This window comes from Lactuca virosa, chromosome 8 (genome assembly GCF_052849685.1).
Source record: "Lactuca virosa cultivar CGN04683 chromosome 8, Lactuca_virosa_CGN04683_v6, whole genome shotgun sequence".
In the NCBI taxonomy this organism is placed as follows: domain Eukaryota; kingdom Viridiplantae; phylum Streptophyta; class Magnoliopsida; order Asterales; family Asteraceae; genus Lactuca; species Lactuca virosa.
Window position 1 is genome coordinate 98,470,455 of NC_136433.1, and position 144,179 is coordinate 98,614,633.

General features: G+C 38.9%; 1 protein-coding gene across 1 annotated transcript; it reads left to right on the forward strand.

Annotated features, from left to right (window-relative positions):
* Positions 1-63,769: 63,769 nt before the first annotated feature.
* LOC145130669 (uncharacterized) lies at positions 63,770-64,144 on the forward strand. Its single transcript, XM_079065441.1, has one exon. The coding sequence runs from the start codon at positions 63,770-63,772 to the stop codon at positions 64,142-64,144; it is 375 nt and encodes a 124-aa protein (XP_078921567.1).
* Positions 64,145-144,179: the final 80,035 nt, after the last annotated feature.

A 144,179-nucleotide genomic window follows, 5' to 3' on the forward strand; every position in this document is an offset into this window, starting at 1 on the left:
TGAGGTTGTTCGATGAGCGTTATTTGGTAGACTTGGTTCCCATTCCGTTGCTTGGGAACAAGGTGATTATAGGCATGGATTGGTTGAGCCCCAACGGGGCAATGATCGACTGCGCGCAACAGTTGGTTCGGATCAGGACCTCGAGTGGGGGAGAGCTGGTGATTCAGGGCGAGAGGCCACAGCGCGGACCAACACTATGTTCAGCAGCGAGGGCTAGGCGCTATCTTCAGCAGGGCTGCGCTGGGTATGTCGCCTATGTTATGGATACCCGGGAGGCGGGTAAGACGATGGTGACAGATGTTCCGGTGGTGCGGGATTACGCGGATGTATTCCCAGAGGAGCTGCCTGGGATACCTCCGGAGCGACATGTGGAGTTCAGGATCGACCTAGTCCCTGGTGCAGCTCCGATAGCCAAGGCACCATATCGGTTGGGTCCTCCCAAGATGCAGGAGTTGTCTACACAGTTGTAGGAGCTGTTAGACAAGGATTTATCAGGCCGAGTAGTTCGCCTTGGGGAGCCCCGATCCTGTTTGTCAAGAGCAAGGATGGGTCGCATCGCATGTGCATAGATTACCGGGAGCTGAACAAGGTAACGGTGAAGAACCGTTACCCACTCCTGAGGATAGATGACTTGTTCGACCAGCTTCAGGGAGCATCTTGGTTTTCCAAGATTGACTTGCAGTCAGGCTACCATCAGATGAGGTTCAGGGATGAGAATATACAGAAGACTGCTTTCCGGACTCGCTATGGTCACTACGAGTTTGTGGTGATGCCCTTCGGGCTCATCAATGCTCCTGCCGCGTTCATGGACCTCATGAACCGCGTGTGCAGACTGATGCTAGATCGGTCTGTGATAGTTTTCATTGATGACATCTTGGTTTACTCCAAGACGCAAGAGCATCATGAGGAGCATCTGCGAGAGGTTTTGGATACCTTGAGGAGGGAGAGCTTATATGCCAAGTTCTCCAAGTGCGATTTCTGGTTGCGCGAGGTGCAGTTTCTTGGGCACCTTGTCAACCAGAACGGAATATTGGTTGACCCAGCCAAGGTGGAGGCAGTGATGAGATGGGAGGTTCCGAAGTCTCCATCTGAGATTCGGAGTTTCCTCGGATTGGTAGGCTATTATCGGAGATTCATTCTGGACTTCTCCAAGATAGCCGTACCTCTGACCCGGCTGAGGAAGAAAGCCGTTGTCTTTGGCTGGGGGCCTGAGCAGCAGGCAGCGTTTGAGACGTTGAGACAGAGACTGTGCGAGGCGCCGATCCTTGCCCTGCCCGAGGGTGTGGAGGATTTCGTGGTGTACTGTGATGCGTCCATTTCAGGTTTAGGCGCAGTCTTGATGCAGAGAGGGCATGTCATCGCCTACGCCTCGAGGCAGCTGAAGCCTCACGAGGCGAACTACCCGACGCACGATTTGGAGTTGGGGGCGGTCGTCTTCGCCCTCAAGATTTGGCGACACTACCTCTATGGTCCGTTGTACCATCTACACGGACCACAAGAGTTTGAGGTACCTCATGGATCAGCCGAATCTGAACATGAGGCAGCGTCGGTGGTTAGACGTGGTGAAGGATTACGATTGTGAGACCCTTTACCACCGGGGGAAGGCCAATGTCGTGGCCGATGCGCTTAGCCGCAAGGCAGTGCCGATCAAGGACATCTGCATGAGGATGACCATGGTGACTCCGCTTTTGGAGCAGATCCGAGAGGCCCAGCTGGAGGCCATGAAGGAGGAACATCAGAAGAGCGAGCGTATTGTAGGTCAGGTTTCCTCCTTCGACTATGATAGTCGTGGGTTATTGACGCTACACCGCAGGGTGTGGGTTCCCTATCATGGGGGTGTGCGCCAGGTTCTGATGGAGGAGGCGCACAAATCCCGATTCTCGATTCATCCCGGGGCGACGAAGATGTATAGGGATCTTCGACCCGATTACTGGTGGCCCTGCATGAAGCGAGACGTCGCCTGATACGTAGAGTGATGCTTGACCTGCAGGAAGGTCAAGGCCGAGCACCAGAGGCCACACGACAAGATGCAGCCGCTAGACATTCCCATGTGGAAATGCAAAGATATTACTATGGATTTCATCACCAAGCTTCCCAGGACTGCACGGGGAGTGGATTTGATTTGGGTCATCGTGGATCGGCTGACCAAGAGTGCTCACTTCGAGATGTTCTCCTACAACAACAGCTATCACACGAGTATCGATCGTCCTCCCTTCGAGATGTTGTACGAGAGGAAGTGTAGGACCCCGATATGTTGGGGCGAAGTCGGACAGAGGGTCATGGGGAGCACCGAAGTGGTGCTCAAGACGACAGAGAGAATTCAGCAGGTTAGGAGCACTGAAGGTGTCGCCTTGGAAAGGCGTCATCCGATTCAGGAAGCGGGGCAAGTTGGGCCCCAGGTACATTGGACCTTTCAAGGTTGTAACCCGAGTGGGCAAGGTGGCATAAAGGATGGACCTGCCAGCCGAAATCAGTCAGATTCACAGTACGTTTCACGTCTCCCAGTTACGGAAATGCCTGGTGGACGACTCGGCAGTGGTACCCTTGGAGGATATTCAGGTGGATGACAGCCTGAATTACATCGAGCGGCCAGTAGCGATCCTCGACAGGAAGTCGAAGGACCTCAGGAACAACATAGTGGAGCTGGTGAAGGTGCAATGGCAGCACCGCAAGGGATCAGAATGGACTTGGGAGCCGGAGGATGAGATGAGGGAGCACTACCCCGAGCTTTTTACAGAATCAGCAGCAGACTTCGAGGACGAAGTCTAAAATAAGTGGGGGAGATTTATAGCACCCGATTCCTGGTACGTATTTAATTTCATTGAAATGTTACAATTTACTCTGGGACTCGGCGAGTTGGAGGCCCAACTCGTCGAGTAGACTCGACTGTTGGATCGGGGGTTTAAGTGACCTACTCGATGAGTCGGAAGACCGACTCGACGAGTAGGAGTTATCTGGACAAAACCCTAATATATAGGGTTTGCACCCTATTTAAACACTTTATCTCGTCCCAAACCAGCCTCCATCACCCTCCCAACACAGAGAAACCCTAGATTGAAACCCTAAACCATTATTGAGTGTTCTTGAAGCTTGTTGGTGACTTTTTGTGCATTTGAAGTTGGAAGAGAAGAAGAAAGCTTAGGAGCTGAAAGGGAAGCTAATAGATCTAGAGGTTTTGCTTCATTCTCAGTTCATTCAAGGTAAAAAGCTTGAACCTTGACCATCTATGTCCTAGATCTTGTTTTGGGGCTATTTTCTACCTTTTCTAAGCTTTTGAGAGGCTATGATAAGATTTGATTGTATATGTGGGTTTGTGCTTCAGATCTGGAACCATTGAGGGTTCCCATGGCATAAAGGTGCCAACTTTATGGCCATGGGAAGACCATGCACCATATAAACCCCATTTTATAGCCTTTTAAGCCAAAAAACCCATGCATGGACATCAAGTTTGAAGCGTTACGTATAAAATGGACCCTAGGAGGCCAGACCTATGGGTTTGATGCGTTAAGACCCATTATAATCGGCTGTAGAGTGTTGGACAAAGAGGGACTCGGCGAGTCGGGACGCTTTTTCCCCCAAAAGTGTCTCCTGGAAATGGTTTTGGTTGAGTGGAAGGAACACTCAGCCTGATAGGGGTTTGTTTTGGACCTGGAAATCATGGGACTCGACGAGTGTAAGAACAGAATCAGAGAGTCCAAGGCAATCTGCCAACCCTTGAAGATGGACTCGACGAGTTGTTCATACAACTCGGCGAGTCATAGACTGAATACGTTTGTAAGAGGGAGATGAACTCGACGAGTTCAGATGGAACTCGGCGAGTCGGTTGAAGATGGTCCCGATGCTATGGATGAAGGCGAACTCGTCGAGTTCTTGCTAGACTCGACGAGTAGAGTCGGGGGTTGTATCACTTGAAAGGGTAGGGACTTGACGAATTGGTGGACCAACTCGACGAGTCAAGTCAACTGGATGTTGACTTTTACCATGGATTTGACTTGGACATTGACTGGGATTGAATGACCTTTGTAAGGGTTATGAGTATGGGTTGATAATTTAGAAGAGTTGTCGTGTAGGGACAGAGGAGTCGGGGAGAGTCGATTTCCACATCGAGATCAGTGCAGACACTACGCGACCGGGAGGTGAGTTACCTTCCCGTAGCGGTGGGTCTACGGCCACAATGTCGGCCCACCAGTAGGAGTTGTATGTTAGATGATTATCTTTGTGATATTCATCTAGGTTTGCTACTACCTGATATGTTTATGTGCTAGCACGATATGTTATATGTGATAGTGGTAGTAGTGGGGAGAATAGTCCCCAAGTGCGGTCGTTAGGACCGAAGGGTAGGTCGGGCACCCCAGAATTGTCTGACAGTATGTTTATGCTATGATATTATGTGGTTGTAGTAGGAGGTGAAATAGTCCTCGCGTGTCGGTTGTAAGGACCGACAGGTAAGTCAAGCACCCCAGAACGGCTTGACCTGGGTAGTCAGGCACCCCCAGAATTTCCTGGCAGTATATGTGTGTTATATTATTACGTGGTAGTAGTATGGGGTGAAATAGTCCCCGGTAGTCGGGCGAAATAGACCGACGGGTAAGTTAAGCACCCTAGAATGGCTTGACCTGGGTAAGTCAAGCACCCCAGAATGGATTGACCTGGGTAAGTCAATCACCCCAGAATGGCTTGACCTGGGTAGGTCAAGCACCCTAGAATGGATTGACCTGGGTAAGTTAATCACCCCAGAATGGCTTGACCTGGGTAGTCAGGCACCCCAGAATTGCCCGACAGTATGTCATTGTATGTGTGTGGTATGATGGGGGAACTCACTAAGCTTTGTGCTTACAGTTTTCAGTTTTGTTTCAGGTACCTCTTCAGCGAAGGGGAAGGAGCCGACGCGGTAGCGGCACATCACAGTCACGCATGATTTCTGCATTGAGTTTTCTGGGATTGTACTATGATTATTATTACTATCCGATGATATGTTTTTGAGACACGACGTAACGGTTTTATGAATTAATATAATATTAACAATGTTTGAGAAATGATTTTTCATGTTACTTAATTAAAAATGAAATTTTTAGCCTTGAAAATTGGGATGTTACACATTAACTCCTTATATAGTGGAGGAGGAACATAGTACAATCCGAAAAACATTCTAAGGACTGGACAATAATCAGTGTTTGACAAAATGATATCTAAAAGATACATATAAATAAGTCCTATGAACTGTTACATCAAAGATAAGACAAAATGCATTAAATGCGTGAACGAACTTCGGATCTCTGAACATCTTGATCTCGGACAAGGTCTCAATCTCGGAACTTCACCATATCCCAGATTTGGCTGACATCTGAACTTGATTGCTTGTGATTTCTAGAGGTTCACTTTTCATGATTCAACATTTGGCCATTGACATGGTCCTTTACTCGCTTTCTATTACATATCATCAGTTCATTATGAACTATAATATGAACAATCTGTTAGAAATAGATGTCCAATGTCATAACTAAATTGGTTTACTTTGGGAATAAGACCAAAGTACTTTTTAGGTTACCCTTAAGAGCTAAAATAGTTAGAATAGATTTTAAGAGAGTGAGGAAAATAGTTTATTAATTTATTACATGTTAATAAATTAATTATAAACTTGTTAACATTAACTTAGAATTAATTGGAATTAATTAGAATTAATCAGGTTTTGATTAAAGGTGTAGGTACTGAATGTTAATTGTTCAATAGTTGAACAAGAAGAGTATTCTAGAAACCCTAAAGGGGGTGGATGTTTTGGAGGCTCTAGAAGGCTTATAGAATTGTTCCAGGTAACAGATAAGGAAAATATTTGAATATGGATTAAATCTGATTATTTAATTGCTTCAAATCTGCTTAATTTGCATGTTACCTCAGATATATAAATGATGGGTTATGAGCATATCTACATTCCTATGTGATCATGCAACCCTAATTGCTCTGGATCTAAATTTTTCTCTATTGAACATACAAATATGAACACCAAATCAATAACCCTAGTTCCAGCATATACAATTCGAAATTCATATATAAAATTAGGGTTTGATCATTACCTCACTTGTTATGTAGCGATAACAAGAACCACCTTGCTTGATCTTGACTTCTGAAAGCCTAGTGCCCCAAGTGTTGCACCTATAATGGATTCACAAACACTCAATGCAAAGAATGACTTCGAGAGAGGTGGAAATCGGCTATGCTAGGGTTTCTCAAGCTTAGCGCCAAAATTCCAAGAGGTGTAGGGGATTTTTATAGTTGGGTGGGCTGCTAGGGTTTTTGGAGGAAACCCTAATTCCTACTTAAGGCTTAAGCAGCCCATGGACCTCTTCTTTAGAGCCCTTGGACGAAATGTGTGACAACCCGAAATTTCCATTCGTACAAACCCTACTGTCAAGTACTTCAAATAAAAGTCAAATACTTTTCTGCTAAATTTTAGTTGGTTTAAGTCCGTTTGAGAGTTTTAAAGCTTATTGCTTCAGGAGATAACTGGAGAGAGAATACCCTAGGGTTTATTGTGCATCAATAAAGTCTCAAAACTCCAAGAGTTGGGAGTTTACGGCCCAAACATGGTGTTTACGGCCGTAAACCCCAAGGAGTATAAATATGACACTTAGTCATTTTTATCACTTTTTCACCATTTCAAGCCTAGAGAACCCATTTCTCTCTCAAGTATCATCCGACATTTCCTCCAATCTTCCAAGAATGTAAGTGTTTTCTCCCTTGATTTGTCGATATAACACCTTATCTAGTGTCTATACACGATTTCATCCATGAAATCATTCCATTTGTGTAGATCTTCAAGTGTTCTTCAAAACACCAAGAACACCAAGAACACACACTAGTGTTCTTGGGCCCTAAACACTCTTACAAGCTTCCTATAAGTAAGTACACTCCTCCTAACTAGTTATTTGCTTAGACTACTTGTTAATCCATGGAAAAACATCAAGAACACTCAAGAACACTTGGGTTTACGGTCAAGGGATATCCTTGAACCGTAAACACCATCAAGTGGTGTTTAAGTACCACTAACACCTTCTAGGGCTTGGATATTGGACTAGAACCTTGCATGCATGAGCTAGAAACCCCAAAACACGAAATGGTTGGAGTGACCATGAGTTTACGGCCGTAAACTCATGAGTTTACGACCGTAAACTCCAATGGAGTGGTCCAAGAACCGTAAACTCCAATGAAGGGTCATTTTAAGCCCTAGTCCCTTCCTAAGCCTTGAATGCAAACATAGAACACTTCCTTGAGGGGCATAAGACCTTAAATCACACAATGGTACAAATTACCATGAGTTTACGGCCGTAAACTCATGGGGGAAATGACCAAAAACCGTAAACTCATATTTTGTTGCCAAATGAGAAGTCAACTCCAATGTGAGGCCATATTCTCTTTAGATACAACCCTTTAGTACTCCTAGCACTTGAGACAAAGTGTTTCCATGTATTAGGGTGTCTTTACTTGCTTAATTAGTTGTTAAATAACTAATTAGATACATTTATGTATCACTACATGTTAAATAGGATCCGTGTGTGTGTTCAAGTCTTCACTTGATACCTAGCATCCTATCCGACACTTCCATCCAAACCACTCACTACAGGTGAGTTCATACCCCTTAATTAACCTTTTAAATGTTTTTAAATGCTTTTATGGGGGGGGGGATACAAGTTGAATCATGATAGTTATTATATCAATCACATGTGATTATTAACTATCAAACTATGGATTTACTACACTATTAGCTGCTTTATCAAGCAAACTACTTCAAAAGGATTTCTCGAACGCTTTTACACGTTAAACTCTCTATCAAACAGGTTTTCTAAACTACATCTTTCCTTTCAAATTCTGTTATGACTATGTTTCAAACAAAGGTTTTCACGTATTTCAAACTATGTTCCAAGTAAAGGACTTCTTATACTTTAAACTGTTTTCATCAAACAAAACTTCTTTTAAACTTTTATATTATCAATTGCATGCCTCTATATGTATAGTTATATAAGTAATGTTTAAAGGACTTAGGACTGCTAACCCGCCTTATTTCCTGTTCCTTGTTTGGTTGTGGACTTAGGGTATCCTGTTATTTGTCCGAAGGTCGTCTAAATATTAGTTATATATTATGTATACATATATAGACATAAAAGTTCTACCAGTCAGTTCAGTACCTTTGGGTAGCAAAGGCATACTTCCATTTATTCATATACATATATTACTAGTAACTATAATGGGTATAGTTAGGAGATACTATTTACTATTCCTAGTGTAAAGAATCACACAAGAGTCAGTTCATTCATGAGTCACTACATAAGTACTACATCGAGTAATAATACATGCTATACACTATACAAGAGAATATACTATACAATATGCAAAATACTATAACCGAATGTGACATACTACTTCTCGATACGACACTTCATCGTGGTATCACTTTGTAACCAGAGTCTCCTGGAGGGAGAGCGGGCATTGTGTGTATAGATCTATACGGGACAGACACTCCCACATCCTGACTGCTAGCTACAGCCCCAACCGAAAGGCCAAGGGGTGACATAATGCTACCTCACTATTTATGACCTGGAGGGTCATCCATTATTCAGCCGTCTATCAGCATGGTTACATACGAGTTCACATTCAAACCTTAAATTAACTAAATAAGAATTTAAGGCAAAAATAGACTTTTCGAGGCGTATTGTTCATTCGATACCACCTGGAGTCTACACTTCATGCATTTAGACTTTTCGAGGCGTATTGTTCATTCAATACCACCTGGAGTCTACACTTCATTCATTTAGACTTTTCAAGGCGTATTGTTCATTCGATACCACCTGGAGTCTACACTTCATTCATCTAGACTTTTCGAGGCGTATTGTTCATTCGATACCACCTGGAGTCTACACTTCATTCATTTAGACTTTTCGAGGCGTATTGTTCATTCGATACCACCTGGAGTCTACACTTCATTCATTTAGACTTTTCCTTATTCACTATATAGCCAGCAGTATCACTGCTGAGGTATAATATTATTTTCCCTATTACAATTACTTTGTGATTTTATCACATACACGTTTATGTATAATTATATTTAGATAATAATAGTTATACTAGGGAAAAAACCTTCATTTTTGCAGAGGTGCAAACCTTCAAAGCAGTCGGGTCTTGATAGAAGACTGCTTTTATACTAATAGGAAATATGGGATTTTCTAGGGTTTCTCATACTTATACAAAGTTTTCATAAAACCATTACAAGTCTTTTTCCTTACAGTTTTACAAATCAATGACACTAAAATACTTATGATCTCACCAGCTTTAAAGCTGATACTTACTTTCAAAATAACTTGTATTCTCAGGTCACTAGTAAACAGGTACGACGACCAGGTTTTGGAGAAGACGGAGTAGTCAAGACTCGTATTTTATTTTTGATTTCTTATTATCATGTCGTATACTATGAAAGAACACACATGTATTAAAATTCTATTATTAATGCAATGGATGATGTTGTTGCTTGTTTACTACTTTACACTGTTGTGATACTTTACATGACGTCCTCCACGCCAGAACGTTTCTGCCATTCTTGGTTTTGGGGTGTGACAAAATCTTATGGTCTTACCCATAAATTTCGTCCACTCCACTCTATGGAGTCCATCAGCCCAGGTTTGCAACTATCAAAGATTTGCAAAACAGCCCCTCCATTATTAATCAGTTCTTTTAATCCCAAAATTAATATCAAATTAATTTATGATCAATTACTAATTAATAATATGATTTCCAAATAATATATTAATAAAATCATTCTGAGTACCAATTTATTATTCATATAATAAATCCTACTCTCTCTCTCTCTCTCTCTCTCCACTAGTCATCCTATCAAGTTGCATGAGTGAAGGCAACCCAAAAGGACCATGCTACATATCAATCAAGTACACACCAATTATAGTTATGGGCTTAGACACCTAATCCAACAGTCTCCCACTTGGATAAGTCTAATAACTGTTATTGCAACTCTGATCTTATCAGTAATGTGTCCTTTAGATAAGTGATCAAATATTCCTCCATTCTACAAGATATCATATGGACATGAGACATGGATTTTGATCATTCTCTCTGCCCAAGGTTTGTTTCCTGATTCCCGATTTCCAATTTACGATGACTGACTCAGACTACAATTGAACACATCAACTTAGTCTAGGCTTGGCCAAGCGCTTAGAATGTCATCACTAAATCATCGAGGGGCCCACAGATATTGCTTTTATCCCATTTAGGGTAAAAGGAACGGATAAACTTCGACTCATATGCTTGTACTATTAACTCATCAAATCACACACAACAATACGTTTTATAACATCAAGTTACTGATGCGTTTACGTATTATCAATGCGCAACTGACTTGTAAACAACAACTATATGTCTCCGTTTCAAGAATATAATATATTATCATCTGACAATCACTCCTGATAAAATCCATGAAGTGATTCAAATGACCATGGGTTTAATCCAATACTCAAATTCTTATTTCAGGAGGACTCACGAACACTGCAGCAAACATTTGCTATGTTTAAGCACTTAGACAATCTACAGTCGGATTCATGACAGTCTTACCTCATTACTTGCTTCCAAAGTATGATCGACTGTGGATGCTTGAATAACCAAGATATTCGGGAAGTAAAAACATGCGAAGTGAAACACAAGAATAACCTAATCCAATATGGTCTCAAAACTTTTGTATATAAATACAACAATTATTATTTAATCACCATATTGATTAGACTTTATTCATTGTAGAATGTTTCGAACAATCTGATGGGTTTTGAGCACTACAACATTCCTATGGTGTACATGCAAACCCTAAAGCTTTGGATCTAGTTTGTCTAATGAACATGCAATAATCATCCAAAGCCATAAACCCTAGATCTAGCATGTAATAATCAATATAAACATAAGAATAGGGTTTAGATCTTACCTTGATTGTTATGTAGCAATAACAATCTATTCCTTGTTGTAATTGGCTTCTGAAAAGCTTAGAGTCACAAATGTCACTCCTCTAATGGATCACAAACACCAAGAGCAAGAGGATGAAGAAGGAGAAGAGGAGAGTCACTAAAAAACGTCTAAAAACTCTAAGGAATAAGATAGCCACGTTTTTGGTGCCCTAGGGGTGCTTAAATAGTGAGGCTATTAGGGTTATCTAACAAGGAAACCCTAATTTGACTGCTTAGGCCCTAAGCAACCCATGGACTCCTCCTTTAGAGGCCTTGGACGATTTCTAATGGGTTTCCCCATAGAATTCGTCCACCCCTCTAATAAGAAGTCCATTAGCCCAATATTCAACTATCACACAATTGATAGTTCTAGTCCCCTAAGTTTAATTAATCTCTTTTAGCCACAAAATTAATTCTTAATTAATTATTGACTAATATTAATTAAACAATATGATTTCTCCTTTAATATATTATTCTCATAATATATTAATAAATCATAATTAATCCTCTCTCTCCATAATTCATCCTATCAAGTTGCTTTGGTGAAGGCAACCCAAAAGGACCATACACCATCGGGTCAAGTACATACCAAAATAGTTATGGGCTTCGACACTAATCCAACAGTCTCCCACTTGTATAAGTCTAATAACTATTCTGCATATGACTTCAGATCCTGATCAGCAATCGTAGCTTTCAAAAGCCGTTGTCAACTCTGATCTTATCAGAAACGCGTCCTTTAGACAAGGGATCATATATTCCTCCATTCTAGATATCATATAGACGTGAGACATGGATGGAAATCATTCTCTTAGTCTATGTGTTGTTTCCCGATTTCTGATTTATGACGACTGACTAATTGAACAAATCAACTCAGTCCTGGCCCGGCCGAGCACTTTCCTTTGTCATCACTAAATCATCGAGGGGCCCACAGATATCGCTTTTATCCCACTTTGGGTAAAAGGAACGGATAAACTTCGATTCAATGCTCGCTTGTACTCACTCACCGAATCACACACAACAATACGTTTTATAACACCAAGTTACTGGTGCGTTTAAATATTATCAATGTGTAACCGACTCGCAAGATACAACTCACACATCTCAGTTTCAAGAATATAAGATATTATCGTCTCACCAATCACTCGTGATAAAATCCATGAAGCGATCCAAGTGAGCGTGGGTTTAATCCAATGCTCAAATCATATTCGTAAGCACTCATGAACGTTGTAGCACACTTTTGCTATGTCTAATACACTTTAGACAATCTACACACCAATTCATGACAATCTTCTTTCATACTTACTCCCAAAGTATGAGCGACTGTGTAACGTTCAAATAATTCGATTATTCTCAAATAACTCAATTATTTAGGAAGTCAAAACATGCAAATTGAAACACAAGAATAATACTAATCTTATATGGCCCTAAACTTTTGAGTATAAATAAAACACTTTTATTTAATCACCATATTGATTACTCATTATTTGTTGTTTCGGGTAATCAACTTCTTACTTGAATTATAACGACAATTGTCCCATGCTCTTATCATGCACAATATGTTTACTTATGGTCCTTATTCTGTGAAATAGTATAATTCAACAACATTTTCAATCACACTCATTTTACAATTCCCAATCCTTACCACAAGTGTAAGAATACCAAATTCTTGCCACTTATAGAATATGTTAGATTCTAATACTTTATGCAACAGTCCTTTCGTAATGTCATGGCACAAAAGTCACCAAGACTCGGCCAATGAAATTACCAAATGCTCTATTGGAGATTGTTACAAGACAATTCCATAGACATGAAGTCTCACATTCAAAGTACATTCCTTTGAACATCCTTCTTGCATAAAAGTTTTTCTAATCTACACATAAACTCTTAACGTCCAACTTCCAATAAGGAAACATTTCCATATTTGCCATATGACAACTCATTATTAATAGAATCATATCTAATAATAATAATGTCAATATGGTCCTTCCATTACTATACTTCCAACTGTTCACAAGCGACCAATCCTTGGCGAACTTTAGATTATCCTTGACAGTTGTTTAACTAATTCAGTCAAATCCGATTCTAGTCATCTTTCCCTCTTAATGCCCTAGGCATTCGGAAAATTTTAGAACGGTCGAATATTACAATGACATGATACTTTACCAGTCTTTTGCTATAATATTTCTATTTGCCATGTTCTCACGATTCGAACTATGAAAAGGGATGCCGTAATCATAATCGAGTGTGAGAACGCAACAAATATTTCCATATATAGAATTCTCTTACGTTGAATCCTTTCAACATAACATCCATATATCTTTTTGACTAAATTTGAGTAAAATTTCTCGATCTAAACCTTTAGATTTGAAACGAAGTATAACATTCTCTCCCTTAATTATAGCAAAACAACTTTTTAACCTATGCAACTTTGCAAAGTGAAACTTTTGTTTTCTATAATTAATATTGCTAACTTGCAATAATAATCATGCTCCCACTAACATGATGATTATATCCATACTAGCATAACATTTATGCTCCCACTAGCTTTGACACGTATTCAGAAACCAGCTAAACTTCTAGAAAACAATACTTATTGACTTCCAAAGTTCATTGTTTTTAATACGATATGCTTTGATAAGCTTTTATCTAAGCATCTCAAACTCATACACCTTACTTTATGAAAAGGGATGTCGTAATCATAATCGAATTTGAGAATGCAATTTACATAATCGCTATCTCCTTAAAATCTCTCTTACTGAAAGCGTTTCCTCACAATCATTTTCATGAAGGAGAGAAACCTTATGACACTTAGATTTTATGGTGAATGTGTTCCTATCCATGCAAATTTGTCATAAGCATAATCGTAAGATAATGTTTGTGACAAATTTAACCTCTTATGGACAGAACTTGTTCATTCTTAATTTCTTGCCATCAAGGGTCCCACCATTGCTTCCAAGTTATTTAGCAACTCACCTATGCTAGTCAATGTACTTTCATTGATCAAGGTGTTTGCCCTTATGAATTCAATTGAGAACTTGTAGAACTCATATGCATAATCACTCAACTGGATTGGCACATAAATAAAATTTTGTCAACACGATAGGTTACAATCCTCAAGTCGTGTGCTAGGGTTTAAGATGTTTACTTCTTGATTTGTTCTTGAAACTTTCCAAGATCAGACTCCCACTGACCTCTTGACATATAAGATTCTCTTGTCGAGAAACATTTCTTGACAAAACAAATATTCAAGAGTCAGTGTATGTCTTTATCAAGACAAACCTACACACAATTTGGTATTAGCTGGTCTTTATCCAAGACATCACAACTTACCAAAATGTGCAAATGTAGAACATTCCTACTTAAGATTATGTCACTCAATTCATAGTCTTGGAGTATGACTCTAAGACTTGATATTGGAACGAAGTACGATACATTTTCTTAACCATTCAATTCACCATTCCTCTTCTTAGCCAAACTAGTGCACTAAGGTATCCTTAGAGGATGAATTGTAATATGGTTCCTACAATAACCAAGATGATCATAAAACACGATACAAAAGTACTCTCCCTTCTTCTTAGATTGGAGAAACTTTTATCTTTCTGCCTAATTGATTCCTTTTATTCGTTCTGCTATTCATTGAAACCTTTCAATGATTCAGAATTACACTTAATCTTGTAAGTATAATCATGTTTACTAGACTTTTAGTAAATCATGACGAATAAACTTATCGTTCTTTGTGGTGGACTTGACCAGTGCACAACATTGTGTACCAGATCTCCTAGTCCTTCACTTGACTCACATACTTATGTGAACAAAGAATTAGTTTCAATTTCACAAATATGAAGGTTTTCATTCATCACACAATACCAGTTGCATGAATCCAAGTTTCTGTCCAATTGAAACTTGGGTGATAAGAAACTTTCCTCATTTGGTAAATTTATGACATTTCCACAAATAACATAACTAAGAATCAAATCCATTCACAATATTGCTAACAATAGAACCATTCAAACACCAATTTTCATAAAATCCATCGCAAGGTAACATAAATAAGATAAATCAAAATTTATTTTATTGCGGAAAAATATTGTCCTTACAACGCGCTTACAAATGAAAAACTATGCAAATATTATTTAGCAATCTATCCTAACTCTAAAGTAGTAGCTAAAATAATTCGATCTTTGAATCATGCGATCAAGATCCACTTCTTCATGATCAGATTTAACTCACTTCTTTCCTTTTAAGCTTCCTTTTTCTTCAAAACATCGAAATGTAATCTTATCACATCATGTATTAAGAATCTCCAAATAGGAACTTAATCGATTTAGATAATGGATTTTACCTGAAGCAGAGTCATACATCTTGACTCTCCCATCTCTTAGATCTCTCAGGTATTCAGGGCAGCTTCGTAACCAATGCCCCTTCTTTTGGCAGTAGAAACACATGGATTCTTATGGAATGGTACACGGGACTATCTCAGACTCAGCTTTTCTCTTGCGTAGAGAAAAACTTTTCTGGACTTCCAATGTTGCCATTGCCCATAGGGTTGGGATATTGATTTACCAGACAAATTTGCTGACTAGTGCGCCAAATCATTTCTGATTCAGCAGCAATAAGCAAATAAGTCAAATCAATAAGTGTCATGTCGTGTTCCATCATATAGTACTCTCTTACGAACTTACTATATGATTCAGGAAGTGGCTTAAGAACCAAGTCAACAGCCAACTTCCTTTAAACATCGACAGCTAACAATCCCAATATGTAATCTTTTATGAGCCCATATAGACTTTCCATTTTCATGTCTTTTGCCAATAGGGCTTGAGTGACCTTGAACTTTTCAAGTCTTCGAACACGTGGTTCAGGGAGAATTATTGGAGGAGGTGGACGAAATGAAGCATGATTTCAATTTCCATAATACAATCGTGGAACATCATATTCACGTGGAAAACGTTTTCCAAACGGATTTAGGAAGACCATAGTTGTCAGACTTTGACATCTATAAAACGGGAGAAAATTCAAGTTTAGTTGATTGAGTCCTTAATAAAACACCCAAATGAGATATTAAGGCTAGGACCCAACACAATATCCTACAAATTGGAAGAGGGATGCCGTAATCCAACTCGCAGAACATTTGAAGGTAGGTAAATGACGATTTACCAATTTCCACCATGAAAAACGAAAAGGAGGTTAAGTTTTAAATGAATTGAAACTCCTAGATCTTTTGAGATTCATTGAACTTTTCAATGTCATGTTTAATCTCGATTATGCCCTTCATTTGTGACTGGGATGCCGAGGATCACAAATAAGGTGTGGATAACCATGCGAATGTACGTGGTGCCCTCAATGTTACAATCACCTAATCGACGTGCAGGTTAACCACACACGCTCCATCGATCTATGACAAACATCAAGTCATCCTTCGCTACCAATGCCAAACCCAACTTAGTGTGCCGGTCAACCACACACGCTCCACTAATTGTCTCGACAAGGGTACAAAGTGTAATTCCATGGAATTGGATCGATTTCACTTTTTCCTAAAGTAACTAAGATTTGGGATTTTAGTAAAACATTTAGTTACTTTATTCATTATACTTTTAATGAGGAGAGGGGTTTGCCCTATCCTACCCGTTCGGCTAACGACCCTCCACTAGTCAAGAGTGCGGTGGGTAAGAGTGGATACCCATTCAATCACCATTTTATAGGCAATTTCCTTAAACACCCCTTATAGACCAGCTTCGTGAATGAGGCCCACTAACGGTAAGACTAGCAGTTTAAGTTATACATATATAATATTATACTTTTAATGTTATATATAGTATATGGTGTATTTTACACTTTTAAAATACTAGGTGGTTTAATTTTATAAATTACACTTTTAATTTAAATATAAACCATATCAAAATGGATTTATTAACTTTCTTTTAATTATACCTTTAATTAACTTAATAAAACCATAAGGGTGAACTTTGAACTTTTTCAAAACTAGGGTTTTAGAATTTAAAATTTCAAAAAGTTAAACTTTTAATCAAAAAAAATTTAAATTCCAAAACTTGAGGGCAAGTTTTGAAACATTTCAAAACATTAGGGTTTAACTATTTAAATTTCAAAACTAAAACTTTTAAGGTTCAAATTTAAACTATAAAACCTAAAGGGTGAAAAATTGAAACTTTTCCAAACTTTATCAAGAACATTCTAGATCAACAATTCAAATAAGGCAATTAACAATTAATTTGGTTATCTAATTTTGACCTAGTCCAATTACTTGCAAGATAATTCACCAAATAACTAAAATAATTAAACATTATCTTATAAGGCAACAAATATTTGATTAATTGGAAATTATCTACTATTTTGGCATGGATATTCACTCAAAATCAATAAAAATCGGATTTTACTAATTAAAAACGTTTATGGTAAGTATCCCAAGCCAAAACAGCAAGAAAAACGCGAAAACACGCTGCCAGACCCTTTGACTCATCGAGTCCAGGCCTGGACTCGTCGAGTACAGCCGACTCGGCGAGTTCACCAAGTGACTCGGCGAGTCAAGCAGTCAGAACCTCAAAAATTCGATTTTCAGGCAATATTCGATCAAATAAGCATCAAATTCATTAACAAACAGCCCTAGGCTCTGATACCACTGATGAGTTTTGAGCACTACAACATTCCTATGGTGTACATGCAAACCCTAAAGCTTTGGATCTAGTTTGTCTAATGAACATGCAATAATCATCCAAAGCCATAAACCCTAGATCTAGCATGCAATAATCAATATAAACATAAGAATAGGGTTTAGATCTTACCTTGATTGTTATGTAGCAATAACAATCTATTCCTTGTTGTAATTGGCTTCTGAAAAGCTTAGAGTCACAAATGTCACTCCTCTAATGGCTCACAAACACCAAGAGCAAGAGGATGAAGAAGGAGAAGAGGAGAGGCACTCAAAAACGTTTAGAAACCCTAAGGAATAAGATAGCCACGTTTTTGGTGCCCTAGGGGTGCTTAAATAGTGAGGCTATTAGGGTTATCTAACAAGGAAATCCTAATTTGACTGCTTAGGCCCTAAGCAACCCATTGCTCCTCCTTTAGAGGCCTTGGACGATTTCTAATGGGTTTCCCCATAGAATTCGTCCACCCCTCTAATAAGAAGTCCATTAGCCCAATATTCAACTATCACACAATTGATAGTTCTAGTGCCCTAAGTTTAATTAATCTCTTTTAGCCACAAAATTAATTCTTAATTAATTATTGACTAATATTAATGAAATAATATGATTTCTCCTTTAATATATTATTATCATAATATATTATAAAATCATAATTAATCCTCTCTCTCCATAATTCATCCTATCAAGTTGCTTTGGTGAAGACAACCCAAAAGGACCATGCACCATCGGGTCAAGTACATACCAAAATAGTTATGGGCTTAGACACTAATCCAACACAATCAACTTAATTCTTGAATTAAAAAAATAGTCATCCCATGCTCCAAGCATGCACACTATGTTTATCTATGGTCCTTTCCCTGTGAAATACATCAATCGAACACATTTCCAATGATGCTCATTTCACAGTTCCAAATCCTTATCACAAGTGTAAGAATACCAAATTCTTGCCACTACTAGAATCTGTTAGAGTCTAAACTTGCATGCAATGATCCTTTTGTAATGTCTATGCACCAAAGTAACAGAGACTTGGCCAATGATATTACAAAGCATTCCATTGGAGATTGTTGCAAGACAATTCCCCGGAAATGAAGTCTCACATTCAAGGTACATTCCTTGAACAACCTTCTTGCATAAAAGTTTCTAACTTACATATAGATTCTTAATATCCAACTCCTATTATGGAAACATTTCCATAATTGCCATATGACAATCTATTCTTAATAGAATCCTATCTATTCAAAATTATATCAATATGGTCCATCAATTACAATACTTCCAACTATCCACAAGCAACCAATCTTCGGTAAACCTCAGATTGTCCTTGACAGTTGTTTAACAACTTTAGTCATATCTGGTTCTAGTCCTTTTTCCCTCTTAATGCGCTAGGCATTTGGAAAAATCAGAACATGCGAATATTATAGAATATTCAATCGATCCTATACCTGAAGCATATGGGATACCATTCATAATGTCTTACATAAAGACATGATACTTGACCAGTCTCTTGCTAAAATATTCCCATATATAGAATTTCCTATGTTGGAACATTTCAACATGATATTCATATATGACCATTACTAAGTTTGATTAAAAAATTCCAATCTAAGCTTTTAGATTTGAAATGAAGTACAAATGCCCTCTCCCTTAAATCTTTCTATAGCGAAACAATTTCCAAATTCTGCAACTTTGTAAATTTAGAACTTTGGTTCCTATAAATAGCATTGCTAACTTGCAACACTTAACATAATTATCACGCTCCCACTAGCATAACAATTATGTTCTTACCAACATAACGATTATGCTCCCACTAACTTTGACATGTACCTAGAAATCAGCTGTACTTCTAGAAATCAATACCTATTGACTTTCTTACCAAATTTCAGATTTTTGATACGTGGTTCTTCAATAAGTCTTTATCTAGACTTCTCAAGCTCATACACCTTTCATTATACAACTTATGTGTGTGTGTGTAAACCCTTTCAAACCTTATAGCAATAAGTCCTGAATGTTCAAACCATTTTCCATTTCTCACAAATTCGAACTATGAAAAGGGATGCCGTAATCATACTCGAATTTGAGAACGCAATTATCATAACTGCTAACTTTAATCCTTTAAAATCTACTAGTGAAAGCGTTTCCTCACAATCATTTTCATGAAGTAGAGAGAAACCTATTGCCACTTAGATTTTATGGTGTATGTGTTCCTATCCATGTTAATTTGTCATTTCCAACCACTATCATAAGAGATGGTTTATGACAAATTCAAACTCATATGGACTGAACCCGCTTATTCTTAATTTCTTGCCATCCGGTAGCACAAGGGCCTACCAGCGCTTCCAGTTTATTGAGCATCTCACCCATACCGATCAATGTACTTTCACTGATCAAGGTGCTTTTCCTTATGCAATAAAATGAGAACTCATAGAGCTCACATGCATGGTCTACTTAACTGGAATGGGCACATAAACAAGATTATGTAAACACGATAGGTTACTAACCATAAGTCGTGTGCTAGTGATTACTAAAAGGTTTATTCTTGATTAGTTCTCGAAACTATTCAAGACCATTAAGACTCCCACTGACTTCTTGACATATAAGATTTTTTGTCAAGGAAGATTCCTTGACAAACAAATATTAAAGAGTTAGTGCGGGTTCTTATAAAGAAACACTTCATATAATTGGTCTTAGTTGGTCTTTGTCTAAACCAAAACATCGCAACTACCTATTTCAAATGTGCAAGATTAAGAAACATTTCTACTCCACATTTCATGAGGTGTTATAAACCTACTTGGAACATGTCACTCAAGGTACAACTTGGAGTAACTAGAGTATGACTCTAAGACTCGATCTTGGAATGAAGTATGACTCATCTTTTTGATTTAACCATTTCAACAATTCCTGATTCCTCTTCTCAGTTATGTAAATGTACTAAGGTATCCTTAGAGGATCAATTGTGACATGGTTCCTAAATCATTAAGATGATCATAAAACATGATACTAAAGTACTCTCCTTTCCTTTTAGATTGGAGAAACTTTTATCTTTCTGCCTAATTGATTCTTCTTATTCGTTCTGCTATACTTTGAAACTTTTCAAGTTATTAGAATTACACTCAATCTTGTAAGCGTAACCATATTTAATGAACTATCAGTAAATCATGACGAATAGACTTTATCGTCCTTTGTGGTGGATCTGACCAGTGCACATCAATGTGTACTAGATCCTTTAGCCTTTCACTTGATTCACATACATATGTGAACAAGGAATTAGTCCCAATTTCCCAAGGATCAAGATTCTCATACATCACACAATTCAAATCATATGCTTCCAATTTTCTGTCCAATTGAAACTTGGGTGATGAGAATCCTTCCTCACTTGGCAAATTACGAAACTACCACAAACGATATAACCAAGAATCAAATCTATTTTCAACATTGCTAATAATAGAAATATATAAACCCCAATTTTCCATAAATTCCATTGCAAGGAAACATAAAGTAAATAAAACAATTTTATTAATAATGTGCGGAAAACTTGTCCTTACAATGCAAATACATATGAAAACTATGTTTCTAGATATTCCTAAGCAATCTATCATAACTCCTAATTAGCAGCTCAAAAATATGATCATCGAACCATGCGACCGAAATCCACTTCTTCATGATCAGATTCAACTTACTTTTCTTTTAAGCTTCCTTCTTTCTCCTTAGATTCTGCAAAACATCAAAATGTAACTTTACATCATGTAATAAGTGAAGCGTTTTGAGCATTCTAACACTCCTATGGTGTACATGCAACCCTAGATTCCTTGGATCTATGTTTTCTCTATTATACATGCAAACTTTCAATTTTCCAAGGCATCATCCTAACTAGCATGCTATGGAGTATATACACTACAAAAAATCTAGTTAGATGACTTACCTTTGTTGTAGCTTTGAAACCTTAAGCCTTTAAGATCCTAGCACCCCAAGTGTGATGCCTCAAATGCTTCACACAACACACCAACAATGGAGGACATGAGAAGAGATTGTCTTGCACACACAAAATCAGCTAGCCCTCTTGTATCTCACTTAAGTGCCGATTTTGGTTGCCATGAGGTTTCTTATATAGTGTGACACAACTAGGTTTACACCATGCAAAACCTAATGTGCATGACTTTCCACATTGCTTAGGCTCAATGGGTTTTAACCTCCATGGAGTATCCATGGGTCACCACATGGGTTTAGCCCAACATAAAGAACTATGGATTATAATCCCACTTTATAAGAATGAATGATTTACACAATCAATCCCCATATATTTAATTAGTCTCTTTTGATCACAAAATTAATTCCAAATTACTTCTTGATCAATACTAATTAAATAATATGATTTCATATTAATATATTAGAACTTATAATATATTAATAAATCATAAATATCCTCTTCTCAAAAGTCCATCCTTACAACTTGTTCCGTTGCCATGCAACCTAAATGGACCATGCTACTCTCGGGTCAAGTACATACCAATTATAGTCATGGGCTTAGACACTAAATCCAACAATAAGAATATATAAATAGGGACTTGATAGAGTTAGATAGTGAATGTACCCGAAGTAGAGCCATACAAATTGACTTTACCATCTCTTAGATCTCTCAGGTTGTCAGGGAAGCTTCACTTCCATTGCCCCTTCAATTGGCGGTAGAAACAAATGGACTCTTTAGGAGTGAGACGTGGAACTATCTCAGAATCAGCCTTTCGCTTGCGGTCAAACTTTTGACCTTGGCTAATTTCTCTCCCTCAGGAGAAGAAATCATTTCTGGACTATCATCGTTTTCATTACCTATGTCCATGGAAATTTGAGAGGTAGATCTTTAAATCAATTTTGCTTTACCAGTGCGCCAAATCATTGTTGATTCCGCAGCAATTAGCAAATATGTTAGATCAATAAGGGTCACGTCGTGGTCTGTCATATAGTATTCCTTAACGAACTGACTATACGACTCAGGAAGTGATTGAAGAACCAAGTCAACAACCAGCTTCCTCGGGAAAACGACACCCAACAGTCCCAATCTATCAATATGCAGCTTCATCTTCAGAACGTGTGCACACACAAGACTTCCATCTCGATGCTTGCATGCCAATAGGGCTTGAGTGACCTTGAACTTTTCAATTCGACGAAAACGTAGGTTAGGGAGAATCACGGGAGCAGGTGGAGGAAGATAAGAATGATTTCCAGTTCCACCAATGCACGAAGAAGGGATTGATCTTTCACCTTGATCGACACGTGGGAAATCATCTTCAAGAGAAAAACCTTTTCCAAAGGATTGAGGAAGACCATAGTTGTCAAAACTAGACATCTACAAAAGGGAGAATTCAAGTTAGTTGATTTAATCCTTAATATAACACCCAAATGAATTATTAAGGCTAGGACCCAACACAATAATTCACAATTCGGAAGAGGGATGCCATAATCCAATTGCAAATTATTCGAAGGTAGGTAAATGATGATTTACCAATTCCGCCACGAAAACGAAATTTTAAACGAATTAGGTTTTAAATGAAATTCCTAGATCTTTTGAGATTCATTGAACTTTTGAATGGCATGTTTAATCTCGATTATGCCCTTCAAGTTTGTGACTGTGATACCGAGGATCACAAACAAGGTGTGAATAACCATGCAAATTAGCTTGGTACTCTCAGTGTCATCTATCACCTAATCAATGTGTCGGTTAAACACACACACTCCATTGATCAATGATAATTTATGAGTTACCCGTTGTCATACTTCATTAGTCTCATATTAGTGTGTCGGTTAACCACACACGCTCTACTAACGACCAATAAGGTGCAATGTGCAATTTCATGGGTTAGCATCAAATTCACATTTTCCTAAAGTAACTAAGATTGGGAATTTATAAAGTCGTTTAGTTACTTTATAATTCATTATACTTTTAATGAGGATTTAGAGTCCTATCTTACCCGTTCAACTAACGACCCTCCACTAGTCAAGAGTGCAGTGGGTAAGAGTGGATACCCAATGGCGGTCATTTTACAGGCCGCTTCCTTAAACACCCCTTATAGAGAAGCTTCGTGAATGAGGTCTACTAACGGTAAGACTGACTTTTCTTATACATATATAATATATTAGATATTTAATTTTATATAGAATAAGGATGCATTTTAAAGATTTAAAATACTAAGTGGTTTAATCCTTTAATAAATTAATATTTTAATTTAGTTAAATTTAAACATATCTATGGATTTATTAATAGTCTTTTAATTAAAACACTTAATTTTAAGTAATAAAATCCATGAGGGTGTATTTTAAACTATTCAAAATACCAACTTCTAAATTTAAGATTTCAAAATTAAAGCTATTTAATCAAATTTTAAAATATAAAACCAAAGGGTGCACTTTTGAGACTTTTCAAAATAATGGGTTAAATCTTTGAATCAAAATAATCTTATATTATCCATATTTAACCAAATCCTTTAATTTTGATAAGGATATGAAGATACAAATCATTAAAATCGATTTTAGGCATTAAAAACGAGTTATGGTAATTATCCAAATCAAAATATGATCTTAAAATCGATTTTTTAGTCAACTGACGAGTCAACTCGTCGAGTTGGGCTCTGAACTCGTCGAGTTCACCCAACTCATCAAGTTCATCATGGACTCATCGACTTCATGTGACAGACAGCAAAAAAAATCGATTTCTTGTTCTTTAGACAGTTCACTCTTGCACCAATTCAATTGAAAAACATCCTAGGCTCTGATATCACTAATGGGTTATGAGCATCTACATTCCTATGTGATCATGCAACCCTAATTGCTTTGGATCTAAGTTTTTCTCTATTGAACATACAAATATGAACACCAAAGCAATAACCCTAGTTCCAGCATATATAATTCGAAAATTATATAAAAAATTAGGGTTTGATCATTACCTCACTTGTTATGTAGCGATAACAAGAACCACCTTGCTTGATCTTGACTTCTAAAGGCCTAGTGCCCCGAGTGTTTCACCTCTAATGGAGTCACAAACAGTCAATGCAAAAAATGACTTGGAGAGAGGTGGAAATCGGCTATGCTAGGGTTTCTCAAGCTTAGCGCCAAAATTCAAATAGGTGTAGGGGATTTTTATAGCTGGGTGGGTTGCTAGGGTTTCTGGTGGAAACCCTAATTCCTGCTTAAGGCTTAAGTAGCCCATAGACCTCTTCTTTAGAGCCCTTAGACGAAATCTTATGGTCTTACCCATAAATTTCGTCCACTCCACTCTATGAAGTCCATCAGCCCAGTTTTGAAACTATCAAAGATTTGCAAAACAACCCCTCCATTATTAATCAGTTCCTTTAATCCCAAAATTAATATCAAATTAATTTCTGATCAATTACTAATTAATAATATGATTTCCAAATAATATATTAATCTTATAATATATATTAATAAAATCATTCTGAGTACCAATTTATTATTCATATAATAAATCCTACTCTCTCTCTCTCTCTCTCCACTAGTCATCCTATCAAGTTGCATGAGTGAAGGCAACCCAAAAGGACCATGCTACATATCAAATCAAGTACACACCAATTATAGTTATGGGCTTAGACACCTAATCCACCAATAAAAACCTCCCTAGCCTTGATAAATACGTTCCAAACTTTTCCTAGAGTGAGAATTTAGTTATCAAAGAGCTCTCTCCTCTCTCCTAAATATTATAGGGCTTTAGTCCTTTAGGTGTGAGCTATTAGAGGCATTCTACTATGGGTGCTAGTTTGTAACACCCGACTTTTTAACACAAGCTACACCAAAAAAATTCACTTTTATTTAATAAAACACATTGGTGTATGCTTACATTAACAATCCAATATATATAGTTATCAAGATGATCAGTTTAAAGAAAATTAAAAATACAATGATCCGAGTCAGGTATCACAATCTCTTTACTTCTCTCCTTGCTTATATAAATTTATCTGTAAAACACACATCAAAAAAATGATAAGCTACAAAGACCTTAGTGAGTAATCCTTATTTCTATTTACATAACAATTATAACTCAACCATTTTCTCTAAATACAATAGTATTGGACTTACAACAACTCAAACCACCATTAGACTTTCACTAAACACTCCTTCTAATTTTCATACTTTATATTCTCTATACTTATTCTCATTTTATCTTCTTCTCTCTTTATTTTTCTCTTCTATATACACACACTCTAGCTTGCACTATCTCTATGCTTATACTCTATGTATCCTTATGTCTCTATACACTTTGTCCCTCTCTCTCTCTCTATTTCTCTCTCTCTCTCTCTCTCTCTCTCTCTCTCTCTGTGTGTGTGTGTGTGTGTGTGTGTCTGTGTGTCTATGACTCATATTTCATACTCTATATCTCTCTCAACATTTTTATCTATTTATCTCTTCCGTACCTCTACTACTATCTCTCGTATCTGTATCTCTGTGTGTGTGTGTGTGTGTGTGTAACGCCCGTAACTTCGGGCTAGACAATTAAAATATAATAAGCGATAAAAACGAAATTTTGATTGAAATTTATTTAGGATAAATAACATTAACGAAAGTTATAGTATATGTGATAAAGATTTCATATATATAAAGAACTCTAAAATCTGACTTCGTATGAAGAAGTTATGCTTCTTCGAAGTTTCGCGATTAAACAGACATGACTATGCGCGACATAAAAAGTGAATGTTAGATATATTTCTTATTAGCCTAAGTAATCTAAACGAAAGTCATAGTAGTCGTTAAAACGAGAGCGTGAATATAAAGAACGTCTAAATCTGACTTCGTGAGAGGAAGTTATGGTTTTTCGAAGTTTCAGCGTAGCAGTATACGGCTCAAAAACGAAATTGAAATAGGTCAACTGTTAGGAAAAACAATCTAAACGAGAGTTGAAGATCTCGTCAATACCTAACCCTTCCATATAAAGACAGTCGATAATGGATATCATATAAGAAAGTTATTATTTTTATACGGACTTTAACAGTCTAAGTCTATTAAAAATATATCTTTAAAAATAAAGTGAGAATTAGTCGACGGAATCTAAATGGAAGTTGTAGATCTCATCGATAGCTACACGTGAATATATAGAACGTCAAAAATGGAGCTCGTATGAAGAAGATACGATTTTTTAAGAATTTAAAGTTTATGTGTGCCCCGACTAGGCGCACGGTGTGCATCTGACAACCCACTAGAAATCTCCCACATGTCATGCATCTGTTGAAGCCACGCCAACACCCCCTACATGAGGCGCGACCCGCCCAGACGAGATGCACGGTGCGCCCTAAAAGATTGGCCATAAATAATTCTATTTCCAACATCTTTTCTTCACACCTTCACCTCAAATCTCTTTGCAACTCCTTCCTATCCTTAGCCCCTTTATTCCCTAGTTCCCGACTAATTTATCTATAACACTTGGATTTTGGTATGTTCCTTTTAGCCCCTTCTATATTTAATTGTTTCATCTTTGGTCCTTGGAGTAGTACGTGGGGCGTACCACATGGTACACTTAGTGTACTAAGGTGGAGCTGATAGGGGTGCGAGGCCTATTACGCTGGGCGTACGAGGATTACACATGGCGTAATGGTCAAACTTAAAAATCCTAATTTTAGGGTGTTGTACCCTATATAAAGACCTTAAGTCCCTAGGGCTAGCCTCTTTACCATCCCCCATATCTTCTAAACCCTAAAATCGACCTTAGGCCTCCATTGTTATGTCTTTGAGCTTTTGAGAAGAAGTTGGTGCTCACTTTTGCTCATCTTGAAGGATTTGAAGAAGGGTGAAGGTGCTTGGCTTGGTGGAAAGTTTTGAGATCCAGAATCATCACTCATTTTGCAAGCCTTTTGAGGTATCAAGTTCATACCTTGGTTTTTGAATGCTTAGATATCCTTATGTCTTGATTTTTATGCTTTTGGTCCCTTTTTGGGTTGGTTGATGAGTTAAGACGTTTGAAGGGCTTATTCTTTTTTATCTGAGCTTATTAGGAGTTTCTTAAGCATAAAGGTGCAAGCTGTATGGGGTTTATGGTCACATGCATGTATTAAGTCATCTATTAAGTCCTTTTGAGCTTTAAGAGCTTCATTTAGCCATGCATGAACGTAAAGTTAGCAGCTTTACATTATTAAATAGCTCAAGGAAGTCAGATCTACATTTTGGAGCAATGTCTTAATGGATTAAGGGTTAAAAATGGAAGATGGTTGCATGGGGTAGTACGATGGGCGTACAAGCTAGTACGCGCCACATACAAGCCCTAAAGCGTGTATGTTTAGCATACAACTGAGTATGCCCCGCGTACTCAGTTAGATGGGCTTCATAATCTTGGTTCCTCGGTTTGGGCCATTCTTTGGGCCTAGATGTTTAGGGCTTGTTGGGTCATCTTAATTCTTGTGTTTTTGGGATGAGAATATGTTGGACCTTGGATTAAGGCCCATGGAAGGGACTTGGGCCCAATTTGGAAAATTAGGCCATGTTTGGGCCTTGTATAATTATTTTGGTTATTAGGCCATGAATTGGGCCTTAGATGGATAATTAGGATTTGGGCCTTGTATGTTATCTGATATGATTTGATCTGGGAATCTATGAATTGCATGCTAGTTAGGGCTAAGGATCTGCTCAATTTTTGCATGATAAAATGCTAGGAGAGATGCCTTTGTATGCCTATTGTATGAGCTGATAGACTTGCATGCTAGTATTGATTAGTCAGTAATAGGATGGCCTGATTGGGGTATGCTTGGTTCTGATTACTTGATGTCTGAATGCTGCTTGCTTTGTGCTTTCTAGGAGTTCTAGCTAGCTTCAGCTAACTAGTAAGCGAATATGCTAAGTTACATATTATGAGAACTAAATAATTTTAGAAGGTTAGGTTTGAATTCTCTTGCGCAACTCTTTTTTGAGTCCAACCGTTGTAGTGTGAGACCTTTTATTTGAAGAATTATATGGTTTTAGTGATATGTAATTATATTCGTGAGCTAGTTATAGGAAGTTAGCAGGGATTCCTTCTGCATCTGATGGCGGAGAGTGGTATGGAGTTTTCCCTAGGAAAACCTCGAATGAGATCTAGTATTGGGAGCCTTATCTGTGAAGGGAAGTAGTATGGATATAAAGTGACTTACTGAAGTCAAGGAAATCCTTGAGGAAAGTACAGATAGATGTGGAAGGTAGTATGGGCCCGTACTACCGGAAGAAGAGGATCCATACACGAGTCAAGGAGGGTTGCGATGAAACCAACGAGCTTGTAGAGATTGTAATCCCTATATGTATTTTAATGCTTATTTTGATGGTTTATATGGTCTATTTTCAGTATGGTGACATTGCGAGGCAGACCTGTTGGCAGTTCTGGTGCTGGTGAGGGCTCGGGCTCAGGTTGTGGAGCCGGGCAGCTAGATGATCAGACTAGGGAGTTCATCTCGTCTGAGATTACTCGTTGCATTCATGAGAAGACTCTTGTGATCTTTGGCACGGTCACGGAGGGCATTCTAGAGATTCAGGATGAGCGGTTGAGCGCCTTTCGTTCTGAGATGGTGGCCTTGGTTGGGGAACGCTCTTTGACCTTCAGGGAGTTTCAGGCATGTGGAGCTCCGGATTTTCATGGGGCGAAGGACCAAATAGCGAGCAGGACGTGGTTAGCGGATGTTGCTAAAGCCTTCCATACCAGAAGTTGCCCCGATTGGGCAGAGGTCAGAATTGTCTCCTGTCTTCTAAAGGACATGGCATGAGATTAGGGGGGAGGAGGTCGGGGGCGCAGTGGGTGATGATGTTGTTGATTCAATGACCTGGGATGATTTTGTGACCAGGTTTAATGTTGAGTTCGTACCAATGATTAAGGTGTAGCAGTTGGCACGAAAGTTTCAGGATTTCCGCCATACTACTGAGACGGTGGCTGAGATCACCATTATGTTTCGGGAGAAGGAACTTTTGGTTCCGCGATATGTGGCGTATGAGGAGATGAATAAGGCTCGGTATCATGGGATGTTGAGGAGTGACATTCGGCAGTTTGTGAGCCGATCTAGCTGCAAGATGTTGTAGGATAGGATAGTGAGGGCTAGAGAGAGAGAGAGAGAGAGAGAGAGAGAGAGATTGATCTTGAGATGGAGAGGAAGAGGAAGTCGGATGTGGTTCAGGTATCAGGGGGGTTGGGAAAGAGGCCCAAGGTTGTTGATACGAGAGGAAAGGGCCAGCAGGTTTGAGGCCGTTGCGGCAAGTCGCACGATGGGGCGTGTAGGGTGGGTGGTTCTGGCTACTTCAAGTGCGGCCTGACTGGTCATATTAGCAAGGACTGAACTGCTACCACCACCATCACCCCAATATCTGATCTGATTTGCTTTCATTGCAATCAGAGGGGCTACCAGAAGTCCCATTATCCAAGTTTGGCTGCAGCAGGACCGGTGTCAGCACCCCCTCCTGCAACTCCTCGGATTACTGACAGCCACCAAGGTCGAGCAGATGCGCCTGTGGTGAAGAGAAGGGCTTTCCAGCTGACAGCCGAGGAGGCTCACGTGACACAAGATGTGGTGACGGGTATGTATCTTCTCCTTATCTCTTTATTCATATTGAATTTCTTGCTTAGTTTTATGTGTTTTATTTTAGGATTGTTCGTCGTGAACGACATTTCTGCTTTGGTACTGTTTGATTCGGGGGCTACCCGATCTTTTGTATCGCTTGCGCTTGGAAAGAGGTTTAGTTGGAGCTCCAGGGGAGCTGGATTGTCCATTAGTTGTCGAGATTGTTGATGATAGGTTTGTTCGGGTTGCGAGGGTTGATCGGGGTTGTAATCTCCAGTTATTCAACGAGCAATATCTGGTTGATTTGGTTCCCATACCGTTGCATGGGAACAAGGTTATCGTGGGCATGGACTGGTTGAGCCCTAACGGGGTAGTGATCGACTGTGAGCAGCAGTTTCGGGTTCGGATTCCAAGTGGGGGAGAGTTAGTGGTTCATGGGGAGAGATCTCAGCGTGGACCGATTTTGTGTTCAATAGTGAGGGTCAGACGCTATCTTCAACAAGGTTGTTCCAGTTATGTCGCCTATGTTATGGATACCCGAGATAAGGTTAAGATGACCGTGGATGATGTGCCAATTGTGCGGAATTACCCAGATGTGTTCTTGTAGAATTTTCCTGAGGTGCCTCCGGAGAGGCAGGTTGAGTTCAGGATTGATCTGGTTCCTAGTGCAGGTCCGATAGCCAAAGCACCGTATCGGTTGGCTCCTCCTGAGATGCAGGAGTTGACTACACAGCTGCAGTATTGGTTAGACAAGGGGTTTATTCGACCGAGCAGTTCGCCTTGGGGAGCATCGATCCTGTTTGTGAAGAAGAAGGATGGGTCTCAACATATGTTCATCGACTACTGGGAGCTGAATAAGGTAACGGTGAAGAACCATTATCCACTCCCGAGGATTGATGATCTTTTTGACCAGCTTCAGGGTGCATCTTGGTTCTCCAAGATTGATTTGCGACCGAGTTATCATAAGATGAGGGTTAGGGATGAGGATGTGCAGAAGACAACTTTCCGGACTTGTTATGGTCATTACGAGTTCGTGGTGATGCCTTTTGGGCTCACCAATGCTCCAGTCGCGTTCCTGGATCTCATGAACTGTGTGTGCAGACCGATGCTAGATCGGTCTGTGATTGTATTCATCGATGATATCTTGGTTTATTCCAAGACTCAGAAGCAGCACGAGGAGAACTTGAAGGAAGTGCTGGAGATGTTGAGGACGAAAGAGACTTTTTGCAAAGTTCTGCAAGTGTGAGTTCTGGTAGCGCAAGGTGCAGTTTCTTGGGCACCTTGTCAACTATAATGATTTTCTGGTCGATCGGGCCAAGGTTGAGGTCGTGATGTAGTGGGAGGTTCCGAGGTCTCCATCTGAGATTCAAAGTTTTCTAGGTTTGGCGGTTTATTATCGGAGATTCATCTAGGATTTCTCCAAGATAGTTGTTCCTTTGACCCGGTTGACAAAGAAGACGGTTACATTTCCTTGGGGGGTTGAGCAACAGGCAGCTTTTGAGACCTTGAGATAGCGGTTGTGCGAGGCACCGATTTTAACCCTGCAGGAGGGTGTTGAGGATTTTGTGGTATATTGCGATGCGTCAATCACAGGATTGGGGGCAGTGTTGATGCAGAGGGGTCGCGTGATCACTTACGCTTCGAGGCAGCTGAAGCCTCATGAGGCGAATTATCCGATGCATGATTTGGAGTTGGGGGGGGGGGGTTCACCCTCAAGATTTGGTGGCATTACCTCTATGGGGTCCGTTATACTATTTACACAGACCACAAGAGCCTGAGGTATTTGATGGATGAACCGAATCTGAATATGAGGCAGCGCCGGTGGTTGGATGTGGTGAAGGATTATGATTGTGAGATCCTTTATCACCCGGGGAAGGCCAATGTGGTGGTTGATGCTCTTAGCCGCAAGGCGGTCGTGGCTCCGATCAGATACACATGTTTGAGGATGACCGTGATTAATCCATTGTTGGAGCGGATTCATGAGGCACACGCCGAGGCTATGAAGGAAGAGCACCGAAAGAGTGAGCGTATCGTTGGTGTAACATCCCAATTTTCAAGCCCAATTTTTTTTTAAATTAAGTAGTTCTCAACATAGTTTACCAAAACATTTCCCATGCCATATCATTTGCAAAGAAAACTATAACAATGTGTCTGAAATCATAATGTCAAAGTAAAGTCAATCAGAGTACAATCCCAGAAAACTCCATGCGGAAATCATGTGTGTGTCTGATGCGCTGCTACACTGCCGACTCCTTCCCCTTAGACGAAGAGGTACCTGAAACCAAAACTAAAACTGTAAGCACAAAGCTTAGTGAGTTCCCCCATCATACCACATACCATACAGACATATCACATACATACTGCCGGGCAATTCTGGGGTGCCCGACCTACCCAGTACGGCCATTCTGGGGTTCCGACCTACTCGTGTCAAGCCATTCTGGGATGCTGACCTACCCATGTCAAGCCATTCTGGGGTGCTGACCTACCCTTCGGTCCTATCAACCGAACCTCGGGGACTATTTCACCCCCTACTGCTACTATCACATATATCATAACGTAAACATATTGTCAGACATTTCTGGGGTGTCCGACCTACCCTTCGGTCCTAACAACCGAACTTGGGGACTATACCCTCCCTACTACCACTATCACATATAACATATCATGCCAGCATATAATCATATCATCACATACTTGTCAGACATATCTGGGGTGTCTGACCTACCCTCCGGTCCTAACAACCGGACTCTACTACTGTCGCATATACATATCATGCTAGCATATAACATATCAGGTAGTAGAAAACCTAGATGAATATCACAAAGACAATCATCCAACATACAACTCCTACTGGTGGGTCGACATTGTGGCCGTAGACCCACCGCTACTGGAAGGTAACTCACCTCGAACGAGTAGCTGCTGATAATCTATGCAGGAAATCTCTGTCTGCTGCTGCTCCGGAAATCCTCCGGCTATAATCCCCACAAAACACTTAATCAGAGTCTGATATCTATTCTTAGGGTAAAATGACCATTTTACCCCTGACCAAGTCCAAATCAAAGTCAAAGTCAGCTTCCAGTTGACCCGACTCGCCGAGTTGGGCCGCCAACTCGTCGAGTCCCTATCTCTTCCACTGTCCTCATTCACGTCTCTACTCGTCGAGTTGGGCCGCCAACTCGTCGAGTCCCTATCTCTTCAACTGACCTCATCCACGAATCTACTCGTCGAGTTTAGCAACGACTCGACGAGTTCTCCTTCTAACACCACTCCGGATGAACCTTCATCCGACTCGCCGAGTTGTATGAACAAATTGTCGAGTTCATCTTCATCCTATGAACACGTCCCATCCTCGGCTCGCCGAGTTGTATGAACAACTCGTCGAGTTCATCTTCAAGAGTTGGGATATTGCCTTGGACTCGCCGAGTTGACTCATGCACTCGCCGAGTCCTATGAACTCCAAGACTAAGGCTTATCCCGATACGTTTGGGTCACTCTCCTGGACCCTCTAAAACCTTCCTTTCACTCAACTGGGTCTCTTGGACCATAACAGAAAAAGGAAGTCAAGCCTCGGACTCGCCGAGTCCCAAGAATGACTCGCCGAGTCGATACAATCCCAAGTCTATTCCTTCGATTTCTGGTGTACAACTCTTGTCTAAATGATAGATCTAGGCCCCTAAACTCAATCTAGCACGTAAAGTTACGAACTTTACGTGCATGCATGGGACTTTGAGCCAAAAAGGCTCTAAAAGAGGCTCTTAAGTTGCATGGGGGCATCCATGGGTGCAAAAGCAGCCCTTTTCTGCCTTGTAACTCTTCCATGGGCCTAGATCCGAAGCCTCAACCCCCAACCATGCTTGAAATCATGGTTGGTTACCAAGAATGGCTTATACAAGCCCTAAATCTCCCCAAAAAGGGATCAAACGAATAAGCAAGCAAGGTACATACTTTATACCTTTCAAACACTGCAAATGATGCACCAAACTCGAATCCTTCAGTCTCCTCTTGATCCTTCTATGCTCTTCCTTCTTCCTTGTGATCAAAACCCACAAAATCACTCAAAATCCTTAGATCTTGCACCAAAACACTTAGGGTTTGCTATGGAGGGTTTCTGGGAGCATAAAGGGGCGATGGAGGTTGTATAAGGTTGTTTAAATAGGGTGCAAACCCTCATATTAGGGTTTTGTCCAGACAGAGCCTACTCGTCGAGTCCAGGACCCGACTCGACGAGTCCCATACTTAAATCCCGCGTCTCATCCCGCTTCTACTCGGCGAGTTGGGCCTTCAACTCGCCGAGTCCCAGGCCAAAAATGCAAAATTACTTAAATAAAATACATACCAGGAACCAGGTGCTACAGTTGGTCAGGTGGCTTCCTTCAATTATGATAACCGTGGATTGTGGACTCCGCATCAGCGGGTTTGGATTCCATATTGGGGCAGTGTGCGTCAGGTTCTGATGGAGGAGGCGCACTAGTCTAGGTTCTCGATTCACCACGGGGCGACGAAGATGTATAGGGATCTTCATCCTGATTATTGATGGCCCTGTATGAAGCGGGATGTAGCCTGGTATGTGGAGCGTTGCTTGACTTGCAGGAAAGTCAAGGCCGAGCATCAACGACCTCATGGCAAGATGCAGCTGTTGGAAATTCCCGTATGGAAATGGGAAGATATTACCATGGATTTCATCATGAAGCTACCCCGGACCGCGCACAGAGTGGATTCGATTTGGGTCATCGTTGATCGTTTAACCAAGAGCACGCATTTCATCCCGATTCAGTAGAGTATTTCTACAGATAAGTTGGTTGAGATTTATATCGGGGAGGTTGTGGCACGTCATGGGGTGCCAGTATCGGTGGTTTCTGAAAAATATTTTTGATTTACTTCCAGGTTTTGGAAGAGGTTTCATGATGAGCTGGGCACTCGTCTCCATTTCAGCACAACATTCCATCCGCAGACCGATGGTTAGAGTGAGCAGACTATTTAGACCCTTGAGGATATGTTGCGGGAGTGTGTTATGGATTTTGGTGGGAGTTGAGATACATATCTTCCGTTAGCATAATTTTCATATACCAATAGTTATCATGCCAACATTGATCGGCCTCCTTTTGAGTTGCTCTACAGGAGGAAGTGTAGGACCCTGATTTGTTGGGGCGAGGTTGGTCAGCGGGTTGTGGCGAGTATCGAGGTGGTACTTAAGACCACTGAGCTTATTCAACAGGTTTGAAGTAGGCACCAAACAACTCAGAGTCGGTAGAAGAGTTATGTCGATAGGCGCCGGTCGGATTCAGAGTTCCAAGTGGGAGATATGGTTTTCCTAAAGGTTTCACCTAGGAAAGGTGTCATCCAATTCAGGAAGCGGGGCAAGCTGGGCCCCAGGTGGGCCGGGTTGCTTACCGTTTGGATATTTCAGATGAGCTCAATCAGTATCATAGCATGTTCCATGTCTCTAAGCTGCAGAAATGCTTAGTGGATGATTCCGCAGTGGTACCATTGGAGGATATTCAGGTGGATGACCGCCTGAATTATATTGAGAGCCGGTGGCGATTCTGGATCGGAAGACGAAAACCTTGAGGAACAAGGTTGTCGAGTTGGTGAAGGTGCAATGGTAGCACCGCAAGGGTTCGGAGTGGACTTGGGAGCCCAAAGATTAGACGAGGGAGCACTATCCAGAGTTATTCAGGGCAGCGGACCTTGACGTCGAAGTCTGATTCAAGTAGGGGAGAATTGTAACACTTGGATTTTGGTATACTCCTTTTAGCCCCTTCTATATTTAATTGTTGCATCTTTGGTCCTTGGAGTAGTACGCGAGGCGTACCACATGGTACCCTTAGCGTACTAGCTGAGAAGCCAGTACGCGGGGCGTACCACATGGTACGCTTAGCGTACTAGGGCGGAGCTGATCGGGGGTGCAAGGCCTCGTACGCTGGGTGTACGAGGATTACGCATGGCGTAATGGCCAGACTTGAAAACCCTAATTTCAAGGTGTTGTACCCTATATAAAGACCTTAAGTCCTTAGGGCTGGCCTCTTTACCAGCCCCCATATCTTCTAAACCCTAAAATCGACCTTAAGCCTTCATTGTTGTGTCTTTGAGCTTTTGAGAAGAAGTTGGTGCTCACTTTTGCTCATTTTGAAGGATTTGAAGAAGGGTGAAGGTTCTTGGCTTGGTGGGAAGCATTGAGATCCAGAATCAGCACTCATTTTGCAAGCCTTTTAAGGTATCACGTTCATACCATGGCTATTGAATGCTTAGATCTCTTTATATCTTGATTTTCATGCTTTTTGTCCCTTTTTGGGTTGGTTATTGAGTTAAGACGTTTATAGGGCTTACTCTTTTAGATCTGAGCTTATTAGGAGTTTTATTAAGCATAAAGGTGCAAGCTTTATGGGGTTTATGGTCACATGCATGTATTAAGTCATCTATTAATTCCTTGTAAGCTTTAAGAGCTTCATTTAGCCATTCATGAACGTAAAGTTAGCAACTTTACGTGATTAACCAGGTCAAGGAAGTTAGATCTACGTTTTGGAGCAATGTATTAATGGATTAAGGGTTAAAAATGGAAGATGGTATTATGGGGCAGTACGCACCGCGTATAAGCCCTAAAGCGTGTACGCTTAGCGTACAGCTGAGTACGCCCTGCGTACTCAGTCAGATGGGCTTCGCAATCTTGGATCCTCGGTTTGGGCCATTCTTTGGGCCTAGATGTTTAGGGCTTGTTGGGTCATCTGAATTCTTATGTTTTTGGGCTGAGAATATGTTGGACCTTGGATTAAGGCCCATGGAAGGGACTTGGGCCCAATTTGGATAATTGGGCCATGTTTGGGGCTTGTATGATTATTATGGTTATTGGGCCTTGGATGGCTAATTAGGATTTGGGCCTTTTGGATTATGAGTTTGGGCCTTAGTCTTGGAACAAACTAAGTAAGGGGTGAAATGGTCTTTTTACCCTGTTTATGGACTGATAGTTTTGGATTGAAATCCAATTATTAATTGGATGTTATATGGTATTGATAGCTCGGAGATCCGTCGGACCAGCAGCCAGAGATCTTTCAGTGCGATTTAGCAGTTTGAGGTGAGTTTTCTCACCATGTTTAGTGAGTTGAAGGCACCAATGCCGACCCATGATCTGTTATGTTAGAATACTTGTTGTCTGTGTGACACATGTATGTATATGTGCTTGTATGCTTACTGGGCGGGGCCCGATGGTTATTCTGTATGCTATTATCTGTTATGCGTATATGAATTGTATATGGGCGGGGACCGTTATGCGAGTTAGGGCAGGGCCCATTATACTCATTGGGCGGGGCCCGTTATGTGAGTTTCGGCGGGGCCTGTTATACTCAGTGGGCGGGGCCCGTTATGCGAGTTGGGGGGGGCGTTATACTCTTTGGGCGGGGCCCGTTATGTGTTATATATGTATGGTATGTGGTATGTTGGGGAACTCACTAAGCTTTATGCTTATGGTTTTCAGTTTATGTTTCAGGTACTTCCAGTTCCAAAGGGAAGGGCTCAGGATGATTGCAGAGTACACATCACCTCGTTCTGCATTATGTGATTTACTCTGATTTGAGATGATGTTTGATACACATATTTTATCTGGATTGTATTGATGATGCTTTGGAATGCTGATTTTATTAAATTAAAAATAAATTTTTGGGTCTTATTTTTGGGATGTTTCATTAGCGAAGCGATGCGGAATCAGAGAGCTGGATAATTAGAAGCTTTCGGTTTAGAGTTCTGTCCGCACAGTTACCAGTTCTCGTTAGAAAGCTCTGTAAGTTAAACCGCACTTCTCCTATTTTAAGTGTAACTTATATTTATTGTCATTATCGTTATTATGAACCTACAAATAAGATTTATCAATGATTCCAATTCATTATGTTGATTGATCTACTTATGGGAATGATGTCTAGGTTGGATCATGGTTGTAGAACTCGCTACTCGGTACCTGTTCGGTCGACTACCGAGTAACGAGTACTCGGGAGTACTTAGGAGTACTTAGATTCGGTAATTCATGTAGAAATATTTTTAATGAAATTATATATGTCAAAATCATAAGTTGATTGAAATATATAACAAAATTAGATACATGTGAATACACAAAAACTGAAAAACACACAATGATCTAATTTCATGAATAATTACTAAAAATTTAAGGTATGTATGTAGTAATAATCACATGTGTGTGTGTTAAATAAGAAATCATTGAGTATATTATACATATTAATCACTGAGTTATCCGAGTTTTACAACACGGCTCACTTCAGTAAAGGGTCGATTGAGGAGTACTCAAATTCTGTAACTCCCCTCGGTAAGGGGCCGAGTAGGGAGTACTCGGCCGAGTAATCGGCCAACTCGTGGAGTTTTACAATGTTGGGTTGGATTTAGTGAGGTGTTTAAAGTTGGATTCCAAACAGTATACTCTGTATACCAAACGGACCCTACCTCCGATATGATCCTACATGGTGTGACCTTTCTTGATAGATCTTGATGTATACATTGAGATTGTTGAGGAATCTAGACTATCATTAGTCACCAAAGAACATAGGACTAAGACTTAGTAATATGAACCTAGGTCACATCAAAGGAAAAAGCTAAGTGCTAAAGTGAAGTGCTGCCCAACCTTTTAGTCATCCACTTTATTAAGTGAGTGCATAGTTACTTTCATCTTATACATATATATGAAGTATTTAAATAATTGAATGCTATATGTGCTTATGTGCAAAGATGTTAGGTGTTAGATGAAATGTTATAAAGATAAATTTATATGATTTATACCGTATATGTATTTTTATGAATATAATACATTGGGTAATGAAAGGTAATGAAAGGAAAAAAATGATAAGATACCATACTACGATGAAAGACGAAAATGATGATAAGATGTCACGACTTTAATATTACTATTGTACTAACGATGTACGCACGAATACTATTGTACTAATGATATAGTCATCTAATAGAATATAGATGGCAACCACGATAATTACAACAGTGATCCTTAAGATATGTCTCTATAGATGAATAAAGAAGATTAGGGAAAGGGTAATCAGGTTAATCGTTTGATATGAAATAGATAATTAAACAAATTAACTATATTATTGTGCATTGAAAACCTTATGTACTCATCAGGTTTCCCAACCAGACCCACTCAGTATCTTTGTATCATAGGAAGCAATACAAAGATAATGATGTTTGGATCCGATGAGAAATTTGAGGAAATATAGGTCATAGTATAAAAGATATTGTAAGGCCTGTGATAACTATGTTTATGCTTATGTTTCTTGTATTAGTTATGACATCCCAAGTTTCAATAAATCAATGAAAAACATTTCTTCAGAAATACTTTTATTGAACCAATTCCACAAAATTAAGAATACTCTATTTTAAAATAAGCATAAATAAAATGGTCTTTACTGACTGTCAAAATGGGGATGTCACACTCTATGTGCATCTCTATCTCCATTGTTCTCTCACACTCCCCATCTCTAGCTTAGCTATATTTCTCTTTATGTCTCTACATCTCTATCACTTCCCCCCCTCTCTCTCTCTCTATCTCTCTCTCTCTCTCTCTCTCTCTCTCTATATATATATATATATATATATATATATATATATATATATATATATATATATATATATATATATATAGCTCCATTTCCCTCTTTATCTCTCTCTCTCTCTCTCACACACCACATCTCTAGCTCCATCTGTCTCCCTCTCTATATCTGTATCTCTATCTCTCTTCCTATCTCTGTATCTCTATCTCCTTAACTCCTATAGTAGTATACAATTATATATATATATAAACCATAATCACATATTAACGCACCATTTAATACTCAATTTCATATCTCAATTATACATGCTAAAAATGAAATACTTTACTAAGTGTTCCGGGCAAGATCCACAATCCTATTCAGGATCCTGAATCTCAAAAAAAATCTAAGGATCCCGAAACATACGTCAGAATCCTGATTATTATTATTATTATTATTATTATTATTATTATTATTATTATTATCACTATTTCCTAACAATATTAACGACTATATTTCTTGTTTATTCCTTACTTATGAAGAAGTAGTCAACTAAAGACTCCTTAAGTCCGAAGATTCATCTCAATCATGCTTAAGACCCGGAAATACCAAGTCAAAACAACGTGAGAATACTTATTCAAGAGGGTCCTAGAAATATCGGATTTTTAGTTATTTGGATTAAACTATAAATACACATGTATTCTACACACTACAGACACAACTAGATCTACTGAAACACTCATACTTGTATTCTTGTCATCACTTCTGTAATTTTCGTTCTAATCAATAAAATCAAACAAGGCAGGTGATCATTATCACCTCCCAAGGTTTTATGTTGGAGATCCTATCAACGATCAATAGATTTCCTTGTAAATCATTATTGTCATTTTGATCTCAATTTGATTCTCATAATATCTACAACACCACAGCCTCTCATACAATCTGGTTGATTCTTATTTGATTGATTTTTGTTCAATACAATTTGGCGCCCACCGTGGGGTCGTGGTGTTCATAATTCTCGAAAATCATGTCTACACAACCAACTGTATCTTCTTTCTTTATTCCCCCTGTTTCTTCAAAAAGTCTTCCACCACCTCCGAGCAGACCCCCTTGTCAAAGGAAAGCTTCTAATGCATCGAAGAAGACCACTTATCCAATTATTAGCAATGGGAATCCAGGATCCCTAGGATCCTAGGACTCTCCTTCTTCGATCTCTAACAATGAACTCTTCTTCATGATGAAGATGTTGACTCAACAGGTGACTCAGCAACAGTAAGAGAACAAACCACTGCTCAAGGAGGTGGAAAGGATAAGGGTAGAGATCCGTAAACCCCAGGAGGTGACACCCTCAATCCTACAGCCCAAAATCCTGAATTTCGATAACACATGATCCTCAGGGAAATGTCCGAAGACTATAGCTTCAACATATGTTGCTATCCTAACTGGGGGCGCAATCCTAAACAACCGAACTCCTGTGATCTAGGATCTTGACGAAACTTTCAATACCCCCAATAACAGAAATATCGGTAACTTCTTTGAAAGTAACACTTTTAATACTAACTCTTTGACTCGTGATGCTGGAATAAGTCCATTCATGGCCAAAGAACTTCAACAAGTAAGATAGATGATCTCAAGCGTACTAGGGGTGGTCCAACCTATACTGGAAGTATCCCCCACCAGTCACAGGATCTCAAGATTTATTTCCTCGATTGCCGACATTGAATTTCCAAAGCGCTTCCAAACTCCCAACATGAAACCTTACGACAAAACCACAAATACTGGGGAACACATATCACAATATAGAGAGAGAATGGAAATCATTCCCATTCCATCACACTTAAAGGAAGCCTGTTTATGCAAGGGTTTTGGCTCGAATCTTACAAGACCAGCCGTGAAATGTCTTATCAATGTTCCTCCTTACTCTATTACCTCTTTAGCTCACTTAGTTAATCTTTTCAATAATCAGTTTTCTTGTAGCAAGATATTCAAAAGGATCACTAGTGATCTTTATCCAGTGGTCCAGGATCCTAAAGAATCCCTTAGGGACTTTGTGAGAAGGTTTGTTAGGGAAGCATTGAACATACCAAACATTTACATGGCCACTGCCATAGAAGCCTTTAAGATGGGCCTGAAGGAGGCTTCTCCATTCTACGAAGATCTTGTGATAACTCCATGCAAGAGAATGGATGAAGTCGGAAGCAGAGCACTAAGATTCATCATATTGGAAGAATACAAAAAAATACAAAAAGGGACAACACACGAAATTCCTATGATAATCCTAACTGGAAGGCTGAACCCTCGGCCAAAAGTGTTGGATTAGTGTCTAAGTCCATAACTATAATTGGTATGTACTTGACCCGAGAGTAACATGGTCCATTTGGGTTGCATATCACCAGGACAATTTGATAGGATGGATTTTTGAGAAGACGTTATTTATGATTTATTAATATATTATAAGTTCTAATATATTAATATGAAATCATATTATTTAATTAGTATTGATCAAGAATTAATTTGGAATAAATTCTGTGATCAAAAGAGACTAATTAAATATATGGGGATTGATTGTGTAAATCATTCATTCTTATAAAGTGGGCTTATGATCCATAGTTCTTTATGTTGGGCTAAACCCATGTGGTGACCCATGGATGCTCCATAGAGATTAAAACCCATGGAGCTTAAGGAATGTGGAAAGTCATGCACATTAGGGTTTGCATGGTGTAACCCTAGTTGTGCCACACTATATAAGAAGCCCCTTCGTTGGTGAAATTGGTGTTAGATAGACTAGAGGGTTCTTGGAGATCCATAACCAATTTGTGTACACCTCTTTCTCTCAAAATTCATCCTTTGTCTAAAGGTGTGTTGCGATTCCATTTGAGGCATTCACACTATTGGTGCTAAGCTCTTAAAGGCCAAATATATCAAGTTCTACAAGCCACATAAAGATGTAAACTCCTAACTAGTATTTTTATGTTGTTTATGTATATTGTATGCTAGTTGTAGGCTTAATTCTTTGGAAACAATATTGCATGTATAAATTAGAGAAAACATAGATCCAAAGCATTTAGGGTTGTATGTGCACCATAGGATGTTGTATTATACCATAACCCTTCAGTGGTATCAGAGCCTAGCATTGTTTTCCATTATACTTGATGTTTTCTAAGTTTTCAAAGTAAAAAAAATCGAAAATTTTACCTTCTGCCCATTGAACTCGCCGTGTCCACTGGGTGACTCGCCGAGTTGCATGCATTTTGCCTTGGACTCGTCGAGTCCAGTAATGGGCTCGACGAGTTGGAAGTCCAGAATGCAGTTTTTCGAGTTTTTTTGGCCTGTTTTGGATTAGAATCATTACCACAAAATGTTTTTGTTCATAAAATTTGTTTTTAGTTCTATGGTAATGATTATTCTCATCCAAATAAAATATAATTGTCAAAGTTTCATGATTTGTGTTAGTTTTCATGATTAGGCTAATTTCTTGAAACTTGTTTGATATGAATTATATAGACTTATGAGTTTAATTAGATCATAGACAAATTTTTTTGATTTTGTTAGTTAGAATTGTTTGATCTAAACGTTTTGATGAAATCCACAACTTGTCCGCAAGTTATGGAAAGTGAAAAGTCTCATTTTTAAATGTCATCATAAAATGGTTTTAAGTCTTCCATAACTTGTCCTCAAGTTATGGAACTTGAAAGGTCTTTTACATAAAAGTTTTTTATGAACTCCATAACTTGTCCTCAAGTTATGGAATGTCAAAAGTCTTTTCATAAAACCTATATTAAACTTAAAAGTTATGGAAACGAAAAGTTTTTGAATAGTTCAAAACTTGCCCTCAAGTTTTGGAATTTGTAAAGTTTCACTTTTGAATACTTTAGTTCCAAATCCTATAGTTTTTAAAGTTAAAATTCAACCCTTATACTATTATAATATTATAGGTTTAATATTATATATATATATATATATATATATATATATATATATATATATATATATATATATATATATATATATATATATATATATATATATGTATAATAATAAAGTCATTCTTACCGTTAGTAGGCCTCATTCACGAAGCCGCTCTATAAGGGGGGTATAAGGTTACTGCCTATAAAATGGTAGTTTAATGGGTGTCCACTCTCAACCACTGCTTCCTTGACTGGTGGAGGGTCGTTAGCCGAACGGGTTTGACAGGACATTAATTTTCATTAAAAGTATAATGATAATTATAAAGTAACTAAACTTTAATAAATTCCCAATCTTAATTACTTTAGGAAAATGTGAATATGGTGTTAATCCATGAATTTGCACTTTGCACCTTGTTAAGTCGTTAGTGGAGCGTGTGTGGTTAACTGGCACACTAATCTGGGACTGACAGTACGTGGCAAAGGGTAGCTTGATGTTGATCATAGATCAATGGAGCGTGTATGGTTAACCGGCACATTGATTAGGTGGTTGTAACATTGGGTGTACCAAGCTAATTTGCATGGTTATTCACACCTTGTTTGTGATCCTCAGCATCCCACTCACAAACTTGAATGGCACAATCGAGATTTAAACATGCCATTGAATTGTTCAATGAATCTCAAAGGATCTAGGAGTTTCAATCCATTTAAAACCTAATGATAAATTTCATTTTTCATGGTGGAAATTGGTAAATCGTCATTTACCTACCTTCAAATATTTTGCATTCGGATTACGACATCCCTCTTCCGAATTGTAAAATATTGTGTTGGGTCCTAGCCTTAATATTTCATTTGGGTGTTATATTAAGGACTTAAATCAACTAACTTGAATTTCTCCCATTGTAGATGTCTAGTTCAGACAACTATGGTCTTCCCAAATCTCTTGGAACAAGCTTTCCTCTTGAAGATGATGTTCCACAATATCATGCTTAACTTCCTCCACCTCCTCCAATTATTCTCCCTAACCCACAAGTTCGAAGACTTGAAAAGTTCAAGATCACTCAAGCCCTATTGGATAGCAAACAAAAGGATGGAAAGTTTGTGTGTGCACATGTCTTGGATATGAAGTCACACAGTGACAGGCTGTGAATGTTGGGTGTCGTGTTCCCAAGGAAGTTGGCTATTGACTAGGTTCTTCAGTCACTTCCCGAGTCATATAGTGAGTTTGTTAAAGACTATTATGTGACAGATCACGACATGACCCTTATTGATCTTACTTATTTGCTGATTGCTGCTGAATCAGCAATGATTTGGCGCAATGGTCAAGCAAATTTAACTGGAATATCTACCTCTCAAGCTGACATGAGCAATGACATGGATATCCCAGAAGTGATTCCTTCTCCTAAAGGAAAGGAATTGGCCATGATCAAAAAAATTTATCATAAGGGAAAGGCCAAATCTGAGATTGTTCCATATGTCATTCCCGATGAGCCTGTTTGTTTCTATTGCCAAGGAAAGGGACATTGGAATCGAAGCTGCCCTGACTACCTAATAACCTTAATCAGATTGTATGGTTCTGCTTTAGGTAAGTCCGCTATCTAACTCTGTTAAGTTCCTAATTGTTGATTCTTAATACATGATGTGACAAGGTTGCATTTTGATGTTTTGTAGGATCATGCAAAAGGAAGGAAGCTTAAAGGAAAAGTATGTTGAATCTGGTCGCGAAGATGGATTTCAATCGCATGGTTCGATGATCGCATTTTTGAGCTGCTGCTTAAGAGTTATGATATATTGCTTAGAAATATGTAGTAACATAGTTTTCATTTGTAATTGCATTGTAAGGAAAAGTTTTTCCGCATTTTATGAATAAATAAAGTTTTGTTTTTTATTTTATTATATCTCCTTGCAATGACATTTGTGAAAATTGATGTTTGTATGTTTCTATGTTAGCAATATGAATTTGATTCTTTCATTTGTGGTAGTGTCAAAATTTACCAAATAAGGAAAGATTCTCATCGCCCAAAGTTTCAGTTGGATAGAAACTTGGAATCATGCAACTTGTATTGTATGATGAATGAGAATTTTCGTCTTTGGGAAATTAAGACTAATTCGTTGTTCACATGTATATGTGAGTCAAGTGAAGGATTAGGGGATCGGGTATACTGGGTGTGTGCTGGTCAAGGTCCACCACAAAGTTCGATAAGACTATTCGCCATGATTTACTAAAGCTTAGTAAATATGGTTATGCTCACAAGATTTAAGTATAATTATGAAACATTGGAAAAGGTTTCAATGTATGGAAGAACGAATGAGAAGAATCAAATTATGCAGAAAGATAAAAGTTTCTCAAATCTGAAAAGATGGGAGAGTACTTTATTATCGTGTTTTATGATCATCTTAATGATTGATCCTCTAAGGACATCTTAGTGCATTTGTATGGCTTAGAAGAGGAATCATGAATTGCTGAAATGGTTAAATCTAGAAGATGATGCATACTTCGTTCCAAAAACAAGTCTTAGAGTCATACTCGAAGATTGAACCTTGAGTGACATAATCTAAAGAAAGGTTTATAACACTCATCAAATGTAGAGTAAACAGTTTCGTACTCTTGTACATTGGAAATTGGTAAGTTGTGATGTTTTAGATAAGACAAAGACCAACTATGACCAATAGTGTGAAGTGTTTGTCTTGATAAGAATCCGCACTAACTCTTGAATATTTATTTATCAAGGAATGGTTCTTGACAAGAGAATCTTATATGTCAAGAGGTCAGTGGGAGTCTGGGAGTCTTAAAGATCTTGACAAGTTTCAAGAACGAATCAAGAATAAAACCTATTGTTTATCACTAGCACACGACTTGAGGTTTGTAACCTATCATTTTGAGATATTCTTGTTTTTGTGCCCATTCCAGTTAAAGTTGACTATGCATGTGAGTTCTATGAGTTCTCAGTTGTTTGCATAACAACCTGGAAGCAATGGTAGGCACGTGTGCTGCCAGCTGGCAAGAAATTAAGATTGAACTAGTTCAGTCCATATGAGTTTGGATTTGTCACTAACCTTGTCTTATGATTATGGTTATGACAAATTCACATGGATAGGAACACATACACCATAAAATCAAAGTGTCATACGGTTTCTCTCCGATTCATGAAAATTATGGTGAGGAAACGCTTTCACTAAGAAGATTTTGAGGAGATAGCAGTTGTGATATTTGCATTCTCAAATTCTATTATGATTACGACATCCCTTTTCATAATTCGAATTGTGAGGAATGACAGAAGGTCTAAACATTTGAGACTTATTATTGTAAGTTCTAAAATTGTTAAGACACACATGTCAGCTATCTAAGGAAAGGTGTATGATTTTGAGAAGCCTGGATAAAGTCTTATCAAAGCATCTCGTATCAGAAATCTGAACTTTGGTAATGAAAGTCAATAAGTATTGATTTCTAGAAGTCCAACTGATTTCTGAGTACATGTCACTGCTAGTGAGAGCATAAGTGTTATGCTAGTAAGATAATAATTATTATGCTAGTGGGAGCATAATTATTATGGTGAGTATTGCAAGTTGGCAAAGTTAATTATAGAAAACAAATGTTTCAATTCGCAAGTTGCAGGGTTTGAAAAGTTGTTTTGCTATAATTAAGGGAGAGGAATTTACACTTTATTTCAATTCTAAAAGCTTAGATTGAGGTTTTAATCAAATTTAGTCAAGGACATATATGAATGTTATGTTGAAAAGATTCGACATAAGGAATTTCTATATGGAAATGTTAATTGCGTTCTCAAAATTTGATTATGATTACGGCATCCCTTTTCGTAATTCGAATTGTGAGAACATGGCAAATAGAAATATTATAGCAAAAAACTGTTCAAGTATCATGTCTTTATGTTGGACATTATGAATCATATCCTATATGCTTCGGGTATAGGATCGATTGCATATGCTATAATATTCTCGTGTTCTAATTTTCCAAATGCCTAGGGCATTAAGAGGGAAAAGGAATAGAACCGGATATGACTAAAAGTGGTTAAACAACTGTTAAGGACAATCTACGGTTCGCCAATGATTGGTCGCTTAAGGACAGTTGGAAGTATAGTAATGGATGGACCATATTGACATTATTATGAATAGACAAGAATCTATTGATAATGAGTTGTCGTATGGAAAATATGGAATATTTCCATATTGGGAGTTGGATATTAAGGATAGATGAGAAAGTTAGAAACTTTTATGCAAGAAGGATGTTCAAATGAATGTACTTTGAATTTGAGACTTCATTTCCTTGGAATTGTCTTGTGACAATTTTCAATGGAAAAGTTTTGTAATATCGTTGGTCAAGTCTATGTGACTTTTGGTACCATGACATTACAAAGGCTACATTGCATGATAATTTAGAATCTAACACTCTAGTAGTGACAAGAATTTGGAATTCTCACACTTGCAATAAGGATTTGGAATTGTGAAATGAGCATCATTGAAATGTTTTCAATTGATCTATTTCAGAAAGGAATGACCATAGAAAATGTAGTGTGCATGCTTGGAGCATGGCATACCTATTGTTTTAATTCAAGTATTAAGTTGATTATTCGAAACATTATACAATGAATAATGAGTAATCAATATGGGACTCAAAAGTTTTTGGGCCATATAGGATTAGTATTATTCTTGTGTTTCACTTTGCATGTTTTGACTTCCCGAATAACTAGGTTATTCAAACCATCCACAGTCAATCTTACTTTGGAAGTAGGTATTGAGGCAAGACTGTCATGAATGGCTCTGTAGTTTGTCTAAAGGCATTTAGACATAGCACAAGTTTGCGTGCAGTGTTCATGAGTACTCCTGGAATAAGATTCGAGTATTCAATTTAACCCACGCTCATCTAATGTCACACCCCCAAACCAAGGATGGCGGAAACGTCCTGGGGTGGAGGACTTCATGTATAATATCACAACAACGAGTATAATGGTGCCCAAAGTAAATACAACCATCATAAATATAATTGAAAAAGTTATACAATAGTATGTGTTTACATGTTTCCAATCAATTACACTTATGATGACAAAAATGAAATGTTTGACGATTTAACATCCCATCCTCAAAAGCGGTTGATTTCCCGTTTCACTGAATTCCTGAGAATACAAGTAGTTTGAAAAAGCGTCAATAATTAAGTTGGTGAGTTCAAAAGAGTTTTATTTAAGAAAGAAGCCGTTTTCCTTGTAAAAAGCGATAGAATATGATTCCAGAAAATTTAATATTTTCCTATGTTATGCAATAATGTACCCTACAAGGACCCGTAGATTCCTTCTATAATCACCCAGTGTATACAAGTTATATAAAATTTAATTTAAATAAACCGTCGAATATAATGAGTCTGCCCTAGGTCCACAACCAAACAAGGAACATGAAGTAAGGCGGACCCACCAATTCTAGGTTGATTGCGACTAGATTCTTATATAACTCTAGCATATACACTTAGCAATTATAGCTGAAGTCTAACATTAGATGAAATGTAGTTTTGATAGAAATATGTTTTCCAAAGAAAATCCAATATTTTCCTTATAAAAGTCATGTAGTCCTAATTGTTAAGACAGAGAATATGTGTGTGTTTTGTGCTTATAATGTTCATAATGGGAATGTGTTTCCAAAGAAAATCCAATATTTTCCTTATAAAAAGTCATGTAGCCTTAAGCGTCAAGACCGAGAATATACAAGTATTTTTCCATACTTAGAGTAATTCATGCAAGTTTAAATCGGCATAAACTCGTTTAATTTAGAAGTAAAACCCCTTTTCAAAGTAGAATTTTTTTCCTGTAAACTTGAAAGATTGTTAACTCCCTACGTGAGTCGCTATAACCATACTACAACAGAATAACCTGCTTACGACGTTCTTCAGGCGTCGGAATCGAAATGACCCTTGTCACCCCCGATCGGCCGATCGGACTTATGCAAGCAGCATGGGTGTGGGTTGTCAATCCCAATATAGATCTATACACAATTATCATTCTCTCCCTACAAGAGACTCTGGTTATAACTAAATCAGGATTTTCTGTGGTACTTAAGAGTACCCCGAAGGAGAATGTCTCACAACTTACGTTAACTAGTTACATATAGTTTTGAGTATAAAACCTCTTCCGTGGAGGAAGTGAAATCACCTTTTATGAAAATACATTTGTGATATAAATCCATAAACTATTACTATTATAGTTTATCAAGTAGTATATGAAAAACCCATTTGTTTTGAGAGTAAAACCTTTTCCATGTAGTATGCTTTTATCGAAAATTCATAAACTATACTTAATGTAGTTTATTAGATGTGTTCGAAATGAATGGAGGAAAATCCTTAACATGAATGACTAATTTCTGTTTATAATGATAAACTAACAAGAATGCATCCAAACATTGAGAAACTTATTGTTATGCACTTTGCTCAACATACTACAAAGTGTTATTGATAAGGTAAACTATGCAACTAGTTTTTATCCTTTCTCCACTGTTTTGAAATTATCATAGAAAAATCATACGGAGTCGAAAACTAACTCCGTAAACTCTGAGAGTTTATAAAATGTGTCTAGTTTATTCATAATTTTTATTATGATTTTTAGAAGTCTCTAACTTATGTGAAAGTGTTCATAATCACAGACTGATCCGAATTCGTTTCTGAAATGATAGGCAGTTTTGTAAAAATCACCATAAATCGTAGAAAAATCATATGGAGATGTGAAAGTAGTAATTTTAAAGGTATAAACCTGAACTACTTGCATATTAAACAGTTTTGAAAGATATTAAGTTTAAGTTGGGTAAAACAGTTCGTGAACAGGTCACAACTTTTCTGTTGTAAACCGTCAAGTTGAGTTTTGAATATGTTTTGGTATTTTAACTTGTATTCCCCCCTGAAAACTGAAGAAAACTAGAAAATGTAGGGGTATGAACTCACCTTGAGGGATTCTTGGAAGAGTGGAAGGTCGAAGACGAGGAGTATCAAGTCAAGAACACTTGATGAACACGTGAGAGTTTGGATGATCCTAAGAATGATTTTTGGTGTTAAGATATGAGTTAATGATCCAAGAGTGTTATGAATTTATGGAATGACACTTGAGTTTAGATGGAATACTTACCAAAAAGTGCTGTAGCAACTCAAGAGCACTTGCACAAGGTGGTGGAAAGTAGAGAGAAAGAAGCTTTCTTGAGGTGATATGAGAAGTGTGTAAGTGAAGAATTTATCAAAGTGAACCAAGAAATCCTCCAGGGATTTCTTTATATAAATGTTGCTGGAGCAATTTGCAAGATTGAAGGGATGTTTACCTTGGTTTGTGTGATGTGGATAGGGTTGGACTATTGAGAGGATGACACATGGAAGGCAAGTGGGCACACTTGACCCACTTGTGGGGTTAATATCTTCTTAATATAAACTAATGATTTTTAATTAATAAATTCTTGAGAAATAAATAAAATAAGAGTCCTGGGGGTTAAAAATGATAAAATATTGATTTTGGTGAAAATCCCACGTTAAAATCATGAAAAACGGGCTTAAAACGAAGTCGTGGTCGAAAACCGGGTGAAAAATGAAAAAATCCGAAGTCAGGGCTTGGTTCCGGGCCTTGGCAGCCTTAGATCCGAAGTGTGGGTTGGCCGCTGAAGTGGATCCGGAGGGGAAACAGACTGCGGTTCGGAGGCTGCGGTTCGCTGGCTGCGGTCCGGAGGCTGCGGCTCGTTGGCTGCGGTTCGCTGGCTGCGCTCCGGAGGCTGCGGCTCGCTGGCTGCGGCTAGGTGGCTGCGGCTACACAAGGGGACTCCGGTTCAAGTAGGGTTTGGTCCCTATAGAGGGACTTCGGTTCAAGTAGGGTTTGGTCCCTATAGAGGGACTTCGGCTCTAAAAGGCTATTTTCCAAGATATCTTCCCGTTTCGCATGGTTTTTCACCAAGTCAAGTGTCGGGATGCCCCAAATGATTAAAATAAATCAAAAGAGGTTTTGAGAGAGATTTGGGAGAGATTTGGCATACTTGGAGAGATTTCACATACTTAGAGAGATTTGGGAGAGATTTCACATACTTGGAGAGATTTGGGAGAGATTTCACATACTTAGAGAGATTTGGGAGAGATTTGGCATACTTGGAGAGATTTCACATACTTGGAGAGATTTGGGAGAGATTTCACATACTTGGAGAGATTTGGCATACTTGGAGAGATTTCACATACTTAGAGAGATTTGGGAGAGATTTCACATACTTGGAGAGATTTGGGAGAGATTTCATATACTTGGAGAGATTTGGGAGAGATTTAATCTTAGCCATTATTGTCGTATAATCTCGTAAGGTAAGGCTCGTGAACCCCGTTATACTTCGTTTATGATTGTTTTAAGTCCCCGAGAGGGTCCTTAGTCGTGTTTTGATGAGTTTAACTCCCTTTTTAGGGTTTTTACATTGTTAACACTTAGATTCTTCAAGACACTTGAATTCTTGACATACAAATGCACATTTTTATAGAATAACTTTTAGCATACAAGTACTAATTAAGTTTTGACCGGTTTGACTTGTTGACCTTGACTTGTTGACTTTGACTTGAATTTGACGGTTGTCACATTATCCCCCCGTTAGAAGGAATTTCGTCCCGAAATTTGCATTTGAGTGGGACATCAAGGGTTGGGGAATAGATGTGGGTATTTTTGCTTCATTTGGTCTTCGCGTTCCCAGGTGAACTCAAGTCCTTGTTTTACGATCCAACAGACCTTCACAACAGGGATGCGTCTTTGATTTCATCGGGAGGTATCACAAGAGTCACGTCGGACATACCTTTCTTTTAAATTTGACGCGTGGATGGTTGGATGTACATTATTAGGTTCTTGGGGCAGTCGAAGTTTGTATGCTACTGAGCCAATCCTAGCAAGGATTTCGAATGGTCCGCTGTACCTTGGATTTAGTTTCCCTTGTTTACCGAAACATATCATTCTTTTGAATGGTGAGGCCTTCGGTAGAACTCGGTCACCAACCCGCAATTCTGAGGGTTTGCGTCGCTTATCTGTGTAGTTCTTTTGTCGGCTTCGAGATGCTTTCAGCCTTTCTCGAATTTATATTAAGTCGTAAGTAATACTTCCCCTCGGAGCGCTGCATAAGGTCTGCTTTAGTGTTTCTCATTTGATTAGGTCGGTAGGGAGCATATGGGTTCGGTTTTCGAGACTAGACTTATTCGGATGGTAGGACGTTCATTCGCACTCCTGGGTAGCCTTGTCCCGAAGTTCATGGTAGGACTCGTACCTGGTCCATCTATCTTTAACTTGCGTATAGAGGTCATATGTAATTAGGATTGGTAAGACAGTTGGATGGGTGACTCCGCCCCAAGTCCACCACCAGACAAGGAACAGGAAATAGGGCGGAACCACACATCCAATGTCCATAGAATCTTAATTATATATTATCCTCGCGTATACACTTCGTAGTGATAGACTAACTGTATCCGTCTCAAGCTTCTATGCTTGCTCTTGTCCTGTTATACGTGTGATATTCTCGAAGGGTTTACTAGGAATAATTTGAAAAGGTACGGAAAGTGTAATACTCCTCTGGTGAGTGTTTTGAGGTTTCACAGTGAGGGATGGCCCGGAGGTCCGTGTCGGATTTGCACTTTTGAGAGACGAAGGTTTTTGATATTCAGTGGGTTAGGCGAAGGGTCTTTTCGTAGCCGTTTAATCGGGAAAATGAGGACTATACCAATCGACATCGAATGACGACAACAAATCCTTTTAGTAACACATGTGTTAAGTTGTATTCGTACGAATCATTCGTTAGGGAGATAGAGTATCATGTGATTCTTGTTATTGTGCTCTGTTTTGATTGGTGTTATTGTTACTGCAAATGATTCATATCACAACAGCTAGTACTGGTAGTAAGTGTGTTCTGAAATTTAGTAGTGATTCCTTATATCATGATCCCCGACCGATTATTCCATGATCGATCGGTATATGTATGTCGTATGTAAATTGGTATTGATGAACCCGTCGAGTGGGTGGCTCTACCCTAATCTCACTACTAGACATGGAATAGGAGTCAGGACGGAATTATTTGCTTTAAGTCTGTAGTATTTTGATTACGATTAACCCTGATGTATATACCAAGTTATCCCAGCTCACTGGTAATGATCCTAAGATCATATATAAGTTTCGTTGATTTGATTGGACGAGAGAGTACTTTAACTACTTTTTGATATATGGTAATTTTAGCAAACATACCAAATTCGTTAAAAACATATGGTACTTAAATGTTTTTGTTGTTGGAAACATTACAAAAGTCCTAATAAGGTTCCTTGTTGCTCCTGCTGGTTTGTTTGTCACGTTCCTCTTGTTCCCCCGTCATTCCTCTCAGTTGGACAGTCTCTCTTGAAGTGTCCCGTTCCACCGCATAGGTAGCATACTGGACTTACACTGATGTTGGTGATTGAAGCGATGTGATGGGTCTATTTCCTGCAGAAGCGGGCAGTATGTCCGTCCTTGTTGCAATTTTTACAGTGCATCACCCGACAAACCCCATTGTGATGGTAGCTACACTTGATACACTTTGGAAGTGTTCCCATATATTGTCTGACCGGTGTTTGAGTGGCAGACACTATGGCTACTGTCAAGGCATGAGTCAGGACTGATGTTGTAATTACAGGGGCAGTCACGGGTTGTTGTCTTTTAGCGCGTTTTTGAGATAGGTTGCGCTCCTTTTTGTTCCAAAACTTTCGCTTCTTGCTCTTGGGCTTGTGGTCTGAGGCGTCTTCGTGGGTAGACACCCGTTGGTGTTCTTGACTGTTACTACGGTTAGAATTCCCAACACCGCCTTCAACTCTGCTGGCGTTGTTAGTATTGAGTTGCGCCATGACGGCTGTCACAGCTGCCGTGACCGCAGCTTGGAAAGTAACAGAGTCTATCTGCATGATTGCTGCCTTGCTTGTTGGCTGGTTACCTTCTTGTGAAGACATAACTCTGTTGCATGGGGAGAAACGATTTCGTGAGTGGGGATGATTCTAATTATACTCTTATCATTTATATACACATATATAAACTTCACACTTTACTGAGCTATTCTTGATGTTTCTGCTAACGTTCGGGAGACGGAGTTATGGTAGTGGGTAGAAGTGGGTTTTGTACGGGCGTTAAGTTTTTCCCATCCTAGGATTAGGTTTGTCCAAACACACTTAATTGAGGAGTTCTGATGGGATCCAGTGCATTAGTGCTGGTATGATCGCACCCTATAGGTCTATGGAAAGGCACCTTTCAACCATGAGGTTTAAAAAGAAGAGATGATAATGAGTATTGAATAAGGGTTTATACGGCAGGCGTTATCTCACTCAGTTTATCTTAGTTCTGAGTGTATCGAGTTCCAATGTTTTTGGTGTCATTTGAAAACAATTCATAATGAGAGTTTATATATAATAAACTTATGAATTCTTAGTAGTATTGCTCCCAATGAAATAATACGCATGCCCCTTTCATTTGTATGATTCTAGTATATTTAGTTTTTAGAGAAAGGTTTTGAGCCTGATGCAGGTCTACACCACATTATTGCAAGGAAAAGTTTGGACCGCAAATAAATCCCTCGACTAGTGTAATCACCAACTTGTGGGGTCGGGCGTACACATGGAGGGGAGTAACACCAACGCGTACTCATAGGCCTAATCTACCAGGTCTTGTGAGTAAAATGAACTATGCTCACGACAATTCGTCCCCAAATGGCGATTGTTGTGGCTGATGGTGACTCCATGCCTTGATCAATGCAGCCCAACGGGGCACATGTTCGATGTAGTCGAGGCGGTTCGCGAGAGTCCTGGCTATGTAAGGAGAATTGTCGACCTCTGGCTCCACTTCCGATTCTTTTTCCTAATCACCCACTAACTCTCCGGGTTCGGAAAGTAGGGGTCTCCCGGTAAGTAAGATCTTGTCATGGTGTCCGTGCGAGAATAGGGGTGAGGTAAGAGGCATATAATAATTATATTCCTAGAAATACTTATAGGGGTTTGATCCTCTTTAATTACTTTTATGATAACATGGTGCATATCATTTACATATCTACGTCATATATAACTTTGGTGTATCTATTTAGTGATTATAGACCTACTAGCAAGAATCAGTTTAGTTTTCACATAAGTTATACTACCACAAAATATTCCTATAGTATTTAAAATGTTATGTTTGGTTGTTAACGATTTTCTGGTATGGGTGTTGGTAAGTTGATAAACTTGTTGTCCACTATGACTATCCCCCGGCACATACTATTTACTTCTCGGATGAATATAGTTGATCAGGCTATATTCCTCCCAGACTTGATTGCATATCCCAGGGCATATTCACATTGCACAACTCCTCTATTTTTAACTTTTGTGGTTCCTTGGACGTGGCACTAAACCGGTATGCATGTATGTATTTATACTTTTAACAAGAAACTATTTATTTCTAAAAGTATAGTTATTTGAAAATGTTTAAATCAGAGACTTAAGTCCCAATGCATTTATAGTTTGTATATCTTATGTGGTTCGATATACTTAGTTCACTATAAACAATGCTCTGATACCAATCTGTCACACCCCCAAACCAAGGATGGCGGAAACGTCCGGGGGTGGAGGACTTCATGTATAGTATCACAACAACGAGTATAATAGTGCCCAAAGTAAACACAACCATCATAAATATAATTGAAAAAGTTATACAATAGTATGTGTTTACATGTTTCCAATCAATTACACTTATGATGACAAAAATGAAATGTTTGACGATTTAACGTCCCATCCTCAAAAGCGGTTGATTTCCTGTTTCACTGAATTCCTGAGAATACAAGTAGTTTGAAAAAGCGTCAACAATTAAGTTGGTGAGTTCATACCCCTACATTTTCTAGTTTTCTTCAGTTTTCAGGGGGGGGGGGAATACAAGTTAAAATACCAAAACATATTCAAAACTCAACTTGACAGCTTACAACAGAAAAGTTGTGACCTGTTCACGAACTGTTTTACCCAACTTAAACTTAATATCTTTCAAAACTGTTTAATATGAAAGTAGTTCAGGTTTATATCTTTAAAATGACTACTTTCACATCTCCATATGATTTTTCTACGATTTATGGTGATTTTTACAAAACTGCCTATCATTTCAGAAACGAATTCGGACCATTCTGTGATTATGAACACTTTCACATAAGTTAGAGACTTCTAAAAATCATAATAAAAATTCAGAGTAAACTAGACACATTTTATAAACTCTCAGAGTTTACGGAGTTAGTTTTCGACTCCGTATGATTTTTCTATGATAATTTCAAAACAGTGCAGAAAGGATAAAAACTAGTTGCATAGTTTACCTTATTAATAACACTTTGTAGTATGTTGAGCAAAGTGCATAACAATAAGTTTCTCAATGTTTGGATGCATTCTTGTTAGTTTATCATTATAAACAGAAATTAGTCATTCATGTTAAGGATTTTCCTCCATTCATTTCGAACACATCTAATAAACTACATTAAGTATAGTTTATGAATTTTCGATAAAAACATACTACATGGAAAAGGTTTTACTCTCAAAACAAATGGGTTTTTCATATACTACTTGATAAACTATAATAGTCATAGTTTATGGATTTATATCACAAGTGTATTTTCATAAAAGGTGATTTCACTTCCTCCACGGAAGAGGTTTTATACTCAAAACTATATGTAAACTAGTTAACGTAAGTTGTGAGACATTCTCCTTCGGGGTACTCTTAAGTACCACAGAAAATCCTGATTTAGTTATAACCAAAGTCTCTTGTAGGGAGAGCGTGATAATTGTGTATAGATCTATATTGGGATTGACAACCCACACCCATGCTGCTTGCATAAGTCCGATCGGCCGATCGGGGGTGACAAGGGTCATTTCGATTCCGACGCCTGAAGAACGTCGTAAGCAGGTTATTCTGACGTAGTATGGTTATAGCGACTCACATAGGGAGTTAACAATCTTTCAAGTTTACAGGAAAAAAATTCTACTTTGAAAAGGGGTTTTACTTCTAAATTAAACGAGTTTATGCCGATATAAACTTGCATGAATTACTCTAAGTATGGAAAAATACTTGTATATTCTCGGTCTTGACGCTTAAGGCTACATGACTTTTTATAAGGAAAATATTGGATTTTCTTTGGAAACACATTCCCATTATGAACATTATAAGCACAAAACACACACATATTCTCTGTCTTAACAATTAGGACTACATGACTTTTATAAGGAAAATATTGGATTTTCTTTGGAAAACATATTTCTATCAAAACTACATTTCATCTAAAATTGTTAGACTTCAGCTATAATTGCTAAGTGTATATGCTAGAGTTATATAAGAATCTAGTCGCAATCGACCTAGAATTGGTGGGCCCGCCTTACTTCATGTTCCTTGTTTGGTTGTGGACCTAGGGCAGACCCATTATATTCGACGGTTTATTTAAATTAAATTTTATATAACTTGTAGACACTGGGTGATTATAGAAGGAATCTATGGGTCTTTCTAGGGTACATTATTGCATAACATAGGAAAATATTAAATTTTCTGGAATCATATCCTATCGTTTTTTACAAGGAAAACGACTTCTTTCTCAAATAAAACTCTTATGAACTCACCAACTTAATTGTTGACGCTTTTTCAAACTACTTGTATTCTCAGGAATTCAGTGAAACAGGAAATCAACCGCTTTTGAGGATGGGACGTTAAATCGTCAAACATTTCATTTTTGTCATCATAAGTGTAATTGATTGGAAACATGTAAACACATACTATTGTATAACTTTTTCAATTATATTTATGATGGTTGTATTTACTTTGGGCACTATTATACTCGTTGTTGTGATACTATACATGAAGTCCTCCACCCCCGGACGTTTCCGCCATCCTTGGTTTGGGGGTGTGACATCTAATCACTTCATGGATTTTGTCACGAGTGATTAGTGAGACGATAATATCTTATATTCTTGAAACTGAGAGATATGAGTTGCAGTCTACAAGTCGGTTGCACATTGATAATATGAAAACGCACTGGTAACTCGGTGTTATAAAACATATTGTTGTGTGTGATTTGATGAGTAGATAGAGAAAGCATATGAGTTGAAATTAATACATTCCTTTTACCCTTAGACGGATGATATCTGTGGGCCCCTCGATGATTTAGTGATGACACCCCTAAGTACTTGGCCAAGCCTGGACTGATTTGATTTGTTCAATTAGTCAGTCGTCATAAATCGGAAATCGGGAAACAACAAATGGACAGAGAGAATGATTAAGATCCATGTCTCAGTCCATATGATATCTAGAGTGGAGGAATATATGATCCCTTATCTAATGGACGCGTCATTGACTAGTTCAGAGTTCGACAACGGCTTTTAAGAGCTATGATTGCTAGTCGGGTTGTGGAGTCGTACTTGCAATAATAGTTATTAGACTTATCCAAGTAGGAGACTGTTGGATTAGTGTCTAAGTCCATAACTATAATTGGTATGTACTTGACCCGAGAGTAGCATGGTCCATTTGGGTTGCATATCACCAGGACAATTTGATAGGATGGATTTTTGAGAAGAGGTTATTTATGATTTATTAATATATTATAAGTTCTAATATATTAAAATGAAATCATATTATTTAATTAGTATTGATCAAGAATTAATTTGGAATTAATTCTTTGATCAAAAGAGACTAATTAAATATATGAGGATTGATTATGTAAATCATTCATTCTTATAAAGTGGGCTTATTATCCATAGTTCTTTATGTTGGGCTAAACCCATATGGTGACCCATGTATACTCCATGGAGGTTAAAACCCATGGAGCTTAAGGAATGTGGAATGTCATGCACATTAGGGTTTGCATGGTGTAACCCTAGTTGTGCCACACTATATAAGAAGCCCCTTGGTTGGTGAAATTGGTGCTAGATAGACTAGAGGGTTCTTGGAGAGCCCTAACCAATTTGTGTACACCTCTCTCTCTCTCTATCTCTCTCTCTCTCTCTCTCAAAGTCATCCTTTGTCCAAAGGTGTGTTGTGACTCCATTTGAGGCATTCACACTATTGGTGCTAAGCTCTTAAAGGCCAAATATATCAAGTTCTACAAACTACATAAAGAGGTAAACTCCTAACTAGTATTTTTATGTTGTTTATGTCAATTGTATGCTAGTTGTAGGCTTAATGCTTTGGAAACAATATTGCATGTATAAATTAGAGAAAACATAGATCCAAAGAATTTAGGGTTGTATGTGCACCATAGGATGTTGTATTATACCATAACCCTTCAAAAAGATCCTATAAATCAAAACCATACTATAAACCTGATCATTATAGGGTTAATGCCCTTGACGATGAAAGGGAGGAAGACGAATTTCCCAAGATCACTGCTTATTGCTTTTCTTTGGATGTTTTAGGTATGATCTTCACCATGAAAGATCTTGGCAACAAAGCAAGGTGGCCAAGAAAAAGAGAGAAATCAAGCGGATGGAAGGACAAATCTAAGCGGTGCATATAGCACGGAGATTTTGGCCATAACACTGAGGAATGTATAGCCTTCAGGAAAGAAATTAGCTATCTCCTGGGCAAAGGATATCTTAAGGAAATCCTAGGAAGAAGAAAAGAAAGTTCCAAAGAAAAAGAGCAGGATCCTACAAAGATCCTGGAAAAACCAAGATCCCCTCCTTCAGACGCCAAGGTAATCAACATTATTTCTAGGTATCTGACATATGTGGAACTTCTTACTCTTCAGCTAAGAGAAAAGCTAAAGTATCTAATACGGAAAGAGAAGAAAGACCTCGGAAGAACACATCGATAACAAACGACAAAGAAATCACCTTCGATGAACAAGACAGGAAAAACATCCACGATCCTCATTATGATGGATTGGTGATATCCCTTTACATTTCCAATCATTTTGTCAGAAGGATCTTGGTAGATGGAGGATTTTCAGTGAACATCATACTTTTAGATGCTCTGACCAGGATGAACATATCAGAATCCGAAAAAATAAAAAGATCCTCAGTAATAATAGGATTCAGTGAGGAAATGAAACACACCTTTGGAGAAATCAAGCTACCCATCTACATTGAGGGGGTAAATTATATGCAACATTTTTGTGTTATTGATGCTTTTTCTACCTACAATGTTATATTAGGTAGACCCTGGATCCATGACATGAAAGGAGTTACATCAACGTACCACCAGTGCATCAAGATGCCTACCCCATGGGGAACAGTGAAGATCATCGGTGATCAACAAGAATCTAAAGAGTGCTATAAGACATCGATGAAGTCTTCCACGGTACCACGAAAAGAATAGAAATTAAAGAAAATAGAACGAGACGTGCTAGAAGCGAAAGAACAAGACATAAAAGAAGTGCACTTGAACCTTGAGGATCCTGAAGCCAAAGTCCTTATAGGATCCTCAATACCGAAAGAAATCGAAAAAGACCTAATAAAATTCTTAAAAGACATAAGAAAAACCTTCGCGTGGAAACACGAAGATATGACATATATTTATAAACAAATTATAACTCACAAACTCCATATAGATTCTTCTTTCATACCTGTACATCAAAAAAGAAGGAAATTTGCACCCGAAAGGAACCAAATCATTCAAGAAGAAATTGAAAAACTTCTCAAGACAGGAATGATAAAAGAGGTAAAGTTTACAAGGTGGTTAGCCAATGTGGTGGTGGTACAAAAGAAGAATGGAAAATAAAGAGTATGTGTGGATTACACGGATCTCAATAAGTCTTTCCCAAAGGAACCTTTCCCTTTTCCACACATAGATTCTATGATAAATGTCACGGCAGGTCATGAGCTACTAATATTCATGGATGCCTCGGCTGGATTGCAACAAATACAAATGGAACCATCCGATCAAGATGGTAATGCTACATAACCCCTACGGGTGTATATTGCTATGCCTTTTGGTCTTAAAAATGCAGGGGCAACACACCAAAGACTGGTGAATCGAATGTTCAAGGACAAACTGGGGGACACCATGGAAGTCTACATTGATGATATGGTGGTCAAATCTAAAAGAGTTGAAGATCACCTCGGGGATCTTGAAGAAGCCTTTGATATATTAGATGAATACAACATGAAGCTAAATCCATCCAAATGTCACTTTGGAATGAAGGCAGGTAAGTTCCTTGGTTACATGGTCACCAAGTGGGGATTAAAAGCGATCCCTGAACATATCAAAGCCATAGTTGATCTAAGATCCCCAAGTTCGACCAAAGATATCCAGAGGTTGACTGGAAGTGTAGTAGCTCTAAATAGGTTCATCTTAAGATCCTCAGAAAGATGAAAACATTTTTACAATATATTAAAGAAAAATAAGAAGTTTGAATGGACCAAGGAGCATGAAGACGCGTTCTAAGAAATTCAAAAATATTTGAGTTCAGCACCCTTGTTGGTGAAGCCATTAGAAGGGGAACCACTCCTCTCCTCGAATGTTTTAAGTGCAGTTATGGCCAAGGATCTCGACGGGGAGCAACATCCCATTTACTATGTAAGTAAAAGTCTCTTAGATCCTGAGACTAGGTATTCTCATCTCGAAAAACTAATACTTGCACTAGTTATAGCTTCTACCATATTAAGACATTATTTTGAAACTCATACTATACATGTAAAAACTAACTATCATATGAAGAATGTTATGAGAAAACCAGAATTGTCTGGAAAAATGGCCAAGTGGTCAGTGAAACTTGATTCATATGGCATGATATATGAGCCAAGATCCGCAATAAAATCACAAGCCTTGGCTGAATTTGTGGTTGACTTTAGTGATGATCTACAAGCTAAAGTAGAATTAGAAGCTCAAAAACTTCTAGAAGAAGAATATGAGAAAATGGACGTTCTTTATAGATAGAGCATCCAACTTCATAGGAACATGCCTAGGTTTCATACTAAAATCACCACAGGGGGACATCCTACCCCACACCGTTATTTGTGAATTCGACGCAACCAAAAATGAAGCAAAATATGAAGCACTGATCATGGGACTACAACTAGCCAAAGATATTCAAATCAAGGATCTTCAGGTATATGTCGATTCATTATTAATAACTAACCATTTTAACGGATCCTATGTAGTAAAAAGTGAAAGATTAGCATGATACCTTCAAATACTTAGAACCTTAGCCTCATAATTTGAAAACTTTAGCTTAATCCAAGTTTCTAAAGAAGTAAAAAAAAGCAGACAAACTATCCAACCTAGGATCTTCTCTCAGGATCTTGCCGGAAACAAGAATCCCTATAGTCCACATAATGATCCCGTTAATAGAAGATCCAACCATGAAACTAGAAGACCTCACTACCCATGATTGAACAGCTAGCATTGCAGCAATCGAAGATCCTGATCTCCAACCCCCTTACCATGATCTTAACACTCAGGATCCTAGACCAAACATTCAGGGTTCACAACATCATCCAAAATCCTGGACCCAACCTATTATAGAATACCTCCAAAATGGTACGATCCCAAAAGAAGAAAAAAGCAATAGGTCTTTTAAAATGAGGGTCTCATGCTTTGTGATGATCCAATGAGTGTTGTACAAGAAGTCCTTGGCAGGTCCATATCTAAGGTGCCTATAGGATCAAAAAGCTATGGAAGTCTAGAAATACATACACGAAGGGGATTGTAGCAACCATAATGGGGGCAGATCCTTATGCTCCAAAGTGTTAAGAACAAGATACTACTGCTGACCATGAAGAAAGAAGCCTTCCTACGTGCTCAGAAATGTGATGGTTGTTAGAGACATAACAACATCCTTCATCAACAAGCAGAGCCTTTGTATCCCATCATTTCACCTTGGCCTTCATGAAGTGGGGAATAGACATAGTTGGTAAATTTCCTAAGGCACTAGGAGGAAAGGTTTTCATGCTAGAAATGACAGATTATTTTTCAAAATGGATAGAAGTTGAGGCTTTTGTTCAAGTAAGATATAAGGAGGTTGTCTCATTCATCAAACGAAACATCCTTACCAGATTCGGGATCCCTGAGAAGATCATATGTGACAATGGATCCTAATTCATGAGCAAAAGAACACGAGACTTTTTCACCAGTTGGGGAATTAAAATGATGATGTCCACCCCAGTTCATCCTCAAGCTAATGGACAAGCAGAGTCTAGTAACAAGATCATAGTCAATAACCTGAAAAAAGAGAGTATGTGAGAAGATGGGAAGATGGGTTGAGGAACTTCCTTTCGTTCTATGGGCAGATAGAACCACAGCTAAAACGACAATAGGTCAAACCCCATACTACTTAGTATTTGGAGCAGAATCCATTATCCCCATAGAAGTAGTGATCCTAATGGCAAGGTACCAGCTTCAGACTCAAGACAATAATGATAGGATCCTAGTTGAGGATCTTGATACTACTTATGAAATAAGGGACCTCTCCAAGATCCGCGTTGCAGCTCATCAACAAAATATCGCGAAAGCCTATAATAGGAATATTAAGATCCAAAGATTCCGAGTAGGCGACTTGGTTTTAAGAAAAGCACTTCAGAACACCAAGGATCCTAAAGATGGAAAGCTAACACCTAAATAGGAAAGCCCTTATCTCATCAACTCATAAGTAGGAAAGGGGCATATTGGATGACTACTCTAGAAGGGAACCTCTTACCAAGATCATGGAACGTTGTACACCCAAGGCTTATTTCGTGTAAATCAAGGTCATAATATTTCGTTTTGACAAGAATAAGGTACACAACTACTCCTTACCTTCATTTTCCCATTTTGATTATTTGTTCTCCTGAATATCATTACTAACTTAAGCATTGGAGGGGCGTTAGCAACTAACCTTTGTAACATGTAGAAAACTTAGGGATCCTAAACGCTACGAATATAGTGATCATCTCTCTTTCGATTAAGGGTACTTAATCCCCTCTAAGATTTAAAGAGTTTATAACCTCTTTCATCCGTGTTTAGGTTTCTACACCTTGATTGGACGCACAATATCTAACTATGGAATGCGAATAAGGGGATCATTTCACGCTTTAGTTGGCAACCCTCTTATTTCTGAACATATGTTAAGATCCTAATGTTTAATATACGGTTTATAACATTGTCATGTTATCTTAAGTTGGGATCTTCCCCAGAATATTTTAAGTTGGGATCTTCCCCAGAATATCTTAAGTTGGGATCTTCCCCATAATATCTTAAGTTGGCATATTCTTCAGAATATCTTACGTTGGGATTTTCCCCAGTAAAACTCTAGGCGAGGATCCCAACCAATGAATTACTATGTGGGATCTTCTCCAATTTTACCTAAATTCTAAAGTGGGGAGCACGTTCAAAAAAAATCTCCTGAAAATAATAAGATCAAAAAACCTAAAGAGAAGTTTAAAGAGACAATTAAACTTCTGATGGAAATCTAAAGAAGAAGCTCTTATCAGGTTCTATTTATCTTTATCTTATAATGAAAGTTTAAGGCTTTCTTACTTTCCAGATAAAAACTTATCTTTTTAAATCTCACGATCCTGGCTATTTCAAGATCCTGATCAAATAGGTATTTATCTCAGATCTTAAGGATCCCACATAATTTTTGCAAACCCTAAAATTCTTAGGATCCTAATCGTCTGGAAACCCTTAGAAGAACCTGCTTTAACCCTATTTCTACAATAATATCAACCACGCAAGAGAATATAAGCGACCAAAGAATTTAGATAAAATGGGTTTCCCTCCAACCCCACAAACAAAATCTTACAACCCAAAATATTAGATTGTTTTTAAAGCAAATTATCAAACCTAATCCTAGGCTTGATAACCCCCAGCTAGGGCTTCTATGTCTCCTTCTCCTTCTCCATCTCTTTCTTCTTCTCCATCTCCTTCTTCTTCTTCTCCTTTTCCTTTTTTCCTCTTACTCTCTACACGATCCTGACTAGCATTAACATGTTTGCCAGTAAGTTCAGCTAGGGTTTCATGCCAAGCTGCCACATTCCAGGATCCTACATTCTCCACGTCTTCCGCCAACTTGATATTTGCCTCCCAGATGGCCTCAGCGGCACTGCTTTTAACCTCATCAATCACATCCTCGATCTCCAAGACATTCTCTTCCTCTTTCTCTACTTTCTCTTTGATAAGATCCCTGTTGATACCTTTTTGCTCCTTTAGGAAATTGCTCTGCCCGTTCAACTCTGATCCGTAGATCCTCAGTGGATCGAGAAATATGATCAACAACCTGTAAAAGAGCATGGTAAGTAAAATGAAGTGAAAAATAAAGGAACTCGAAATAACTTACAGATTACAAGAAAGAGATTATCTTCAACAGTGTGTCCTTCACTCCAAGGTTCTGCATGCCAAGATCATGGGCCCCATATGACTTCTTCTTCTTCTTCGATCATGGGGTCTTGAAAATCATATCAATCGAAGCCCTCTTTGGTGGAAGAAAGGATGAGGCCCTTTTTTTCTTGACACAAGATGGCTACCAAACTCGATATCGGCCAGAGTGAACCGGGCACTGGAGCGAATAACTTTGGATACTCTACATAACAACTAAATCCAATTGATTCAGGATCCTTCAAATAAAACAAAATAGAATAAACAAACAACGGATCCTTACCTGCCGACATTGAAGCAATAGCGGTCGAACTCTCTTGGAAGCTGTGTTGTTTGAGCCTAAAAGAACTTTCAGCCACGGGCAAATCCATAAAGCTCTCAACCTTCTCTTCAGTATCTTCAGTAGCTGGAGCAACGTCCTCAAAATTGAAAGTTGCATCAAAACAAACAAAATAAGAAACTGTGAATTTCAGGATCCTTGGCGTAATAAAATCAAATCCTACCCTTTTAACCCAGGTTTTTGGCAAGAGATCTCCATTGGGGATAGAATCATGCCTCATTAAGAAATCTAGGAACCATCGTTTTGTTTTGATTTCAGGATCAGATGTGACTTTTTGGTTTTGCCTTTAAGCAGGAAACGAGAATTTCTGAAGGTTGAAAGATCATAGACATGGGCTAACTCATATATATCGATGTCAAGATCCATATAATGATTCAGACGATCGATCCATAAGAGGATCCTCCAAGTCACTGGAATAGCCTAGACATAGTAGATTTTGGTGGCCTCAAAGAATTTGGAGATGATACTAGAAAAAGGGTAAGTTAAACCCAGAGAAAAAGGGTACACCGGGAAGCAAATCCAAGTGAGGGAGACAAAGTCTGGCTGAGGCAGAGCATCGAAAGACTTAAAAATAGCATTAGAAGGAAAGGCCCCATTTGATTTTAGGGATTCAATGTCTTCATTACCAAAAGAATAAGTCTCATCATAAGAAAATATCTTTTGATTGATGAAATTATCATCAGGTAGGGAGATAATGCTTGCATAAGAACGAAGCACTTTCTTGCCCATGATCAACAGAAAAGAAATATCAGAAGGAAGGAGCAAGAGGTTTTACCTTTAGGATAACCAATATCATCTGAAAAAGAGCTAGAAGAATTAAAGATGAGTCGGGAAACCAAGTGCCCAATTTATTCGAAGATCACTGAAGAAAGAGAAATGATTTGACAGATAAGTATGCCTACATTAACGGCTAGAAATTCTATCCGTTAGAATTTAAATTTCTCTATCCGTTAGGATTTTAGAATCCTTATTTTAATTTCTGTTTTAATTATATGATGAAAATGTACTCTTTCAAATATTTGGTGTTGGAGAATGGATATGCTCTACAAACTATGAGTGATAAGTTAGGTTACTTTATTTCACTTTATTGTATTGTAAGGCTCCTCCCTCTATAAATAGAGAGGGATAGTCATTGTATTGTAAAAGAGTGCACCAAAATGTAGCTCTCTAGTAAGAGATAGTGTTGTGGGATTTCTCCCACCAAGTGCTCTTGTATTGTCATATTTTATTACTCTCTTTTCTAGTAAAATTATCGGATTACTCATCTCCTTCATGTTCTTCATATTTTATCGTTAAATCTCAAGATGTTCTTATTCCGCACAAACCGATCATCAAAATGGGCTACAACAATTGGTATCAGAGCCAAAATGGTTGCATTTTAATGCCTTTAAGAAAATCGAAACTCTTTTAAAAAAAACTCTAATATAAAAGGCCTTCTATACCACTAAAGCTCTTTTAAAAAACAATGAAAGATGGAACAAGCTTATTCTCTAAATGTTTCAAACAAGGTTTGAGGTTCTAACAGAGCTCTAATACTTGTTGCAAGTGAATATCATCGTTGGTCCCAAAGAATGGAAATATATTTTAAGAGACTCAGAAGATATGTGTGGAGATCTATAGAAGAAGGACCTCATGTCCATATTCTCACTCCTATCATAGCTAATGGTGCTTAAGTCAGACTTGGAGGTGGTCAAGCGGTGATGAACAGGCCCACCAACGATGATCTTGAAAAGATGGAGAAGGATGTTATTGCCTTCTACGAAATCTCATGTGGTGTTGCTCCAAACAAGTTTGACATCATCATAAAGTGTGAATCTGCCAAAGAGATATGGGATGTGCTCAAAAATCTCTACCAGGGGTCTGAACAAGCTCAAGACAAGAAACTCACCACTGTCGTCAATGAATTTACTAACTTCAAAGCTCTGCCTAGTGAGAGTCTTGATGATTCATACAAAAGGTTCAACCTCATAATCATGAAGCTATCAAATGTTGGTACTGTCAGAAACAACCATGAAAGAAACCTACAGTTCCTGAATGGGCTAGGAAGACACTGGACGACCGTAAAGATGATAGTTTAGGGTGACAGGAAGATTCAGACTCTTTCACTTTTCAAACTTTACGGTGAACTTCAGGCTCAAGAGTCCAAGGTGTTAAAAGAATGTGCAGACTTCGGTGGTCCACTTGCTTTAATGGCTCAAACTCCTCAGTTTGCCATCAAAGCTCCTCAGTATACTTATCCCAGAGAGTCATCATACTAGCCGACATATGACAACTCTCTACAGTCTTATGAAGCAAATGTTGAGTTAGATGATGAGGAAAAATTTTAAAATATCATGGCCCTCGTCAGTCAATAGTTCAACAAACTCCCACCACCCACTTTTCGCAAAAACGAATAGTTTAATGAACCACCATTCAACTGAAACTACAACCTGCAGATTAACCACCAACGATATCCCAGAAATACTCACCACAATCCTCAGTATCAGAATGCTCTCCGGATAAAAGAAAACCTGCAGACCAACAAATCACAAGACTCCAGTTCTACCACCGAAGACAACAAGGATGGAGTTTTGGTCTGTTACAAGTGTCACAAAAAAAACACTTTACACGGGACTGTAAACCAAATGTGGTAAAGACAAAGCATTTTATCTCAGATTGGCTCAAGAAATAGAGGATAAGGAGAAAGAAAAGACAAGTGCATGTGTAGCCCATATTCGAAGGGATCATCAGGTGTGGTCATCGGGTGATGAAGACGAAGAGCCTGACAACAAGAGGATAAGAGGGAAGATATGCATAATAGCAGCAAGTGACGATGATGGATCCACCAACCTGCAGAGGAATTACTGATACATGGCAAGGGAAGGGACCCTCAGCATCGTCGAACAGGTTAAATTTATGATTTAGTCTAATGGTTATAGGATGCATGATTGTGCACCTCGTTTAGAAAGACTTAATGAAACATGTGTTGCCGTCCTTTCAGACTACAACAAGGCCTTAGATGAAAAGAACATAGCGACCTAAGAGCTGTACCATATGAGAGGAAGACTAGAACACGAAAATCTTAAGGTCGTTATGTTAGAGAAAGATCTATTGTTAGAAAAAGATGCTAGAATCCTTTGTTAAACCCAGTTAGATGTTGCTTTTAATCAACGACATCTTGCCTGAAAAAATTATACGCTTGAATCATTTAATTGAAAAACTGTTTAATAAAAGTAAGGCTAATGAGAACTTAGTAAATAGTGGGACTATTGACAATAAATATAATTGGGGATGGTCCAATGGGTACTCTACCGAAGAGAACTCTCCTTCTCGGTTTGATGCTGAACGTCCCTATGTCCCACCAGACCGAGGCTTTCATTATCCAATCAATGACAAGTCATTTCCCGAAGACATTCGATGTCACTTCGGTAGACTTCATGATCTAAGAAACAATTGTGTCATCGAGGAGATTCATTCTGAATCCTCTGGAAACTTAGATAGTTTTGTGCCCATCATCGATACAATTAGTCCCAGTTCTCAATCCTGTTCAGTTGTGGACGAAGAAATTGTTATGGAAGAACCCAAAATCAAGACATGTCCTAAAAAAGACTCATCCTTAACTTACTCTGCAGTACTCTGGTCTTCATTACCGCAGACCCCAGTCAAGTTCACAACCACTCTTCAACCTATTTCACATGAACTGTCCATTGATAATTTTGAGTTTGGACAATGTTCCCAGAATCATGAACTCTCTAGTTCTGATGACTCAAATCCCAAGTCGTTACCTCAAACAAAGAATTTCAAAAACCTCAGTTAAATGTTTCTAATGTTGTTCCACCAAAAGTTGAAGCAAAATTGACTCTATAAAAAGAGATCAGATCCCGACGTGAAAAGTGGGAAGCTGATTCCAAGAACAAAACTTTCAAAAACCAAGCCAATTTTTCAAACAAAAGGAATTTCGAAAAACCCATCACTGCAAAAACTTTTCACAATCACACTGTAGTCGATGGATCTTGCAAAAAGGCATGTACAGTGACAAAATCTCTTGACACAAATACTGCTGCGAATTTTCAAAAAGGAGTCAAGTCACTTTCACAAAATTCCTTAAAAGAACAAAATATATAGGGTATTTTACACACTTCATAATCTTCGAAAACCCTTTCATCAGTCAAAAAGTCAATATCTACGTTCATGCCTTTTAACAAGCCTCTTTCTAACTCAAAGGACACTTCCTTAAATAACAACCCAAGGACCAGATTAAAGAAGAAGACCATACCCTCCAGACCATTGACCAAGTATGGTCTATGGATTAATGAAAAGAACCTCTCTTTTTTTATCCACTGTTAAAAGAGAAATGTCAAATCCCACCTCGATTTGTTCAAAAGAAAGTTGAACATCATGGGCATTGAAAAGTATGGAAAAAGAAATGTCTTCATGACTTCCACATGCATTCTAATAATAGAAATGTTTCCCACATTACCACGGGCTTCAAATTAGTTTGAGTGCCCAAACTAACCAACTGATCATGAAGGCTATGTACAAGGACGACCAAGAAGAATAATGGTTAAATAATAATGTGTGTTCCTTGCACATGAATGGAAGGTTAGAATACCTTCGTGACTTTAGGCCGATCAGTGGTGGCGGACACGTCACCTTGGGGAACAATGCAAACAGGATAATCAGGGGATATGGAGTGTTAACTACGGGCAGCTTCTCAATTCAACGAGTTGCTTACGTAGAGGGTCTAAAACACAACTTGATCAGTGTGGGTCAATTGTGCAAAGCTGGCCATCGGGTAGAGTTTGACAGTGAATATTGTTATATCATGACAAGTGTCAGAAACAACTGCTTGATCAAATCCAAAGCTGAAGGGACAATGTACCCACTGGACGTGTCCCTAATCATTGGCAAACCACAACTTTATTTCTTGTCCAAAGCAGTGTCCGAGGTGAGTTGGCTATGGCATCGAAAGCTGGCACATCTCAATTGCAGATACATCAACAACTTGGTGACTTGAGAGTTAGTCTGAGGACTACCAATTTTAAAGTTCAACAACGATACTTTGTGCCCAGCATGTGACTGTGGTAAACAACCCAAGGGAATTCATCCTCTAATCCTTGATTCTTCAATTGCTGAACCTTTAAAGCTCCTTCATATAGACCTCTGCGATCCGTCAATGGTAGCCAGTCTTCACCACAAGAAATACATTATTTTTATAGTTGATGACTTCAATCGTCTCATTTGGGTCTTTTTCCTAATACTCAAATCAGACAGACCGCAGATCTTGATCAACTTCATCAGGGAAATAGAGCTACATATAAAACTGCCCGTGAAACGGATAAGAAGTGTTAATGGCACTGAGTTCAGTAATCAGCTCTTAAATAGCTTTTTGGTATCAAAAGGTATCAGTCATAACTTCTCGGCACCCTACAAACCACAACAAAATGGAGTAGTGGAGAAGAGGAATAGAACGTTGGTCGCAGCTGCTAGATCAATGCTCAACTTTGCCAACTTGCCTCTCTACTTTTGGGCTAAAGCAGTAGCAACTGCGTGTTTTGTTCAAAATCGAAGTATTATATGAAAACGCCTCAACAAGACTCCCTATGAAGGTCTAAACAATCGAAAACCCAATGTACGTTTCTTTTACATTTTTGGTTGCAGGTGTTTTTTGGTCAACAACAAGGATCATCTCAACAAATTTGCATCGAAGTCTGATGAAGGCATCTTCTTGGGTTACTGAACAAACAAAGTTGCATACAGGGTTCTTATAAGGAGAACAAGACTAATAGTCAAAAGTTTCGATGTCAAATTTGATGACTATTATGTCCGCAGCACGACTCCTCTTACCTAAACAAAGTTCATCCTGGAGAGTGATATTCCACCATCCTCGGGTCCATTAAACATAGTTGAAGTCAACTATGATGACATGTTCGATCCCGTAGGGACTGCACATCTTTAAGAGATATTGATCTCTCCGGTAGCACAATAATAACACTTAGAAGTATCTGAACCAACTCTTTCTGAAGACACTTCGTTCAATACTTCCACCTCGCCGGTTGAGGGGGAAAGTTCAAATCCTTTGGAAGTCACAACCATCGAGGTTACAGTACTTGAAGATGCTGCTCCGGTACCTATCCACAATATGATCAATCAATCAACTGTTTCTAAAGATTCTGAGTGTTTTGGTTAAAAACTACACAAGTATTAATCAACCAATTTGAATGAGAGGCTGTGATGTTCAAATTAGTGTAATGGCGAATGATAAAAGAAAGTGATACAATGGTTTACATGGAAAGCCCTTGATCCTTGCTAGGATCTCCAGCATAAAACCTTAGGAGGTGATAATGATCACCTGCCTTGATGATTTTATTGATATAGAATGATGATTACAGTGAATTCTTGGTAAGAATAAGTGAACAATTTCGTAGAGTAAGCTTAGACTAGAGAACAATGTGTTGTGTGCAGAATACAAGTGTCAATTTATTGTCTAAACTAGCCAACATGATGACCGATATTTCCGGGATCCTCTATGACAAGCTTCATGAACGTTATTTGACCAAGTATTTCGGGTCTTTAGGATATTTGAGATGATTCTTCGTTGAGAATCAGTCTTCCCTTGACTAATTCTGCACACGTGTTAGTTATAGAAAAAATATAACTGTTAGGGCCAAGATCCTCAATCCTATCTAGGATCCCAGATCTAAAAGATATCTAAGGATCCTTAAACATATATAGGATCTAGGAACTTAAAGGAGTCTTAGGATCCCAAACATACCTCGGGATACTGAACATTGCTGTTATTATTTCCCAACAAGTTTAATGGCTATATTTCTTGTTTATTTATCACATGTGCAGAAATGGTCAACATAGGACTCATTCACAATGAAAAATCAGTCCAACCAGGCTTAAGACCCGAGAATACCAAGTCAAAGCACGTTGTAAATACTAGCTCAGCAGGATCCTGAAAATATCGGAGATTTAGTTACTTAACCTAGACTATAAATACAACTGTAAAACACACACAACGGGGACAATTATTTGACACCTTACTCATTTAGTATCACTTTACCATATGTAATCGTATTATCATGCGTATCTCTATAATTCTTTCTTCAATCAATAAAATCAAACAAGGCATGTGATGATTATCACCTCCCAAGGTTTTTGTGCAATCTTGTTCTAATTCGTTAATCACTTCACCTACAACACCACAACCTCTCATGCAATTTGGTTGATATCCACTTAGTTGATTTTTACCAAAACAATTTGGTGCCCACCGTGGGGTCGTAGTGTTCTTAATTCTCGAAAATTTCTTCTACATAACCAACTTTATCTTCTTCCTCTATTCCTCCCATTTCCTCAATAAAATGTTCCACCACCTCCAAAAGGACCTCCTAGTAAGAGGAAAACTCCAGATACCTCTAAAAAGTACACCTCTCTGATCATCATCCATGCGAATCCGGGATCCCTGAGATTCCAGGATCCTCCTATTCTGTAACATCAAACTCTTCTCCATGGGGAAGATGGTAAAGCATTAACTAAACCAACCACGGGAAGAAAAGAAGACTACACTCAAGGAGATGGAATGAATTAGGGAGGATATCGATAAACCCCAAGGAGCATCACCCTCGATCTTGCAATCCAAGATCCTGAACTTTGACAATATAGGATCCTCAGGAAACCGCTGGGAGATAGGATCCTCAACACCAACACCTACTCCCACTTGAGTGTAACTCCAAACGAGCAAGCCCATGTGATCCAGGATCCCGACAAAATCTTCATCACTCCCGATAACAAGGATCCTGGTAACTTCGTGAATAATAATACTGTTAATACTAACTCTATGGACCTTGATATAGGAATAAGCCCGGTGATGGGCAAGGAACTTCAACAGTTAAGGGAGATGATCTCAAGTGTACCCGGAGTGGTCCAACCTATACTAGAGGTATCTCCCACGAGCCACATAATCTCAAGATTTGCTCCTGCGTTAGCTGAAGTCCCAAAGCGCTTCCAAACTCCCAACATGAAGCCTTACGATGGAAGCACTAATCCTGAAGAATGTGTGACATAATATAGAGAAAGAATAGAGATCATAAACATTCCCACACATCTATAGGAAGTCTGTTTTGGTTCCACCCTCATAGGATCAGCCTTGAAATGGCTTTTCAGTGTTCCTCTTTATTACTTGTTTTGCTCATTTATTTAATATTTTCAATAGCCGATTTTGTTATAACAGGACATTCAAAAGGATCACTAGTGATCTCCATTGAGTACTCCAGGATCCTAACAAATCCTTTAGAGATTTTGTAAGCAGGTTTGGCAATGAAGAGCTGAATATTCCTAATATCGACATAGTCACTGCAGTAGAAGCCCCCAAGATAGATTTAAAGAAGGATCCTCCCTTTTATGATGATCTCGTAATGACCCCGTGTAGGTAAATGATGATGTCAGAAGTAGAGCATTGAGGTTCATTAGACTTGAAGAAGGTCTAATCTTTACCATGTAGGATCTTTGCGAGAAAGCAAGGTGGCCAAGGAAAGGAGAGAAATCGAGTGGCTGGAAAGACAAGTCTAAATAGTGCACATACCTTGAAGATTTCAGCCACATCACTGAGGATTATGTAGCCCTCGGAAAGGAGATTAGCTATCTCCTAAGAAAAGGACATATCAAATTGATCCTAGGAAGACGAAAAGAAAGATTGAAGGAAAAAGAACAGGATCTTGTGAAGATCCTGGAAAAACTAGAATCCCCTCCTTCAAACGCCAAGGTAATTAATGTTGTCTTTAGGGGTTCTAATATTTGTGGAACTTCTTACTCTACAGAAAAAAGACACGCTGAGGTATCCAAAAAGAGAAAGAAGAAAGACCCTGGAAGAAGACTTCGATAACACAAGGATCCCGGTAGATGAAGGATCCTCAGTGAACATCATACTCTTAGATGCTCTGACCAGGATGAACATTCCAAAATCCAAGATAATAAAGAGATCCTCAATAATAATAGGATTCAACGGTGAAACAAAACCTACTATTGGAGAGATCGAGCTATGCGTGTACATCAAAGGGATAAATTCTATGCAACACTCTTGTGCTATTAATGCTTTGTTTTCCTACAATGTTATATTAGGTAGGCCCTTGATCCATGACGTGAAAGTAGTTCCAACGACATTCCAATAATACATCAAGATGCCTACCCTTGGGGGACAGTGAAGATAATCGATGATCAACAAGAATCCAAAGAATGCTACAAAACCTCAATGAAGCCTTCGTAAGTACCACGACAAGCATAACATTTAAAGCAGGGGGTACGAGGTGTACTGGAAGCAAGAGAACATGATGTGAAGGAAATACCCCTAAACCCTGAGGATCCTGAAGCCAATGTCCTCATAAGATCCTCAATACTAGAACAAATCGAGCAAGAACTTATAAAGTTCTTAAAACATAGAAGCAAGACCTTCGATTGAAAGCATGAGGATATGATAGGTATATATAAGAAAATTATAACTCATAAACTTAACATTGATCCTTCTTTCAGGCCCATACATCAAAATAGAAGGAAGTTATCACCTGAAAGGAACCTGATCATTCAAGAGGAAGTGGAGAAACTTCTCAAAACAGGGATGATCTAGGAAGTGAAGTTCCTAAGGTGGCTGGCCAACATGGTCATAGTACAGAAGAAGAATGACTCCATGATAGATGCGACAGCGGGTCATGAATTGTTAACATTTATGCATGCATCATCGGGATTCCAACAGATCCATAGGGAACCATCCGACCAAGAGGATATGACATTCATAACTCCAACAGGTATCTATAGCCATTTGGTCTTAAAAATGCAGGTGCAACATACCAAAGGCTAGTTAACAAGATGTTAAAAGAGAAACCGGGGGACACCATGGAAGTGTACATCGATGACAGAGTGGTTAAGAAAGCTGAAAATCACCTCATGGATCTTGAAGAAGCCTTCGATATATTAGATGAATACAATATGTAGTTGAGCTCGTCCAAATGTCGCTTTGGAATAAAGGCGGCAAGTTCCTTGGTTACCTGATGAAGCGAGTCCTGACCAAGGTTCTTTAAATGGGGAACCAATCCTCCTATACCCTTCCGTATCTTCAGATGTTTTAAAGGCGAAAGACTAGCATGAAGCTACATAATTTCTAAAAGACATACATGAGCGGATTGTAGCAACCATACTGGGGGCAGATCCCTATGTCCTAAAGTGTTAATAATAGGATATTGTTGGCTAACCATAAACAAAGATGCCTTCCTGCATGATCAGAACTGTGATGCATATCTCATTGATTCAGAAGCAGGAATTGGGGCATAAAGGCTAGCATCCTGCCAAGATATTGGAATGTTATACACCTCAAAGTGCACTTTATGTAAGTCGATTTAGTTACATTTCATCACAACCAAGGCGAGGTACATACCTACTCCTTACTCTCGTTTCTTTCCTTTGTATATCTTTATTCCAAGAACACTACTGAATTAAGTATCAGAGGGGCATTAGCCAAGTTAACGCCCACCCCAAGCTAACATTTGCAAAATGCAGAAACTCAAGGATCCTAGCCACTACGAATAAAGACTGATCATCTCCCCTCCGATTAAGGGTACTTAATCCCCTCTAAGGTTTAAAGAGTTAATAACCTCTTTCATCCGTGTTTGGGTTTCCACACCTCGCTTGGACGCACGATATCTTACTATGGGATGTGAGTAAGGGGATCATTTCACGCTTTAGTGACTTGGCAGCCCTCTTATTTCTGAACATATGTTAAGATCCTAAGGTTTAAAGAGTTAATGACCTCTTTCTCACGAGTTTAGGTTTCTACACCTCGCTTGGACACACGATATCTAACTATGGGATTTGAATAAGGGGATCATTTCATGCTTTAGTGACTTGGCAACCCTCTTATCTTTGAACATAAGTTAAGATCCTTAAGGTTTATAACATCTTCATGTTATCACACCTTGCGATATTACCCCAAAAATTACTTAAGGTTTATAACATCTTCATGTTATCACACATCGGGATGTTACCCCAAAAATTACATACGAATCATAACATTTTCATGAACAAGGATAATTCTCACGCTATACATCACAAGTTGGGATCCTCCCCAGTATATAACATTAACACGTTATCGATTGAACTTGTGGTGTTACCCAATAATTTTGTCAAGGTTTATAACCTAAACATGTTATCCTAAGAAGGGAATTCCCTCGTATGATCTTATGATTAAGGATCCTCATCCTTAAGGGTCCTCATCATTAAGGATCCTCACCGGTAAGGATCCTCATCAGTAAGAATCTTATCATCAGAAGTCAACAACGATCCTAAATTCTTTCCTAAGTTGAGATTTATACTCAGTAAATTCTGAGATTGAAATAACTTATGAAGCTTAATGAAAAACTTGAAGACAATCAGGTTCCATCTTTCCTTGTTCTTAACTTTGAAAATTTTTAAGTAAAATTAAGGATCTTAAACTTTTTCAGGATCCTAAACCAATTGTTGATTTCTAAACTTTCATCACTTCAGAGTCATTTACTATTTTAAATTGATATCTTTAAAGACGTTTTAAAGCACTTAGATTTACAAAAATCAGTTCTTAACAAATTCTTTTATACTTGTTTTATTATAAAAAAACATATGTCCAGTTCCTAAAGTAAATTTCTAAGGTTTATAACATTATCATGTTATCTTAAGTTAGGAGCTTCCCCAGTATTACGTAAGCTGGGATTTTCCCCAGTATCTCTTCTGTTGGGATTCTCCGCAGTACATCTGAAGTTGGGATCTTCCCCAGTTATTGGGATCTTCACCAGTATTACCAAAGTTGGGATTTTCCCCAGTATACCTTCGGTTGGGATCTTCCCCAGTACGTCTAATGTTGTTATTTTCCCCGATTATTATCTAAAGTTGGGATAATCCTCAGTAATTCTTAAGTTGGGATTCTCCCCAGTAAAACTATAAACTGGGACCTTCCCTAGTGAATTCCTATGTGGGATCTTTCCCAATATTACCTACGTTGGGATTTTCCCCAGCGAGAGTTAAGTATTAATTTTCCCTAGTAATTTGCTAAAGTTTATAACACTGACGCATTATCTTATGTTGGGATTTTCCCCAGAAAATACCTAATGTTTATAACATTCTCATGTTATCATAGAGTTTGGATTTTTCCCAATAATTTACTAAGATTGGGTCACTCCCCCGAATATATGCAAGACTTGTACCATTACCATGTTACAAACAAGAGTTTTCTCAATTGTATTTACCTCCAAATGATTTCTAAGACGGAATCCTCCCCAGTTCACTAAGTAGAAGCTAAACAAGGATCTTCCATGATGAAATCCCATAACAAGAATCCTCCTGATACAAGCTTCAAGATCACGTGGAGCTAAAAGACTTACTATGCAAAACTTCTGCTAAGTCAAAAGTCTTCAGAAGGTCAAAGCTAAACCTAAGGGTCATCAGGTTCTATCTATCCTTATTTCCTAAAGTTTATCCTTATAAGAAGATAATCAAAAGCTCATCCTTTTTAACTAAGGATCCTAACGGTTTCAAAGCCCTTGGCAGATGATTAGCTTACCTAGATTATTAGGATCCCAAGAATTCTTGTAAAACATTAACTCTTTAGGATCCTAATTGTCTAGGGATCATCAAGAAAACCTATTTTGATTCTGTAACCAAATAAATCACGTAAGAAAAGAGATAGACCAAAGCATCAGTATTAAAAGGGGTTACCCTCCAACCCAACAAAAAAGAAAATAATGTTTTCCAGAACAAAAATTTAAAATTGTTTTTAAATTTATCAAACTTAATTCAAGGTTTGATCACCCACAACTGGGATATACTCTATCTCTTTCTTCTCTTGTCTACAGGATCCTGACCAACATTTACTTGCTCACCAGTCAACTTAGCAAGGGTTTCATGCCAATCTTCCACATTCTAGGATCATGCATTCTCTACATCCTCTGCCAGCTTTATCTTTACCTCTCAGTTGACCTTAATGACACTGCTATTAACCTCATAAATCAACTCCTCGATCTCCAGCGCATGCTCCGCCTGGTCAAGCTTAGCCTTTAGATATTCAGTGGATCAATAAACATGATCAAGCAACCTGTAAAAGATCACCATTGCCAGAAAGAGAGCAGCTTCCTCAGTGCCTCGTCCACCCCAAGGCTCTTAGCAGACTTCCTCTTTTGGGATCCTGGAGTATTGACGGTCAGATTTATCAAGGTTCTCTCCGGAGGAAGAGAATATGAGTTCTTCTCCTTCCTTCACCACAAGTTGGCCACCAGACATGGTGGAGTCGATATCAACAATGGTGAACCAAGCACTAGAGTGTGTAGCCTTGGATCTTAAACATAACAAAGGAACTCAATAGGTTCAGGATCCTTCATGAAAAGTAAAAAATAGACAAATAAAGGATCTTTACCTTTTGACGTGGGGGCAATAGCAGATTTACCTTTAAAAACCTAATGGATCTTTCAGTCTCAGGCAAAGCAAGAAAACTCCCAAACTTCTCCTTGGTATCTTCAGCAGCAGGGACATGTGACAACCCGATATTTCGAGTCAATATAATGTTCAAAAAGTCAAATATTATAAACTATTTTGAATCAATAAAAATAGCGTCAAAAATGAAGTGTTCTAAAGTCTCAATTGGGATACAGAAAGTGTTAGATATCGCATCAAGGTTTTCATAAATATAAAGAACACTCAAATCCGAGTTATAACGAAGAAGTTATGATCAATCGAAAATCCGCGACACAACCGGTAAAACACCGTTAAGCGTAAAAAGTGAAATTTCAATAAAATACTTTTTAGCCTTAGGTATCTAAACGAAAGTCGTAGATTAGGTTAAACCGTGAGCATACATAAAAAGAACGCCCAAATCTGACTTCGTATGAGGAAGTTATGATTTTTCTAAGTTTCGGAACAGTAGTAGACAGCTAAAAACTCGAAATAGAGATCGAGCGATTTTTAGCCGACGCGACCTAAACAAGAATCGAAGATGTCGTCAATGGTAATACAACGGTAAAAAGACAGACGAAAACGGACGTCAGATGAAGAAGTTATGGATTTTTAACGGACTTTTCCAATCCCGGCCTGTTAAAAATATAATATTAAAAATAAAGTCAAAATTAGTCGATGAAGTCTAAACAAGAGTTGTATAGTATATTCTCACCATCGCGTGCATATAAATAACGTCGAAAACGGAGCTCGTACGCGAAAGTTATGGATTTTACAAGTTTTGGGCACACACTTCGAGGCGGGTCCAAAGGGAACGCGTCGCGTTCGTGCTCGCAGACCTGACTCTTCGTCGTCCCATCCGAGGTTCGTAAGCAATGACGTAATTCAGCTTCGGAACGCGTTGCGTTCAGGGGAACGCCCTGCGTACCCAGCAGGAACGCCCCACGTTCGCACCATGACCAGCCCCTCTAAATAAGATGCGAGGGTTCCGACTTCCCTTGCTCATTTCCCTCTTCTCTCTCACTTCTACTCTACTTTTAGCATCCCGAGACAACCCCGACACCCCGGTTACATATCCAAGTTTCGACGAAGGTCCGAAGCTCTGAAAATCCCAAGAAACTTACCACTTCCCGGTTACATACCCGAGTAAATCTCGTTTTCATCAAATCATCACACTTTCCAGGTGAGTTCATACCCCTACATTTTCATGTCTTTTTCATATTTTAGGGGGGGGGGGGAATACAAGTGAAACACGAGAAAAACTTAGGTTCAAATACGCACCGTTATATATGGTTTCGAATATTTTACTTACATCCTGCTTATAAATGTTAAACAACGTTAATACCCAAGTTACACCTTACATGCAAAGTTGGTATTACGTCAAGTTTTTATCACCAAATGGAACACACTTTTGAAAAACTATAATAGGTATAGTTTACGAAATATTCATGACAACTTTACATAAACACGATAAAAAGGAAATACTTTTATTTACAAGTAATGTGGACTTTTCATTCCGTAAATCTATTGATACTAAGTTTTGTGAGACATCCGGCTTCACCGTACTCTCGAGTACGCATTTCAAGTCCTGTATTATAAATCATAATCTCTTGTAGGGAGAGCGTGATACTTGTGTATAGATCTATACGGGATTGACAATCCCGCACCTAATCTGTTAGCTACAGTTAGACCGGCAGGTCTGGGGTGACAAACGTCATAACACTGCAACGCCTGAAGAACGTTGTTACAAGCAGTTTGGGTCAATAGCATGTTTATAAATCTCACATGGAATATCGAAATACTTTGATTTACGAGACTCTTAAATGCATTCAGTGTTACATTATATATGTATAATTCCACTTTCACCATTTTAGCATGAAAGATACTATTGTATTCCAGCCTTTGGTACTTGTTCAAACTATCACACTTACATAGAAAATATTGGATTTTCTGGAAAACAAGTTCAGTTATTTTACCTAAAGACATACAAATTTTAGTACGAAAACGCTTATGAACTCACCAACTTAATTGTTGACACTTTTTCAAAACTACTTGTATTTCTCAGGGAATCAGTAATACAGGTAACCATTAACTTTTGGAGAAGGAACGCTAAGGCGTCTGTTATCAAAACATTTTAAATCATCATATTTGTAATATTCTTTTGAAACATGTATTACATGCAATGATGTAAATTTTATTATATTTATGATGGTTGGGTTACTTTCTTTACAAATATTCAATTGTTATGATACTACGTGAAGTCATCCACCCTCGAATGTTTCCGCCATTCTGGTTTGGGGGTGTGACAGATTGGTATCAGAGCATTGTTTATAGTGAACTAATTATATCGAGCCACATAATATATACAAACTATAAATGCAAAGGGACTAAAACCCTCTGACAAAACGTTTTCACAATCTATACTTTTTGATGAATTAAAATGATATATATATATTTTTTTATATAAAAGTATAAGTACACGCATGCATCGGTCTCGTATCATAACTAAAATTTTACAAAAGTATTAAGGCGAGTTGCGACACTACGATTAGGCCTCGGGGTATGTAATTAGATCGAGAATAGATATAGCCTGATCAACTATATTTATACTAGATGTGATCAACGTATGTCGAGGAATGGTCGTAGTAAGCAACAAGTCGAAAACTTACCAAACGAAATACTAGAATCAAACTTACAAATTTGAAATACTATAGGAGTATTTTATAAAACCATAAGAACTATAATAATCGTGCGAACCTCGATATTTAGTTAAAAATTAGGATTCGACAAATAAATAAAATTTAATTTCTCTTGCCTCTATTTCTCGACTAGATGGCAAGATTTCACATTCCCGGGGATCCCTACTACCCTAACCAGGGTAATGGAGGATGGATTGAGGAGGACCTAGAGGAAGATCCCGAAGAGATCCCCGAGGAAGAGCCAGAAGAGGATTCCGAAGAGGATCCCGAGGAAGACCTAGATGAAGAGTCAGAAGAGGAAGGAGATTGTGGGAGCACTGACTCGGAACCCGAGATCTACAATCCTCCCCGAGGAGCAGCAAATCCCCAAAGGAACTTCCAGGGCCCGGCGCCCCGCTGGGCTGTGGATCTGAAGCGATGGAGCAGGGAACAAGGGCAACGCCCACCCTACGGCATGACACGAGGCTTTTATAACCTAAGCAATGGGAGTTCGGCTGACAGGGCACTCCCTGTCATAGTTCGTCGCATTGCCAACCAAGGCGAGCAAGCATGAGTGAATGCCAGCCAACTCATGGACATTGGGGCCACCGCTGCTGTCACTGCGGTACGTCTTCGTCGTCTGGACGAAGAACATGAGCGGACAATAGAGCACACCTTTTCCCTTCAGAAGGACATTACTGCTACTAGAGTCGAAGTAAGGGAATTTCGTAAGAACCAAGCCGCAATGGAGAGGCGCATCATCGAGGCTGAGCGTCAAGTAGCCCGAGCTCAGACTTCCACAACCACATACCATGGTCCGCAGCGTGCCACCCGCTCGGAGTAGAGCGCGTACTTCTGGTGCTATGTATATATACTTATCGACTAAGTGTTGGTGTTACTCTTTCCTTTAAATGTAAACCCGACGGATTATGAGTGCACAATTCGGGGGCCCGAATGCTGTCAAATTTTCCCTTTATCGTTGATGTACCCTAGACCCATGTAAGGTCAAATTTTCCTGATCGTTGTATCAAATATTAATATCAATGAGAATGACACACATTTATTATTTCCTGGAGTATACCATTAAGTTCTTAAGATACTAAAGAAATCATACACTTATTATTGAAAGTTTCCATTTACTTACGAATCTCGGTAATGCTCGGAACGCAAAACATATAATACTAAGACTTTCCATAATCATTTCTGAAGACTTATCAGAAATTCGTCTCGTAACTTATGGCATAATCATGCCACCAAGAAGGAATCCTCGACGCTTCAATACTACAAGAGCACCAACAGCACCTCCACCACCACCTCCATCGATAGATGCTGCTACTTTTCAGGCTGCTATAACAGCTGTCGTAACTGCAACAATGGCCCAAATGAGTAACAACGGATCAAGGGGAGGAATAAATAGCTCTACTAATGGCCAAAACCAGGGACGTTCCGGGGAATGTACTTATAAGGACTTCTCCAACAGCAAACCCATCCCCTTTAATGGAACTGGGGGAGTAATGGCCCTATCCCAATGGATAGAGAAAACGGAAGCCGTGTTCGAGATATGCTCATGCCCCGAAGAGAGCAAAGTAAAATTTGTCGCTGTACTTTCTCCGAACGAGCCCTAACGTGGTGGAATGGCCACGTCAAGTCACTAACTCTGGTAGTGGAAAACTCCATGGGTTGGGAGAACCTGAAGCAAATGCTACTGCGAGAGTACTGCCCAAGGGGCGAGATCCAGAAGCTTGAACAGGAGCTTTGGGGATTGACTATGGTGGGCTCGGACATCACAACTTATACGAATAGGTTCAGTGATTTGACAATACTTTGCCCAGGGATGATGGCCCCAGAAAGCAAGAAGGTGGAAAGGTATGTCTGGGGGCTGTCGCCCCAGCTTCGAGGAAGTGTGCTAGCTTCCAAACCCACGACGTTCGACAGTGCCAAACAACTCGCACAGTCCCTCGTCGATCATGGGGTCTGCCAAGATGTCACGACCGTCGTCCCGAAACCAACCAAAGGAAGCAACAACAATAACAGAAATGCCAACAACAACAACAACAAGAAGTTTTGGAACAAGAGGAAAGGTCAAACTTCGCAAGAACCTTCAAAGAAACAAATAGTGGCGGTCCATGCCGCTACTGCCCCCACTGCTATCCCTGTTACCCCTACGCCGGTAAAACAATATGTTGGGAACCTACCAAAGTGAAACAAATGCAATTACCATCACAACGGGAATTGTCGGGAGTTGCATTGTAAAAACTGCAACAGGAAAGGGCATACTGCCCGTTTCTGTAAGGCACCGGCGCGACCAATCACCCAAGTTCCTGGTGCTGGAGTGAGCCAGGCATGTTATGGGTGTGGGGAGACTGGGCACTACAAGAGAGATTTCCCTAAGGCAAAGAATGCTGGCAGTGTAGGAAGAGTGCTGGCAATAGGGCAGAACGAGGCAACTCCCACAGTGGTTACGGGTACGTTTCTCCTCAACAACATTTATGCATGCATATTCTTTGACTGTGGTGCGGAGTGAAGTTTCGTGAGTCATAAATTCAAACACTTACTTAATCAAAAACCCCAAGCACTTAATAAGATATTTATAGTAGAAATGGCAAACGGTAAAACAGAAAGCACAAACGATATGTACATAGGCTGCACGTTAGATTTAAATGAACACTCGTTCCAAATCGATCTAATGCCGATCACTATAAGAAGCTTTGATGTCATCATCGGTATGGATTGGTTAAGCCTTCACCATGCCAATATACTTTGTCACGAAAGGACCGTTCGCCTTATCTACCAATCGGGAAAACTCTTATCATTTATGGGGATAAACCCGGTACCAATTTACAAATCATCTCTTGCGTCAAAGCCCAAAAATACCTTCGCAAAGAATATCATGCCTTCCTAGCCCACGTGGTAGACAAGAAACGGGAAGTGAAAGACGTTAAAGACATTCCAGAAGTCTGCAATTTCCCCGACATTTTCCCTGAAGATCTTCCAGGAGTCCCACCAGAACGTCAAGTCGAGTTCAGGATCGACTTGATTCCCGGAGCTACCCCAGTAGCAAAATCGTCGTACCGTCTAGCACCGGCAGAAATGCAGGAATTATCCAGCCAACTGAACGAGCTTCTAAGCAAAGGATTCATCAGACCGAGCTTCTCACCTTGGGGAGCATCGGTTCTGTCCGTAAAGAAGAAGGACGGATCTTTTCGCATGTGCATCGATTACCGGGAACTGAACAAACTCACTATCAAGAACTGATACCCCTTACCGCGCATAGATGATCTGTTCGACCAACTACAAGGAGCGAGCTACTTCTCAAAGATCGATTTAAGATCTGGGTATCACCAGCTATGAGTCCTGGAAGGAGACATTCCCAAAACGGCATTCCGAACTCGCTATGGTCACTATGAGTTTGTAGTGATGCCCTTTGGATTGACCAATGCACCGGCGGTGTTCATGGACTTGATGAACCGAGTATGTCGTCCTTTCCTGGACAAATTTGTGATCGTGTTCATAGATGATATACTCATCTATTCAAGGAGCAAGGAGGAACATAGCCAACACCTCCGACAGGTCTTCGAAACATTAAGGACATAGAAGCTATACGCAAAATTCTCAAAGTGCGAATTTTGGATTCGAAAAGTAGATTTCCTAGGTCACATGGTCAGCAAGGAGGGGATACACATGGACCCTTCCAAAATCAAGGCAATCGAGAGCTGGACAACTCCAAGGACTCCAACAGAAATCCGAAAATTCTTGGGCCTTGTCGGGTATTATCGGAGGTTCATACAAAACTTCTCGAAGATTGCTAAGCCACTTACCACCCTGACTCAGAAGGGGGTAACCTTCAGCTGGGGAGAAAAACAAGACGTTGCATTCCAAACACTAAAGCGAGCCCTATGCAGCGCACCTATATTATATTTGCCAGAAGGAACAGAAGACTTTGTGGTCTACTGTGATGCGTCAAACCAAGGACTTCGATGTGTCCTAATGCAACGAGGGAAGGTCATCGCATACGCCTCGAGACAACTCAAGACGCACGAGGTCAACTATACCACGCACGATCTCAAACTAGGAGCAATCATTTTCGCTCTAAAGATCTGGAGGCACTATCTCTACGGCACGAAATGTATAATCTTCACCGATCATAAAAGCCTTCAACACATCCTCAATCAAAAGGAACTCAACATGAGACAAAGGCGGTGGGTAGAACTACTAAACGATTACGAATGCGAAATTCGTTATCATCCCGAGAAAGCTAATGTAGTAGCTGATGCCCTCAGCCGAAAGGAATACTCGGGCCGCCGAGTGAAATCTTTAACTATGACGATCCATTCACACTTGTCCACACAAATCAAGGAAGCTCAAATAGAATCCTTGAAATCCGAAAATGTGGTGGATGAAGCCTTAAGAGGAATGGATAAGAATCTTGAAGTCAAGGATGACGGAGTTCGTTACTTCATGAATCGGATCTGGACGCCAAAGTTTGGCGGATTCAGAGATGTTGTCATGAATGAAGCCCATAAGACTCGATACTCCATACATCCTGGATCGGATAAGATGTATCTGGATCTCAAGAACCTGTATTGGTGGCCAAACATGAAAGCCGAAATCGCTACCTATGTAGGCAAATGTCTGACTTGCGCCAAAGTCAAGGTAGAGTACCAAAAGCCCTCGGGATTGTTGCAACAACCGGAAATACCCGAGTGGAAGTGGGAGCGGATAACCATGGATTTTATAACCAAGTTACCCAAGACAGCAGGTGGACTTGACACCATCTGGGTGATCGTCGTCATGTTAACCAAATCCGCGCACTTCCTACGAATAAAGGAAACATATAAGCTGGAGAAACTAACTAGAACGTACATCAGGGAGATTGTACGACTGCATGGTGTACCAATATCCATTATCTCAGACCGAGATAGTAGATTCACCTCGAGGTTCTGGCAGTCACTACAAAGATCTCTAGGAACGAGGCTGGACATGAGTACCGCCTACCACCCACAGACCGACGGTAAGAGTGAGAGAACCATTCAAACCTTGGAAGATATGCTAAGAGCCTGTGTGATTGATTTTGGTAAAGCTTGGGATACCCATTTACCATTGGTTGAGTTCTCGTACAACAATAGCTATCACACTAGCATCAAGGTTGCTCCATTTGAAGCCCTCTATGGCCGTAAGTGCAGATCACCTCTATGCTGGGCTGAAGTGGGTGACACGCAACTAGCTAGAGGTCAAGTACCCGACAACACTCTCGCTGGACCATAAATCATAAGGGAGACTACAGAGAAGATTGTCTAAATCCGAGAACGACTGAAGGCTTCAAGAGACAGACAAAAGAGTTATGCGGATAAAAGACGGAAACCCTTGGAATTCCAGGTTGGGGACCGGGTACTATTGAAAGTCTCACCCTGGAAGGGTTTAATACGTTTTGGAAAACGTGTGAAACTAAACCCAAGGTATATCGGACCATTCGAGATCCTTTCCAGGATCAGCCCGGTGGCGTACAAACTTCGATTACCGCAGGAACTCAATAACGTACACCCTACCTTTCACGTGTCGAACCTAAATAAGTGCTTATCCGATGAGACCCTCGTCATCCCTCTGGATGAAATTGAAATCAATGAGAGTCTCCACTTCGTAGAAGAGCCAGTAGAGATCATGGATCGGGAAATTAAAAGAACTAAACAAAGCCGCATACCCATTGTGAAGGTCCGTTGGAATGCCAAGCGAGGACCTAAATACACGTGGGAACGCGACGATAAGATGAAACAAAAGTACCCACATCTTTTTCCTAGTCCATAAACTCTGTCTTAGATTAAATTTCGGGGCGAAATTCCCTCTAACGGGGGGATGATGTGACAACCCGATATTTCGAGTCAATATAATGTTCAAAAAGTCAAATATTATAAACTATTTTGAATCAATAAAAATAGCGTAAAAAATGAAGTGTTCTAAAGTCTCAATTGGGATACAGAAAGTGTTAGATATCACGTCAAGGTTTTCAGAAATTTAAAGAACACTCAAATCCGAGTTATAACGAAGAAGTTATGATCAATCGAAAATCCGTGACACAACCGGTAAAACACTGTTAAGCGTAAAAAGTGAAATTTAAATAAAATACTTTTTAGCCTTAGGTATCTAAACGAAAGTCATAGATTAGGTTAAACCGTGAGCATAAATAAAAAGAACGCCCAAATCTGACTTCGTATGAGGAAGTTATGATTTTTTTAAGTTTTGGAATAGCAGTAGACAACTAAAAACTCGAAATAGAGATCGAGCGATTTTTAGCCGACGCGACCTAAACGAGAATCGAAGATCTCGTCAATGGTAATACAACGGTAAAAAGACAGACGAAAACGGACGTCAGATGAAGAAATTATGGATTTTTAACAGACTTTTCCAGTCCCGACCTGTTAAAAATATAATATTAAAAATAATGTCAAAATTAGTCGATGAAGTCTAAACGAGAGTTGTAGAGTATATTCTCACCTTCGCGTGCATATAAAGAACGTCGAAAACGGAGCTCGTACGTGAAAGTTATAGATTTTACAAGTTTTGGGCACACACTTCGAGGCGGGTCCGAAGGGAACGCCCTGCGTTCCGAGGGAACGCGCCGCGTTCGTGCTCGCAGACCTGACTCTTCGCCGTCCCATTCGAGGTTCGTAGGCAATGACGTAATTTAGCTTCGGAACGCGCTGCGTTCAGGGGAACGCCCTGCGTACCCAGCAGGAACGCCCCGCGTTCGCACCATGACCAACCCCTATAAATAAGATGCAAGGGTTCCGACTTCCCTTGCTCATTTCCCTCTTCTCTCTCATTTCTACTCTACGTTTAGCATCCCGAGACGACCCCGACACCCCGGTTACATATCCAAGTTCCGACGAAGGTCCGAAGCTCCGAAAATCCCAAGAAACATACCACTTCCCGGTAGAAGCGCTACCCGAGTAAAGTCTCGTTTTCATCAAATCATCACACTTTCCTGGTGAGTTCCTACCCCTACATTTTCACGTCTTTTTCATGTTTTAGGGGGGGAAATACAAGTGAAACACGAGAAAAACTTAGGTTCAAATACGCACCGTTATATATGGTTTCGAATATTTTACTTACATCCTGCTTATAAATGTTAAACAACGTTAATACCCAAGTTACACCTTACATGCGAAGTTGGTATTACGTCAAGTTGTTATCACCAAATGGAACACACTTTTGAAAAACTATAATAGGTATAGTTTACGAAATATTCATGACAACTTTACATAAACACGATAAAAAGGAAATACTTTTATTTACAAGAAATTTGGACTTTTCATTCCGTAAATCTATTGATACTAAGTTTTGTGAGACATCCGGCTTCACCGTACTCTCGAGTACGCATTTCAAGTCCTGTATTATAAATCATAATCTCTTGTAGGGAGAGCGTGATACTTGTGTATAGATCTATACGGTATTGACAATCCCGCACCTAAACTGTTAGCTACAGTTAGACCGGCAGGTCTGGGGTGACAAACGTCATAACACTGCAACGCCTGAAGAACGTTGTTACAGGCAGATTGAGTCAATAGCATGGTTATAAATCTCACATGGAATATCGAAATACTTTGATTTACGAGACTCTTAAATGAATTCAGTGTTACATTATATATGTATAAATCCACTTTCACCATTTTAGCATGAAAGATACTATTGCATTCCAGCCTTTGGTACTTGTTCAAACTATCACACTTACATAGAAAATATTGGATTTTCTGGAAAACAAGTTCAGTTATTTTACCTAAAGACATACAAATTTTAGTACAAAAACGCTTATGAACTCACCAACTTAATTGTTTACACTTTTTTAAAACTACTTGTATTTCTCAGGGAATCAGTAATACAGGTAACCATCAGCTTTTCGAGACGGAACGCTAAGGTGTCTGTTATCAAAACATTTTAAATCATCATATTTGTAATATTCTTTTGAAACATGTATTACATGCAACGATGTAACTTTTATTATATTTATGATGGTTGGGTTACTTTCTTTACAAATATTCAATTGTTATGATACTACGTGAAGTCATCCACCCCCGAATGTTTCCGTCATTCTGGTTTGGGGGTGTGACAGAACGGGATCCTCGAACTTGAAAGTTGAATAAAAACAAATAACACAAGGAAGTGTGAATTTTACATCATCAACGAAATAAAATAAAATCCTATCCTTTCTAACCTAATTTCTTGGCAGGAGATCGCCGTCGGGGATGGATTTACGTTTCAGAAAGAAATATTTCTCTTTCCAAGAACCTTCGTTTTGTTTTGATTTCAAAATAAGATGTGATTTACTTGTTTTGACTCTGAGCAGGAAATGACAAGACCCAAAAGTTTGGAGATCACAAACGTGGGCCAACTTAGCTAAATCCCATGTATAGATCCTTAGATTGATTCAATCGATCAACCTAAATCAGGTCCTCCAACTGATGAGCATAGTTTGGATGGGACCAAACCTAAGTAGCATAGACGAAGTCGGGTTGGGTCTTATCATCAAAAGGCTTGAAAATAACATCGGAAGGAAAAGCCTCGATTCACTTCAAGGACTCAATGTCGTGATCACCGAAAAAACAGGTCTCTTAACAAGACAGGATCATCTGATCGATGAAGTCCTCGTCGGAAAATCAAGGATGCTCGAGCGAGAATGGAGTGCCTCGTTACCCATAAGTAACAAACATGAAAAATAAGAAGAAATGAGAAATAAATTTACCCTCAAACCAAGGAGAGAAAAGTGATTTGACAATATAATCATATATTTTGAATGGATATAATTCTATCTGTTAGAGTTTGAATTTCGAATCCTTTATTTCCAGTTAATTAAATTATACACTTTAAATACTTAAAATCAATTCAAATATTTTGCAGGTATAATTTGGGCGAAATTGTTAGGGCCAAGATCCTCAATCCTATCTATGATCCCGGATCCAAAAGATATCTAAGGATCCTTAAACATATCCAGGATCCCGGATCTTAAAGGAGTCTTAGGATCCCGAACATACGCCAGGATCCTGAACATCGCTGTTATTATTTCCTAACAAGTTTAACGGCTATATTTCTTGTTTATTTATCACATGTGCAGAAATGGTCAACATAGGACTCACTCACAATGAAGAATCAGTCCAACCAGGCTTAAGAATTGGAAACACCAAGTCAAAGCACGTTGTAAATACCAGCTCAGCAGGATCCCGGAAATATCGTAGATTTAGTTACTTAACCTAGACTATAAATACACCTGTGAAACACACACAATAGGGACAATTCTATGACACCTTACTCATTTAGTATCACTTTACCCTTTGTAATCGTATTATCATGCTTATCTCTGTAATTCTTTCTTCAATCAATAAAATCAAACAAGGCATGTGATGATTATCACCTCCCAAGGTTTTATGTCGGAGATCCTAACAAGGATCAATGACTTTCCATGTAAATCTCTTGTGCAATCTTGTTCTAATTTCGTTAATCACTTCACCTACAACACCACAGCCACTCATGCAATTTGCGTGATATCCACTTAGTTGATTTTTTACCAAAACAATAACTGTTATAAATATTAGTAAAAATAATAACAGTAATTAGCTGGGATCCTGAGGTAGTGGAAGATCCTGGATATTTGAGGATCCTGAATATTGTAAGGATCCTGACCCTAACAATTGCCCCCAAGTTAATCCTGAAAATGTAATGTTAGTTTCGAAAATGTTGAAGGAATAACTAAAATAAATTTAAAAGGGGAATTTAAAATTAGTCCTTAATGGATAGGTCTTATCTTTATCGAGATAATCGAGAAATGGTCAAATCATCTCTGTTATCTTTTCCTGGCTATAAATGAGAGCTTCCGGTAACTCCTCTTTTTTACTCTCCCAAGTCGCCATCATCTCATTGTGAAGGTAATCCTTTTTTTTATTTGTTCTTCTATTGTTTCGAGTTTCCTCGTCATGGCTAAGAAAACTAGTCGCTCTTGAGCTGGCATTGTTATTCCCTCCGAGAACGATTTTAGTGATCAAGCAATCTTAACCTATGACGAGGTTTGCTCCTTCGACAATGAAGACATGAAATCGTTTAAAGCCATCGGGGCTTTCCCTTCTGATGTGGTTTTTCATCCTTTTGAGGTTATCGCTCAACCTGATTTTCTATCTCCAACGTGGGTTTGTTTTCCTGAATACCCATTCAGTCTAGGTTTAACTTATCCTTTTACTAGTATTATTCGTGATTTCTTTTTGTGTACCCAAATCTCCTATATCCAAACTATGCATGTGGTTTGGAGGATCCTCTTTTGGATCGATCACCTGAATCAGTCCAAGAATATGGACATTGGATTACCTGAGTTGGCCTTCATCTGTGATCTTTCTACTTTCGGTTCTTCTCGTTTCCTGTTAAGAGTTAAGACAAACAAACCCCACCTCATTCTGAAATCTAAACAAAATGATGGCACTTGGAAAGAAAAATATTTCTTCGTGAGACGCGGCTCGATTCCTGAGGGGGATTACATGCCAAAAACATGTATTAAAAAGGGTAGGAAATAAATTTAGATATCAAGGATCCTGAAATTTACTTCCCTTATTTTGTTTGTTTTGATGCAACGTTCAGGTTTGAGGAGCTTATTCCTATCGTTGGTGACTCTGAGGACAAGATTTCCAAATTTCTCACACTTCCTGCAGTTGAGAGGTCGTTCAAGCTTGAATATTCTGGTTTTCAAGAGGGTTCCTCCACTACTGATTCTATGGCCACTAGTAATATTATTTTTCTTGGATATGTCTTTTTAGAGGATCCTGATTTGACAGGGATCTCTGGCAGGTTCTAAGACTACCCGGTCCAAGGCCCGCTTTGGTTTGGCAGATCTTGAAGATGATATGACCAGTGGTTTAATCAAAGTCAAGCAGGAAAAAGGTGTCATTATTCCTCTTCCTAAGAGATCTCATATAGATCTTACGGTTAAGGCTTCAGGATCCCGAAAACAAAAGACTTCTGAGGCTGTAGACTTCAGCTTAGAGAACCTCAACATCAAGGATGCTCTCGGGAAGTTGTCCTTATTTTCCCAAGCTGTAAGTATTCTGCGCATAGGCATTATTTATATTAATCTATCATACCTGTTCTTTTTTATGCTGATTTTTATGTTTCTTCTAGGTCTCTGCTCACGTTTCCCACGTCACCAACGACCTCAGGGTCCGTGTCGATAAAAGCCGAGTTTGTTCTAAAATATCAAGAGAATACGTGGAGGGTCATCAATGAGGATCTTCTCCAAAGGGTCGAGTTGTTGAGCAAACAGAAAGTCGAAAAGGAGGAAGAGCATCTCGCGGATCTCGAGGAGGTGATTGCTGATGCAAAGACAAGTGTTGCAATAGCTATTATGCAGGCTAAGATTAAGCTGGCTGAGGATCTGGAAAATGCAAGTTCCTGGGACGTGGACGGATGGCGCGAGGCATCGGCCAAACTGATCAATAAGCCTGCTGTCGCCAATCAGGATCCTGTGCTGTCGTTGATCGGAGGAAGGGAAAAGAAGGACACAACCGATGATGACCAGACTAAGGTCTACGCCTGTAAAAAATTAATTTAAATAGTTTTTGTGACACCCAAATTTTTTGCAAAAATTTTAAACTTTTAAAACGCATGTTAAATTAAATTAAAACAACTAATCCATCAACTTAATAATCATATAAAATAAGTGCGGAAGTAATAATAATAATAATAAGGTCCCAACAAAAATAACTAGTAGCGATGTCCCGGTGCTCCATGTCAAGCCTTAGCCTCTTTAATCTTAACACCTGAAAAGTTATAAGGGAAACCGTAAGCACAAAGCTTAGTGAATTCAAACACAGACATTGTACTAACATTCATATTTACTAACCCTAATCCATTTTCCATTTATAATTATATGATAAGGGCAAAGAACGAATCAATGCCTATAATACAAGAATGACTTGTAGGTTTGAACCGCACCGGGAAGATCCCGTATCATTTGGCCCTAATCACCGCACCTCATGATGAGTATTACGTTGGTGATATTACCTACCCACCGCACCGGTAAATCCGTATCCTTTGGTGGTGTCCCCATATCCATAATTAGTTACATACAGTGCACATGTACGAATTAAACAATGGTTATATAGCATGCCTTTATAATAAATTCAAATAATCACACACGAGCTAACTAGCAAACGCAAACATCAATACAACGGTGTGAGAGAACTCACCTTGAGTGAGTAGTAAGGATAGCTAACAATCAAATAATGCTACCAAGCTTGAGAAAACTTCAAAACCTCACCTAAGAAGGACTAAAGGTTAGAAAGGAGAAGTAATGAAGCTATGAGTTGAGAAAAGAGTAATCACAGCAAGGTCTCTAAAACAGACCTGCTGTTCAAAACGGATTTACTCCAAAATATAAAACAGAAACATAGCTTTAACAAAATTTTATAGGAAACTATGGTTGTTCAGGATTCCAGAACTATAAAGAACTCCTTCTAACTCCAAAAGATGAATTAAATATGAATTTTACAAAATGGTGTATCACTTCTGTCTCCAACAATACAGTCAAGTGATGTTGGCCAATTCTATCCAAATTGTGAGTAGAATTCGTCCAAAACAAAATTCAGAGAAGTAGAGGATATACAAATGAAAGTCTCAGAGTTGGAATTTAATGAAAATCATCTCTCAAACTCCATATATAAAATTCACATTGTGGACAATCACAGCACTAGCAAAAGCTGGTGACTGCCCACTGATCTGGAGTGTGGATCCATTCTAACCAATTTATAATTGGAAATAACACCCCATCTTCTCCAGATCTTAAATTCATAATATAAGGAACATATAGAAACTTGGAATCACTCTGGATCCTTTTCCAAGCCTTAGAAATGATGAAAACAAAATGACATATCAGAACAGACCCGGATCAGACCTAACAGCAAAGATGCTATTCTTTCCCATAGATAAAGTCCTTATCAGTGAGGTTGGCCTGCTTAAGAAAGTTAGCCAACTCAATTTGTGAACTTTTGGAACTGATTTGGGGTCCGTTTGAGTTCTGGAGCTCAAGATATGAATTTTACAAAATGACTACAGATCTGATGGAAAACAGAATCGTAGCCATCCGTGATTCCTTTTTGGCTTATCCATCCTTCTCCCTTTGAAACACATTTTAAGATGTGTTCATCATCCCAATTTAGTCCCCATGATCATGGTGGTACTAAAAAGGGTTAGGTATCATTAGGATTTCATTTGGCCACAAGATTGTAATAATAATCAACATGAAAATGAACATAAAGCAAATAAAATCACCATTCTCCCTTTTAGGGTTTCCATGATCTTTTGCCACGTGTAATCCCCTAGATCCATCATCCACCATATATGGGGTGAAGATAGGATCTTGAGATGATGTATAACATACAATTACAAATCAAATAGGAAGGAGAAGAAGTGAAGATGAAATCATAAAACTAGAACAAGGTTATGAATCAAGTTGTAAGAAATAATAAGGAGGTTCATACCAATACGAATCAAGGCTGGAAATGAACAAGAACTAAGCTCCAAACAACAGCCCCTTGGCTGCTCTTGATCCCAAAGAGAGAGAGAAGAATGGCGTGAGGGCAGTGGCGGAGCCAGGATCAAAGTAAAGGGGTATCCCAATTTTATTTTTAAGGTAACCCAAAAACTTTTTCCGGGGTACTTGGGCTTCCCCGATTCAATTTCGGTTTTCTAAACCCAAACCTTAATCGAATCTTTAGATAACCTCAAGTCTTGTTATATAAACATGAAGTTGAAGTATATTTTGGTACTTGAATCGATGTGGGATTCAAAGTAGATATCCAATGAAGTATGAGGATAACAAGCTTATATAATAGACAAAAATGGTTGAGTTTACATATGTTTGGCGATGTGGGATAGAGTAGGCCCATAGCCCATGGACTTCAATAAAAGGAGTTTACAAGATGATCAAAAGAGTCCAATAACATAAGAAAATCAGACATTGGTTAAATAAATTAACCCAAGGTTACAAGAATAATTGAATTAAAATAACTAAACGTATCGAGAAAAATCGGGGCGTTACAACTCTCCCCCACTAAGAACGGACTTCGTCCTCGAAGTCAACACCTAAAAACAGATCCAGATAGTGAGCCCTCATCTCGCCTTCCGGTTCCCAAGTCCATTCCGAACCCTTCCTATGTTGCCACTGCACCTTAACCAGGTTTATAGTCTTGTTGCGGAGAGCTTTCATCTTTCGTTCTAAAATAGCGATTGGTTTCTCAACATAATTAAGACGCTCGTCAACCTGTATTTCCTCCAGTGGTATCACAGTGGTCTCATCAACAAGGCATTTTCATAACTGATACACGTGAAATGTATTATGAATTAGACTAAGCTCTTCAGGCAGCTCTAAACGGTAAGCCACCTTTCCCACACGGGCTATGACCTTGTAGGGTCCAATGAATCGGGGTCCGAGCTTTCCCCATTTTCGAAATCGAATCACACCTTTCCAGGGGGAGACTTTGAGCAACACGTAATCTCCCACCTGGAACTCAAGATCGGAGCATCTTTTGTCGGCATAACTTTTCTGACGACTTCTCGCTGTAACCAAATGATCCCGAATCACGTGGATTTTCTCTCTAGTCCGAAGCACGATATCGGTACTCCCAAGTACCCTCTGCCAAACCTCACCCCAACAAACGGGCGCCACGAATCATATCTAACAAAGACGACACCATCGTCATCCGGAGACACTTAGATCGAATCGGTTCGGTAGATTGTTTACAACTGAGAGCATCAGCTACAACATTAGATTTACCGGGGTGGTAGTGAATTTCACAATCATAATCTTTTACCACATCCAACCATCTGATCTGCCTCATGTTCAAATCCCGCTACTCGAACAAATATTTCAGACTCTTATGGTCAGTGTATATGATACACTTCACTCCATAGAGATAGTGTCTCCAAATCTTAAGAGCGAAAACAATAGCCCCAAGCTCCAAATCATGAATGGGGTAGTTTCATTCGTGGGGTTTCAGCTGTCGGGAGGCATAGGCTATCACCCTGTCCCGTTGCATTAACACAGCACCAAGACCCTGAAGCGATGCATCACAGTAAACCACCATATCCTCAACCCTATCAGGTAAGGCCAAAATCGGAGCATCACACAATCGCTTCCTCAGCTCATCAAACGCAAATTGTTGCTCCGGGCCCCCAACGAATTTCACTGATTTCTTGGTCAATCGGGTGAGTAGCAAGGCGATTTTAGAGAAATTTTCAATGAAACTACGGTAATAACCGGCTAAACCCAAGAAACTGCGAATTTCAAAAGGTGTTTTTGGAATCTCCCATTGTTTAACCGCATCAACCTTGGCTTGATCAACCTTAATACCGTGTTTGTTTACCACATGCCCCAAAAACTGAACTTCTTCTAACCAAAATTCACATTTTGAGAATTTAGCATAAAGCCTTTCTCTTGCCAGAGTTTCCAGAATCTCCCGAAGGTGTTGCTCATGCTCCTCTTTGGTCTTAGAATAGACCAAGATGTCATCAATGAACACTATGACCGAACGGTTAAGCATCGGGCTACACACCCGGTTCATGAGATCCATAAACGCTGCGGGTGCATTGGTGAGCCCAAAAGGCATCACCACGAACTCAAAATGCCCATAACGAGTACATAATGCTTTTTCTCAATGTCTTATTCACGAACCTGCATCTGATGATAACCGCAACGTAAATCAATCTTGGAGAACCAAGACGCTCCCTGAAGCTGATCGAAAAGATCGTTAATACGTGGAAACGGGTACCTATTCTTTATCGTGCGCTTGTTTAGCTCCCTATAATCAATACACATTCGCTGGGATCCATCTTTCTTCTTCACAAAGAGAATAGGAGCACCCCATGGCGAGCAGCTTGGCCGTATAAACCCTTTATCACTTAGTTCCTGAAGTTGATCTTGGAGCTCTTTCATCTCAGGTGGTGCCAAGCGGTAAGGAGATTTAGCTACCGGAGTCGCACCCAACACCAAATCAATGCGAAACTCCACTTGCTGAATAGGTGGCAAACCAGGGAGTTCCTCCGGAAAGACATCACTAAAGTCGGAAACGATAGGAACGTCGTCTAGTGCTATAGTAGAAGAGCAAGAAGCGATGGCCACGCGGGGAATGTCCCCCTGAATGATAAGTTCTCCACCTCTAGGGTTTTGAACACGAACTTGCTTCTTACGACAGTGGATTTCCACATCACATGCATCAAGCCAATCCATGCCTACGATAACGCAGAGCTCTCGCATCGCAATAGGGCTAAGATCAATGGGGAATTCAACTCCAGAAAACTCGAGATTGCAACCCCGATAAACATCGGTGACATAAATAGTGTGGTTGTCGGCAACTTCGACAACCATTGGGTGAGCCAATTTTCCAATACTACGCCCCAAACAATTAATAAACATGCGATATACAAAAGAATGGGTAGCACTGCTATCAAACATAACAACATCGGGCTCGGAATCTAGCAAATAAGTGCCTGCCACTGTCGCTGTAATCACCGACTCCTCCGCAGTCATCTGGTGAGCACGACCTCGTGTCACCATAGTGGGTCCCTTAGAGGACGATGCAATTGCAGGATTTGTACCCCCGTCTCCTTTACCAGTCTTCAACTTCGGGCATTCGGGCTTCTTGTGTCCCGTCTTGTTGCAGTGATAGTAGACGGGAACTGCAGAAGTAATATGAGGTGCTGCACTCGCAGGGGGATCCCTACAATTCTTCCAATGATGCCCTGGCGTTTTGCAGTTGTAGCATATCAACGGATTTTTCTCGCCCTGAAGACGTCCTATACTCATACCTTGACTTACTACCCTGCTTTCACTTTTCCTGGGCATCTCTGGATGTCTTGGAAGAGGTGTCATTGGCCTCCCTCTTGGACTGGGTCTGCAACTCGATTTCCCTCCTCCTCTCTGCATTCATGATCGCGGATAAGGTCGAGAACTCCTGCATGCTAACAAATTCCCGAATCTCGGTACGTAGGATGGCCATGTACCGGCTGACCAACCATGCCTCGTTCCCAGCAAACAAGGGGCAAAAAGATAGCATCTCCAAGAACTTGGAGTTCAGGTCGCTAACGGACTCGGTAGTCTGCTGTAAGGCCATGAACTCTTGCTGCATCCGCTGCTGCTCCACCTTAGGCACATATTGTGCCTCGAACCTCTCCACAAATTGGGCCCAAGACATGGCCCTCACTTCTTCTTTGCTTAATAGAGTGGTGATGGTGTTCCACCATGTCTTTCCCCTTTTCTGCAGCTGATTCATGGCGATCACAACTTTGTACTGGTCCGGACACCCAACAGTCATGAAGGCGCCCTCAACATCTGACACCCAGTGCTTAGCAGCAACTGGGTCGGATTCACCGTTCCAAAGAGGAGGGCTACACTTGCTGAACTTCTCGAAGTAGTATGCCGAATCCCGAACGGGCGGAGCCGGTAACGCTCCCCCGGGAATAGCTGCGAGGCGCTCATCCAGAAGAGCACTGACTTGGTTGATTATGTCATTGGTCACACCCGGGATTAGTTCGTTGAAAGCGTTATTGAATTCCTCAGCGACAATATCCCTAACTTGCTCCATTTGGAGCTGATTAAGTCGAGCAGGCAGAGCCATTGGTATCCGCAGAAGAAGGAAAATCTTAGAAACAACTCAGCCTAGATATTTCTAGGAAGACAAAACACTCAGCTTGCCGAAAATTTTTCAACCTTGCCCCGACCCGAAACCGACACCGATGTTTCAAATAGTAGGGGCCCTTCTACTACCTTCCACACAAGTTCCAATTTCGCATTCGCGTCTAGTTTCAAAATTTCCAGTTCGCTCTAGCCGTTATTTTTACAACTCTCTCACATGTTAACACTAAATAAGTGTGTAATCTAACATTTTAAGACTAATAGAATCCTATTCATAGTCAACAATTTAACATAAACATTTAACATAAGAAATAAGGCTTACTTGGCTGGCTGACTGGCACACCGCGACATCTTCCACTACTAGTCTTCAGAAGGTTTGAAAAATATTTTAAAAAGAAAATAAACTCTTATAGAGCCTCAAATTTGAGTCTAGAACATCCACAAGAATGCCTAGTTCCCTCAAACTGTGGCTCTGATACCAACTTGTGACACCCAAATTTTTTGCAAAAATTTTAAACTTTTAAAACGCATGTTAAATTAAATTAAAACAACTAATCCATCAACTTAATAATCATATAAAATAAGTGCGGAAGTAATAATAATAATAATAAGGTCCCAACAAAAATAACTAGTAGCGATGTCCCGGTGCTCCATGTCAAGCCTTAGCCTCTTTAATCTTAACACCTGAAAAGTTATAAGGGAAACCGTAAGCACAAAGCTTAGTGAATTCAAACACAGACATTGTACTAACATTCATATTTACTAACCCTAATCCATTTTCCATTTATAATTATATGATAAGGGCAAAGAACGAATCAATGCCTATAATACAAGAATGACTTGTAGGTTTGAACCGCACCGGGAAGATCCCGTATCATTTGGCCCTAATCACCGCACCTCATGATGAGTATTACGTTGGTGATATTACCTACCCACCGCACCGGTAAATCCGTATCCTTTGGTGGTGTCCCCATATCCATAATTAGTTACATACAGTGCACATGTACGAATTAAACAATGGTTATATAGCATGCCTTTATAATAAATTCAAATAATCACACACGAGCTAACTAGCAAACGCAAACATCAATACAACGGTGTGAGAGAACTCACCTTGAGTGAGTAGTAAGGATAGCTAACAATCAAATAATGCTACCAAGCTTGAGAAAACTTCAAAACCTCACCTAAGAAGGACTAAAGGTTAGAAAGGAGAAGTAATGAAGCTATGAGTTGAGAAAAGAGTAATCACAGCAAGGTCTCTAAAACAGACCTGCTGTTCAAAACGGATTTACTCCAAAATATAAAACAGAAACATAGCTTTAACAAAATTTTATAGGAAACTATGGTTGTTCAGGATTCCAGAACTATAAAGAACTCCTTCTAACTCCAAAAGATGAATTAAATATGAATTTTACAAAATGGTGTATCACTTCTGTCTCCAACAATACAGTCAAGTGATGTTGGCCAATTCTATCCAAATTGTGAGTAGAATTCGTCCAAAACAAAATTCAGAGAAGTAGAGGATATACAAATGAAAGTCTCAGAGTTGGAATTTAATGAAAATCATCTCTCAAACTCCATATATAAAATTCACATTGTGGACAATCACAGCACTAGCAAAAGCTGGTGACTGCCCACTGATCTGGAGTGTGGATCCATTCTAACCAATTTATAATTGGAAATAACACCCCATCTTCTCCAGATCTTAAATTCATAATATAAGGAACATATAGAAACTTGGAATCACTCTGGATCCTTTTCCAAGCCTTAGAAATGATGAAAACAAAATGACATATCAGAACAGACCCGGATCAGACCTAACAGCAAAGATGCTATTCTTTCCCATAGATAAAGTCCTTATCAGTGAGGTTGGCCTGCTTAAGAAAGTTAGCCAACTCAATTTGTGAACTTTTGGAACTGATTTGGGGTCCGTTTGAGTTCTGGAGCTCAAGATATGAATTTTACAAAATGACTACAGATCTGATGGAAAACAGAATCGTAGCCATCCGTGATTCCTTTTTGGCTTATCCATCCTTCTCCCTTTGAAACACATTTTAAGATGTGTTCATCATCCCAATTTAGTCCCCATGATCATGGTGGTACTAAAAAGGGTTAGGTATCATTAGGATTTCATTTGGCCACAAGATTGTAATAATAATCAACATGAAAATGAACATAAAGCAAATAAAATCACCATTCTCCCTTTTAGGGTTTCCATGATCTTTTGCCACGTGTAATCCCCTAGATCCATCATCCACCATATATGGGGTGAAGATAGGATCTTGAGATGATGTATAACATACAATTACAAATCAAATAGGAAGGAGAAGAAGTGAAGATGAAATCATAAAACTAGAACAAGGTTATGAATCAAGTTGTAAGAAATAATAAGGAGGTTCATACCAATACGAATCAAGGCTGGAAATGAACAAGAACTAAGCTCCAAACAACAGCCCCTTGGCTGCTCTTGATCCCAAAGAGAGAGAGAAGGATGGCGTGAGGGCAGTGGCGGAGCCAGGATCAAAGTAAAGGGGTATCCCAATTTTATTTTTAAGGTAACCCAAAAACTTTTTCCGGGGTACTTGGGCTTCCCCGATTCAATTTCGGTTTTCTAAACCCAAACCTTAATCGAATCTTTAGATAACCTCAAGTCTTGTTATATAAACATGAAGTTGAAGTATATTTTGGTACTTGAATCGATGTGGGATTCAAAGTAGATATCCAATGAAGTATGAGGATAACAAGCTTATATAATAGACAAAAATGGTTGAGTTTACATATGTTTGGCGATGTGGGATAGAGTAGGCCCATAGCCCATGGACTTCAATAAAAGGAGTTTACAAGATGATCAAAAGAGTCCAATAACATAAGAAAATCAGACATTGGTTAAATAAATTAACCCAAGGTTACAAGAATAATTGAATTAAAATAACTAAACGTATCGAGAAAAATCGGGGCGTTACAGTTTTTGTTTTTGTCAGTGATGTAAGACAATTAACCCTTTGGCTGGGTTGAAATGCAACCTTTTCTTCTTTTGAATGGCATGGTAGCATTTTCCTTTTATATCCCCCTCATGGTTTTTCTGCACGACGTTATGATATTAAAATCCTTAAATAATTAGGATCTTGGAAAGCTTGGTTCCTGCGAGTAACCCTGAAACAGAATTTCTTTAGCAGTTTATTTCTAGCATATTTGAAAATTGGTAATTAGAAGATTTTAGTTTAGGACCTTGGAAAGTTCATGATCTTTAAACTTTATCTAAAGCTCTTTGAGAATAAGGATAGATGGAACCTGATTGTCTCCAAGTTTTTTCTTAAGATTTGAAACTTGCTGAGGATAAATCTCAGTTTAGGAGAGAACTTCGGTTCACTGCTGATAATGAGGCTTTTTACCAATGAAGGTTGATAAGGATCCTTAAGGGCAAGGATCCTTATCGTCAGAGATCCTTAAAGATAAGGATCTCAGGTCGCATGTGGAAAATTTCTCCTTAGGATAACCTGTTTTGGTTATGGACTTTGACAAAATTCTTGTGTAATACCACAGATTCAATAGATAACACGTTAATGTTATATTCTGGGGAGGATCCCAACTTGTGATAAAATTCATGGGAGAGATCCTTACTTATAATAACATGAAAATGTTACAATTTGATTGTGTTCTCTGGGGAAAATTCCCAACGTGTGATAACATGAAGATGTTATGGATCTTATGTAATTTCTGGGGAAAGATCCCAATCTTTGATAACATGAAAATGTTATAAACCTTAAGTAATTACTGGGGTAGAATCCCGATTTTTGATAACATGAAAATTTTATAAACATTAAGGATTTCATAGTTAGATTTCATGCGTCCAAGAGAGGTGTATAAACCTTAGTTCGTGTGAAAGAGGTAATTATCTCATTAAACCTTAGAGGGGATTAAGTACCCTTAAGCGTAGGAGAGATGATCAGTTTATAGCTTGTGTATATGATAGTCTAAAGATTACACTGTTGGTATAACGGGACTTCTCAAGTGTTAAGATACTGAGATCTTCGTATGTCAAGATCCTCATGTTTCGAGATTTTCATCCTCGAGGATCCTTGTATTATGCGATCCGGGGGATCCTTGGATTTCAGGATCTTCGACCCCGAGGATCCTTCATGTTTCAGGATCATAGCTTACGGAGATCCTTAGCTGTGTGTTGTTCTGCATGGCAAACGTTAGCTAGGGGTGGGCGTTAGTCTGGCTAACGCCCCTCCGATGCTTAAGTTAGTAATGTATTCGAGGAGAAAATAAGTAACAACGAAAATTTTAAGGTAAGGAGCATGTATACCTTGGTTTTGTCGTGGATCAGTCGACCCTACTTGCATGTAGTATGTTTTAAGGTGTACAACATTCCAGGATCTTGGTAGAACGTCTCCTTCGAGTGTTGCTAGCCAGTATGCTCCTTTCCCTGATTCAACATCTATAAGATACGGTCCTTCCCATTTGGAAGCCAATTTACCTGCACTGGGATCCTTGGTGTTTTGGAAGGTTTTCCTCAATACCAAGTCCCATATTTGAAACCTTCTGACTTTTACGTTTTTATTATAAGCCTTGGTGATCCTTTGTTGATGGGCAGCCATGCGTATTTTGGCAAGATCTCTAATTTCATCAATAGTGTCAAGATCCTGCACTAGGATCCTATCGTTATTCTCTTGGTCTTGTAGCAAGTATCTTGCTGTCGGGATCACTACTTCGGTAGGGATCACTGCTTCCGTCCCAAATACCAAAGAGTATGGGGTTTGCCCTGTGGCTACTTTGGAAGTAGTCATATCTGCCCATAGGACGAAAGGAAGTTCTGCCTATCTTCCCTTCTTTTTGTCCAATCTTTTCTTTAAGTTGTTAATTATGATTTTGTTGCTAGACTCCGCTTGACCATTAGCTTGGGGATGAACAGGAGTGGACATTATCTTTTTGATTCCCCAACGTGTGCAAAAGTCTCTTGTCATTTTGCTTATAAATTGGGATCCATTGCCGCATATGATTTCAGTCGCGATCCCGAACCTGGTCAAGATATTACGTTTAATAAATGATACTACCTCTTTGTCTCTTACTTGAACGAAGGCTTCAGCTTCGATCCATTTGGAGAAGTAACCAGTCATCACCAGCATGAAGACTTTTCCTCCTTGGGCCACTGCTAATTTTCCTACTATGTTGTAACACCAGTCAAAATAGGTCAATAGACAATCACATGTGATTATGCCAATCATGTAATGTGATTTTGTTAAACTAGTAATGTGATAAGAGTGCTATGTAGTTCATGATAAATTCGAATACAAATATGAACTTTATTTATGATGCAACTCAAAGTATACGTCAATACGATTGCAAAAATATAGAGAACATCTGAATCTGACTTCGCATGAAGAAGTTATGATAAACCGAACACTATAAATCTCAATAACAAGAGGAATTTAAAATAGACTTAAAAACAGCTATTAGAGTCAAAAATAGAGTTGTAGTACTTGTAAATACCTACGCGTGCATATAAAGAACGTCAAAAACGGAGTTCGTATGTGAAAGTTACGACCTTCCGAAGATTCAGCTGTCAGAAACCCTAATCTGACTGAACTCACGAGGTGGGCATAGATGTTCACGAGGTGAGGAGTCATTTTGCCATATCTCGGAATCTAGAAGGTGTGTGACGAGGCTACGGAGGGATAAGATCCAAACTCACGACGTGAGTCTTATAAAACTCACAACGTGAGGACTCATATGGCCACCTTCCGAAGCTAGGGACGCAAATGGAAAGTCTATGAGATGATCATGCTACACTCACGATGTGAGTCTTATAAAACTCACGATGTGAGGCCCAAAAATCTTGCTATAAATAGCAAGTTTGACCCCAACCATTCTTACACCTGAACTTCTTTCCTTTCTCTCATTTGCTGAAGCCTTCTTGCATCCCGAGCCCCGACGACCTCGTACCGCTGACCGTTTCTGCTTAGATTACATAAAATCACGCTACTAGGGTGAGTTTCACTGCCCCACTTTCTAATATTTTCGGGGGGAAACGCATGCTAAATAGTATTATGTCTATATGATAGTGTATTAATATCAACATAGATAGTTATATTAACCGGGATACAGTTGTTCTAAATATAATATTTTGAATATATACAACTATTATCAACTTATTAGCATGTTGTTATACAAATGTAGATCTTGAGTTATACTTAGGATTCTATATATATGTTGTGTGCGATGTAGTTCCGAAGTTGTATTCGGAAGTTCTATATGTTAATTTATAAAGTATGTGTTATTATTGATTTTATGTCAAGATAAAACTTGGTATGTTATATGTTGTTATTGTTAGTTTTATGTCAAGATAAAACTTGGTATGTTATATGTTGTTGTTATTGGTTTTATGTTAAGATAAAACCTAGTTTTACTTCAAGTTATAGTTGTTATACTGCCTAAATGTTATGAAGTTAGGAGTACTGTTTAAAAGCATAGTCTAGTAACTTAGGGTTTTAGACATGAAAATGCTTTTGTTATTAGAGCTATAGGAAGCCATCGAAGTCTACATGAGTAATTGTATTCATCAACTAAGATTGGGGATCTTAGCGGAAATCCTCTGAACTGTAACCGTTAATCCCGTGTGAGCGAGGAAGTCGTGTATAATTAGTATACGGGTTGACCACCCCACTTGTGATTGTTAGCTACAGTCAGCCATAAGCGAGTGACGAACTATCCTTTAACTTGATATTGTTCCGGCGTCGATGAAGCGTACGGTGTTGTCCTCATGGAAATCATGAGTGGGTTTTATCAGAGGTATTATGTCATAGCAGCGGTTACAGGCTCATGGTAGCAAATTGTTAAAAACATTATACTTTGTCGTATACAAGTATTAATGTTAAGTATAAGTTTCCCCTGCTTATACCTTAGGTTTAAGGAATGTTTAGGTATAGTACTTAATTGATAAGTAAACTATTATACCTAATATACATACCAAATGTTGGAGAGTCAAAATGATACTTTCAAAACTATACTTTTGTACGTGGAAAATGTATTATTTTTATATGGAGTCAAAACCTGTGGACTCACCAACTTTATGTTGACGTATTTTAAAATGCATGTGTTTTCAGGAACTTGAAAAGCTAGTATGTATTCGAACAGGAAAAGTTTTACTATTACCTTTATGTTCATTAAGAAGTATGCCATAGTCGGATATTATGTAATAGGTTCTAGAAAAACAGTTATGTAACTTTCAATTAACAATAAAGGTATGTATTTTCTTTAGTAACGTTCAATGTATGTTATATAACTGTGATACGAAGAATGACGTTACACCACCCGGTGTTTCCACCGATGGCTGGGGGTGTGACTGATTTGGTATCAGAGCTATTAACTATAGTGAACTAGTACTTTCTTAGGAAAGCACGTCTATAGTTTAGGGCTTACTCTATTAGGTTTAGGTATATCCCTTAGCCTACATTAAAAAGTATTATTAATTATTCTACTTAAGGACTACTTACGGGAGCGGTGACAAGGATAGACATGTCGATTTGGGTTGCTGGATTCCAGAACGGCTATATGCTAAAATGATCCTGCCCTTTCGACTGTCCTAACTGGCCGGAGCCTTATCAGATAGACCTGAAGTGACAAACAATAGTTAAAGCGTGAATACAATAAATAAGAATATAGAGTCATATATAAAGACTCGGACCCGCGATGAGAATACACCTTAATACCTGGAATGTTTTTGATCTCAAGGATTTAGATCAAATATTCCAACTAAAGTTTATATATGCATATGTCACACCCCCAAACCAGAACGGCGGAAACGTTCGGGGGCGGAGGACTTCATGTAAGTATCACAACACATGCAATATAGTAATCAAAGTACAAACAACCATTGCATTAATAAGTATAAGTTTTACATAAGTGTTTAAACATTACATATTCAAACACCAAAGTAGGTACAGTAGAAGACAAGAGTTGCGGTACGGTACTAGGTAGTCTTCTCAAAAGCTTCGGGAGTGTACCTGTCTACTGGATTCCTGAGAATACAAGTTATTTGGAAAGAGTAGATCAGTATTTAAGCTAGTGAGTTCATAAATATTTTAGTTCTATTAAGTATACTCTAAGTTCTTTGGAAAAGTTCGCTGCTCCTCCAGAAAATCCTATATTTCCTGAGGTGATTAACTGATAACCTCAATAGTTTCCCTCTGTAATTACTTAGTTTATACTAATTATATATAACCTAATATCGAATGGACAATTAAATGGGTGTATCTGTCCTAAGCCCACAACCAAACAAGGAACAGGAAGTAAGGCGGAAGTCACACATTTCACTGTCAATCGGATATTACTTATGTATAACTATGATGTAGAAACTAAGGAATTATAGAATTAACCACTAAAGGTCCTTTATGTTATACTAGTTGACTAAGTTCCAATTGTAAAAGTAGTTTAATCCCATAAACCGTTTCATTTGTAACAGTGGTTTAATCCCATAAACCGTTTCATTTGTAAAAGTGGTTTAATCCCATAAACCGTTTCCTTTGTAAAAGTATTCTTAGTTATATCTGTTCTACAGTAAAACATTAGTATTAATCCTGGAAAATATTATATTATCCATAATACTGACTTGTGGTTTTAAATGTTCCAAAACCAGAAGTACAAGTATATTTACCATACTTGATTTCATGATACGTAGCTTTTACTGTAAGTAAAAACTAACAGAAGGTATATTTGGTCAGGATGTAATTATATTTTCTTACTGTTTTAAGAGAAGTATATTACTTAGTAATTTACTTGTTGTTTTATCCATATGAGTTCTATTAACCATACTAATATGACTGATATGCCTGATGCGACGTTCTTCAGGCGTCGGAAACGATATGATATTTGACACCCTAGGCCTGTCGGCCAAACTGTAGCGAACAGTAAAGGTGCGGGATTGTCAGTCTCATATAGATCTATACACAAATTCACGCCCTCCCTACAGGAGATAATGGTTAATAAGACAGGACTTAAGGTCGTACTTAGATAAGTACACCATGAAGAGTCTCACAAATTTATTGTTTCAACGAGATTTACGATGTATTATTACCCCGTGATTGCTAACCCTGGTACTCTGTATCGTACCCTTGTTAATGCAAACTCGATATGATGTATTATTACCCCGTGATTGCTAACCCTGGTACTCTGTATCGTACCTTTGTTAATGCAAATCCGGTATGATGTATTATTACTTCTTTAATATATTATCCTTATATTAAAAGTATTATACATATCTTGGTATAGATAGATGAATTGTTGGTAATTTCCTTGGAAAGTATATAATCGTGAATCATACTTCTATATTTAGTTTTGAATCATAAATTATACCTATTATAATTTATATGTTCTATCTGATTAGCATGATTTCTCATGGATGAACACCTTTGCTCAGCATGATACAAAGGTAATGATACCGAAAGGAGTAACCTTTTATACTCATATATGTATAATATATATATAATTAAGAAGGAAACAACCTTCGGACAAATAACACCACCTTAATTCCACATCCAAACAAGGAAAAGGAAATAATATAATTCATTAGTCCTAAGCCCTTCAAATCTTATTTATATACTTATACATATATAAACATGATTTTGGCAATTATAATTTGAAATAGTTTATTAAAACCTTTTTCAATGAATTTAACGGAGTTTACATGACTTTAAAGATTTAACATGGCTTTAAGTCATTTTGGAAGCATTTGGTAATCCTTAAAAGCATAAGGAAACCCTTTGTGTGATTATTATCACATACAATTATTAACACAATTTATATTGTGTTAAACTTGTATTCCCCCCCTAAAAAGCATTTAAAAACCATTAAAAAGGTAGATTATAGGGGTATGAACTCACTTTGATGAGTGGTGATTCGGGCAGCATTTCGTTTCTATAGATGATCTTTCTTGAAGAAACCGCGAGTTTTTGATTAAAAACCGGCTTTATGCGGGCAGCACTTCGACTGGAAAGAGGTTATCTTCTCGAGAATTTCGGGGCTCCGGGGCTTGCTTCGGGTTTTAGACACGATACCGGGGTCTTGGGGGTCGTGAGAAAGTTTAGGGGGTGAAAAGGTGAAAAATGGTGAAATTTGGGGGTGAAAAACCTCTCAAATCCGAGAAGTCTCGCACCCTTTATATAGGGGCGCGAGGGTTCGGCCGAGGAGGTGTGTCATCGGACAGGTGGCGAGGCTCGGACAGCTGGCGAGGGCGAAGGCGAGTCAGCAGGACACGCGGTTGCTTCGCATGCGAGGGGGAGGAGGACTCAGCAGCCACGCGTCAGAAGGAGAAGCGAAGCTGGAGGTGGTCTCGAAAGCTTTCTCGGTGGTGTCGGATCAGGAGTGGACCGAGCCTCGGTCCAATCAGGAGCGCCTATGACGACTTCGGACCAATCAGCAGGTGACACACGCATCTGCGGTCTAATCAGAAGACGCCACGTAGCAGACCCGTGGAAGCCTCGCATGCGAGGGTGACGTGGCCGAAGAGGGTCCATGCGAAATTTCCCGGTTTTCAACATTTTCTTGATTTTTGTGCCAAAAACTTGCAAAATTCATAACTTTCGCATACGAGCTCCGTTTTTGGCGTTCTTTATATACCCGCGTAGGTAAAATTATACTCTACGACTTTCGTTTAGACTTCGTCGGCTAATTTTGAATTTGTTTTTAATATTATTATTTTTAACAGACCGAGACAGGAAATCCGTTAAAAATTCATAACTTCTTTATCCGACGTCCGTTTTCGTCTGTCTTTTTACTGTTGTACTACTTTTGACGAGACCTTTGATTCTCGTTTAAATTGTGTCGGCTAAATATCGATCGATTTATATTTCGAATTCTTAGTTGTCTACTGCTAAACTGAAACTTAGAAAAATCATAACTTCCTCATACGAAGTCAGAATTTTACGTTCTTTTTATGAACGTTCTCGGTTTAACATATTTTACAACTTTCATTTAGATTGTTAAGGATAAAAAGCCTTTTATCGAAAATCCACTTTTTACACTGAATAGTGTTTTGCCGGTTTTGTCGCGGATTTTCGATTGGTCATAACTTCTTCGTTATAACTCGGATTTCAGTGTTCTTTATATTTTTGGAAACCTTGTTACAATCTCTACCACTTTGTTCATTCCAATTACGATTATTGATCAATTTATCTTTGACCTAAATTTGACTGGTGTCACAGCATATATCCTATCACAACTAGGTGTAGGTGCGCAACTACATTTTATTATGATCAGACCAAATTAACTATTTAATCTGGGAGTAATATTTGATAGACTAAACTCTTGGTGATCCAAAATATATAGGAATTCGACATGGAACATTCACGAGAATGGATAATCATTGAGGATACGGATGAAGAAGAGGAAGTTTCATTCCCCATGATGGTAGGCGATCCTTACTACCCTATAAATCCAACCACCTTTCATCCAATACCTTCTGACGATGGAGCACCTTTACCTTCCAACGAATGGGAAGAGAGTGAACCAATGGAAGAGAGCGAACCAATGGAGGAGACAGAATCGGTGGCATCATCTTTACCACCAATAAACACTCTTTACCGTCAAGTTCCAGGAGGAGCAAAAATGAAACGGACGGCACGTAAATCCATACCGATATGGAAAAAGATTAAGAAGAATCAGAAGGTGACATCTTCAGGAGGTCATAGAGTTCAAGATAAACCTGCACGGATCGCACAAACCGTTGATAGGTGGGTGGCGGAAGAAAGAGCTGCTAAGATGTATGAGACTGGTCAATCATCTCGACCACATCTCCCACATTCTTCTGAAGTTAACATTTTATCTCAATTGTTTGAGAAAAGTGTGAAAATTGAAGATAAGATGGAAATTGTCGAAGGAAGGGCTACTCATCTCTCCGGAAGAGTACGAAGGCTAGAAGGACAAAGGACGCGAGATCAGGAATCGGTGATGGATGTCCATCATCGTATAAATTTTGCTTATAACGACATGATTAATCACGATGCAAGGATTGCAGAGTTAGAGCTCTACAATCAAACCTCAAGAAATGAAGAACGCACAGGAAGTCTTGAGCAGAGAACTCAAGCACTTGAGGAGCAAGTGGTTAATGTCACTGACGTGCTAGGTCATCACTTAGGTTTCTGGTAGATAAGTTAAAACTAGTGGTTGCGTCAATAGAGAAATCAGACTAGTTAAGGCAAGAAGAGTAAAGTTTATAGCAAGGATGTTGAAAACCTTGCAAATTTTGTAATAGAAACTTTTCTCTTATAAGCCTAAAATAAACTGATGTAACCACCGGTAATAATATGAAGCATATATTACGGTAATCATTGTGTTATCCATTATGTTTTACACTTTGAAGAATAATTAAAGTATTTAGTACTCGTGTAGTAAATGATTAATTCTTCATGAAACTTATAAAATTCTTATTATTTATAATAGGAACTAAAACAAAATGCCTAGAAGGAGTAGTGCTCGGCTAAACCCTAACCGACGATCAGCACCACAACAACAACCACCAGAACCAAACCCCCCAATAAGTACAGCACAACTTGAAGAAATCATAGCTCAAAGAATTGCTGTAGATCTATCTAATATCACAAGAGATGGAGCTAGAAATGAAGGCCATGTAGGGACCGCTACAACGTGTACCTACAAAGGTTTTATGAATTTCAGGCCAAAGAGCTTTCATGGAAATGAAGGGGTTGTTAATTTGACTAGGTGGATAGAAAAGACAGAGTCCGTCTTTCAAATAAGCTTATGTCCAGATGATTGTAAAGTACGATTTGCAGCATGTACTTTCGCTGATGCAACACTTACATGGTGGAACAGCCATGTGAATACAATGGGAATTGATACCGCAAATTCCATGAAATGGGAAGAGCTAAAAATGATGCTAGTAGAAGAGTATTGTCCTAGGGAGGAAATACATAAGCTGTAACAAGAATTGTGGGCCCTAACCATGAAGGGTTCAGAGATAAAAGCTTATACCGCTAGATTTAATGATCTTGCAGTAATGTGTCCAGCACTTGTAACCCCTGAATATAAGAAGATTGAGCGATATATCTGGGGCTTAGCATCGCAAATCAAAGGCATGGTGATCGCATTAAAGCCTACGACCTATGACAGCACCAAGAGAATAGCTCATCAGCTAACCCTCACAGAGATCCAAGGAACAGAAGTGGTCTCAAATGCTAAGTCTCCCAAATCTGGAACAAACAAGCGCAAGTTTAATAGGAAGAATGCCAAACAATCATCTGAGAAAAGACAAGAAGTGGCAACCAATTATGCAGCCACGACAGCAGTACCTACGCAACCAAAATCTTCATGGTGCAATCAGTGCAACCGTCATCATCCAGGTGACTGTTTTGTCTGCACGAAGTGTAAGAAGAAGGGACATATTGCTAGTCACTACAGGAGCACAACACCTACAACAGTGAATCAAGGATCAAATACTGGAACAGGTCGTGGTGAAGGAAGAAAGTGCTATGAGTATGGAGAGGTTGGACACATCAAGAAAGAATGTCCAAAGTTAAGGAGTCAAGGAGGCATAGGGCGTGGCAGGGCGTTTGTGATCGGAAGCAGAGAGGCTATCCAGGACCCTTTGGTCGTATCTGGTACGTTTCTCGTATATAATTTATATGCGACTATACTCTTCGACTCTGGAGCGGATAGAAGTTTTATAACTCCGACGTTTAGAAAATTGTTAAGTCATAAGTCTAGCGAATTAAAGAAAATCTATGAAGTAGAAATCGCTAACGGTCAAACTGAGAAAACACATGAAATCCTAGAAAACTGTCTGTTAACTCTTAATAACTACCTTTTTCACGTCAACCTCATGCCAATGCCTATCGGTAGTTTTGATGTCATAATTGGCATGGATTGGTTATCTTCACACCACGCCGAAATTCTATGTCATGAGAAAGTCGTACGACTACCCTTACCAAATAGTGAAGCCCTGATTATCTATGGTGATAAATCTGGGAAGAACCTCAAAGTCATCTCTTGTACCAAGACCCAGAAATATCTACATAAGAAATGTAGCGCATTCTTAGCCCACATTGTAAATAAGAAGAGAAAGACAAAAGAAATCAAGGACATACCTAAAGTATGTGATTTCCTTGATGTGTTTCCTGAAGATCTACCTGGAATACCTCCCGTCCGACAAGTTGAGTTTCGAATTGACTTAATTCCAGGAGCAGCACCAGTAGCGAAATCTCCTTATCGGTTGGCTCCATCCGAAATGCAAGAATTGTCTAGCCAACTACAAGAACTTCTTGACAAAGACTTTATCTGACCAAGTTTTTCACATTGGGGAGCACCAATCTTGTTTGTCAAGAAGAAGGACGGATCCTTTCGAATGTGTATTGATTATCGGGAACTGAATAAGCTAACGATCAAGAATCGTTACCCGCTTCCAAGAATTGATGATCTATTCGATCAACTGCAAGGATCCAGCTACTACTCAAAGATAGATCTTAGATCAGGATACCATCAACTCAGAGTACAAGAAGATGACATTCCAAAAACAGCATTTAGAACTCGTTATGGTCATTATGAGTTCTTAGTTATGTCTTTTGGATTGACCAATGTCCCAGCAGTGTTTATGGATCTTATGAATCGTGTTTGCAAACCATACTTGGATAAATTCGTGATAGTATTTATCGATGATATATTGATATATTCACGAACCATGGAAGAACATGGTCGACACCTGCAAATAATATTGGAACTACTAAGAAAAGAAAAGTTGTACGCCAAATTCTCCAAATGTGAGTTTTTGATTAGAGAAGTACAATTTTTAGGTCATGTAGTTAGCAACGAAGGAATTCATGTTGACCCATCCAAAGTTGAAGCAATCAGGAATTGGAAAGCACCAAAGACGCCAACAGAAGTGCGTCAATTCCTAGGACTGGCTGGCTATTACCGTAGATTCATAGAGAATTTCTCCAAAATAGCCAAGCCGCTTACAACACTAACCCAAAAGGATACGAAGTTCAACTGGGAAGACAAACAAGAAGCTGCTTCTCAGAAACTGAAGCAAATGTTTTGTAGTGCACCAATCATATCCCTTCCAGATGGGACAAAAGATTTCGTCGTATACTGCGACGCATCAAATCAAGGATTGGGATGTGTGTTGATGCAAAGAGGAAAAGTTATCGCCTATGCATCACGACAACTTAAGGTGAATGAGAATAATTACACTACTCATGATCTTGAATTGGGAGCTGTAGTTTTTGCACTAAAAATCTGGAAACATTACTTATACGGTACTAAGTGTACTATTTTTACCGACCACAAGAGTCTCCAGCACATCTTCAACCAAAAAGATCTTAATATGAGACAACGAAGATGGGTCGAATTGTTGAATGATTACGAATGTGAGATTCGTTATCATCCCGAAAAGGCAAACGTGGTAGCAGATGCCTTGAGCCGGAAAGAATATGTTAAACCCCGACGGGTACGAGCATTAACTATAACTATCCATTCTAACTTTACCGCACAAATTAGAGAAGCTCAACTTGAGGCTCTAAAAGAAGAAAACATCAAGAACGAAGACTTGCGAGGAATGGAAAAGCAACTTATACAAAAAGATGATGGAACGCAACACTTTATGAACCGAATTTGGATGCGTAAGTTCGGTGGAGTCAGGGACTTGGTCTTAGAAGAAGCCCACAAGTCCAGATATTCCGTGCATCCAGGCTCTGACAAAATGTACTTAGATTTAAAAGTACATTATTGGTGGCCAAACATGAAGGCAGAAATTGCTACTTATGTGAGCAAATGATTGACTTGTTCTAGAATAAAGGCAGAACATCAAAAGCCTTTAGGTTTACTTCAACAACCGGAAATACCTGAATGGAAATGGGAGCAGATATCAATGGACTTCATCACTAAGTTACCTAAAACTCCTAGTGGGTTCGACACTATTTGGGTAATAGTTGATAGATTGACTAAGTCCGCCCATTTCGTACTAATTAAGGAGAAAGACAAGATGGAGAAGCTTACTAGAGTTTATCTTAAGGAAATTGTCAGATTGCATGGAGTTCAAAATTCTATTATTTCTGACCGAGATAGTAGATTCACTTCACGATTTTGGCAATCTCTACAAAAATCCTTAGGAACACGTCTAGATATGAGTACAGCTTACCATCCACAGAATGATGGTCAAAGTGAGAGAACCATTCAGACTTTAGAAGATATGCTCCGAGCCTGTGTAATAGACTTTGGAAATGCATGGGATACTCATTTACCGTTAATTGAGTTTTCCTACAACAATAGTCATCACACCAGCATCAAGGCTGCACCGTTTGAGGCTCTTTAAGGACGAAAATGTCGTTCCCCAATATGTTGGGCAGAAGTTAGAGATACGCAGAGGGCCAGAGAACGTACAAGCAATACCTTACGTACTGGACCAGAAATAATTCATGAGACAACTGAAAAGATCGTGCAAATTAAGGATCGATTAAAGGCTGCACGTGATCATCAAAAGAGCTATGCTGACGTAAGACGTAAGCCTTTAGAATTCCAAATTGGAGATAAAGTAATGTTGAAGGTCTCTCCTGGGAAATGCATAATTCGATTCGGGAAACGAGGCAAAGTAAACCCACGGTATATAGGACCTTTTGAAATTCTAGCAAGAATTGGTTCTGTCGTATACCAACTCAAGTTGCCTCAAGAACTAAGTAATGTGCACGATGTTTTTCACGTATCAAACCTCAAAAGATGTCTATCAGATGACACTCTTCTTATACCTCTCGACGAGATACAAGTCAATACGGAACTCAACTTTGTAGAAGAACCTGCTGAGATCATGGATCGAGAAGACAAACGATTAAAGCAAAGTTGTATTCCCATAGTGAAAGTTCGATGGAACTCTTTATGAGGACCTGGATTTACTTGGGAACATGAAGATCAGATGAAATAAAAATACACCCAAATGTTTGACAAAATCCCATCCATAAGATAAATTACGGTACGGAATTATTCTAACGGGGGGAGAATGTAACACCAGTCAAAATAGGTCAATAGACAATCACATGTGATTATGCCAATCATGTAATGTGATTTTGTTAAACTAGTAATGTGATAAGAGTGCTATGTAGTTCATGATAAATTCTAATACAAATATGAACTTTCTTTATGATGCAACTCAAATTATACGTCAATACAATTCCAAAAATATAGAGAACATCTGAATCTGACTTCGCATGAAGAAGTTATGATAAACCGAACACTATAAATCTCTATAATAAGAGGAATTTAAAATAGACTTATAATTAGCTATTGGAGTCTAAAATAGAGTTGTAGTACTTGTAAATACCTACGCATGCATATAAAGAACGTCAAAAATGGAGTTCGTATGTGAAAGTTACGACCTTCCGAAGATTCAGCTGTCAGAAACCCTAATGTGACTGAACTCACGAGGTGAGCATTGATGTTCACGAGATGAGGAGTCATTTTTCCACATCTCGGAATCTAGAAGGTGTGTGACGAGGCTATGGAGGGATAAGATCCAAACTCACGATGTGAGGACTCATCTGGCCACCTTCCGAAGCTAGGGACGTAAATGACAAGTCTACGAGATGATCATGCTAGACTCACGATGTGAGTCTTATAAAACTCACGACGTGAGGCACAAAAATCTTACTATAAATAGCAAGTTCGACCCCAGCCATTCTTACACCTGAACTTCTTTCCTTTCTCTCATTTGTTGAAGCCCTCTTGCATCCCGAGCCCCGACGACCTCGTACCGCTGACCGTTTCTGCTTAGATTACATAAAATCACGCTACTAGGGTGAGTTTCACGGACCCACTTTCTAATATTTTCGGGGGGAAAACGCATGCTAAATAGTATTATGTCTATATGATAGCGTATTAATATCAACATAGACAGTTATATTAACCGGGATATAGTTGTTCTAAATATAATATTTTGAATATATACAACTATTATCAACTTATTAGCATGTTATTATACAAATGTAGATCTTGAGTTATACTTAGGATTCTATATATATGTTGTGTGCGATATAGTTCCGAAGTTGTATTCGGAAGTTCTATATGTTAATTTATAAAGTATGTGTTATTATTGATTTTATGTCAAGATAAAACTTGGTATGCTATATGTTGTTATTGTTAGTTTTATGTCAAGATAAAACTTGGTAAGTTATATGTTGTTGTTATTGGTTTTATGTTAAGATAAAACCTGGTTTTACTTCAACTTATAGCTGTTATACTGCCTAAATGTTATGAAGTTAGGAGTACTGTTTAAAAGCATAGTCAAGTAACTTAGGGTTTTAGACATGAAAATGCTTTTGTTGTTAGAGCTATAGGAAGCCATCGAAGTCTACATGAGTAATTGTATTCATCAACTAAGATTGGGGATCTTAGCGGAAATCCTCTGAACTGTAACCATTAATCCCGTGTGAGCGAGGAAGTCGTGTATAATTAGTATACGGGTTGACCACCCCACTTGTGATTGTTAGCTACAGTCAACCATAAGCGAGTGACGAACTATCCTTTAACTTGTTATTGTTCCGGCGTCGATGAAGCGTACGGTATTGTCCTCATGGAAATCATGAGTGGGTTGTCCTCATGGAAATCATGAGTGGGTTTTATCAGAGGTATTATGTCATAGCAGCGGTTACAGGCTCATGGCAGCAAATTGTTAGAACCATTATACTTTGTCGTATACAAGTATTAATGTTAAGTATAAGTTTCCCTCTACTTATACCTTAGGTTTAAGGAATGTTTAGGTATAATACCTAATTGATAAGTAAACTATTATACCTAATATACATACTAAATTTTGGAGAGTCAAAATGATACTTTCAAAACTATACTTTTGAACGTGGAAAATGTATTATTTTTATATGGAGTCAAAACCTGTGGACTCACCAACTTTATGTTGACGTATTTTAAAATGCATGTGTTTTCAGGAACTTGAAAAGCTGGTATGTATTAGAACAGGAGAAGTTTTACTATTACCTTTTTGTTCATTAAGAAGTATGCCATAGTCGGATATTATGTAATAGGTTCTAGAAAAACAGTTATGTAACTTTCAATTATTAATAAAGGTATGTATTTTCCTTAGTACTGTTCAGTGTATGTTATATAACTGTGATACGAAGAATGACGTTACACCACCCGTTATTTCCTCCGATGGCTATGAGTGTGACATATGTACATCCCCCATTTCATGAATGACCGTGGGGAGATAATAGGATGTAGAGGTTCTGCCGGTTGATGTAAGATGTTGTTATGTCTTTGGAAAGCATCACACTTTTGGGCATGTAGAAAGGAATCTTTCTTCATGGTTGGCTAGTAGTATCCCGTTCTTTGTATTTTGGAGCATAAGGATCTACCCCCAGTGTGATTGCCATAATCTCCTTCATGTATGTCCTTCAAGACTTCTGCATCTTCAGGATCTTCCAAGCATCTAAGATATGGACCTGCCATAGATTTTTTATAGAGTTTACCTTGGATTAATACGAATCTTGAGACTCTTGTTCTCAATGCTCTTTCACTTTTTTCTTTTGTCAGAATTGTACCATTTTGGAGATACTGAATAATGGAATGGGTCCATGATCGCGGACTTCTTCGAGGATCCTGTTCGTCGGGGTGCCTTTGAGGAGGGATCCTAGGGTCAGGATCTTCAATAGCTGCTACGCCTGTCGGATGTTTAGGTTCTTACGATTTGTCGGAGAGGGTTTATATGGCTGGGGTTATTATATGGCTTATAGTAATTTTCGTCTCTGGTGGGTTCCTAAATTGGCTAACGCATCAGCTTATGTGTTTTCTTCTTTGGGAACTTGGGTTAGGCTAAAGTTTTCGAAATCAGAAGCTAATTTTTTTAGGATCTCTAAATATAATGCTAATATTTGACCTTTCACTGCATAAGATCCATTGAAGTGATTGGTTAGTAATAAAGAATCAACAAATACCTGAAGATCCCTGATTTGAAGATCCTTAGACAATTGTAGTCCCATGATGAGTGCTTCGTATTTTGCTTCATTGTTGGTAGTGTTGAATTCACAACTAACTGCCTGGGGTATGATGTCCCCCTTGTGGCGACTTTAGTATGATCCCTAGCCCTATTCCTTTTTTATTTGAAGCTCCATATGTGAACAGTGTCCATTTTCGTAGGTGTTCATCTTCTAGGAGTTTCTTGGCTTCCATGTCTACTTCGTTTTGTAGATCATCACTAAAGTCACCCACAAAGTCTGCTAGTGCTTGTGATTTTATGGCGGATCTTGGTTCATATCTGATGTCAAACGTGATTAACTTCACTGACCATTTTTCCATCCTTCCTGGCATTTATGGTTTTCTCATGACATTCTTAATAGGATAATTAGTTTTTACATGTATAGTGTGTGTTTTGAAATAATGTCTTAATTTAGTAGAAGCAGTTACTAATGCAAGAATTAATTTTTCGAGGTGAGAGTACCTGGTTTCAGGATCCAGCAGGTAGAGGTAGAGGAGGAGTGGTTCCCCGTCTATGGGCTTTACTACTAATGGTGCGAAACTGAAGTATTTTTTGAGCTCCTGAAAGGCTTTTTCGTGATCTTCAGTCCAATCGAACCTTTTGTTTTTCTTCAAGATGTCGTAGAAGGGTTTACATCTTTCTAAGGATCTTGAAATAAACCTGTTGAGTGTCGCTACCCTTCCAGTTAGCCTTTGGATGTCTTTCGTTGAATATGGAGATTTCAGCTCGATGATTGCTTTGATCTGTTCCGGGCTTGCTTCAATTCCTCTCTTGGTTACCATATATCCAAGGAACTTGCCCGACTTCATTACAAAGTGGCATTTGTGTGGATTTAACATCATGTTGTATTTGTCTAGGATGTCAAATGCTTCTTTAAGATCCCTGAGATGATCTTAATCTTTCATTGACTTCACCACCATGTCATCAATATAGACTTCCATGGTGTCCCCCAGATTGTATTTAAACATCCGATTCACCAAACTTTGATATATTGCACCTACATTTTTAAGACCAAAAGGCATTACGGTGTAACAATATATACCTGTTGGTGTTATGAATGTTGTATCTTCTTCGTCTGATGGTTCCATCTGGATTTGTTGGAATCCTGTTGAAGCATCCATGAAGGTCAGGAGTTCATGGCTAGCCGTCGCATCTATCATAGAGTCAATATGTGGTAGAGGGAAAGGATCCTTAGGACAAGCCTTGTTGAGATCGGTGTCGTCTACACACACTCGCCATTTTCCATTTTTCTTTTGTACGACAACCACGTTAGCTAGTCACCTTGGGAACTTCACTTCCTTGATCATTCTTGTCTTAAGGAGCTTCTCTACTTCTTCTTGGATGATCTGATTCCTTTCGGGTGCAAACTTCCTTCTCTTTTGATGTATTGGTCTGAAAAAAGGATCAATATTAAGTTTGTGAGTGATAATACTCTTGTCTATACCTGTCATATCTTCGTGTTTCCATGCAAATGTCTTGCTTCTGGTTCTTAGGAAATTCAATAGATCTTGATCGATCTGCTCAGGCATTAAGGATCCTATGAGGACTTTAGCTTTAGGATCCTCGATGCCGAGGGCACTTCCTTCACATCTTGTTCCTTCGTTTCCAGGACGTGTTGTGCCCCCTGCCTTAATTGCAATGCTTGTTGAGGTTTGGTCGTAGATTTCATAGAGGTCTTATAACATTCTTTCGATTCTTGTTGATCTCCCATGATCTTTACTGTTCCCCATGGAGTAGGCAATTTTACACATTGATGATAGGTTGACGGCACTGCTTCCATCTCGTGGATCCACGGTCTACCTAGTATCACATTATAAGAAGATAAGGTGTCAATAACATAAAAATTTTGTATAGAGTTTACCCCCTCTATGTATATTGGTAGCTTTATTTATCCAATAGTGTGTTTCGTTTCCCCGCTAAATCCTATGAGGACCGAGGATCTCTTGATTATTTCTGCTTCTGGGATGTTCATCCTCTTTAGTACGTCTAGGAGTACGATGTTGACCGAGGATCCTCCGTCAACAAGGATCCTTCTTACGAAATGGTTGGCCATGTACAGTGTTATCACGAGTCTGTCATGGTGGGGATCCTGAATTCCTTCCCTGTCCGTCTCGTCAAAGGTGATTTCTTTTTCACTGCTAACCATGGTATTCTTCTGTGGTCTATCTTCCTTTTCTATTTTAGAGACCTTGGCGTGTATTTTAGTATGATAATAAAAGGTACCATAGATGTTAGATTCGCCTGAGATAACACTAATTATCTTAGCGTCAGAGGGTGGAGATCTTGGTTTCTATGGGATCCTATGACCATCCTGGCTGTTCTCCCCGGGTTTTTCTCTTTTTCTACTGAGGATCTCTTTGAGGTGTCGCTTACTAAGGAGGTTGCTGATTTCTTTCTTAGGGTGATGCAGTCCTCCGTCACGTGATCAAAGTCTTCGTGGTAAGCACACAATTTGGACTTATCTTTCCAAGTGGTGGACTTGTTATCCCTTTTCGGCCATCTTGCTTTGTCTCCAAGATTCTGCATAATGTGAATTACACCTGAAATATCCACAGAAAAACAATAGTCAGTGATTTTAGGAAGTTATTCTTCTTCTCCCTCATCTTCGAGGGCATTGACCCTGTGATGATCCGGTTTGGAATAGGACTTCGACTTGTATGATCTTGAAGTTGAGGATTCGGCCTTTCTATTAGGATTCTCATATTGATTCAAAGGGTTGCTTCTCTTCTGGATTTCTCTATCCACTTCGAGCCTTATGAACCTCAATGCTCGGCACCTAACTTCATCCAATCTTTTGCATGGGGTCATTACAAGGTCTTCATAAAAGGGTGAGTCATTTCTTAGTCCCATTTTAAAGGCCTCTACAACGGTGGCCATATCGATGTTGGGGATGCTCAGAGCTTCCCTGCCAAACCTGTTAACAAAGTCCCTACGTTTTTTCTTAGGATCCCTGAACCACCCGGTAGAGATCACTAGTGATCTTCTCGAAGGTTCTGCTGCAATAAAACTGAGTATTGAAGATATTGACTAAGTATGCAAATGAAGTAATAGAGTATGGGGGAACGTTTAGCAGCCATTTGAGGGTTGATCCTGTAAGGTTCGAACCAAAGCCTTTACATAGGCAAGCTTCCTTCAAGTGCCCTGGGATGAGAATGATCTCCATCCTTTCTCTGTATTGGGCTATATGATCTTCAGGATCTATAGTTCCATCGTATAGATTCATGCTGGGAGTTTGGAGGCGCTTAGGAACTTCGGTATTGGCTATCGCGGGAGCAAATCTCGAGATCATGTGACTTGTTGGAGACGCTTTTGGTATTGCTTGGGCCACTCCAGGTACACTGGAGATCATTTGCCTCAGTTGCTGAAGTTCCCTGGCCATGTTTGGATTTATTCCTACATCAACGTTAGTATAGTTAGTATTAATAGTATTGTTGTTTAAGAAGTTACTAGAATCGAGGTTTCTAGGAGTATTGAAAGACTCATTGAGATCATTTATCATAGATGCTCAGTTGTCCATAGTTGTCCTCCAGGGTGACGCCACAGTAGCAGGAACTGGGTTCTTCTGATGATTCTCTGAGGATCCTGCGTCGCCAAAGTTCAGGATCCTTGGTTGTATAATTGTGGGCGTTGTTCCCTGGGATTGCTAGAATTCCGCCTTCATCCTCTCAACTTCTTTGAGCAGCGCTCTATTCCCCTCCTGCTGTTGGGTCACCTGTTGCGTCATTTTCCTCATCATAATGAAGAGTTCTGTAGTGGTTACCGAGGTAGTCGGATCCTGGAGTCCTGGGGATCCCAAACTTCATTGGTTAGTGATCGGAGGGTATTTTTCTTAGAAGCGTCAAGCATTTTCCTCTGAGTAGGGGGACCACTAGGAGGAGGTGGTAGGTTTTTAGTTGGAATGGAAGGAGTAGAGGATGAAGAAAGGATCGGTTGTTTAGACATGATTTTTTCGAGGGTTTTGAACACCATGGCCCCACGGTGGGTGCCAAATTGTTTTGATCAAAAACTACACAAGTATTAATCAACCAATTTGAATGAGAGGATATGATGTTCAGATTAGTGTAATGGCGAATGATAAAAGAAAGTGACACAATGGTTTACAAGGAAAGCCCTTGATCCTTTCTAGGATCTCTGACATAAAACCTTGGGAGGTGATAATGATCACCTGCCTTGATGATTTTATTGATATAGAATGATGATTACACTGAATTTTTAGTTACAATAAGTGAACGATTTCGTAGAGTAAGCTTAGAATAGAGAACAGTGTGTTGTGTGCAAAATACAAGTGTCAATTTATAGTCTAAACTAGCCAACAAGATGTCCGATATTTCTGGGATCCTCTATGACCAGCTTCATGAACGTTATTTGACCAAGTATTCCGGGTCTTTAGCATAGTTGAGATGATTCTTCATTGAGAATCGGTCTTCCCTTGATTACTTCTGCACACGTGTTAGTTATAGATAAAATATAATCGTTATAAATATTAGTAAAAATAATAACGGTAATTAGTCAGGATCTTGAGGTAGCTGAAGATCATGGATATTTGAGGATCCTGAATATTGTAAGTCCTGACCCTAACACTGAGGATGAAGAAATTGAAAATATTGATACTATAACGGATACAAGGATAATCAATCACTCATCGGTATAGGGGGAACACCCATTGTTGGTTCAGGGGGAACCATCATCAGTCCAGGGGGAACGCCCATCTTCAATCCAGGGGGAACTTCCATCACGAGCTGCAGAACCAATCCCAACAGTCCAAGACTCATCTGCAGGTTGTTCTCAAACCGAGGGGGAACTACCTTCTTCAATCAGACACGAGGACTCCTCTGAGGTAAAGGATATTCCCTCAAGTGCAGCCGCAGACCATCAGCAATCTCGTCTACATATTTGGACGAAATATCACCCACCAGGCCAGATCATTTGGAATCCATCTGCAGGTACTCAAACTCGTTCCTCTACAAACTTAACTAATCATTGTCATTATGCAGCTTTCATGTCTTCGGTCGAACCCGTAACCACAAAAGAAGCTCTTATGGAGCATGACTGGATAATAGCAATGCAAGAAGAATAGGTTGAGTTCGAAAGAAACCAAGTCTGGAAGCTGGTACCAAAGCCTAAAGGTCACACTATAGTTGGAACCAGATGGTATACAAGAACAAGTTAGATGAATCAAGTCTCGTGGTTCGTAACAAGGCACGTTTGGTTGCAAAATGGTACAGTCAACTAGAGGGTGTTGACTATGATGATACATATGCACCTATTGCAAGGATGGAAGCCATATGTATTTTTCTAGCGTATGCCGCTCATAAGAACATCAAGGTTCATCAGATGGATGTGAAGAGTGCTTTCCTTAATGGCAAACTAAAGGGAAAAGTGTATCTGCAACAACCTCCAATCTTTGAAAATTCAGAGTTTCCTAACCATTGTTATAAGCTGGAGAAAGCTGTCTACGGGTTAAAGCAGGCACCTAGAGCTTGGTATGAGACTCTTTCAGAGTTTCTTGTCAACTCATGGTACAAACGAGGTGTAATAGATCCCACTCTTTTTAGACGATTAAATGATAAACACTTGATGCTCGCTCAAATCTATGTGGATGATATCATCTTCGGCGCAACGGATCAAGGAATGGTGGATGATTTTGCAAGGCTCATGACAAACAAGTTTCAGATGTGCATAAATAGAGAGATTAAATTCTTTCTACGGCTTCAAGTCAAAAAGATCTCTCAAGGGATCTTCATCCATCAAGAAAAATATACAACCGAGCTGTTAAAGAAATTATCAATGGATAATTGCTCCTCAGCAAAGGTCCCTATGGCCTTCGGGTATAAAGTCTCAGTTGACCCTACCAGAGATTCAGTTGTGTTGGATTTAGTGTCTAAGCCCATAACTATAATTGGTATGTACTTGACCGGAGAGTAGCATAGTCCATTTGGGTTGCATGTCACCAGAACATTTGTAAGGATGGACGTTTGACAAGAGGATATTTATGATTTATTAATATATTATAAGTTCTAATATATTAATATGAAATCATATTATTATTTAATTATTATTTATCAAGAATTAATTTGGAATTGATTTAGTGATCAAAAGAGACTAATTAAATATAAAGGGTTGATTTGGTAAATCAATCATTCTTATGGTGTGGGCTTATGGTTATTTAGGATGGGTAATCCAACATGGTAGTCCATGGATAGTCCATGGAGGTTTAACCCATGGATCCTAAGTAAGATGAAAAGTCATGCACATTAGGGTTTACATGGATGTAACCCTAATCCTAGCCACACTATATAAGAAGACCATAGGCTACTAAAATCGACACCTAAGTGATCTTTGGAAGAGCATAGCTGAATGTGAGTGCAAGTAATCCTCTCTCAAGTCCTCCATTGTTGGTGGCGGTGTGTGAATCATTTGAGGCATCACATTTGGGGTGCTAGGCTCTTAAAAGGTCCAAGGAAACAAGCTACAAGAAAAGGTATGTCATCTAACTAGTTTATTTATACAAGTGCCCATGTTTTGTATGCTAGTTAGGGTAATGCTTTGGAAAATCAAATTGCATGTATAATTAGAGAAAACATAGATCCAAAGCATTTAGGGTTGTATGTGCACCTTAAGGTTGTTAGGATGCTCAAAACCCATCAGTGGAATCAGAGCCTAGGATTGTTTTCTATTATACTTGATCTTTTATTGGTTTTCAAAGTTGGAAAAATCGAATTTTTGCATTCTGTCAGGTGAACTCGCCGAGTCCACTGGGTGACTCTCCGAGTCCACTCAGAAAATGAACAACTCGACGAGTCCGGTTCATGCACTCGCCGAGTTGGTGCTCCTGTGTGCAGATTTTCGAGTTTTGGCCAGAAATTGGATTAGGATCATTACCCCAAACTATTTTTTGAACCATGAAACCCGTTTTTTGATAAGGTAATGATCATGCTTGTCCAATTAAAAGATATTTGTCATAATTTCAAGATTTGTATTAGTTTATGTGGTTAGGCTAATTTCTTAAAGGTTGATGATATGAATTATCTTATGCTTATGAGTTTAACTAGATCATGCATGTATTATTTGATTATTGTGTTAATTAAATGAATGATCTAAATGGTTTTAATGGACTCCATAACTTGTCCTCAAGTTATGGAAAATGAATAGTCTCATTTTTAAAAGAGTCATTAAAATCATAGGTTATAGAAAATGAAAAGTTTTTCCTTTTAAAAGCCATTAAACTCATAAGTTAAGAAAATGAAAAGTTTTGAATAGTGTCAAAACTTGCCCTCAAGTTTTGGACTTTGTAAAGTCACACTTATGAATACTTTAATTCCAAACCCTAGAATTTTAAAAGTTTAAAATTCAACCCTTATACTATTTTAATATTACAAGTTTAATAATTATATATATGTATAAGACAAGTCAGTCTTACCGTTAGTAGGCCTCATTCACGAAGTCGGTCTATAAGGGGGGTGTAAGGTTACTGCCTATATAATGGTGAATTAATGGGTGTCCACTCTCACCCACCGCTTCCTTGACTGGTGGAGGGTCGTTAGCCGAATGGGTAGGATAGGACATTAATTCTCGTTAAAAGTATAATGAAAATTTTAAAGTAACTAAATGTTTTATTAAATTCCCAATCTTAGTTACTTTAGGAAAATGTGAAATTGATGCTAATCCATGAAATTGCACTTTGCACCTTACCAAGTCGTTAGTGGACCATGTGTGGTTAACCGGCACACTAACATGGACTAGTAAGGGTGGCAAAGGGTAGATTGATGTTTGTCATAGATCGGTGGAGCGTGTCTAGTTAACCGGCACATCGATTAGGTGATAAATGACATCAAGTGTAACAAGTTAATTTGTATGGTTATTCACACCTTGTTTGTGATGCTCGGTATCCCAGTCACAAACTTGAAGGGCATAATCGAGATTTAAACATGTCATTGAAAAGTTTAATGAATCTCAAAGGAATCTAGGAATTTCAATCCAATTAAAACTTAATTATCTAATTTCATTTTTCATGGTGGAAATTGGTAAATCGGCATTTACCTACCTTCAAATATTTTGCAAGTTGGATTACGGCATCCCTCTTCCAAACTGTAAAATATTGTGTTGGGTCTTAGCCTTAATATTTCATTTTAGGTGTTATATTAAGGACTTTTATCTAATCTAAACTTTGTCTTTTTCTTTTTCAGATGTCTTCCAACACTGCTTCTGGCTCAAACGCTACTGGCTCCTTCTCTCTCATAAACTTGTGTGGGAGAGTCATCTTTGATGGTTCCAACTTCAATGACTGGATTAGGAACATCAGGATGGTCACTCGCTATGAGGACAAGGAATATGTCCTCGACAAGGAGCTTAAGGAAATCGATGAGTCTTCTGCTACTCCTGAGGAGATCGTTGAGTTTAGGGCTCATGAGAAGGATTCCACCAAGGTGTCTTGTATCATGTTGGCCACCATGACAGCTGAACTCCAAAAGTCCTATGAGGACTTCTACCCTTTTGTGATGCACCAGGACCTGATGGAAAGATACCATCAGAGTGCTCGTCAAGAGAGGTATGAAATAATCGCCTCCATGATAACTACTAAAATGAAGGATGGTGAACCCATCACGGCCCACTTGCAGAAAATGCAAAGGTTTATGGACCGTCTGCTAAAGTTGAATGTGAACTTTAATGAGGAGTTGGCTATATATATAATTCTACACTCCTTACCTCCATGTTATGATCACTTCTGCATGACCTATCATATGTATAAGGAGGAGGTCACACTTAGCAAGCTTCAAGGCCTTTTGAGGACTACTGAAAGTAGTCTCAAAGGTAAATATGTTTCTACTCCTACAGCTACTGCCCCTATCTTGGTAATTGGACATGGGAAGGGGAAGAAGAGGAAGGCTCCCTCTTAGAGTCGCAAGGGAAAGTCTCTTGATGGATCCTATTCAAGTGGGACCAAGGCTGGTTCTGCTGCTCCCTCTTCCATTCCTAAGGAAGCAGAGTGTTTCTATTGTCATGAAAAAGGGCACTGGAAGCGAAGCTGCCCCAAATACTTGAAGGATGTCAAAGATGGGAAGGTTAAGGCCACCCGCGCAGGTATTTATACTATTCTATCTAATAACTCATCACATTCTTGTTCTTGGGTCCTTGATACAGGTTGTGGAATTCACATTTGTTCTGATTTGGAGGGCCTAAAAAGAAGTAAGGATGCGGAGCACGGGAAGATAAACTTGATCATGGGGAATAGGAAGGTTTCACCTGTCACCAAGATTGGAGTTTACTCTTTATTGCTTAGTAGTGGGTTAGAATTAGATTTGAATAATTGTTGTTACTCATCTGAAATGGCGAGAAATGTTATTTCCTTTCATGGTTTGTACAAACAAGGTTTTAGTTTTTCATTTGATAATTAAATTGGTGCTATTAATGCTTATTATAATGGTGTTTTTTATTTTAAAGCATTACCTTGTAATGGTGTATATGAAACTCTGATGGTTGTAGACAACTTAGGAAATAATGTGTTGCACATTGATTCTTCCAATGAATTGGATAAGGCATGCCTGTGGCATTGTCGTCTTGGACATGTCAGCAAGAAGCGCATAGGCCAACTCCAAAATGCTGGAGTTTTGGAGTCATTCGACTTAAGGTCGGATTACACTTGCGAATCTTGTTTACTTGGAAAGATGACCAAGTCACCCTTCACTGGTACTTGTGAAAGGGATGAAGGTTTGCTGGATCTCATACACACCGATGTGTGTGGACCCTTCAGAACCGCCATAAGGGTTGCTAACCGCTTCTATGTGACTTTTATTGATGATTACAGCAGATATGGATATATCTACTTAATAAAACATAAGTCAGAAACCTTTGAGAGATTCAAATAATTTAAACAAGAAGTGGAGAATCAGCTGGGCAGGAAGATAAAGATGCTCCGATCCGATCGGGGTGGTGAGTATCTTAGTATCGAGTTCTAAGACTACCTCAAGGAATGTGGGATTGTTTCACAATTGACGCCACCTAGGACACCACAGCTTAATGGTGTGGCTGAGAGGCGCAATCGAACCTTTTTGTACATGGTTCGTTCCATGATGAGTCGAGCTTCTTTACCTATCTCATTCTGGGGGTATGCCTTAGAGACTGCCGCCCATATCCTTAATCTAGTCCCAACTAAGAAGGTTGCCAAAACACCTCACGAGATGTGGACAGGGAAGGTTCCCTCATTGGCACACATCAAGGTTTGGGGTTGCGAGGCTTTCATGATACGCGAGACTCATGACAAGCTCGAACCTCAAAGTGAGCGGTGTATTTTCATCGGCTACCCACAAAAATCCTTTGGTTATCTCTTCTACAGACCGAGTAACAATCTTGTCTTCGTTGCGAGGAGAGGAGTCTTTCGCGAGAGAGAGCTCACAGGCCAACGAGACAGTGGGAGGCAAATTGACCTTGAAGAGCTTCAAGAGTCAAGCAGTGAAGGAACCTTAAACACTAGCGATCAACCTGAGGAGGAAACTCCCGTTGAGCCGATTGACGAGTATGTACCTCTGAGGCGTTCCAGTAGAGTTAGAAATACACCTGAGTTTTATGGTTTCCATATTACTACTGAAGGTGATACATTTATCAGTGATAGCACACTAATAAATTTGGATGAACCTAACAACTACAAGTAAGCCATGGCAGGCCCCGAGTCCGCTAAATGGAAAAAGGCGATGGACAGCGAGATTCAATCCATGTATGACAATCAAGTTTGGAACTTGGTTGACAATGTACCGGGTCGTAAGACAGTTGGGTGCAAATGGATCTTCAAGAAGAATACCGACATGGATAGGAAAGTACACACATACATGGCACGACTGGTTGCGAAGAGCTTTACTCAAACTCCGGGAGTTGACTATGATGAGACCTTCTCACCAGTAAGGAAGATTAAGTCTATTAGGGTTATGCTATCCATAGCTGCATTTCATGATTATGAAATATGGCAAATAGATGTCAAAACCGCTTTCCTTAATGGAAAGTTGGCTGAGGATGTTTACATGAGTCAGCCAGAGGGTTTTGTCGATGCAAAGTACCCTAATAGAGTGTGTAAGCTAGAGAAATCCATTTATGGATTGAAACAAGCATCTCGCATATGGAATCTTTGTTTCGATGCGAAAGTCAAAGAGTTTGTATTTTCGAGAAGCGAGGATGAGTCCTGTGTGTATATCAAGGCTAGTGGGAGTACAATTAGATTTCTGGTGTTGTATGTGGATGGCATACTACTCATAGGAAATCACATTCCAACCTTGCAGGAGGTTAAGTCCTGGATTGGGAACTGTTTCGCTATGAAGGACTTTGGAGAAGCTGCTTACATCCTAGGGATAAGGATATTGAGAGACAGGAGTAAAAGACTAATTGGACTTAGTCAAAGTACCTACTTGGAAAAGGTGTTGAAAACATTCATCATGATGGATTCCAAGAAAGGTGACTTACTTATCGAGAGCAATGCCAAACTGAGTAAAACTCAGAGCCTGAGTATAGAGGCTGAGATAGTTGAGATGAGTCGAATACCATATGCTTCCGTTGTTGGCTCGATCATGTATGTTATGACTTGTACTCGCCCTGATGTGGCCTTTGCTTTGAGCATGGTCAGCAGATATCAAGGGAATCCTGGAAAGGCTCACTGGACTGCGGTAAAGAACATTCTCAAGTACCTGCGGAGGACTAAGGACTGGGTCCTTACCCTCGGTTGGAGTGATGACTTGAGAGTGGTGGGGTATAGTGACGCCATATTTCAAACCGACAGAGATAATTTCAGCTCTCATTCGGGTTGGGTATTTACCCTGAATGGAGGAGCAACAACTTGGAAAAGTTCCAAGCAGGAGACAGTAGATGATTCAACTTGCGAATCAGAGTACATAGCAGCAAGCGAGGCGGCAAAGGAGGCAATATGGTTGAAGAACTTCATCGGAGACCTTGGAGTTGTACCAGCTATAAAGGAGCCTATGGAGATTTTCTGTGATAGCGAGAGTGCAGTTGCCTTAGCCAAGGAACCAAGGGATCATGGTAGATCCATGCACATCGACAGGAAATACCACTTCATAATACATCGAATAGAAGAAGGACTCCTCGTAGCAAAGAGGGTATCGTCAGAGGAGAATCCAGCAGATCCCCTCACGAAGGGACTGAGTAGGGTTAAGCACTTACAGCATACGAGTCGTATCGGGCTGAAAGACGATATTAGTTTTAATGATTAGATAGTATTGAAACTTGTAATAGTTGAAATGTAATTGACATTTGATGATTAATTAAAAGGTTATTTTTATTTATAAGTAATGTTACTATCTTGTGTCAATCATTTACTATTGTTTCACTTTGCATGTTTTGACTTCCAGAATAATTATATTATTCAAACTATCCACAGTCGATCATACTTTGGAAGTAGGTATTGAGGCAATATTGTCATGAATTTGGGTTGTAGATTGTCTGAAGTGTATTAGACATAGCAAAGTTTGCTACAACATTCATGAGTGCTCATAAGGTCTGATTATTGGATTAAACCCACGCTCACTTGTATCACTTCATGGAATTTATCTCGACTGATCGTGAGACGATAATATCATATAAGTCTTCAAACCAAGAGATATGAGTTGTTGACTATGAGTTGGTTGTACATTGATAGTACGAAACCGCATCAGTAACCTGATGCTATAAAACGTGTTGTTGTGTACAATTTAACGAGTGCTTAGTACAAGCATATGAGTTGAAGTTTATCTGTTCCTTTTAGTCCTTGGAGGATTAAAAGCGATATCTTGGGCCCCTCGATGATTTTGTTTTGACTCATGTTTCGGGCCCGATCAGAACTAAATTGATGTGTTCGATTAAGTTCTATGTCAAACAAATCGTAAATCGGGAAACAAACTGCTGGACAATAAGTATGACGTTGTTCCATGTATTTGTCCGGATGATATCTTGAGAACAGAGGATTATATGATCACTTATCTAAAATGGAACGTCACAGTTCGACAGAGGCTTTTAAGAGCTACGATTGCTAGTCGGTGTTTTAAGTCGTACTTGCAGTTATAGTTATTAGACTTATCCAAGTGGGAGACTGCTGGATTTAATGTCTAAGCCCATAACTATAATTGGTATGTATTTGACCCGAGAGTAGCATGGTCCATTTGGGTTGCATGTCACCAGAACATTTGTAAGAATGGACTTTTGAGAAGAGGATATTTATGATTTATTAATATATTATAAGTTCTAATATATTAATATGAAATCATATTATTATTTAATTAGTATTGATCAAGAATTAATTTGGAATTGATTTAGTGATCAAAAGAGACTTATTATATATAAGGGGTTGATTTGGTAAATCAATCATTCTTATGGTGAGGGCTTATGCTTATTTAGGATGGGCTAATCCAACATGGTAGTCCATGGATAGTCCATGGAGGTTTAACCCATGGATCCCAAGTAAGATTAAAAGTCATGCACATTAGGGTTTACATGGATGTAACCCTAATCCTAGCCACACTATATAAGAAGACCCCAGGCTACTAAAATCGGCACCTAAGTGATCTTTGGAAGAGCATAGCCGATTTTGAGTGCAAGTAATCCTCTCTCAAGTCCTCCATTGTTGGTGGTGGTGTGTGAAGCATTTTATGCGTCACTTTTGGGGTGCTAGGCTCTTAAAAGGTCCAAGGAAACAAGCTACAAGAAAAGGTATGTCATCTAACTAGTTTTGTTATACAAGTACCCATGTTTTGTATGCTAGTTAGGGTAATGCTTTGGAAAATCAAATTGCATGTATCATTAGAGAAAACATAGATCCAAAGCATTTAGGGTTGTATGTGCACCTTAAGGTTGTTAGGATGCTCAAAACCCGTCAAATTGATCATAAGATATACAGAGGATTTATTGGCTCATTGATATACCTCACTGCTAGTAGACCCGAAATAGGATTCGCCACAGGTGTATGTGCTAGATACCAGGCTGATCCCAAAGTATCCCACTTGACCGCAGTCAAGAAGATCTTCAGGTATCTCAAAGGGAGTAAGGCCTTGGGTCTCTGGTACCCTGTAGGCAACGACTTCAGTCTGCAGGCATTCATAGATGCAGATCATGCAGGGTACAGACTTGATTGAAAGAGAACTTCGGGAGGATGTTAGTTTTTGGGTGGAAGATTAGTTAGTTGGTCCTCAAGAAAACAGAACTTTGTCTCACTCTCAACCGTAGAAGTTGAATATGTGGCCGCAGCCAGTTGGTGCTCTCAGGTTCTCTGGATGAAGACACAACTTTTGGACTACGGATACAGAATGTTGCAAGTGCCAATCTATTGTGATTCAGAGAGTGTGATACCCATTTCACACAATCCTATTCACCACTCGAAGACGAAACACATAGAGCTACGATATCACTTCATTAAAGACCATATCCTCAAAGGTAACATTGAACTCATCTTTGTTCCAACTCATGAGGAAATAGATGATGTTTTCACCAAGGCACTCGACTCTACAAAACATAATGGATATTTGGAAATGTTAGGGATGATGAATCCTGACCCTCAGTTCTTCTTGAAAGGATAGCTACCGCAGACCTCATATGTCTTCGGGTGTGAATGAATTGCTTCTTTTCTTTTATCAAATCAAAATTCTTGAAGCACTTTACTCATCTTTATAACTTTCTAGAATAACTGATGTAGTATATACTTCATAAATGATCCTCGGTATACTCTGTATACTGAAGTCATTTATGATCTAGATACTCCTCGGGTCTCTTTTTTTCTTTTATTAATAACATTTATGATCTAGTTTGTCTTCAGCTCTCATCTCCCGCAGACGTATTAATCAACCTGCAGTCATCATTTCACAGACGCTTTGAATGTAATTATGTGCTACCTATAAAGTTGAAACATTCTTCAACATTCAATTTGTTGCATATGATAATTCAGTTAACTTTCAAAAGACTTTCCTCAATCAGGCCTATTTTTGGATAAAGGATAAATAAATTGATTTTCCATAAACGAAATCCTTTTTGAAAATCTTTTTCACTCATCCAATCAGATCAAGAAACCGTTGGGGTCACATCCATTCCACTTCCCCACTTTATTTGACGGACTAAACCATTTTCACCCCACGATTGTACGGCGTGTCATCATGGGCCAGCAACTCATTAAATGCTCCTCTTTTCCCGAAAAAACATTTGTTTTTAATTTAATTTAATTTAAACTGATAATGGTAAAAACCTAAAGGTTTTAAGCTTTAACAGCTATTAAACTGTTATTAATTAATTTTGAAATCCGGAGGTATAAAAACCCCTTTTCTTCCCCAAGAAAGATTTACGCTTTCTGAACTCTTAAAAACGAACTCCTTCTTCTTCACCTTCTTGCAAAAATGCTTTTCAAGCAAGTTCTTCAAACCTTTTTCTGCAACAATGGTGAAATCTGATGTGTCGAAGAAACAATCAAAGGCTTCTGGCTCTGCAATACCAACTGGGTATGGATCAACAATCAAGGATCTCACTCCTTCAACTGTAGCAAGCAACTACAGAGGTATTTTTGATGATCATGATTCCTACAACGAAGCAATTAAGATCATGATCAAGTTTCTCCCAGCTCATCCTCTGTTTGGTGCATTTGACTCATTCACTGAAGCTATTCCTCAAGTCGTTCTCTTCAAATGTGCATTATTTGCTTTTAGGCCCAACGACAAACCCCATGAAATCCATATTCGTTTGATCAACGATTCCCTGGTGATCGTGACCAAAGAAAAGTTCATCGAAGCCATCAATTTGAGGGTTTTACCTTCAACAAAGTTTTATTCACCATGTACCAACGACGTATTCTATGCATTGTACCAGATGGGGTACCAAGCCAAGCTCAAAGGGATTGCTGAGTTCAGTAAGGGTAAATTGTCTGATATTTGGCAATTTATGTGTCACTACGTAATCTGATGCCTGTCAGGAAGAACTGGAGGCACTGACAACATGGGCAAGCCTCTACTTGACATTGTTGGGAGCATCTTCACTAGAAACCCAGTTAACTACGGGCACATCCTCTGGGAGGATTTTCTTCAGTACGTATCCAAAGGTGCACAGAAGGAAGGAATGACTGAACTCACTTTTTCAAGGTTTTGGTCTCTATGCTTGGTGGATCTTCATAAAGATGCCAACCTCAAACTTGGAAATGGCACGAATCTCTTATCTGCAAGAGACCTCAAAAGGTACAATCCTTCTAAGGACCAATCTTTCTTCAGTCCTATTCGTCGTCTTCCCGTGTACATTCTTGAATCAATTGGACTTACCGACATTGAGGTAGTTGAACATATTTTGGCTACGAGTGACATTGCCCCATATCACTCTTCCCCGCCAAGGCCCCTTCAGCCTACCGAAGATCAAGCCCTGCAGCCTAAGCCGGAAAGGGTCAAATCCTTGGCTATCTCAAAACGAACACCCTCAAACATTGTCATTAAGGGTGCAGGTGCTTCAAAGAAGCGAAAAACCAAAACCGCAGAGTCCACTCCTCAGGTCCAACATTCTCCATCCAAGGCTCATGACTCTCCAGTAAATGTCATTGATGACAGTTCAAATGATCCTTCGAAGTCCAGAGATGTTTTTAGGAGGCAAATGTTGAAGCTTACCCCCATTCAAAGCCAAAAGCAAACCGAGGCAAATTCCACAGTCTCTCAAAAGACTCCCACGTCCGTTCGAGTCCCCGCTGACTCACATGCAGTTACCTAATCTAACCATTCTGATATAGTAAGTGTATCAGTTTCATCACAACATGGAGACAAAAAACCAATCTGGATTCCAAGTGAATCCAGATTTCGATGTCCACCCTAAGATCTCCAGGGCTTCTCGTTTACATTTTCTCTCTCCGAAGGAGTTGAACTCCATTCTTATTTGTGTCACATAAACAGAACAAACACAAGTTGCACTATAGGGTCCTTATTCAGAGGCCCTATCCAGAATAGATCTGATGCACGACTTGGGTTTAGACCAAGGAGACCAAGGAAGCTCTATAAATCCTATTCCGCCAACATTACACACAAGCGGTTTAGGCATGGTGAGCACAAATGTGCAAGGATCCATGAACCCGAGGGACACCTTGGTGCGACAAGGATTTAACGGATATGCATCTGATGACTCATGGTCTTGTTACCCCCAACAACAAAATCTGGGCTGAGGAAATTTGAAGCCTTCAAAAGGGCTCTTCAGGCAAGGAAAACTCAACAAGTGCAACAACAACAACATAAAGAAGAATCCATTATCCAAGTGGCCAAGTATTGGGCCACTATGATCAACAACGTGAAAACGGTGCATGATATCCTTTCAGTTCAGCAATGGATGTCAGATATGGAAAACATCGTGCACAAGGTTCAAGAGATGGAAAATGTTGCTGGTCCTTCAAAGCCTCATCCAAACAACGAAGTTCATGATTCAAATGAATATGGCACTGCCATTGAGATCTGTTCTGCTCCAACCTTTGGCGTAGATGGAAACAACATTGATGAAGTTCAACAACCTCTCCCTTCAGATGATTTCATCATGGTTATTGATGATGAAGAGTCCAGTGGTTCATAACACTCCACCTCTAAGCCGATACAGAAAAAGAAGAAGAAGCTAGCTGTGTCTCGGAAAGAATTTCTTGATCTTCAGTCCAAAGTTGATCAGATCTTGGCCGCAGTCATGTCTACAACCCCGCAGACCACTGATGTCCCCACTCCACAATATCTAATTGATCGAATTGAAGTATTGGAAACCAAAGAAAGACTTACTGCAGAAAGAAAACTTCTTCGCATAGAGATGGGAATCAGACAAATGGATAATCAATGTACTAAGGATCACAAAGAGTTTATCTCCAAGGTCGCGAATATTATCAAAGAGGTGCAAGAGCTCAAGGTCAAACTCCAACAAACCCTGCAGACTCAAGAAGGCAAATCAAAGTAGCTCATTGAGGAAACTCACACTGCTTATGAATCAGGGTTTGCGGTTCTTCAAGAAACAATTAAAGGGATGAGACAATCTTTAACTGCCAAGCAGAGTGTTGATGTAATCCTCAGTCTCACCAAGGAGATTTATCAACAACTCTTGAACCCATAGATTCCAACAAACAAAGACGTGTGCACTCAGATGGAAACCCAGTTCAACAAAACGTTTCAAAAGCTTGACGATTTGAAGACTTGGTTTGAGGAGCAGGAGGAGCCTGCTTCCTCAAAAGGGGAAGTGATTAGGTCAATGAAATAGGAATTGAAATGATTTCTGAATCGTCCAACTCAAAGACTCCATCAGTTAACAAATCCATCACTGCTCCTTAGGATCCACCCTCCTCAGTGCACCTAAGAGACCCAACTACTCAATGTTCTCCTCGGCATCCAACTCCTCAGGATTATCCTCGGCAATCAACTCCTCCTCACCTCAAGAATCTGGAAGAAGAAATGTCATCAGATCACAATGATGACTCCCCCGCAACAGCTCAAAAGAAACAAGACTGGAGGGCTGGGAAATTCGCAGACGAGATCTGGAGAGCACAAGGGGTTTGATACAACCTTCGATGAAACCATAAAAAACTCATGGGTAAACCCTACCCGCAGACTTCTAGACTTCGACTACATTCCAGTTCTTACGTATGTTGAACCACCTTCTGATGGATACTGGGATATTCTAATTTCTCCAAACTCCAAATATTTCCCAGTATTCCAATCCTTTGAACTCACCATACCCTAATACAGAAGGCTACCCATGGATTTTGAGAATCTGAGTCTTTTCCATGCCAAGCACGGTGGAAAATTCAAAGACATCTGGTCCAACGACAGACCGGAAGGGGTGAAAAACTACAAAATCAGAAAATTTATGAAGAGTGAATTCTTTCAATACACTCTGACCCAGAGAGGATGTGAGTATGTCAGATCTCAAGCAGAATTTGTTTGCATGAATCCTGAAGAGATCTTCCTGATTGCTCGGGTGTTCCAGCTAAAGGCAGAAAAATATCCCAAGATGAAAGTTGCCTTCGAAAGGGCTTGTGAATTTCTTAAGGCCCCGGTTTGTGATTTTGGAAAGATAGATGCAGAGCTTATCCTATTCTTGCTCACAAGTTTGATTTTCCTCCCTTCGATCATGTTCCAAATGTTACTGAGGGATTTCAAGAGATGAACCTTGGTGCTACGAGTTTTCCAGAGCTCGAGATCGTGTACAAGAAGTCTGAAGATAGTCCAAAGTACTTCATTCCAGTTACAACAATTCATCGCCTAACCAAGAAGCAAATGGACGTCACCTTGACCTCGGTGCAAAGATCCAAACACACTACCGAAGAGGTGAAATTTGAAATCTCAAGGAGGATCAAATGGCTTTTTGAAGCTAGGAAGTTCTGGTGGATCATCATCAAGTTCCTCAAAATGAATCCATGAAGAACTTAGCTAAGAGGTCATTTTGGGGGAAATTGTTGATACAATAAAGTAACCCTCTTCAGCTAAGATGAACCCGAGGACCCATTTGCCTATGTGAACACGAAGAGAGCTACCCGGAGACTACTTTTGTCATCTTGTGAACCCGCAGACATGAAGATGACCCGTAGATGAACCTTACATGAAGACTGTCATAAGTTACCTTTTACTGACTTTGCTTGTAATCGTTGTAATATCAGGCGTAACATTCAAGGACACCAAAGTCAGTTGCTTTATGTTATTTTATTATTTCAGTGTAACTTTTGGGACTCTATAAATAGAGCTTCCCAATTCATATATTCTTACCACTTCAGAGCTTATCAAATATAAGATCGTTCATCTCTATATCAAATTATCTTAACTGATACTTGAACTGACTCCCTCTTCACTTGTGTTGTTCATCATATACTAACTTGTGTTTGCATGCAAACCATGTTACGATTCAATTAAGTGTCTACTTGTTTAATGCTTATTGATATAAACTTGCTGCTATTTACTTTCCTTACATTTCCGCAATCTAACTTATCTAACTTATTATTGTTGAGCTAACAAGATCCATAGAGACTGGCTTGTTATTCCGCAACTTATTATCTTGCTACTAACTCTTATTAAGTTTTTCTCTAAACAATTATCCAACTTGGGATCTCTTTTCAAGATCCCACCAGAAACTAGGATCCCGATTGTCACACACTTGGCCGACGGTAGAAACGCCAAGCTGTGCAACGTAGGGATATTGGATCACAGTCATTAAACATACATTGAACAGTACAAAACAATATAAAACATAAATGTCAATTATTCATAGAAAAAACGTTACATCGGTAGGCATAACAAAAATGATAGAAGTCTTCAAGTTGCTTCCTCTATCAGCGGCTGCTTCCAGGAGTTCATGCTTCAGTCTCACGATTTCCTATAAATACATGAGGTTTTAAAAACGTCAACATAATGTTGGTGAGCTTATAGGTTTGAGTGTTATATCTTTGAAAATACTTTTTATGTGTAACTTTATTAAGTTATAAAAGAATTTTGATTTATATTGCTAAGGTATCTTCTAATAGTATTTTACTATTTCTAGATACTAAACTTTTAACACTTTACTTTTTATCTCAGAAGTATGCCCCTTGGATACTTCTGATATCATCTTTTATCCCAGAAGTATGCTTGAATAAAACAATACTTCTATCGAGAGTGATTATATATTTTATTCAAGATGTATGCCCTTTGGATACTTATATTAGAGTGATTATATCGTTTATTTTAAAAGTATGCCCCTTGGATACTTCTATTAGAGTGATTATATCTTATATTCTAGAAGTATGCCCCTTTGATACTTCTATTAGAGTGATTATATATTTTATCTTTCTTATTGAGTGATTTCCTATAACTACCATAATATAAACCCCTTTAATTTTATATTTGATAATTATATCTTTTAGATCTCATAATTATTTTGTATATATATGTATATATTTTATTTTGCAATATATATATATATATATATATATATATATATATATATATATATATATACCCTAATTATGGTTATTTGAAAACAAGATATTTGGGCAGTGTAACAACTAGGTACGGTGCCTTATCCTAAATCTGGCTAGTACTACGACTGGGTATAATGTTGCTCTAGAGGTTCGACCAGAGTAACGGCGAAGTATACTATATATTACTATTTATATAGGCAGAGGGACAACGACATATAATATTTATGGGTATATATATATACCCTAATTATGGTTATTTGAAAACAAGATATTTGGGCAGTGTAACAACTAGGTACGGTGCCTTATCCTAAATCTGGCTAGTACTACGACTATGTATAATGTTGCTCTAGAGGTTCGGCCAGAGTAACGGCGAAGTATACTATATATTACTATTTATATAGGCAGAGGGACAACGACATATAATATTTATGGATATTTATACGGGTAGAGTATCGACGGCGTATACTAAATATCACTAGAAATTGACCATCATAACGACTAGGTGTAGGAATTATCCTAGGAACTTGGTCAGTATAACGACTAGGCATAATATCATTACTTAAAACTAGGCAGAGTAACTATCGGGTATAATATTTATCCTAAAATATTAGCAGGATAACAATCCATATAGTATCTAATATTTTGAGTGAACAAAATAGCGATATAAAATATTTTATTTGAAAATAATATTTATAACATAACGATATAATGATTTTTAAAATACCATGTATCCCCCCCCCCCTACATTTTATAAAATGACAGAAAAAGGGGCCGTGAAACTCACCCTTGTAGCATGATACCGTTGATGTAGGGTAGAATCGGGACTCGAAAATCGTCTCGGGATCGACCAGACTTGAGAGTATACTTACTAATAGCTAAAATATATAAATAAAGAAGTATCGTAGGATTTCTATGAGAATTTTTTGAAGTAAGAACGAGAGAAGAGAGAATTGAAATGTGTAGGACGAAATGAGGGGCAACATCCCTCTTATTGTACTAGAAGAGCGCACGCGTAAGGGCCTCGTGGCTCTATCCTCCCGTCGACACCTGTCCAAATGTTGCTGGTGCATTGTAACTCCTTCTAGAAGCTTGTGTGCGCCGCGCATACCTCTTGCACCGGGAGCTCTTCGCAAAACTTCAAAATTTTGTATCTCCTTCATAGGGAATCCGTTTCGACATTCTTTATATTTCTGTAAACTTCTCGACGAGATCTACAACTTTCCTTTAGGTTGCATTGGCTAATTATGACTTTTATTTTTAGCCCTTATTTTCAAATGATTTAATGATTTTTCAAAAATCATATATCTATCGTGCCGACTCCGATTTTGGCGCTCCTTTTACCAAAATTCATATCTTAAAAGCACTATGATTATCGTTTTGGTGACTTTACCCAAAAGTCAACAATTCTCTCTGTACCTTTTGACATTAATAGTTTTTAACTATGTGTCTGATGTTTATATCTTATAAAATTCATATCCCATTCATATGAACTCAGATTTTTACAAAATTTATATTTTCGGGATCGGGAAGACGTATACTTTCAAAATACATAATAAAATATATATGCTTCGATGCATTAATTTTTATGACTTACGGACGATTTGGTTGATTTTTCCTATTTTTCTTAATACAAAACTTTATATTTTTATCATATGTTGATATATATATATATATATATATATATATATATATATATATATATATATATATATAACGTATTAAGTATATTATATTTGACGTTGGTCACTTTTCGTAAATAACGATCGGTGCGAAAAGTTGCAATTGTTACATTTTGCCCCCGTCTAAGGAATTTTGTCCCCGAAATGCAACTAGGAGTGCTTGACGCGACGGCACTATTGGGAGAATATCAAGAGTATACTTTTATTTACTATTAATCATCTTTATTACTTAGTTCTACCAAGTGTAGATTGACTCTCTAGATTTTTGAACTGATTAATATTTTATTTTATAAACAATCACCTACCATTTACGATAATCATGATTATTATTTTATCTTATCACCTATCATTAGGGTATTTCCCTCAGATAACAGTGATTTTATTTTGTAAACAATCACCTATCATTTACGATAGTCGTGATTACTATTTTATCTTGTAAACAGTCACCTATCATTACGGTATTTCCCTCAGATAATAGTGATTTATTTTATAAACAATCACCTATCATTTACAATAGTCGTGATTATTATTTGAACTTGTAAAAAATCACCTATCATTAGGGTATTTCCCTCAAATAATAGTGATTATATTTTATAAACAATCACCTATCATATACGATAGTCGTTATTATTATTTTATCTTGTAAACAGTCACTTATCATTAGGGTATTTCCCTAAGATAATAGTGATTTTATTTTATAAACAATCACATATTATTTACGATAGTCATGATTATTAATCCATCAGTCAATTGTTTACTGGTGTCTAGAGGGGAGAGATTACTTATTAAGACTTTGAAGTGAGAGTGATCCTCATTCAAGTACTTACTGATACTAAGAGTGAGTGTGAGAGTGATCCCTCAGTCAAGTACTTACTGATACCAAGAGTGAGAGTGAGAGTGATCCCTCAGTCAAGTACTTACTGATACCAAGAGTGAGAGTGAGAGTGATCCCTCAGTCAAGTACTTACTGATACCAAGAGTGAGAGTGAGAGTGATCCCTCAGTCAAGTACTTACTGATACCAAGAGTGAGAGTGTGAGTGATCCCTCTGTCAAGTACTTAGTGAGACTTTAGAGTGTCTATAATAATTGAAAGGTTTCTAATAATTCTTTTTAGAATTTTCAGAGGATCCTAGTATTACCACAAGGATTCTCTTACCTTTCATTATCATCCGTTCTAATGTTATCTAATTATCTGCTGAATACTAGCACATGATGCTAAAATTAGACAGTTTTTCGACCGTCTGATTCCTCCTTATTACAGTTAGACTCAGACGAGAACTGCGCAATAGAGCTAAATCACACGTTCTAAAACTATTTAAATCTGGAATCATATAACCTATGTATCCATCATATAATTAATAACATGCATTTCTTAGATTTATATTTTAACGTGTTTTTATTTGATGTTTATAAAATTATATCATTATCTAGTTTGCTCGTAAGTTATACGAAAGGACGATCAATTCTTAGGGGAAGATTCTGAGCAGCGTCGCTTGTATCAATAACAAATGCTCTTCCTTGAGCATTACTCCCTCGATTTTCCAACCCTGGGCATTCTCTTTTGAAGTGGCCCGCTTTTCCACTTTTATAGCAGTTATAGTTCCTGATAATATCAATTCCTTGGG

Excerpts from the sequence above, each read along its gene's own strand:
- LOC145130669 (XM_079065441.1), top strand. The coding sequence starts at position 63,770 with ATGGGAAGATGGGTTGAGGAACTTCCTTTCGTTCTATGGGCAGATAGA.